Source organism: Ranitomeya imitator, chromosome 3, assembly GCF_032444005.1.
Source record: "Ranitomeya imitator isolate aRanImi1 chromosome 3, aRanImi1.pri, whole genome shotgun sequence".
Classification (NCBI taxonomy): domain Eukaryota; kingdom Metazoa; phylum Chordata; class Amphibia; order Anura; family Dendrobatidae; genus Ranitomeya; species Ranitomeya imitator.
Window position 1 is genome coordinate 772590905 of NC_091284.1, and position 144179 is coordinate 772735083.

The window sequence follows — 144179 nt, forward strand, 5'->3', positions numbered from 1 at the left end:
CATCACTGCTCTAGAGGAGATCTGCATGGAGGAATGGGCCAACATACCAACAACAGTGTGTGGCAACCTTGTGAAGACTTACAGAAAACGTTTGACCTCTGTCATTGCCAACAAAGGATATATTACAAAGTATTGAGATGAAATTTTGTTTCTGACCAAATACTTATTTTCCACCATAATATGCAAAAAAAATGTTAAAAAAACAGACAATGTGATTTTCTGGATTTTTTTTTCTCAGTTTGTCTCCCATAGTTGAGGTCTACCTATGATGTAAATTACAGATGTCTCTCATCTTTTTAAGTGGTGGAACTTGCACTATTGCTGACTGACTAAATACTTTTTTGCCCCACTGTATCAGATTGGTGGTGGTCTGACACCAGGCACCCCTATAGGTCAACTGTGATTAGCTCCCACAATGTGTGAAGCTGTAATAGCACAGTTCCATAAACCGTGTAGTAGTCACTCCCAGGTACCGCAGCTCAGCTCCTATTCATTTGAGTGAGAGCCGATTTGCAATGTTTTGCAGCAGCCACTACAACATGTATGGAGATGTGCTGGAGATGTGTTGAAAATGTGATCGAGATGTGCTGGAGATGTGCTGGAGATGTGCTAGAGATGTGCTGAAGATGTTCAGGAGATGTGCTGGAGATGTGCTGAAGATGTGCTGAAGATGTCCAGGAGATGTGTTGGAGATGTGCTGGAGATGTGCTGAAGATGTGCTGAAGATGTCCAGGAGATGTGTTGGAGATGTGTTGGAGATGTGCTGGAGATGTGCTAGAGATGTTCTAGAGATGTGCTGAAGATGTGCTGGAGATGTGCTAGAGATGTTCTAGAGATGTGCTGAAGATGTGCTGGAGATGTGCTAGAGTTGCGCTTGAGATGCGCTAGATATGTGCTGAAGATGTGCTGGACATGTGCTAGAGATGTGCTAGAGATGCGCTGGAGATGCGCTAGAGATGTGCTGAAGATGTGCTGGAGATGTGCTAAAGATGTGCTGAAGATGTCCTAGAGATGTGCTAGAGATGCGCTGGAGATGCGCTAGAGATGTGCTGAAGATGTGCTGGAGATGTGCTAGAGATGTGCTGAAGATGTGCTGGAGATGTGCTAGAGATGTGCTGAAGATGTCCTAGAGATGTGCTAGAGATGTGTTGGAGATGCGCTAGAGATGTGCTGAAGGTGTGCTGAAGATGTCCTGGAGATGTGCTAGAGACGTTCTAGAGATGTGCTGAAGATGTGCTGGAGATGTGTTGAAGATGTACTAGAAATGTGCTGAAGATGTGCTGGACATGCGCTAGAGATGTGCTAGAGATGTGCTGGAGATGCGCTAGATATGTGCTGGAGATGTGCTAGAGATATGATGAAGGTGTGCTAGAGATGTGCTGAAGATGTGCTGGAGATGTGCTGAAGATGTCCTGGAGATGTGCTAGAGATGTTCTAGAGATGTGCTGAAGATGTGCTGGAGATGTGTTTGAGATGTGCTAGAAATGTGCTGAAGATGTGCTGGACATGCGCTAGAGATGTGCTAGAGATGTGCTGGAGATGCGCTAGATATGTGCTGGAATGTGCTAGAGATGTGCTAGAGATGTGCTGGAGATGTGCTGGAGATGTGCTAGATATGTGCTGGAGATGTACTGAAGATGTGCTGGAGATGTGCTGATCCGGCTTTGTACATTGTTTAAATCCAGCAGTTCACAGCTGATAAGGGGTTTGCCTGAACACCACCTTTAAGGCTATGTTCACATGTCCAATCATCAGTTGACAAAAAAGTTGTGCAAACTCAATTTTTTTTGTACACCTGAAAAAAACCCTCATTTCTACTGGATACGTTTATTTAACATTGAAGTCTATAAATCAGTTTCAAATACATGATTACTTGAAAGTTCACAAGTCCTGTAGTATATGTTAAAGGGGATGTCCAATACTAGGACAGCCACTTCTCGATCTGAATGGTTGGGGCTGATAAAATAAAAACAGTTATACTCACCTCCCATGACGGTGCTGTTCCAGCGGTGTTGGCACTTGCATTCCCGAGGCTCACGTGTCATAAGAACTGCACGTGAGCGCCAGGAATGCAAGTGCCGATACGGCTGGAACATATGCACTGCTCAAAAAAATAAAGGGAACACTAAAATACCACATCCTATATATCACTGAATAAAATATTCCACTTTTAAATCTTTATTCACTACAGAGTGGAAAGCGTTGAGAACAGTAAAACATAAAAATTATCAATGTAAATCAAAATTAATATCTCACGGAGCCCTGGATTTGGAACGATACTCAAAAATTAAAGTGGAAAATCAAATTACAGGCTGATCCAACATCAGTGGAAATGCCTCAAAACAAGAAATGATGCTCAGTAGTGTGTGTGGCCTCCATGTGCCTGTATGACCTCCCTACAATGCCTGGGCATGCTCCTGATAAGGCGGCGGATGGTCTCCTGAGGGATCTCCTCCCAGACCTGGACTAAAGCATCCGCCAACTTCTGGGCAGTCTGTGGTGCAACGTGACGTTGGTCGATGGTGCGAGACATGATGTGCTAGATGTGTTTAATTGGATTCAGGTCTGGGGAATGGGCGGGCCACTCCATAGCTTCAATGCCTTCATCTTGCAGGAACTGCTGACACACTCCAGCCACATGAGGTCTGGCATTGTCCTGCATTAGGAGGAACCCAGGGACAACCGCACCAGCATATGGTCTCACAAGGGGTCTGAGGATCTCATCTCTGTACCTAATGGCAGTCAGGCTACCTCTGGTGAGCACATGGAGGGCTGTGCGGCCCTCCAAAGAATTGCCACCCCACACCATTACTGACCCACTGCCAAACCGGACATGCTGAAGAGGGTTGCAGGCAGCAGATCGCTCTCCACGGTGTCTTCAGACTTTGTCACGTCTGTCACGTGCTCAGTGTGAACCTGCTTTCATCTCTGAAGAGCACAGGGCGCGAGTGGCGAATTTGCCAATCCTGGTGTTCTGTGGCAAATGCCAAGCGTCCTGCACGGTGTTGGGCTGTGAGCACAACACCCATCTGTGGACGTTGGACACTCAGACCATCCTCATGGAGCAGGTTTCTAACCGTTTGTGCAGATGCATGCATATTTGTGGCCTACTGGAGGTCATTTTGCAGGGCTCTGGCAGTGCTCCTCCTGTTCTTCCTTGCACAAAGGCTGAGGTAGCGGTCCTGCTGCTGGGTTGTTGCCCTCCTACGGCCCCCTCCACGTCTCCTGGTGAACTGGCCTGTCTCCTGGTAGCGCCTCCAGCCTCTGGACACTACGCTGACAGACACAGCAAACCTTGCCACAGCTCGCATTGATGTGCCATCCTGGATGAGCTGCATTACATGCGCCACTTGTGTGGGTTGTAGAGTCCATCTCATGCTACCTGTTGTGAATTCTGTGGCCAAGCTCCCTCCTGTGGTCGAGAGTGGTACTGCGGCTTCTGAGTTTCCTTCCTCAGGTGATGAGGTTAAGTCGTTAGGTGCTGCTCTATTTAACTCCACCTGGTGCTTTGATCCTGGCCTCCAGTCAATGTTCTAGTATTGGTCTTGCTTCCTCCTGGATCGTTCCTGTGGCCTGTCTATCCTGCATAAGCTAAGTTTTGCTTGTGTTATTTTTTGTTTGCTATTTTTTCTGTCCAGCTTGCTATATTGGTTTTTCTTGCTTGCTGGAAGCTCTGAGACGCAGAGGGAGCACCTCCGTACCGTTAGTCGGTGCGGAGGGTCTTTTTGCCCCTCTGCGTGGTTGTTTGTAGGTTTTTGTGTTGACCGCAAAGCTATCTTTCCTATCCTCGGTCTATTCAGTAAGTCGGGCCTCACTTTGCTAAATCTCTTTCATCTCTGTGTTTGTATTTTCATCTTACTCACAGTCATTATATGTGGGGGGCTGCCTTTTCCTTTGGGGAATTTCTCTGAGGCAAGGTAGGATTATTTTTCTATCTTCAGGGCTAGTTAGTTTCTCAGGCTGTGCCGAGTTTCATAGGGAGCGTTAGGCGCAATCCACGGCTACCTCTAGTGTGGTGTGTTAGGATTAGGGATTGCGGTCAGCAGAGTTCCCACGTCTCAGAGCTCGTCCTTTGTTTTTGGTAATTGTCAGGTCACTTTGTGTGCTCTGTACTTCTATGTCCATTGTGGTTCTGAATTACCTATTCATAACAGCTACCACGAGTGTGAAAGCACAACCAACATTCAAAAGTGACTGAAACATCAACAAGAAAGCATTGGTACTGAGTAGTGATGAGCGAGTATACTCGTTGCTTGGGTGGTCTCCGAGTATTTGTGACTGCTCGTAGATTTAGTTTTCCTTGCCGCAGCTGCATGATTTGTGGCTACTAGACAGCTTGATTACGTGTGGGGATTCCCTAGCAACCAGGCAACCCCCCACATGTACTCAGGCTGGCTAGCAGCCGTAAATCATTCAGCTTCGGCGATGAAAACTAAATCTCCGAGCATTCACAAATACTCGGAGACCACTCGAGCGTGTTCGGGAAAACCCGAGCAACGAGTATACTCACTCATCACTAATACTGAGATGTCGTCTGTGATCCCCACCTGCAGAACCACTACTTTATTGAGTGTGTTTTGATAATTGCCAATAATTTCAATCTATTGTCTATTCCATTTGCACAACAGCATGTGAAATGGATTGTCAAACAGTGTTGCTTCCTAAGTGGACAGTCTGATTTCACAGAAGTTTGATTTACTTGGAGTTATATTCTGTTGTTTAAAGGGAACCTGTCACCCCATTTTTTGAGATTGAGATATAAATACTGTTAAATAGGGCCTGAGCTGTGCGTTACTATAGTGTATGTAGTGTACCCTGATTCCCCACCTATGCTGAGAAATACATTACCAAAGTCGCCGTTTTCGCCTGTCAATCAGGCTGGTCAGGTCGGGTGGGCGTGTTCACAGCGCTGTTTCTTCCTCAGCTTTACGTTGGTAGCGTAGTGGTGTGCGCATGTTGAAGTGACTAATCCACTGTGGGCACGTGAACAAGCAGCGCGCGATCTGCGCTGTCATCCCTTTCATCGGTGGGGGCGGCCATCTTCCTGGGGCCGCGCGTGCGCAGATAGAGTGCTCTGCTGCACGGGGCTTCAGGAAAATGGCCGCGGGATGCCGCGCGTGCGCACAAGAGATCGCGGCGGCCATTTTCCCAAAGCCGAGTTTGCATCTCGGCTTTGGGAAAATGGCCGCCGCGATCTCTTCTGCGCACGCGCGGCATCCCGCGGCCATTTTCCTGAAGCCCCGTGCAGCAGAGCACGCTATCTGTGCACGCGCGGCCCCAGGAAGATGGCCGCTCCCACAGATGAAAGGGATGACAGCGCAGATCGCGCGCTGTGTCTTCACGTGCGCGCAGGGAATTCGGAACTTGGACATGCGCACACCACTACGCCACCAACGGAAAGCTGGGGAAGAAAAGAGCGATGTCACCACGCCCACCTGACCAGACCAGCCTGATTGACAGGCGAAAACGGCGACTTTGGTAATTTATTTCTCAGCATAGGTGGGGAATCAGGGTACACTACATACACTATTGGAACGCACAGCGCAGGCCCTATTTAACAGTATTTATATCTCAATCTGAAAAAACGGGGTGACAGGTTCCCTTTAAAGGGAACCTGTCACCCCCAAAATCGAAGTTGAGCTAAGCCCACCAGCATCAGGGGCTTATCTACCGCATTCTGTAATGCTGTAGATAAGCCCCCAATGTAACCTGAAAGATGAGAAAAAGAGGTTAGATTATACTCACCCAGGGGCTGTCCCGCTGTGGTCCGATCTGATGGACGTCGCGGTCTGGGGCCTCCCATCTTCTTACCATGACGTCCTCTTCTTGTATTCACGCTGCGACTCCGGCACAGGCGTACTTTGTCTGCCCTGTTGAGGGCAGAGCAAAGTACTGCAGTGCGCAGGCGCCGGGCCTCTCTGACCTTACCCAGCACCTGCGCACTGCAGTACTTTGCTCTGCCCTCAACAGGACAAAGTACACCTGTGCCGGAGCCGCAGCGTGAATACAAGAAGACATCATCATAAGAAGATGGGAGGCCCCAGACCGGACCGCGACGCCCATCGTACCGGGACCGCCCCTGGGTGAGTATAATCTAACCTATTTTTCTCATCTTTCAGGATACATCGGGGGCTTATCTACAGCATTACAGAACGCTGTAGATAAGCCCCTGATGCTGGTGGGCTTAGCTCACCTTCGATTTTGGGGGTGACTGGTTCCCTTTAAGTGTTCCCTTTATTTTTTTGAGCAGTGCATAAGTGTTGGCGTCACTGTCCCCGCCTTCGGACAAATCGAACATCAAGAGGAAGTCAGAGAGCAACTGCAGCTCTCACTTCCTGTTGATTACTTATACCCGTAATCCTCCTGAAAAAGTGTTGAAAAAGCAAAAATTGGATAAAGTACACAGCAACATCAAAATGACATTGGTATACACAGGTTCAATATTGTGTTACTTATTTTAACCCTGAAGTGAATGAAAGAAGTAACATGTTCACTTTTACCGCGGCTTCGTTTGGAAGTCGATCACTCTGTATAAGGCCGGTTTCACATGTCAGTGGCTCCGGTACGTGAGGTGACAGTATCGGAGACACTGACTCACGTAGACACATTAAAATCAATGTGTCTCTGCACATGTCAGCGTGTTTTCACAGACCGTGCGTCCGTTTGGAAAACACGGAGACATGTCAGTGTTCGTGGGAGCGCACGGATCACACAAACCCATTAAAGTCAATGGGTCCGTGTAAAACACGTACCGCACACGGATGTTGTTCGTGTGCAGTCCGTGTGCCGTGCAGGAGACAGCGCTGTCCCCCCGCGTGTGGTGCTGAAGCCCCATTCATTTCTTCTCTCCAGCAGCGTTTGCTGGAAAGAAGGAATGAATAATCTTTTTTTTTAATTTATTTTTGTTTTTTAAAAAAAGTTGCCGGTAATCTGCCCCCTCCCACCCCCTGTGCGCCCCCCCGCTGGCATTAAAATACTTACCCAGCTCTCTCGGTGCTTACATCCTTTCAGCGTCGCTGCTTGTCCTGTATGAGCGGTCACGTGGTGCCGCACATTACAGTGATGAATATGCAGCTCCACCTCCCATAGGGGTGGAGCCGTATATTCATTACTGTAATAAGAAGAAGGGATGAATACCGGCTTCAGCGCCGCACGCAGGGGACAGCGCTTAGCTCTAGCGCTGTCTCCTGCACGGTCCGTGTGGTCCTCAGTTGGCACACATGCGGCACACGGCTGCTGCACGTGTGCCACACTGATGCTCAACGTAAGCACACGGACGCGGATAATTCCGGTACCGATTTTTCCGGTACCGGAATTATCTGGACGTGTGAGACTGGCCTAAGAGAACAATATAGGGAAAAGACAACAGCACAACAATTACAGTGGAGCAGCTTCAGGGAAAAAACACTTAGACTCACCTTTACGCCCAATCCATTGAAGCCCATGTTCCCTGTAAAAGAGTTAAAATAAATAAACAACCATATTCTTCACCTCTTGGACGAGACGATAATAATTCATTTGTCCATAGCCAACGATTGCTCTGCTACATCTACTCTGCACGCTGAACGCTGGCAACGAGCGGGAAAAAAGTGAGCGGGGTTCATATCTAATGAACTCCACTCATCTCACTGACATCACCGAGAGAAAGTTCTCACACTTGCGGTGCCGTCAGAAGGGTCATCAGAGCTCAGAGCCAATTAACTACTTTCACCTCAAAGACAGCAGTGCGAGCGCAGCGAGAACTTTCTCATGGGGCTGGCGTCAGTGAGGTGGATATCAACTCAGCTCACCTTTTTCCCGTCACCGCGAGGCACTGAGCTGTGCAAGCATGCGCAGCTCAGTGTCTCTGCTGATAGGCTGAAATCCTGCATCATGCCAGCGTTCAGCGTGCCAAGTAGATGTAGCAGAGCTATAGTCGGCTATGGACAAATGGTTTATTATCTTCTCGTCATAGAGTAGAGGAATATGGTTGTTTATTTCTTTTAACTCTTTTACAGGGGACATGGGCTTCAACGGATTGGGCGTAAAAGTGAGTACAAGTGTTCTTTTTATTTTTAATTCAATAATGGTGTCAGTGTTATTATTTCATATCAAAAACTTTATTAAGGGTGTTATTTATTTTACAAAATGACAATGGGGTTAGTAATGGTGACGTCTTATAGACGCCTCTTCGTTACTAACCCCTTGGCTTGATGTCACCTGACAATACAACGGTGACATCAACCCCAATCCTATCACCCAACTTGCCACCGCACCAGGGCAAATGGGGAGAGCGAGGCTAAAGTGCCAGATTTGGCGCATCTTATGGATGAACCATTTCTGCGGTGGCTGAGACCTGATGTTTTTAATCTGGGAGGGGGTCAATATCCATGGCCCCTTCCTAGCCTATTAATATCAGCCTGCAGCTGTCTGCGTAGCCTTTGCTGGTTATTAATTATAGGGGGATCCTAGGTTATTTTTTTTTGGGGGGGTACCCCATTTTAATAAACAGTAAAGTATACAGCTATGAGCTGATATTAATAGCCTGGGAAGCTCCTCTTCCTTGGCTATAAACATCTGCCAACTGCTCTCCGCATTCCCTCTACTGGTTAATGCATTTTTTGGGGCTCCCACGCAATTTTTTTCAGAAATGTAATTATTAATTGCTAAATTACATATACAGTAAGCTGCACACAGAAAGTACTATATATAGTGAAGAATATTTCCTTGTAAAACTATCTTTAAATGACAGAGAATTCCTCTATGTAAAAGCTCATGTTAAAATCGCGTTGCATTCTCATGCGAATCGGATGTCGATCGGATGCCAGGTGATAAAAATCGGATTGTACTCGCATGAAAATTGCACGACACTCGTCTGACTGGTCAGGATCAATATCGGACCTTGTTTTACGGTGATGGGCATGAACCCTTTGCCTGTTCACGGCATTTACATAAAGAAGCTTTTAAAAGAAACTCAAAAAGCCTGAACATTTGTAGAACAAGTCGCTTTTACATTGCAAATGTTCACTTTTCTAGCAGCAACGCTGCTTCTGGAAAACATCAGAGGTCGTTTATCTGACGCCGTTTCGCCAGTTTTTTTGCAGCCGATGAGACATAAGGCGAAACGTGTGCACCGCGATATCTGCGACTCATTTTGTTGTGCTGGACAATGACGTTGTGTGCCCATAGCCAAAGTGCGTGTTCACACCCGGTCTTTTTGCTGAGTTTTTGGAACGGGAACTCTCGCAATTTTTAAGAGAATTTTAAAGTTTTTGCGCCTTTAAAAAAAACCTCTGACACCCGACAAGCAACTTTTTTTTTTCACCAGGTGTTTTTTGAATCCTCTCCAGTAACAAAAAAAAGTTCAAAAAACTTCTCACATGAGCCGCAAAGTTGATTCTCCACAGTAATGAACAGGAGCAGTTTTCCAAGTGCTTTTGGTAGTCATTTCTGAGGCGGCTTTTGGAAGAAAAGAAATATACAAACCCCTCTATGTGCACATAGTACAAGTAGTCACTTTAGGGACCAGACTCATCTAAGACTAGACTGGATTTTGGCCATGTTATTGCCTTGTTCTGGCACATGGCAGGGTCTATGCAGACTTTTCCTCACGAGAAGCAACAAGTGTGCGCTTTTCTGTCAGGAGTGCGCGCCATTGTGAGGCGATGCCGCAGCGCGCGCAGTGCCGCCGTGTATCGTGCACACACAGTGTAAGGTCCCGTCTGCGGCCGCGGTGACCTCCCCTCCCCTGGCCAGACCCTCCATGAGCGGCCATATTGTGCAGCCCTCCTCCTCGCTCCCGTCTCCTCCTCTTCTTCCTCCCCAGGGAGACTGCGCGGCCTCAGCCCACACAGCAGCAGCGCTGACATCGTCCAGAGCCGCCGAGTAACGGAGCCTGCAGGAGGGAGGAGGCGGCGGCGGCCGGGCCGGTGGTGACGGGGATCCCGGGCCTCGTACAGGTACGGACGGGCCGCAGCGGTAACGCACAAACTTTAGCGCCTTTTCTGACTTTGTAGCTGGGGACTGAATAAGTCGTGCAAGTTTGCTGGTTATTATTCTAATCCCGGTGAGTTCATGATGGCGGCGGCGCTGGTGTCACATCAGAGGCCTCTCTGTCACGATAGTGATGCAGCACAGACTACGATATGTATATATATTTATTATTTTGTAGGACTACAACATTGAGTTCTTAATTGGCACAGGACTGCAAGATCTGAACTCACAACTGGGCTCGGCTACATCTGTGTGAAGTGATGTCAGCCCCCCCCCCCCCCTGTGTGATGTCAGCCCCCCCCCCCCGTGTGATGTCAGGCCCCCCCCCCCCGTGTGATGTCAGGCCCCCCCCCCCCGTGTGATGTCAGGCCCCCCCACCCAGTGTGATGTCAGCCCCCCCACCCTGTGTGATGTCGGCCCCCCCACTGTGTGATGTCGCCCCCCCCACTGTGTGATGTCAGCCCCCCCCCACTGTGATGTCAGCCCCCCCCGTGTGTGATGTCAGCCCCCCTCCCACTGTGTGATGTCAGCCCCCCCACTGTGTGATGTCAGCCCCCCCGTGTGTGATGTCAGCCCCCCCCCCACTGTGTGATGTCAGCCCCCCCACCCTGTGTGATGTCAGCCCCCCCCTGTGTGATGTCAGCCCCCCCCCCTGTGTGATGTCAGCCCCCCCCACTGTGTGATGTCAGCCCCCCCCGTGTGTGATGTCAGCCCCCCCCCACTGTGTGATGTCAGCCCCCCCCACTGTGTGATGTCAGCCCCCTCCCACTGTGTGATGTCAGCCCCCCTCCCACTGTGTGATGTCAGCCCCCCCACCCTGTGTGATGTCAGCCCCCCCGTGTGTGATGTCAGCCCCCCCCACTGTGTGATGTCAGCCCCCCCCCACTGTGATGTCAGCCCCCCCCGTGTGTGATGTCAGCCCCCCTCCCACTGTGTGATGTCAGCCCCCCCGTGTGTGATGTCAGCCCCCCCCCACTGTGATGTCAGCCCCCCCCGTGTGTGATGTCAGCCCCCCCACTGTGTGATGTCAGCCCCCCCGTGTGTGATGTCAGCCCCCCCCCCCACTGTGTGATGTCAGCCCCCCCACCCTGTGTGATGTCAGCCCCCCCGTGTGTGATGTCAGCCCCCCCCCCTGTGTGATGTCAGCCCCCCCCACTGTGTGATGTCAGCCCCCCCCCACTGTGTGATGTCAGCCCCCCCCACTGTGTGATGTCAGCCCCCTCCCACTGTGTGATGTCAGCCCCCCTCCCACTGTGTGATGTCAGCCCCCCCACCCTGTGTGATGTCAGCCCCCCCGTGTGTGATGTCAGCCCCCCCCCACTGTGTGATGTCAGCCCCCCTCCCACTGTGTGATGTCAGCCCCCCCCCCCCCCCGTGTGAGTTCTGATGTTTTATGGATATTACCTTCACGTCCCCCCCCCCCCAGGAGTCACCGAGTAAAGATAAACCGATTTCCGAAATTTTGTGACAGCCGCCGACCTGACAACTCCGCATGGGTCACACAGACGACCACGGTCACCATTCATCCTGGGGATTTTTCTTTTTCTTTATTTTTTCTTTTCTTTGCATGGTTGTCATTTACTTTTGCATGTGTTATTATTGGTGCTGGTCCACTACCCAGACAGCCCCCTTCTTCAGTCCGGTAGTCGTCTCACACCGGCACCCTTCCAGGGATGTTGGCGCTCACCTTCCATTGGCTGCTGCGCTGACAGGCATAAGTCAGTGGCTAATGATGGGCTGCAGTGCTCACACTTCCCTTAGACATCCAAGTTTCATGTGAGGGACATACAAGTGATGCAGCTGATCGGCTGCAGCGCTCATGTGACATAATGTCGTGCGAGCGCTGGAATGGCGCAAGTGCAGGATATTATGAGCTGGATTTTTTTCATTTTTACACGGGGGGGTGGGTGGGGGGAGCATTGGATGATTTATGGTGGACAAACCCTAGTTAATGTTACTTTGCTTCTTCCTTTTTCCTCTGCACTATAGATGCGGTTTTGGGTATCTAGGTCCAGTGTCCTAATTCATCATTTGTGACTTTTTGAAAATGTCGCCAAATTTTTTGCCCAATTGTATTCTGGTTCTCTGGGGGAGTCCAAAATCTTTTTCTTTATTTGTGTGACATTTCAAAGCTTATTGAAATGATTGTCCATAAGAGCCAATAGAACTCTCTGCATCTTTAAATGGGTGCTGATTCGTCAAACCCCATTTTGATGGATTTGGAGCAAAATGCAACAGAAAAAAAAAAAAATAAAAGACAAATGACATACTGTAATTCAAATGATGAATTGAGGCCAAGATAAGAAAATGTGAACAAATTCCCCAACCTTTTTTTTTTTTTTTTTTTCTTCACACTCTTTTTGACAGCACTGGACACAGTTTTTTGTTTTGTTTTTTTCCCCCCTTTTCAGTGCAGACGTCTCACGATGCCTGGGGTTACGTAGTGACTTCTGCTGCTGCCAAAGATTGCTGTACACCCCTCCTGCAACATGGCAGCGTAGTGTAAGAGAATAAGGACGCATTGCAAAACCCTCAGGCTCCCTCAATGAACATGATGGATTTTTTGTGACTTGATTGTTACCGTCTCGGCACCTTTTCTGGTCATAATGAAACTTTGCTCCCTTCCATTCTGGTGCGATGCAGCGACGTGTCTCAACCAAAAGGGCCATGTACTCTAAAACGAGCTATTGCCTAATTAACATCTAATTTTCTTTTGTGCATTGGAAAAGTTTGATACATGGAGACCATGTTTCATTTTTGTATCCGGCTCTACTATGACATGATTTTTATATACAGTTGGCAGAATTTGGTATTATTTATTATTACGGTAATAATAATAATTATTATTAATGTTGCCACTGTTGCTAAGTAAAGTAAATAAGGCAGCACACTGCAGCGCTAGAACATACAAACTTGAAAAACGAAATTTGAACTGCATTACTGCACTGGAAATATGAAAAATGAGAGCTTTTAGCGCATAAAAATGGCCAATTTTATGTGTACCTGGTAGCCCCTTTACGGCATCTCTCTTATACCAGGCAAGTGTAGGACCAGTAATAAGAGAGATGCCGTAAAGGGGCTACCAGGTACACATAAAATTGGCCATTTTTATGCGCTAAAAGCTCTCATTTTTCATATTTCTAGTGCAGTAATGCAGTTCAAATTTCGTTTTTCAAGTTTGTATGTTCTAGCGCTGCAGTGTGCTGCCTTATTTACTTAACTATATACGAGTTGGCGACTCTAGGTTCAGCACCTGTTCACACTGAGTCTATGTTTGGATGTGCCGGTCAGGTTTTTGAACTGTTGCTAAGTAAAGCCCCCCTCTCATTCACAATAGATGGCTGATAATTCTCGCGATCTCTCCTGAATACCCCTCCTCCCGCCAAATGCAGGGACGCTTGGGGTATGTGCACACGTTGCGGTTTTTGCTGTGGATCCGCAGCGGTTTTGACGCTGCGGATCCGCAGCAGTTTTCCATGCGGTGTACAGTACAATGTTAACCTATGGAAAACAAAAACCGCTGTGCACATGCTGCGGAAAAAAATGCGCGGAAACGCTGCGGTTTATTTTCCGCAGCATGTCAATTCTTTGTGCGGAATCCGCAGCGGGTTGGCACCCGCTCCATGCTAAAAATCTGCAGGTGTCTAAAACTGCAGTGGAAACCGCACAAAAAACCACGATAAATCCGCAGTACTATTTGCACTGCGGATTTAATCAAATCCGCTGCGGAAGATTCCACAACGGAATCCGCAGTGTGTGCACATGGCCTTAAGGGTATGTGCACACGCTCCGGATTACTCTGTGGATTTTTCCGGACTGATTTTGGTAAATCTGCAGGTAAACCGCACTGCGGAATTGCCGCGGATTTACCATGATTTTTTTGCGGATTTCACCTGCGGTTTTACACCTGCAGATTCCTATTATGGAGCAGGTGTAAACCGCTGTGGAATCCGCACAAAGAATTGACATGCTGCGGAATAAACAATGCTACGTTTCCGCGCGTTTTTTTCTGCAGCATGTGCACTGCAGATTTTGTTTTCCATAGGTTTACTTGGTACTGTGTAAACTCATGGAAAACTGCTGCCAGTCCGCAGTAAAATCCGCAACGTTGGCACATACCCTAATTCAGCCGAGCCCTCCTGTGGTCTCTGGTGACCACTTTTCTCCCCGAGATCCAGCATACCAAATCCTTCCCGTGGAGAGTTGGGACTCATGCCCCTATACTCCTGTGTACATCTACATTTATAGAAACCAGTGGAAGTTGACCTGCTGACCTGTGTTGACTCGATGTGGCCTTCATAGCCATTAATACTGGAGGGTCGGGTTTAGGGTAAGTTCCAATGTGACCTAAAAGCTGGAAAAAACGCCGAAACTCTGCAGCAGATATTCCACATACTTCACCCTTTGCATTGCAAGGACATGTGCAGAATACATTGACATGCTGCACATTTCAGGTTCACATTGCTGCTCAGTTTACTCTGCAGATCTGTTGGGCAGTTTGGGAATAATATTTAGTTAAGTCTTATATACAATGCGGCAATGTACGGCCATGTTCCCATGTAGCAGAAGATCTGCTGCATCTAATAGTTCCTGGAAAGCAGATGTGATTTCATTGAAGCCGTTCGTCCATCGATGTTGTTGAACTGTGAAGAGTTTTTTTTTCTTCTTGTGTTTGAGCACTTTTCTTTCCCTATGAGAAGTTTGAAAAAACACAAAAAATGCTCCCACCCCAGACATCAAATGGGGCAAACTCGGCCAGGAATCTGCCATTTTGGTTTAGAAAATGCCCAATTAAAAAAAAAAAAAAAAAAAAGCAGCATTTGAGAACACAGCTTCACACCCTGTGTATTTTCTGCAAGCGAATCGACAGCATTCGTGCTAAGCTTTATCCAGATGCTTTTTTTATGGTACACGGTGCGGGAAAATCTTTTCGATTTCCATCAGTTTGCTGCATCAGGTACTGGTCAGTGTTTGGTCCCTGTATCTGTTTTTACCTTCAGCCTAATTAGTTTTTCTTGTATGATGACAAAAAAAACCTAAAGGTTTTTGAAGCTTCTTTCAGCGTTAGGCTATGTGCACGCTTTGCGGATTCCACTGCGGATTTTTCCGCAGCAGAATTCCAAAATCCGCAGTGAAAACCCGTCGCGGTTTTTACTGCGGTTTCTTCTGCGGATTTTCATCTGCAGTTTCCTATTGGAGCAGGTGAAAATCTGCAGAAAAGAAGTGACATGCTGCGGAATGTAATCCGCAGCGTTTCCGCGCGTTTTTTTCCGCAGGATGTGCACATAGCAAAGTGTGAACATAGCCTTAGGCCTTTACAAGCAGACTGCAGCTAAGATGCCGATAGCGTCTGAGTTTGTCACGGAGAATTTATTTTCTTTAATAAGTAAAATCCCCTGCACCTGCGGTATACAGTACGTGTGCAGCGTATGCTGTGTTCAGACACGTGAGATCACTATTGATTTTGTGCCCGTGACTTAGTACAATGGGATGGGAAGAAGCATGGGCATGAGATTGTCATTGCAGACATACACCGCACAGAAATATGGGCCAAATTTGCAGATTTTAGAAGTTGGACCCATAAATTGTGGAGTGTATGGTCAGTCTGAATGTGTAACGCCTGTCTGGCTGCTCATTGCAATCTGACTTTCATAGACCCTTGAATTCAGCCTGGGGCCATTTTCAGACAACTGTATAACAGGCGTGTAATACTTCCCATCACTGTGAAACTGTGCTCCTCTGATTTAGGATTTGCATCCATAATAAGCTTGTATGTCACTGGCCTTTGGTTGGAGCCGCTTTTGCAGAAATTTGTGTTGTGGGCCTGGATGTGCTATAAACTTTCTATTTCTCTGCCTGAATCTCTGCAGCATAACGAGCCCTCACCCCTCATTTACCCGCCTTTCTACAGGTAGAAACCCATTTAGGCCTCATTCAGACATCTTTTTTTTTTCTCGTATATGAAAAATACAGACCTCCAAGTATCATCAGTTTTTCTTGTACATGTAGAAGAAAAAGGTTTCTCCACTTTGTCGTATGTGACGATCGGACCTATAGACTTGCATCTCCAATTTTGATTTGACTCTTGGATCAAAATTTGACATGTCTCCGCTATTTTCCAAGGTCCGTGAAAAATCACGGATGTGTGAGTAACTCCATAGACTCTCAAGGGTACGAGTTCTATCCATGAAAACGATGGACATGTGAATGACACCTTGGGCTGTATGTCACGGAGGCAGATAAAGTAAATACACCAAAATTATTAAACTCTCTACTCAAATACTCTTCCATAATTGGGCCACACTTATGATTTAGACCCTTTTTTTTTCTAATTTGTTTTGGCGGTGGCATTTGTCAATGTTTGTTGGTGATGTTATCTGCCAGGGGTTGTCGTTGTTGGTGGTGGTGGCAGCAACTGTCAGGGGTTGGTGGTGGTGGTGGCGTCTGTCAGGGGTTGGTGGTGGTGGTGGCGTCTGTCATGGGTTGGTGGCGGCGTCTGTCAGGGGTTGGTCGTAGCGGCGGCGCCTGTCGGCATTTGGGAGGCGACCGCGTCATCTGTCAGGGTTTGGATGGTGGGGTTTTTCCAATCAGTTTAGTTATTTGAGGAAGGTGTTGGTTGTTTAGGGGAAGGGATAGATGTATTCGTCTGGTGGAGGGTTGAGCGATGCAGTTACCCGTTTTCCTTTGGTGTGAGGGGGAAGGAGGAGAAATCTGTCTTAGTTTGGGGAGAAAGTCGCGGGTTTCCATTTCAGTGAGATGAGCTAGCCTGGTGCCGTATGGGGGAGATGAGGCACTTTGGAGTAGTCATATTCTTACTTATGTAAGAGTATGACTAATTAGAGTTTCCGCAGTTTGTGCTCCTTCTTAGCTAAAAATAGTCCTCTAAATTAGTAAGAGGAGCATTTTTGCCCTGCTGTGAAATATATAGGGTGACCTCGCACCCCTGTGCTGCCGAGTGCTTGATCAGCAGGTGCCAGAGTAGGACATCAGCTCGATACCTGTCGATCATGCTCGCGTCTCACCTGGTGTGGGAGCTCGTAGTGTAAGCAGCTCCTCTCGCTTCTGATGCTGGATAACCCGACCGTCTAAATTTGTACTTTATAACACTTACAGTTATAGTAAAAATGCCCCATGACATGCTTCACCTCGGCAGTCAGCTGCTGCACGATCCCGTGAAGACAGTTTTTAGGATTATTTCCTAGAACTGCTGAAGAAAATAACACCATCTGCAGCAACAACTGCTTGTATCATCACAGGGTTCTTGCTGAATTTAACCACTTCATTACCAGTGTTTACTGCTCTTTATTTCATGGCCAATTGTTGCACTTTAGCCACAGGCCCGTTTACCTGCACATACGGTAACGATTTCATGTCTTTCTTTCCTGCACACACAGTGCATGGTAATCTCCTGTGGTGCAGAGAAAATCCACGGCCAGTGTCAATCTATACTGCAGATTTTCCATGCAGCGTTATTTTTTTTTATTTTTTAAAATGTAATTTTACAACTCTGCTACGTTGCGTGTGCAGCACATTTTACATGTGCAGGTCAACTTTTCTGCTCGCTCCTTGGGGTACCTAAAATACTTTGGGATTGTGTCAATTATTTTTCCATGAGTTTTTACTATGGCGTTTGCATCAGATGAAAAAAAAAAACAAAAAAAACAAACCCTTGATACAAAATATAAAGTTTTGCTATATAAGGAGCAGTGATCTGCCCAACTCTGTGTACACAGCACTCTATGAATATGCGGACTCTGCCCGCTCTGTATACATAGCACTTTATGGCTATGTGGACTCTGCCTGCTCTGTATACATGGCACTTTATGGCTATGCGGACTCTACCTGCCTCTGTATACATGGCACTTTATGGCTATGCGGACTCTACCTGCCTCTGTATACATGGCACTTTATGGCTATGCGAACTCTGCCTGCTCTGTATACACGGCACTTTATGGCTATGCGGACTCTGCCTGCTCTGTATACACGGCACTTTATGGCTATGCGGACTCTGCCTGCCCCTTTATACACGGCACTTTATGGCTATGCGGACTCTGCCTGCCTCTGTATACATGGCACTTTATGGCTATGTGGACTCTGCCTGCTCTGTATACATGGCACTTTATGGCTATGCGGACTCTGCCTGCTCTGTATACATGGCACTTTATGGCTATGCGGACTCTGCCTGCCTCTGTATACATGGCACTTTATGGCTATGCGGACTCTGCCTGCTCTGTATACATGGCACTTTATGGCTATGCGGACTCTGCCTGCCTCTGTATACATGGCACTTTATGGCTATGTGGACTCTGCCTGCTCTGTATACACGGCACTTTATGGCTATGCGGACTCTGCCTGCTCTGTATACACGGCACTTTATGGCTATGCGGACTCTGCCTGCTCCTTTATACACGGCACTTTATGGCTATGCGGACTCTGCCTGCCTCTGTATACATGGCACTTTATGGCTATGTGGACTCTGCCTGCTCTGTATACATGGCACTTTATGGCTATGTGGACTCTGCCTGCTCTGTATACATGGCACTTTATGGCTATGCAGACTCTGCCTGCTCTGTATACATGGCATTTTATGGCTATGTGTATTCTGCCTGGTTCTGTATACATGGCACTTTATGACTATATGGACTTTGCCCGGCTCTGTATTCATGGCACTTTATGGCTATGGAGGGAAACAAACTTGAAGAACTATTTGCTTTTCATGGATATGCAAATTGTCTCTTCAGAGAGGAAGAGGACTAGAACTCTAGTGCCACCTGTTGGAAGTAATGTCAAAGTAATGTCGACCCTTTAAAGGGAACCTGTCACCCCCAAAATCGAGGGTGAGCTAAGCCCACCAGCGGTGGCTTATCTACAGCATTCTGTAATGCTGTAGATAAGCCCCTGATGTATCCTAAAAGATAAGAAAAAGAGGTTATATTATACTCACCCAGGGGCGGTTCCTGTCCGGTCTGATGGGTGTTGCGGTCTGGTCCGGCGCCTCCCATCTTCATCAGATGACGTCCTCTTCTGGTCTTCACGCTGTGGCGCAGGCGTATTTTGTCTGCCCTGTTGAGGGCAGAGCAAAGTACTGCAGTGCACAGGCATCGGGCCTCTCTGACCTTTCCCGGCAGACACTGTGTTTCGGGGTACTGCCCCTCAAAGTGGAGATCTGGTTTGGCTGATCTGGTTTGGCTGAGTGAGAGGTGTCTGACCGGGATCCAAGAAGTATCGTTTCTTCTTGCAGAGAGTGACATGTTAAGCATGTCGAGATGAGGAGACTTAAAACCCTCTCCGCAAGGAGAAACGATACTTCTTGGATCCCGGTCAGACGCCTCTCACCCAACCAAACCAGATCTCCACTTTGCAAGGACGAGGGGCAAAACACAGTGTCTGCAAATTGAGATTCTGGTTTGGCTTTTATCCTAAGTCATGTGACAAGGCTCGTTAAAGGGTCGACATTGACTGTTAGGATTGCTACTCCCAATAGGTGGCACTAGAGTTCTAGTCCTCTTCCTCTCTGTAGAGACAATTTGCATATTTCCCAGAGGAGCATTAAGTCTCCTCATCTCGACATGCTTAACATGTCACTCTCCACAAGGAGAAACGATACTTCTCGGATCCCTTTTCATGGATAGAAAGTGTTTTGGATAAAGGACAAGCTGCGCCGATCACTGGTGATCCCTGCAGGTTTTCACACCGTAACCTTGAGCTGTCACCTCCAGCCCAACGTCCCCATATGAACTTTAGGTTCGGTTCTCACTATGCAGTAATTTTTTTCAGTTTTCTTTTTTTTTGTGCCATATTTATTTTTTAGTCAATTAAAAAAAAAATTCTGTAAAGCCATACTATTCGATTGTAAGTACAGAATATTACACCACTGATGTGTCGGAGCACGACAGACCTTCCTTATTTTAAGTTCTTTCCATCCCTGTGTCATTGGCCCCTCAGACTGTGCATCAGACGTAACCCTTTTACCTGCACGTTCTTTCCAGTGATTTCTCGTTTGGGTGAGGACCATTTTGACCACTATGCACAGTTTTCCTTGTCACCTAGACTGGAAGTCGCTTGTCCCTGACCTCTGTGTTCTCCATCCAGGGATGCAGGGAAGCTGCGAGCCGCCCGCTCCAGCAGGACGGTAATCTGCTCCAGACCGGAAAGTGTGGCTTGATGTAGATGGTTTTTTTTTTTTTTTGGCCGAGTGAATCTATTATCCATGTCGGTCACGTGTGTAACATCAGTCATTCACACATAATGAAGGGAAGTAGTAGGATTCCGACATAAGTAGAGGAAGCAGGGCCCTGGTGTGTCAGGACTAGTCACAGCCACTGAGCCGCCTGTGGCTCCGAGACCCCGGCCCTTACTGCTGCCTCCAGAGGCGTCTGTAACGTAATGATTTGCGAGTTTTATTTCCCCTGCACAATTTTCCTCTTGATAAACTCCTTTCACTGGTGTTCTTACTCCCAGACTTTGTTTCCCATTATATATGTATAATAGCGATATAAAGATGTATGCACCGTCCAGATGAGCGTCCATTCGATCAGTGAGCGTGCACCAGTCATATCGGTTCTGCACATGTGACAGTCATAAATCACCTGCAGTGAGGAGATGTTATCAAATGATGCCCACATAAATCAATGGGCATCTACAGAAACGCAGCGGTTTATTTTCCACATCATGTCAATTCTTTGTGCTGATTCCGAAGCGTTTTACACCTATTCCATAATAGGAATCCGCAGGTGTAAAAATGCAGGCGAAATCTGAACAAAAACTGCAGGTAAAACGCAGGGCGTTTTACCTGCGGATTCTGCCGAATCCATGCGGAAAAATCCGCAATGGAATCCGCAACGTGTGCACATACGTTTTGTTTTTTTTTTCAGCTTATTTTCTGCGTTTTTTCTTATACCCATAGGAAACAATAGGTAAGTGCACAAATGCAGCAAAAAACGTGTATCAGTTTTTGGTGCAAGAACCTAAGGAGGTTAAATCATGCCTTTTTTGTAGACCACTAAACTTTATCAACCTGCTCAAGAGACAATAAAAACGCAGCAATAAAAGTTCACGAAAAACTCAGCAATACCTGCTTTTTGTAAGCTTCTTCTTTGCTGCCAAGAGAGCAGATTTTTGCATGCAGAAAAACCGCAACATGTAATAATAATATAATAATAATAATCTTTATTTTTATATAGCGCTAACATATTCCGCAGCGCTTTACACACATTATCATTGCTGTCCCCATTGGGGCTCACAATCTAAATTCCCTATCAGTATGTCTTTGGAATGTGGGAGGAAACCGGAGTGCCCGGAGGAAACCCACGCAAACACGGAGAGAACATACAAACTCTTTGCAGATGTTGTCCTTAGTGGGGCTTGAACCCAGGACTCCAGCGCTGCAAGGCTGCTGTGCTAACCACTGCGCCACCGTGCTGCCCATAACATGTGAACATAACCTAATAGAAACACGCACCCCACTTATGCATTGTCACCCACTCTTGGTTTTGGCTAACAAACTGATGTAAAATTCTGAACATGTGAACGTGGCGTTAAGGTTTTGTTGCCGCAGTAGTTTTATTTTGATGATAAACCAATGTTTGTCTTAAAATGCGCTGTGTCCGCTCTTTTTGGATATGGAGGGAGGGAATCGGACACTTGAGCAGCTGTTTGTTTTTCATGGACAGAAAGTGTTTGGATAAAGGATAAGGGTTGTCCTCTCTCCTGGGGGGGGGGCCATCACATGACCGCTGCTGCCAATCAGCAGCTACTGATTAACTGCTCCACCCATGTCCTGTGTGAGATGTGGAGCGCTAGTGCACCGCCCCAGAGATCTGGTCGTTGCAGTATGACACTCTGCCGCTAAGGGGAGTGATGGTATGTCTGATGGCACTAAAGGAGTTCTACTGACCAGGTATCACCAGCACACATTACACTTCACACTCCGGCCACTAGGGGGAGATGAGGCTTTATTTATTAGGCCACTCCTCACACTGGTAAAACTAGGGGTTGGGTAGGAAGTTAGTCAGAAGCTGACTGGGTTGGATTCAGGCAACATCCCGTGGCAGGGGGTGTTGCAGGGAGAAGACACAGGGGGGTCCCTGTCGGGCGTGGGAACCTGGCAGGTACCTGGCGAAGAGAGCAGAACGTTATGGAACCGCGCCTGCACTACCTTGCGACGGTATCCTAAGGAAGAGATGCGAAGGGTATTGTGGAACAGTGAGAAACGAGATCAAGCACAAAGGAGAGCCAGTAGGAGTCGTGCCGTGAGACCGAGGCAACATCCTACTGAGGCGCGTGGCAGGAACACCGCGGAAGTAACTGACTCTATGCCTTTCTTCAAACTCCGCAGGACAGTTAATTATAGGTTGGCTGTCTACCTTAAATTTCCTACGAAGACATAGGGGGCAACGCATGGAGAGGGGCGTCTCTAGGGTCCCGGAAGAGCTCCGAGCCTTCCCGTCATACGGGTGCGTCCTAGCCATAACATATCTGGGGGACGAGAAACTAGTAACATCTGGAACAAGAGAGAGAGAATTAGAAAGAACTAGAAATAACGAACGACCGAGAACAGCAGTTGTGAGGACTATTCCGAATGCTCAGCAGGGTAGCACTACAACACACAGGCGCTAGTGGTAGGCACTGATTTCCACCTGCAAAGGGAACTCTGGATGTGCCCATCGGACCGGCCGGTCTCACAAAGCCCTGTTAACCGTGCTCTGGATTGTGGATCCTGAAGTCTTCAGTAAAGAGGTAAAGAGACTGCAACCTTGTGTCCTCGTTATTGACTGCACCTCACACCATCACCATCTACCTTACTGGGAAGCCCTGGGGACATACTTCACCTGTGGGAAGGTATACCATCCAGCTGCCATTTCATCACCCCAGCGGACCCCACAGCAGCATCGGTCATCCTGACCAAACACCACAGGTGGCGTCACGAAACCTTGACAGACTCCTTTCACCTTTTATTGGATGCCCCTTAGCAGGGTCACAGACCGGGTCCAGCCACCGTGACAACCCCAGAACTGAGATAGAAAGGACCGGTACCGAGTATCCTGTGGCCCTGTGTCTGGGGGCGATCCACTAGGACGTTGCTTCTACTTGACTAGCCTTTTAAGCTGAAAAGACGTCTAGAATTAGAGGGGGCTGGAAATCAAAATTGGCGCCACTCTTTCCAATCGGACTTGTCTGGCTGCACAATTTACTCATATTGCGCTTGAGTCCTGTTATCCGCTAAGGCCTCGTTCAGACGTCAGTGATTAGTCTCTTATGTATTACTAGATGGTGGCCCGATTCTAACGCATCGGGTATTCTAGAATATGCTTGGCCACGTAGTGTATTGCCCAGCCACGTATATTGCCCAGCACAGAGCCACGTAGTATATTGCCCAGTCACGTAGTATATTGCCCAGCACAGAGGCTTGTAGTATAGAGACTTAAAAAAAAACCCCCAAAAAACCATATACTCACCTATAGCCCGTTTAAGTCCTGCTATACTTACCCTTCCGCCGCCTTTCTCGCTCCTCTCCACGCTCCCAGGACCACTCCATTGCAAGCGGCAGCTTGCGGTCCTGTCCCAGGGCTGGTGTGAGCAGGACCTATGATGACGTCGCGGTCACATGACCGACCGTAACTTCACGGCAGGTCCTTGTCCCACACCAGCCCTGAGACGGGAGCGGAACCTGCCGCTTGCAATAGAGCGGTGCCGGGAGCGTGGAGAGGAGCGAGAAAGGCGGCGGAGGGTGAGTGTAGCAGGTTTTTTTTTTTTTTTTAACATGACATATTTTTACTATTGATGCCGCTTAGGCCGCATCAATAGTAAAAGGTTGGGGACACACAGGGTTAATAGCGGCGGTAACGGAATGCGTTACCGCCGGCATTAACCCTGTGTTAGCGGTGACCGGAGCGGAGCGCCGGGGACACAGTGCGGGGAGCGGAGCGCCGGGGGACACAGTGCGGTGAGCGGAGCGCCGGGTACACAGTGCGGGGAGCGGAGCGCCGGGGACAGTGACTGTGGGGAGCGGAGCGCCGGCCACTGACTGCGGGGAGTATGGAGCGGGCGCCGGCCACTGACTGCGGGGAGTATGGAGCGGCCATTTTCTTCCGGACTGTGCCCTTCACTGATTGGTCGTGGCTGTTTTGCGGCGACCAGTCAGCGACTTGGATTCCCATGATAGACAGAGGCCAGGACCAATTAATATCTGTGACAGAAGGACAGACAGACAGACGGAAGTACCCCTTAGACAATTATGTATATAGATATGGTCCGATATTCTTTAGTATTTGCCAGGTTTTACCAATAGTATTTAATCAACGATTTTTCTTGTACAAAAATAAAACCACAAACTGCAAAGTCTCTCCACAGACCCATTAGATTAATGTTTGACTAATTTTGATCCTCAGTTCGTATCAAAATCAGACATCTGTGATTTTTTTTTTTTTTTTTTTTCACGGACCTACAGTCCACAATAATCACTGCCATGTGAACAGTTCCACAGACTGTAATGGGTACATGTTCTCTCCATGGAAAAACGGACGTCTGAGCCATGTCTTAATGTCGTTTTGAAATGGGAAGAAACCAAGTTTTGGAGCTCAGCAGGAAGCCATTGTAAGTTATTCTGCTTCTTTCCTTTGTCTTCTCCCATCCACCTCCTCTGTAAGCGTCAGGATTGTAAAGAATTGTATGATAATAGACGGGAGCCTCCGCTTCCATCCAGCACGTGGCAGCGCTCCGCTGTGTACGGCCATTGCTGCAGGAGGGAGAGGACGATGGGAGGGAACAGACGGGACGTGCGGAGGACCTCCGCATCATGTTAGCTTTATACACAATGTAACCCCACAATTCTTAAGGTTGATTGAAAAGCAGCAGTGACCGCTGTGTGTGACCTAGGGGTATATATAGTCCGTGCGTTCTGGAGAGCTTTACATTACATTCCCATGCCGACATTTCCGGTGGTCTCCAAACCCAACCGCCTTACTGGCTGTAGAAAGGATTATAGGAAGCCAGCTACCCTATAGTGTTTTTTTTTTTTTTTTTTTACCCAAAGTGTACATTCACACAGATATTTTTTCTGCCTTGGAGAAATCCACATCCGGAATCCTGGCAGTTTTTTTAAATTAATCATTATTATTATTTATTTATATAGCACCATTGATTCCATGGTGCTGTACATGAGAAGGGGTTACATACAAGTAATGCACCTAGTTATTTGCATCGAGTTTCCAGTGGGTCCTAGGAGGAATCGGCACCAAACATGTGAAGTGTCGCGCCTCTCTCTTTTTTTTTTTTTTTTTCCTCTGTAAGATTTTCAAAATTTTGTTCTGGGGGAAAAAAATAAAGCAAAATTCAACTACAACGGGAATGTTCTTCCTGTTCAATCCCAATGGCTTTCCAAAGTGTATTTGAACTGGATCGGCATCTTTAAGCGCTGTGTGAACAAATCCCAAAAATGAACCGGCACGCTGCGGAAAGTTCTTGATCTGTCCCGTTTCTCTAAAACGACGGTTTGGAATTGATGATCATTGCAACAAGGAGCCAACATCAGGCTAGTTGGGAGTAATATGGACACATTTTAGCATGTAAATTACGCCCATAATACCCAGACCTCCTGTCGTGGACTGATTTGGACTCGGGTCATTTAATCTTTTGGGTTTCTGTCTGGTTCAGTGAATACACAGGGGGTCTTATTTTTTCAGTCTTGTGCATCTATATCTTTGCAAATAAAAATGAATGGGCTATTCAGGTGCTGAATGTGCAGCATACAGGGCAGATGTCGGCTAATGACAGTGACTGGAGCTGGCTGAAGGCCCTGATGGCTGCTCACCTTTTAGGAAGCCTAGCCTGTGGCCGTGCTTCATACAACATAATTTTGACTATCACTACTGCAATATTGCTGTTTAAGGAACAAGCTAACAATTGCAGATTCAAGTCCAATAAGGGGATTGAAAAAAATAAATTATATATATATATATATATATATATATATATATATATATATATATATATATATATATATATATATATATATTCAAAAAAAAAGGAAAAAATTATCAATTCATTGCCATTTAAAAATAAACATTCAGCTGTATACATTTTGATCTATCGAAATATACAATACCCTTTACTGTAACCAATGTAAAGATAAACGAAGTGCCAGAATTGCTTTTTTTTTTTTATACTGCTGTTGAACCTGCCTAAAAAAAAAAAAAAAAAAGCAATAAAAACGATCAAAACATCTTGTGCCCCAAAATAGTGTCTATAAAACGTTAGCTGGCCACACAAAGCAACCCCTCATACCGCTCCATCAGAGGAATAATAGAAGCGCCCTGAATGTCAATTTCCATGTTCTTTTTTTTATTTTTATTTTTTTTTCTTAAGTGTTTTATCACTGTAATTGTACTGTTCTGGAGGGTCCTGTTTTCAGGTCACAATGAACACTATAAAAACAAAATAAAAAAAAATAATTGCAGAATTGCTTTTTTTTCTCACTATTTTACCACACTTGGAAGTTCTTTACCCCCTGGTTTTTCAGTATATAATACAGTAAAATATATGGTGTCAGTCAAAATTACAACTCTTCCCACAAAAAGCAAGTTTTTCATTAAACTGTGTCAACAGAAAACTAATAAAGACGTGATGGCCCTTGGAAGAAGGGGGTGGGGAAAAAAGCAAAATCAACCTGTCAGGAACAGGTTAAAGAAGTCATCTAGGATTGATGCGACGATAGATCATCTGATGGGACGCAGCAAATGGTTCCATCGGGATCTCGATCGTTTCTATTTCTTGTAGGTAATCCACTATGTAAAATGAGGATTTCCTGAGGGCACGGAACAATGTCCTCTTCCTTCCCAATAGAAACCGTTCCCATGGAAAGACCGTCCTGAATGGTTCCCGGATCCTCCTTTCATCCTCTCATCAAAGCTGTTCGTTTCTCATAGATTTTCTGCAGTGCATATGGAAATCTACCGTATATTTGTTTTTTTTATGGGTCACGGGAAAGAAAATCCATATTTGGGTCCTTCAGACTTTTACTACACTTTTAGATGCTAGTTTGTTTTATTTTATTTTTATTTCAGGTTTTCCTCTGCATATCCTCGCAGACTTTGCAGTAAATTCCCCATAGATTTCGCCGTATCTATTGCTAAAGGTAAAGATCAGAGTGAAAATTCTTAACATAAATTGACATGCTGTTTATAAATAATCTGCATCCATGGGTCCGTTTCCACTGTGGATGAGGCTTGTTAAAATTCTGTCCACTCTGCCGCCACTGTAATATGCTTTGGATTTTCTGCGTTCAGATCTAGATGGGAAAACCTCCAGCACATCCGCCCTGATCTGCCGTTTTTTCATGTGTGCGAAAAGTCTTAGTAAATCCTGTTAGGGTATGTTTTCATGAAGAACAATGGCTGCAACAAGTTTCTGCAGCAATTATGTAGGAAATCTGCATCAAACTGTGGTTTTTATTGCCAGATTTCCTGCAGAAACAGCATCGCCTAAAGAAAACCCCAAATCTTCTATACTGTGGTCCTGGACTCTTGTGTATTATCTGCCAGTCTCTGTGCCGCCCAACAGTCACACTGGATGAGGCCATTTATACGAGGACCAGGCAAGGCATCCACTGAAGAAGAGGGGGGGAGTGTAGTGTCTCTTTTTTTTTTTTTTTTTTTTTTTTTTTTTTTTTAGATGTATTTTTCAAGAATTGTTAAAGTTTTTTTTTTTTTTTTTTTTGTTTTCTTTAGGGATTTTGCCGTAGATCCAGATTTTGACTTCTCCATTAGGCTTGGTGGGGTAAAAGCTGCTACAAGTCCAATACTGATCTGCAGAATTAATGTTGGCGATTTCCTGTCTGTACCGCAGCTCAGTTTATGTGCCGATATCTTTATCGGCGGGTGGGTGAGATTTGTGTAGATCTCATCCACTTTGAAGCTTCTGTGTCCTGAAATTTGGCAGCATTTCTACTGCTTGCTGCAGATGGTCCACCACTAGTGATGAGTGAATGTGCTGGGATAAGGTGGTTAGCACCCGAGCACGGTGGTAACGAGTATCTTCGGCGTTCTCGAATAATATTTTCGAGTCCTTTGGCTGCATGTCTCACGGCTGTTCAACAGTCGCAACACTTGCAGGGATTTCCTGTTTTTTTAGGCAATCCATACATGAGTTGCGACTGTTGAACAGCCGTGGAGACTCGAACATATATTCGAGCACGCTGAAGTCACTCGGTTAGCACCTGAGCACGGTGGTAACACCTTATCCCATCACATTCACTCATCACTATCTGCCACACATTATTGTACGTTTCACACATTCTCATTCCCGTCCTGCGAGTATCTACAGATACGGAGTGAAATGTGTGGCAGAGGTATGTAAAGGTCCCGTGTGACAACGCCGTTACATCACGGTGGGTCGCAGTCTGCAGACATCCAGATGGAAGTTTTTTTCTTAGTGACAATTAGACGCAGATTCGTATTACTCATTCCCGAAATTGGTTTTCTGAGTGCAGCAGCGACACGTTATTCAGAATGTAGTTTTCTAATGTCCTTGCCTCCAGTGCTGCGGAGACGTTTCGCCGATTGTGCGTTGCACTAATTGGCAGCTATACCCATTTTGTGATGCAGACAGATGTGCATGTTGTGTCCACACGGTAATGAGATTACCGTGTAAATAAGCGCCAGGTCCTTACATCGCGGCTGCCTTCTGCTCGGCATTGTCCGCCCGCCCCGTGGGGAACACTTCTGAGTGAATGAAGCATATGTTTGTGATTTAAAAGGCATTTTGTTTAATGGCGGAGTTCTAATTACTTGTGTTTCATGGAATTAAAAAGTCTCTGCAAGGATGAGAAAATGTATATAAAAGGAAAATAATTGGTCTCGTATGAAGGGCACATGAATGTTTTAGAAAGTTTGAGGTTGTTTTGTAAAGTATAACCATGGGTTAGTCCATAGCCTATGCCCTCATTATGATGCTTTGTTGCTGCCCTTCTTGCTTAGGCCCATGAGACCCGGTGGGCACTTCTAGGATCGAGACCCTGTTCTTCAGCTTTGCGTTGGCCATTTCCAATCTATGTTGACCACGAAGGGGAGATTGTTGCTCATTGAACCGTTATCTAATGTCAGCAGCCAGTTAGAGGGGTATTGCCATATTATGGTTTATAGGACATGCCAGCACTTTACAGGAGTCGGGGTCTGTCCTTTGGTGGGTCTTGCCAATGAAGAGGCTGCAGCGTTGGATTAGGCAGATTCGCCTTCTCTTTATCTTTTGACCGTATTTTATCTTATTTTACAATTCGAACCGAGAAAGATCGAGATTTTCTTTGATCAGTCATGTTCTTTCATATACTCGCTGTCCTGTGTCTGACGGCCATAAGACAACTGGTTGCAGCAGGAGCCTCTGCACCCTTTGGGTAAGATGGGGTGCTTCAGCTGGCCTTCATGCAAAAGTGGAACTGATCTGCAGAAGATTAACCCCATTGTTGATGTGCTATAGATTCCAAAGCACCAAATAAAAAAGCTAACGTACGATTGATTTAAATAAAAAAAAAAAAAAAAAGAATATTCGAGAGCAGCAGAAGTGAAAAAAGAACCAAAACTGGATACTTTTGACTTTGGGTCTTTCATCACTAATATACAGATAACTTACTGCATGGGTGACCCCCAGATGCCTACCTAGTGGTGACCCAGACAGGAAGTCAAGTCTGCTCTCACCAGTGTTTTATGGGCAGGTAAGTGATGGTAATACCCCCACCCTGTGCTTTTTTAGGATGATGCAGTTTGCCGTCTTGCCGTAACTACTTTCCAGTCGAAAACGAAGTGCAGGAGCCGTTAGTATTTCTTCTCCACTTGTTGTCCTGGAAGCTGCATCCGTCATATGATGGAGGCCTCTGGCTGTTTGGGAGCAGGATGTGTATCCTGTACACAGGGCTTGCCCAATAGTAAAAAAAAAAGACAAAAAACCCCGAAGCTTTGAGCTGCTGCCACCCTCCCCGAGGGCTCGTGTACAAGGAGCGTCGCTGTGGGAATGTCATGGATGCGAGCCCTTCTGCGACATTTTCATTCCATCCGCTTTCCTAAAGATGTCGGTCACGGTGTATGATGCGGGGCGTATATTTACTAAGACCAGTGAATGTGGGCGATAAGCTGGGATACAAATCGTCAGCAGCTTTAGAGTAGGTCCATGTGGAATGTAAAAAAAGCATATCCAAAATCTGTAAAAAGAGAAAATTGTGGATTTGTTGCATTGCTGATTTTACACTGCGCTTTGCAGATCTAGGGCGTAAATGATATAATGACGACTTTTATGCAATGTGAGAATAGAATTTGATCAATTCTAATACACTTTGCCGATGCTACAATGCGCTGTGGATTTTCAACCCTTGTCAAAGTACCTTTTATTGTTTCATTAAGGACTTTTCTCACTAGGTAGATTTACTGCAGCAATCGGACGTGCAGTGTGACGCTGCGTTTGGATGGTTTGGTCTGATATGAATCTTTATATGTGAATGGATATTGCGGCAGATTTACAGCAATGTAAAATCCACTCCATTCACCTGAATGGGGTTGTTTCTGCACCCAGTGCGTGCACTTTTGCAAACAGCAATGAGAGAAATAGAATAGACTATGTCTTGCGTGTGGACATACTCGGCCTAAAAGAAAGGAGGATTCAGGTTTAGGCAAAAGTGTGTTATTCAATGAAACTTTTCTATATCAATCTCATAGTACACACAAACATGAGAGATTTTTTTTCTCTCCTCTTTGTCGAGCATGTTCATAATCAACATCAGGACATTATACAGTAGTACTAAGTAGTGTAGATGTGAATCCAGCTATGGATTGAGAAACAACATTTACTAAAAGCTTCAGCTACTTCTGCCTGTTCTCTTACTGTTCTGAGTGCACTTTCTTTATAGACTTCAATGGGCAGCTATAATCTGATTCCTCAGTGAGCTGGTTTTGACCAAGATGAAGTTGAGCTGTTTTCAGAGTGGCTAGTGAATTTAGAAGTGAGGGGAAGAAGGGGTTCATAAGTGGAGAAGGAAGCAAAGATGTATTAAAGTTTCTCAGAAACACTTTTACTATTGATTTATGGGAAGTTTGTTGAAAAGTACAGTTCGCTCTGAAGTCTTTCTTGTTGGTGGATTTTTTGCACATGACTTGAACACATGCTGCTTGGTATTTGTGGTTTTGTGACAGTCTTTCACTTGCATATATTAATTAAAACGTTTCTTTTCCACAGGAAAGGACAATCATTTTCGGTCTCCGTTAGAAAAAGAGCTCAGACAAGATGCCGAAGCCGGTAAGTTCATTACAGTGTATTTTAGCACAAAGTATGTGGTTTCTTTTTGTCTGTGTTCTTCTACAAAAAAATTCTGCAAGTTCACTTATTGCTGGGTCTTTTCAGCCATCTTACTGGGAAAAAAACAGGGAGTATAATTTGCGGTGGATCACCAGTACATCAGACATTGCCTTTGCATGCTGAGGTTTGGCTATAATGGCCTCTGCAAAAGTCAGGGTCTCAGGCAGTCACCAACTACTTAGAAAAATTGGAGGCTGGTCGCATACATTGATGACATTTTGTTTGAGAATACGCAGTGCATGCTGGGATACTTAGATGGGATGTCATCAGGGGGCACAGACTGCGGTACATGCCACAGCCTCTGTCCCCAACTTGAATTGAAGAATCCTCTTTGACATCCGTTTCAGGGGCTGGGCAGATCCCTGTTACGCTGAGCATTCGTCAGTTCTCCATTCCGACGTATGCTCAGTATGAGAACGCTGCGCGATATTCCTTTTCAGTGCACAGTGACAGTGCACGCCCTCTCTGGCTCTAATGAGAAGTGACCAGCTGGCAAGAGACTGCACCATTAGTGCTTGTTGAAAAGTAGAGAACATGATGAGCATGCATCAGCGAGGCCCCAAAAAAGGCAACACTGTGACGTCTGTTTCTGGAGCGGATTTGGTGCCTGTTCTTTCTGTTTGCTCGTCACATCCTTTTCAATGCGCAATGACTCATTAGAGCTGGCAAACAAGCGCACCGTCACTGTGCATCGTAAAGCAATATCACTCAGAGAACATGCTCTGGGGATGCTCAAATAAAACGTTATCAAAACGAAACTAAAAGAAAAAAAATAAGTTAGTGTAAAGAGTAAAAGAGGGAACAGTAGGGACTTTTGAGTTAAAAAGTATTAGAAAAGTGATTCGATTATTTCATGAAATAGACATTAGGGTTACGTTCCCGCAATGAGCTTTTGGTGATTTTTTTGATACTGCAGAGTTTCTGAACCTGTTGTTTCAATTAGTTTCTTGCATTTTTGCATTGCTTTTTCTGTGTAGGTTTTTGTAACGTGTTTTTGTCACTGAATTTTGCCTTTTTAATCTGTGCTTTAACTAAAGCTGCTTTTTGTTTTTTGATGCTTCCTGTTTTTTTTTTTTTTCGCTTTGACATACTTAGGTGCAGATGACATGCGTTTTTGATGCATTTCTGCTTTTTAACCCCTTTCTGACCTCAGACCGACTTAAAGCCAGGACATGTCAGCTGTTTTGAATAGCTGACATGTGCCCGCAATAGCAGCGGGTGGAATTGCGATTCACCCGCCGCTATTAACCAGTTAAATGCCACTGTCAAATGCTGACAGCGGCATTTAACTACCGCATCTGGCCGGAAATACGCTCATCGCTGACCCCAGTCACGTGATCGAGGGTCAACGATGCGTCGGCCTGACAACCAGACGTCTCCTTGAGAACTCTATGGGTGATGATGCCGGATTGCTGTGAGCACCACTCTGTAGTCGGCGCTCATAGCAATGCAGGAATTCCGCTCCATAGGAGCGATCTGATCATCGCTCCTATGTAGCAGAGCTGATCGAGTTGTGCCAGCTTCTAGCCTCCCATGGAGGCTATTGAAGCATGGCAAAAGTAAAAAAAAAAAAAAAAAAAAAAGTTTTAAAAAATATGAAAAAAGAAATATAAAAGTTTAAATTGCCCCCCCTTTCGCCCCATTCAAAATAAAACAATAAAAAAATCAAATATACACATATTTGGTATCACCGCGTTCAGAATCGCCTGATCTATCAATTAAAAAAAAAAAACTATTAACCTGATCGTTAAACGGCGTAGCGAGAAAAGAATGTGAAACGCCAGAATTACATTTTTTTTTTTTTTTTTTTTGGGGGTCGCCGCAACATTGCATTAAAATGTAATAACGGTCAATCAAAACAACGTATCTGCACCAAAATGGTATCGTTAAAAACGTCAGCTTGGCGCACAAAAAATAAGCAATCGCCCGACTCCAAATCGCAAAAATGGAGATGCTGCGGGTATCAGAAAATGGCACAATTTTTTTTTTTTTTACCAAGGTTTGGAATTGTTTTTCACCACTTAGATAAGAGAGAACCTAGACATGTTTGGTGTCTATGAAATATTAAAGGGACACTGTCACCTGAATTTGGAGGGAACAATCTTCAGCCATAGAGGCGGGGTTTTTGGGTTTTTGATTCACCCTTTCCTTACCCGCTGGCTGCAATATTGGATTGAAGTTCATTCTCTGTCCTCCGTAGTACACGCCTGCACCAGGCAATCTTGCTTTGTGCAGGCGTGTACTATGGAGGACAGAGAATGAACTTCAATCCAATATTGCAGCCAGCATGCAGCCGGCGGGTAAGGAAAGGGTGAATCAAACACCCCAAAAACCCCGCCTCTATGGCTGAAGATTGTTCCCTCCAAATTCAGGTGACAGTGTCCCTTTAATGTCCTGGAGAATCATAATGGCAGGTCAGTTTTAGCATTTAGTGAACCTAACAAATAAAAAAAACAAGTGTGGGATTGCACCTTTTTTGCAATTTCACCACACTTGGATTTTTTTCACGATTTCTAGTACATGACATGGTAAAACCAATGATGTCATTCAAAAGTACAACTCATCCCGCAAAAAATAAGCCCTCACATGGCCATATTGAGGGAAAAATAAAAAAGTTATTGCTCTGGGAAGGAAGGGAGCGAAAAATGAAAATACCCCGGGTCATGAAGGGGTTAATGGCTTCAGCATTGTGCACTTGACAACATTTTTTTTAAAAGCTGTTATACATTTTGGACAATGCTTTTTTGTTAGAATCCTAGGATGTCCAGTTGCTGCAATTAAAGCATGCTTGTCACTTGAGATAGAGACTGTAAAACACCGTAGTATTGCTGATGTCATGGTCACAAGACGTTAAATCTGCCTTTGGTGCACATTCCAACCTAATATGTGCAGGAACCATCTCTCCTTACGCTCTGTGACTTGTCATACACTAAATATGCATTCATTCAGCACTATCTGTGCCAGCACTTACTTTCCCTTACTTCTCAGCAATTCATTGCTTTTTACCTTGTCCGGTGACTTGGCTGCCCTGAACTGAAGGTCCACGTCTCTGTTCTAGACATATGTAATTTGACAGACAGGAGAGCAGAAGCAGAATGACGGGGCCCTGGCCCCTGCTTCGTGGCTAGTGACGGGGCCCCCATTTTGTTTTTTCAAACCCTGGTGTTCTTCAGGGCCTGGTCCATAATTAATGGTGAAAAGCACAAGACAGCTCTTATGGTGGGGAGTCAGGACTGATTTCCATAATCTTGTAAACAGAGGACTAATAAATGGAAAAATCAAAGCTCCTACCTCACACTTCTCTATTTTGCACAAGGACAAAAAATCCTCAAAAAAAAAAAAAACCGCAAATTGCCTCTTCTGAGAAAAGGAGGACTCAGGCTACTTTCACACTAGCGTCGTGCACTGCACGTCGCTATGCGTCGTTTTGTAGAAAAACGCATCCTGCAAAAGTGCTTGCAGGATGCGTTTTTACTCCATTGACTTGCATTAGCGTCGCATTGCGACGCTTTGCCACACGTCGCAACAGTCATGCGACGGTTGCGCCGTGTTGTGGTGGACCGTCGGCAGCAAAAAAGTTACATGTAACGTTTTTTGCAGCGTTGTGTCCGCCATTTCCGACCGCGCATGCGCGGCCGGAACTCCGCCCCCACCTCCCCGCAACTCACAATGGGGCAGCGGATGCGTTTTGTACATCGAGAGACTGAAATTCTTGCCCATTCTTCCTTGGGAAACAGCTCGAGCTCAGTGAGGTTTGATGGAGATCGTTTGTGAACAGCAGTTTTCAGATCTTTCCACAGATTCTCGATTGGATTGAGGTCTGGACTGTGACTTGGCCATTCTAACACCTGGATACGTTTATTTGTGAACCATTCCATTGTAGATTTTGCTTAATGTTTGGGATCATTGTCTTGTTGGAAGACAAATCTCCGTCCCAGTCTCAGGTCTTTTGCAGACTCCAACAGGTTTTCTTCAAGAATGGTCCTGTATTTGGCTCCATCCATATTCCCATCAATTTTAACCATCTTCCCTGTCCCTGCTGAAGAAAAGCAGGCCCAAACCATGATGCTGCCACCACTATGTTTGACAGTGGGGATGGTGTGTTCAGGGTGATGAGCTGTGTTGCCTTTACGCCAAACATATCGTTTGGCATTGTTGCCAAAAAGTTCGATTTTGGTTTCATTTAACCAGGGCACCTTCTTCCACATGTTTAGTGTGTCTCCCAGGTGGCTTGTTGCAAACTTTAACCCCTTAATCCCATAACCTGGGACTTAATTCCCAATGACAAAAGGCTGCAGAAAACACTTCTGGAAAAGAACTCTTCCAAAACCACTTCAGGAAATAAAAACTTCCCCAACAAAGTAGCGGTTACCACTAGAAAACTCGCGGTTTCTGGCTGCTTAAAAAACTGTGTGTGATTTTCATATTGAAATGTATAAGAGTTTTCCAAAGTTGAAGTTGTTACTAAGGAGAATCTTGGAGAGGAAGTGCTTTAACCCCGTAATCCCATATGTCGTACTATCCCGTCAAGGTGCCCTGGGACTTAATTCCCAGTGACGGGATAGTACGTCATACGCGATCGGCCGTGCTCACGAGCGCGGCCGGGTGTCAGCTGCCTATCGCAGCTGACATCCGGCACTGTGCCAGGAGAGGTCACGGACCGCCCCTGGCACATTAACCCCCGGCACACCGCGATCAAACATGATCGCGGTGTGCCGGCGGTACAGGGAAGCATCGCGCAGGGAGGGGGCTCCCTGCGGGCTTCCCTGAGACCCCCGCAGCAACGCGATGTGATCGCGTTGCTGCGAGGGTCTCCTTACCTCTCTCCCTGCAGCAGGCCCGGATCCAAGATGGCCGCGGCATCCGGGTCCTGCAGGGAGGGAGGTGGCTAACCAAGTGCCTGCTCAGAGCAGGAGCTTGGTAAGCCTGCAGCACTGTAAGTCAGATCAGTGCTGTGCAAACTGTCAGATCAGTGATCTGTGATGTCCCCCCCCCCCCCCCCCCTGGGGCAAAGTCAAAAAGTAAAAAAAAAAAAAAATTCCACATGTGTATAAAAAAAAAAAAAAAAAAAAAAATATATATATATATATATATATATATATATATATATATATTATTCCCATGAATACATTTCTTTATCTAAATAAAAAAACAATAAAAGTACACATATTTAGTATGGCCACGTCCGTAACGACCCAATCTATAAAACTCCCACTAGCTAACCCCTTCAGTGAACACCGTAAGAGAGAAAAAGAGGCAAAAAACAACGCTTTATTATCATACCGCCGAACAGAAAGTGGAATAACATGCGGTCAAAAAGACGGATATAAATAACCATGGTACCACTGAAAGCGTCATCCTGTCCCGCAAAAAACTAGCCGCCACACAGCATCATCAGCAAAAAAATAAAAAAAGTTATAGTCCTGAGAATAAAGCGATGCCAAAATAATAATTTTTTTCCATAAAAGTTTTTATCGTATAAAAGCGCCAAAACATAAAAAAATGATATCAATGGGGTATCACTGTAAACGTACTGACCCGAAGAATAAATCTGCTTTATCAATTTTACCAAATGCGGAACGGTATAAACGCCCCCCCCCAAAAGAAATTCATGAATAGCTGGTTTTTGGTCATTCTGCCTCACAAAAATCGGAATAAAAAGCGATCAAAAAATGTCACGTGCCCGAAAATGTTACCAATAAAAACGTCAACTCGTCCCGCAAAAAACAAGACCTCACATGACTCTGTGGACCAAAATATGGAAAAATTATAGGTCTCAAAATGTGGTAACGCAAAAACTTTTTTGCTATAAAAAGCGTCTTTTTGTGTGTGACAGCTGCCAATCATAAAAATCTGCAATAAAAAATGCTATAAAAGTAAATCAAACCCCCCTTCATCGCCCCCTTAGTTAGGGAAAAATAATACAATTTTAAAAAAATGTATTTATTTCCATTTTCCGGCTAGGGTTAGGGTTGGGGCTAAGGTTGGGGTTGGGGCTTAAGTTAGGGTTTGGATTACATTTACGGTTGGGATTAGGGTTTGGATTAGAGTTAGGGGTGTGGTTAGGGTTACTGTTGGGATTAGGGTTAGGGGTATGTTTGGATTAGGCTTTCAGTTAGAATTGGGGGGTATCCACTGTTTAGGCACATCATGGGCTCTCCAAACGCAGCATGGCATCCGATCTCAATTCCAGCCAATTCTGCGTTGAAAAAGTAAAACAGTGCTCCTTCCCTTCCGAGCTCTCCCGTGCGCCCAAACAGGGGTTTACCCCCACATATGGGGTATCAGCGTCCTCGAGACAAATTGGACAACAACTTTTGGGGTCCAAGTTCTCTTGTTACCCTTGGGAAAATAAAAATTTTTGGAGCTAAAAATCATTTTTGTGGGGAAAAAAAAGATTTTTTATTTTCACGGCTCTGCGTTGTAAACTGTAGTGAAACACTTGGGGGTTCAAAGCTCTCACAACACATCTAGATAAGCTCCTTCGGAGGTCTAGTTTCCAATATAGGGTCACTTGTGGGGGGTTTCTACTGTTTGGGTACATCAGGGGCTCTGAAAATGCAACGTGATGCCTGCAGACCAATCCATCTAAGTCTGCATTCCAAATGGTTCTCCTTCCCTTCCGAGCTCTGCCATGCGCCCAAACAGCGGTTCCCCCCCACATGTGGGGTATCAGCATACTCAGGACAAATTGTACAACAACTTATGGGGTCCAATTTATCCTGTTACCCTATGTATAATACGAAACTGGGGGTTAAAAAAATCATTTTTGTGAAGGAAAAAAAAAAGAATTTTTATTTTCACGGCTCTGCGTTATAAACTGTAGTGAAACACTTGGGGGTTCAAAGCTTTCAAAACACATATAGAGAAGTTCCTTAGGGGGTTTACTTTCCAAAATGGTGTCATTTGTGGGAGGTTTTAATGTTTAGCACATCAGGGGCTCTCCAAACGCGACATGGTGTCCCATCTCAATTCCAGTTAATTTTGCATTGAAAAGTAAAACGGCGCTCCTTCCCTTCCGAGCTCTGCCATGCGCCCAAACAGTGGTGTACCCCCACATATGGGGTATCGGTGTACTCAGGACAAATTGCACAACAATTTTTGTGGTCTAATTTCTTCTCTTACCCTTGGGAAAATAAAAAATTGGGGGCGAAAAGATCATTTTTGTGAAAAATGATTTTTTATTTTTACGGCTCTGCATTATAAACTTCTGTGAAGCACTGGTTGGGTGAAAGTGCTCACCACACATCTAGATAGGTTCCTTAAGGGGTCTACTTTCCAAAATGGTGTCACTTGTGGGGGGTTTCAATGTTTAGGCACATCAGTGGCTCTCCAAACACAACATGGCGTCCCATCTCAATTCAAGCCAATTTTGCATTGAAAAGTCAAATGGCGCTCCTTCCCTTCCGAGCTCTCCCATGCGCCCAAACAGTGGTTTATCCCCACATATGGGGTATCAGCGTACTCAGGACAAATTGCACAACAACGTTTGGGGTCCATTTTCTCCTGTTACCCTTGGTAAAATAAAACAAATTGGAGCTGAAGTAAATTGTTTATGGAAAAAAGTTAAATGTTCATTTTTATTTAAACATTCCAAAAATTCCTGTGAAGCAGCAGAAGGGTTAATAAACTTCTTGAGTGTGGTTTTGAGCACCATGAGGTGCAGTTTTTAGAATGGTGTCACACTTGGGTATTTTCTATCATATAGACTCCTCAAAATGACTTCAAATGTGATGTGGTTCCTAAAAAATATTGGTGTTGTAAAAATGAGAAATTGCTGGTCAACTTTTAACCCTTATAACTCCCTACCCAAAAAAAATTTTGGTTCCAAAATTGTGCTGATGTAAAGTAGACATGTGGGAAATGTTACTTATTAAGTATTTTGTGTGACATATCTCTGTGATTTAAAGGGAAGGTGCCGTGTTTTAATATTGTAAAAAAAAAAAAAAAACCTCTTTAATTGCTTATTTTTATAAGTTATTTTCAAGTGCACAGTATTTATTGTTTTTTTTTTTTTATTCATTTTTTTTTCTGCCACTGGGCGCCGCCATTTTCATTTGCAGGACTGTAAGTGCAGCTGCACGACACTTACAGTCTTCACATACGGCAGCCCTGGACATAGACATCTGCAGTCGGGAGGCGACCCCATAGCTAGCAATGCATTATAAGCTGCTCTCTGCTCTGATGTGGCCACGCCCCCTGGACTGTCTCCACATCACAGCAGAGGCAGGAGATCGGCGCCATCTTGCTTCAGCCTACAGTGGAGTGTATCTGTGAGCTCCACTGTGACTGAGAGCTGCGCTGTTGGAGGGGCAGCTCCATCTGTCTCCCCTCACACTCAGCGGCCGTTCCCTGTCCTCTGCTGCCTGGTGTGTGGCTGAATCTCTAGAATCGCTAGAGAGTCTGAAGTGCTGTGGTCTGATGTTCTCTTATCAGGAGCTGCAGAGAGGTAACAGAGGGGGATGGGGAGACTCTGTGCTGCTCCGACCTCTCACTGCAGCTCCTCACAGGACATCAGACCCTGCATCTATCACTATACTGTGCTGAGCCGTGTATCTAATCCTCTCCTGTGTGATAGTGTCTGCTGAGCCATGCATCTAATCCTATCCTGTGTAATACTGTCTGCTGAGCCGTGTATCTAATCCTATCCTGTGCTGACCTGTGTATCTAATCCTGTGGAATACTGACTGCTGAGCCGTGTATCTAATCCTCTCCTGTGTGATACTGTCTGGTGAGCCATGTATCTAATCCTCTCCTGTGCTGACCTGTGTATCTAATACTGTGGAATACTGACTGCTGAGCCGTGTATCTAATCCTCTCCTGTGTGATACTGTCTGGTGAGCCGTGTATCTAATCCTCTCCTGTGCTGACCTGTGTATCTAATACTGTGGAATACTGACTGCTGAGCCGTGTATCTAATCCTCTCCTGTGTGATAGTGTCTGCTGAGCCGTGTATCTAATCCTATCCTGTGCTGATCTGTGTATCTAATACTGTGGAATACTGACTGCTGAGCCGTGTATCTAATCCTCTCCTGTGTGATACTGTCTGGTGAGCCGTGTATCTAATCCTATCCTGTGTGATACTGTCTGGTGAGCCGTGTATCTAATCCTATCCTGTGTGATAGTGTCTGCTGAGCCGTGTATCTAATCCTCTCCTGTGATACTGTCTGCTGAGCCGTGTATCTAATCCTCTCCTGTGTGATACTGTCTGGTGAGCCGTGTATCTAATCCTATCCTGTGTGATACTGTCTGGTGAGCCGTGTATCTAATCCTATCCTGTGTGATAGTGTCTGCTGAGCCGTGTATCTAATCCTCTCCTGTGTGATACTGTCTGGTGAGCCGTGTATCTAATCCTATCCTGTGTGATAGTGTCTGCTGAGCCGTGTATCTAATCCTCTCCTGTGTGATATTGACTGCTGAGCCGTGTATCTAATCCTCTCCTGTGTGATACTGTCTGGTGAGCCGTGTATCTAATCCTCTCCTGTGCTGACCTGTGTATCTAATACTGTGGAATACTGACTGCTGAGCCGTGTATCTAATCCTCTCCTGTGTGATACTGTCTGGTGAGCCGTGTATCTAATCCTATCCTGTGTGATAGTGTCTGCTGAGCCGTGTATCTAATCCTCTCCTGTGTGATAGTGTCTGCTGAGCCGTGTATCTAATCCTCTCCTGTGTGATACTGTCTGGTGAGCCGTGTATCTAATCCTCTCCTGTGATAGTGTCTGCTGAACCGTGTATCTAATCCTCTCCTGTGTGATACTGTCTGCTGAGCCGTGTATCTAATCTTCTCCTGTGTGATACTGTCTGCTGAGCCGTGTATCTAATCCTCTCCTGTGTGATACTGTCTGGTGAACCGTGTATCTAATCCTCTCTTGTGTGATACTGTCTGGTGAGCCGTGTATCTAATCCTCTCCTGTGTGATACTGTCTGGTGAACCGTGTATCTAATCCTCTCCTGTGTGATACTGTCTGGTGAGCCGTGTATCTAATCCTCTCCTGTGATAGTGTCTGCTGAACCGTGTATCTAATCCTCTCCTGTGTGATACTGTCTGCTGAGCCGTGTATCTAATCTTCTCCTGTGTGACACTGTCTGCTGAGCCGTGTATCTAATCCTATCCTGTGTGATACTGTCTGCTGAGCCGTGTATCTAATCCTCTCCTGTGTGATACTGTCTGGTGAACCGTGTATCTAATCCTCTCCTGTGTGATACTGTCTGGTGAACCGTGTATCTAATCCACTTCTATGCACTCCTCTCCCCCCTGCATATCTTTCCCCATTGCACACACAACTCAATGCGTGCGTTAACAGGAGCTGCGGGCGTCATGCTGTATTATGGCATTATGTGAGATCTATATGACGGTATTATGTGATCTGTATGGTGGTATTATGGTTGATCAGTATTGTGAGAATTATATGGTGGTATTGTGTGTGATCTATATGGCGGTATTATGTGAGAACACTGGCAGCATTATGTGTGATCTATATGGCGGTATGTGAGAACACTATGGCAGTATTGTGTGATCTATATGGCGGTATGTGAACACTATGGCAGTATTATGTGTGATCTATATGGCGGTATTATGTGAGAACACTATGGCAGTATTATGTGTGATCTATATGGTGGTATTATGTGAGAACACTGGCGGTATTATGTGTGATCTATATGGTGGTATTATGTGAGAACACTGGCGATATTATGTGTGATCTATATGGTGGTATTATGTGAGAATTATATGGTGGTATTGTGTGTGATCTATATGGCGGTATTATGTGAGAACACTATGGCAGTATTATGTGTGATCTATATGGCGGTATGTGAAAACACTGGCGGTATTATGTGTGATCTATATGGTGGTATTATGTGAGAACACTATGGCATTATTATGTGTGATCTATATGGCGGTATGTGAGAACACTGGCGATATTATGTGTGATCTATATGGTGGTATTATGCGAGAACTGTATGACAGTATTGTGTGATCTATTTGATAGTATTGTGTGTGATCTATATGGCGGTATTATGTGAGAACACTATGGCAGTATTATCTTCAGAAAGCGGACCCATTCTATGGTGGTTCTGGCTGAGCACCTGCACGCGGGTCTGGGGTAATAGAGGGGGCAGCATGACCTCCAGTTAGGTGTAGTCGGGGGAAGGCTGGTGAGGCAGCTGAAGAGAGGGGTCTCCTTTTTATCGTTACTATATGGCTACATTTCCTTCCCAGCGTCACCCCGGACTGTGCCTGTCGCCTCGCTTTCACACATTGCCAGGACAGGATGGGGAAGACCGGATCTGAGGAGGGGAATGGGGTCTGTATGCAAAGTCTGGATCAGACCAGGCCATCAATCCGCAGAAATGTTTCCTGGATTTCTGTGGAGCAGACGGTCCATCCATGTGTATAAAAGACAGCGCTCTATGTACAATCCCTGGCTGCTCCGCACACCGAACAGGGGGCCCCTATAGACCAGCACACTGCTCTCCTGAAATACTCTGTGCTGCTGTCACCCTGCTCCCTCCACCACATATCTCCCAGAATCCTTGCTGCCTGCCATCCTCGGTGACCGTAGACTTGTCAGTATAAGGCTGCTTTCACACTAGCGTCTGTACGAGCCCGTTGCAGTGTGTCGGGCCGACGTATGCTGTGAAAGAAATGTCCGATGTGGGCAGCAGAAGCAGTGTTACGACACTTCCGCTGCCCCATTGTAAGGTCTGGGGAGGATGGGGCGGAGTTTCGGCCGTGCATGTGCGGTCGAAAATGGTGGACTCGATGCACAAACGTTACATGTAACTTTTTTTGTGGCGGCGGTCCACCAAAACATGACACAACCATCGCACGACAGTTACGACGTGTGGCAATACGTCGCAATGCGTCGGTAATGTTAGTCTATGGGGAAAAAACGCATCCTGCAGACAACTTTGCAGGATGCGTTTTTTCTTCTGAATGGCGCATTGCAACGTACAGCCAACAACGCTAGTGTGAAAGTAGCCTAAGGCTGCCGTCCACTATCAGTATTTGGTCAGTATTTTACCTCAGTATTTGTAGCCAAAACCAGGAGTGGGTGATAAATGCAGAAGTGGTGCAGATGTTTCTATTATACTTTTCCTCTAATTGTTCCACTCCTGGTTTTGGCTACAAATGCTGATGTAAAATACTGACCAAATACTGATAGTGTGACGGCAGCCATACTCTGCAGTCACCAACAAAATGGCTGCTCACTGGGTTCCTGAATATCATCCTCTCTAATCCCTTAGCAAACACCCAGAAGGAGAGGAGACATCACACAGGTCAGCAGACTCCGCCCATATTTACTGCAGTGCTGTAATGTGACCTATTTGTACACTAGGTTTTTGTGAAATTTCAGCAGCTGCTCCCCCTACTGTTGAAAAGTGGAAATTCCAAAACTTTTCAAAGTATTTTTCATATTTTACTAAATTATAAACAAATGATAATATTTTTTAAGATAATGTAATCATTAATTCTTTACATTTTTACAATTTCTGAAAAAAAATTTTTTTTGATGGCACCTTCCCTTTAACCCCTTCCCAACCTGTGACACAGCGTATGCGTCATGAAAGTCGGTGCCAATCCGACGTGTGACGCATATGCTGTGTCACAGAAAGATCGCGTCCCTGCAGATCGGGTGAAAGGGTTAACTCCCATTTCACTCGGCCTGCAGGGACTGGGGGAGTGGTAGTTTAGCCCAGGGGGGGGGGTGGCTTCACCCCCCCGTGGCTACGATCGCTCTGATTGGCAGTTTCACTTTCAACAGCCAATCAGAGCGATTTGTAATATTTCACCTAAAAAACTGGTGAAATATTATAATCCAGCCATGGCCTATGCTGCAATATCATCAGCCATGGCTGGAAACACTGTGCCCCCACCCCACCGATCGCCCCCCCATCTGTAGTCCGCTCCCCTCCGTCCTGTGCTCCTCTCCCCCGTGCTCCAATCACACCCCCCGTGCTCCAATCAAACCACCCCGCACTCCGATCCCCCCCCGCACAGCGATCCCCCCCCGCCCGTGCTCCGATCCACCCCCCCCGCACAGCGATCCCCCACCCCGTGCTCCAATCCCTCACCCCGTGTTCCGATCCACCCCCCCGTGTTCCGATCCACTCCCCCCCCGTGCTCCGACGCCCCCCCCCCCCCCCGTGCCCTGATCTCCCCCCCCTTATACTTACCCAGCCTCCCGGTGTCCGTCCGTCTTCTTTGCTGGGCGCCGCCATCTTCCAAAATGGCGGGCGCATGTGTAGTGCGCCCGCCGAATCTGCCGGCTGGCAGATTCGTTCCAAAGTGAGTTTTGATCACTGAGATAGATTATATCTCAGTGATCAAAATGAAAAAAATAGTAAATGATCCCCCCCCTTTGTCACCCCCATAGGTAGGGACAATAAAAAAAAAATAAAGAATTTTTTTTTTTTGTTTCACTAATGTTGGGGTAAGAACTAGGGGTAGGGGTAGGGTTAGGGTTTCGGTATGTGCACACGTATTCTGGTTCTTTGCGGATTTTTCCGCAGAGGATTTGATAAATCCGCAGTGCTAAACCGCTGTGGATTTATCGCAGATTTACCGCGTTTTTTCTGCGCATTTCACTGCGGTTTTTCAACTGCGATTTTCTATTGGAGCAGTTGTAAAACCGCTGCGGAATCCGCAGAAAGAAGTGACATGCTGCGGAATGTAAACCGCTGCGTTTCCGTGCAGTTTTTCCGCAGCATGTGTACAGCGATTTTTGTTTCCCATAGGTTTGCATTGAACTGTAAACTCATGGGAAACTGCTGCGGATCCGCAGCGTTTTCCGCAGCGTGTGCACATACCTTTAGAATTGGGTTATGTGCACACGGTGCGGATTTGGCTGCGGATCCGCAGCAGTGTTCCATCAGGTTTACAGTACCATGTAAACATATGGAAAACCAAATCCGCTGTGCCCATGGTGCGGAAAATACCACGCGGAAACGCTGCGTTGTATTTTCCGCAGCATGTCAATTCTTTGTGCGGATTCCGCAGCGTTTTACACCTGTTCCTCAATAGGAATCCGCAGGTGAAATCCGCACAAAAAACACTGGCAATCCGCGGTAAATCCACAGGTAAAACGCAGTGCCTTTTACCCGCGGATTTTTCAAAAATGGTGCTGAAAAATCTCATACGAATCCGCAACGTTGGCACATAGCCTTAGGGTTAGGGTTGGAATTAGGGTTGTGGTTAGGGTTAGGGGTGTGTTGGGGTTAGGGTTGTGGTTAGGGGTGTGTTGGGGTTAGGGTTGTGATTAGGGTTACGGCTACAGTTGGGATAAGGGTTAGGGGTGTGTTGGAGTTAGAATTGAGGGGTTTCCACTGTTTAGGCACATCAGGGGGTCTCCAAACGCAACATGGCGCCACCATTGATTCCAGCCAATCTTGTATTCAAAAGGTCAAATGGTGCTCCCTCACTTCCGAGCCCCGACGTGCGCCCAAACAGTGGTTTACCCCCACATATGGGGTACCAGCATACTCAGGACAAACTGCGCAACAATTAATGGGGTCCAATTTCTGCTGTTACCCTTGAGAAAATAAAAAATTGCTTGCTAAAACATCATTTTTGAGGAAAGAAAAATGATTTTATATTTTCACGGCTCTGCGTTGTAAACGTCTGTGAAGCACTTGGGGGTTCAAAGTGCTCACCACATATCTAGATAAGTTCCTTGGGGGGTCTAGTTTCCAAAATGGGGTCACTTGTAGGGGGGTTTCTACTGTTTAGGCACACCAGGGGCTCTGCAAACGCAACGTGACGCCCGCAGACCATTCCATCAAAGTCTGCATTTCAAAAGTCACTACTTCCCTTCTGAGCCCCGACGTGTGCCCAAACAGTGGTTTACCCCCACACATGGGGTATCAGCGTACTCAGGAGAAACTGGACAACAACTTTTGGGGTCCAATTTCTCCTGTAACCCTTGGGAAAATAAAAAATTCTGGGCTAAAAAATTATTTTTGAGGAAAGAAAACGTATTTATTTTCACGGCTCTGTGTTATAAACTTCTGTGAAGCACTTGAGGGTTCAAAGTCCTCACCACACATCTAGATTAGTTCCTTTGGGGGTCTAGTTTCCAAAATGGGGTCACTTGTGGGGGAGCTCCAATGTTTAGGCACACAGGGGCTCTCCAAACGCGACATGGTGTCCGCTAATGATTCGAGCTAATTTTCCATTTAACCCCTCTGTGACCTTAGACGTACTATCCCGTCGAGGTGCCCTGGGCTTATCTGACCCTGGACGGGATAGTACGTCATAGCCGATCGGCCGCGCTCACGGGGGGAGCGCGGCCGATCGCGGCCGGGTGTCAGCTGCTTATCGCAGCTGACATCCGGCACTATGTGCCAGGAGCGGTCACGGACCGCCCCCGGCACATTAACCCCTGGCACACCGCGATCAAAGATGATCGCGATGTGCCGGCGGTGCAGGGAAGCACCGCGCAGGGAGGGGGCTCCCTGCGGGCTTCCCTGAGACCCCCGGAGCAACGCGATGTGATCGCGTTGCTGCGAGGGTCTCACCTCCCTCCCTGCTCCCTCCAGCCCCGGATCCAAGATGGCCGCGGATCCGGGTCCTGCAGGGAGGGAGGTGGCTTCACAGAGCCTGCTCAGAGCAGGCACTGTGAAGCCTGCAGCGCTGCATGTCAGATCAGTGATCTGACAGAGTGCTGTGCAAACTGTCAGATCACTGATCTGTGATGTCCCCCCCTGGGACAAAGTAAAAAAGTAAAAAAAAAATTTTCCAAATGTGTAAAAAAAATATTCCAAAATAATGAAAAAAAAAAAAAAAAATTATTCCCATAAATACATTTCTTCATCTAAATAAAAAAAACAAAACAATAAAAGTACACATATTTAGTATCGCCGCGTCCGTAACGACCCGACCTATAAAACTGTCCCACTAGTTAACCCCTTCAGTAAACACCGTAAGAAAAAAAAAAAAAAACGAGACAAAAAACAACGCTTTATTATCATACCGCCGAACAAAAAGTGGAATAACACGCGATCAAAAGGACAGATATAAATAACCATGGTACCGCTGAAAGCGTCATATTGTCCCGCAAAAAAAGAGCCGCTATACAGCATCATCAGCAAAAAAATAAAAAAGTTATAGTCCTGAGAATAAAGCGATGCAAAAATAATTATTTTTTCTGTAAAATAGTTTTTATCGTATAAAAGCACCAAACCATATAAAAATGATATAAATGAGGTGTCGCTGTAATCGTACGGACCCGAAGAATAAAACTGATTTATCAATTTTACCAAACGCGGAACGGTATAAACGCCTCCCCCAATAGAAATTCATGAATAGCTGGCTTTTGGTCATTCTTCCTCACAAAAATCGGAATAAAAAGCGATCAAAAAATGTCACGTGCCCAAAAATGTTTTCAATAAAAACGTCAACTCGTCCCGCAAAAAACAAGACCTCACATGACTCTGTGGACCAAAATATGGAAAAATTATAGCTCTCAAAATGTGGTATTGCAAAAAATATTTTTTGCAATAAAAAGGGTCTTTCAGTGTGTGACGGCTGCCAATCATAAAAATCCGCTAAAAAACTCGCTATAAAAGTAAATCAAACCCCCCTTCATCACCCCCTTAGTTAGGGAAAAATAAAAAAAAATGTATTTATTTCCATTTTCCCATTAGGGCTAGGGTTAGGGCTAGGGTTAGGGCTAGGGTTAGGGCTAGGGTTAGGGCTAGGGTTAGGGCTAGGGTTAGGGCTAGGGTTAGGGCTGGGGCTACAGTTAGGGTTGGGGCTAAAGTTAGGGTTAGGGTTTAGATTACATTTACAGTTGGGAATAGGGTTGGGATTAGGGTTAGGGGTGTGTCAGGGTTAGAGGTGTGGTTAGGGTTACCGTTGGAATTAGGGTTAGGGGTGTGTTTAGATTAGGGTTTCAGTTATAATTGGGGGGTTTCCACTGTTTCGGCACATCAGGGGCTCTCCAAACACGACATGGCGTCCGATCTCAATTCCAGCCAATTCTGCGTTGAAAAAGTAAAACAGTGCTCCTTCCCTTCCGAGCTCTCCTGTGCGCCCAAACAGGGGTTTACCCCAACATATGGGGTATCAGCGTACTCAGGACAAATTGGACAACAACTTTTGTGGACCAATTTCTCCTGTTACCCTTGGGAAAATACAAAACTGGGGGCTAAAAAATAATTTTTGTGGGAAAACAAAAAGATTTTTTATTTTCACGGCTCTGCGTTATAAACTGTAGTGAAACACTTGGGGGTTCAAAGTTCTCACAACACATCTAGATAAGTTCATTGAGGGGTCTAGTTTCCAATATGGTGTCACTTGTGGGGGGTTTCTACTGTTTAGGTACATTAGGGGCTCTGCAAACGCAATGTGACGCCTGCAGACCAATCCATCTAAGTCTGCATTCCAAATGATGCTCCTTCCCTTCCGAGCCCTCCCATGCGCCCAAACGGTGGTTCCCCCCCACATATCGGGTATCAGCGTACTCAGGACAAATTGGACAACAACATTTAGGGTCCAATTTCTCCTGCTAACCTTGGAAAAATACAAAACTGGGGGCTAAAATATATAATTTTTGTGGAAAAAAAAATATTTTTTATTTGCATGGCTCTGCGTTATAAACTGTAGTGAAATACTTGGGGGTTCAAAGCTCTCACAACACATCAAGATGAGTTCCTTAGGGGGTCTACTTTCCAAAATGGTGTCACTTGTGGGGGGTTTCTACTGTTTAGGTACATTAGGGGCTCTGCAAACGCAATGTGACGCCTGCAGACCATTCCATCTAAGTCTGCATTCCAAATGGCGCTCCTTCCCTTCCGAACCCTCCCATGCGCCCAAACGGTGGTTCCCCCCCACATATGGGGTATCAGCGTACTCAGGACAAATTGGACAACAACTTTTGGGGTCCAATTTCTCCTGTTACCCTAGGGAAAATACAAAACTGGGGGCTAAAAAATAATTTTTGTGGGAAAAAAATTTTGTTTTATTTTTATGGCTCTGCATTATAAACTTCTGTGAAGCCCTTGGTGGGTCAAAGTGCTCACCACACATCCAGATAAGTTCCTTAGGGGGTCTACTTTCCAAAATGGTGTCACTTGTGGGGGGTTTCAATGTTTAGGCACATCAGTGGCTCTCCAAACGCAACATGGCGTCCCATCTCAATTCCTGTCAATTTTGCATTGAAAAGTCAAATAGCGCTCCTTCCCTTCCGAGCTCTCCCATGCGCCCAAACAGTGGTTTACTGCCACATATGGGGTATCAGCGTACTCAGGACAAATTGGACAACAACTTTTTGGGTCCAATTTCTCCTGTTACCCTTGGTAAAATAAAACAAATTGGAGCTGAAGTAAATTTTTTGTGTAAAAAAGTTAAATGTTCATTTTTATTTAAACATTCCAAAAATTCCTATTAAACACCTGAAGGGTTAATAAACTTCTTGAATGTGGTTTTGAGCACCTTGAGGGGTACAGTTTTTAGAATGGTGTCGCACTTGGTTATTTTCTATCATATAGACCCCTCAAAATGACTTCAAATGAGACGTGGTCCCTAAAAAAAATGGTGTTGTAAAAATGAGAAATTGCTGGTCAACTTTTAACCCTTATAACTCCCTAACAAAAAAAAAAATTGGTTCCAAAATTGTGCTGATGTAAAGTAGACATGTGGGAAATGTTACTTATTAAGTATTTTGTGTGACATATCTCTGTGATTTAATTGCATAAAAATTCAAAGTTTGAAAATTGCGAAATTTTCAAAATTTTCGCCAAATTTCCGTTTTTTTCACAAATAAACGCAGGTACTATCAAAGAAATTTTACCACTATCATGAAGTACAATATGTCACGAGAAAACAATGTCAGAATCACCAGGATCCGTTGAAGCGTTTCGGAGTTATAACCTCATAAAGGGACAGTGGTCAGAATTGTAAAAATTGGCCTGGTCATTAACGTGCAAACCACCCTTGGGGGTAAAGGGGTTAAAAAGCCAAATGGCGTGCCTTCCCTTCTGAGCCCTGCCGTGCGCCCAAACAGTGGTTTACCCCCACATATGGGGTATCTGCGTACTCAGGACAAACTGGACAACAACATTTGTGGTCCAATTTCTCCTATTACCATTGGCAAAATAGGAAATTCCAGGCTAAAAAAATCATTTTTGAGAAAAGAAAAATTATTTTTGATTTTCATGGCTCTGCGTTATAAACTTCTGTGAAGCACCTGGGGGTTTAAAGTGCTCAATATGCATTTAGATAAGTTCCTTGGGGCGTCTAGTTTCCAAAATGGGGTCACTTGTGGGGGAGCGCCAATGTTTAGGCACACAGGGTCTCTCCAAACGTGACATGGTGTCCGCTAAAGAGTGCAGCCAATTTTTCATTCAAAAAGTCAAATGGCGCTCCTTCCCTTCCAAGCCCTGCCGTGCGCCCAAACAGTGGTTTACCCCCACATATGAGGTATCAGCGTACTCGGGACAAATTGGACAACAACTTTCGTTGTTCAGTTTCTCCTTTTACCATTGGGAAAATAAAAAAATTGTTGCTGAAAAATCATTTTTGTGACTAAAAAGTTAAATGTTCATTTTTTCCTTCCATGTTGCTTCTACAGCTGTAAAGCACCTGAAGGGTTAATAAACTTCTTGAATGTGGTTTTGAGTACCTTGAGGGGTGCAGTTTTTAGAATGGTGTCACTTTTGGGTATTTTCAGCCATATAGACCCCTCAAACTGACTTCAAATGTGAGGTGGTCCCTCAAAAAAATGGTTTTGTAAATTTCGTTGTAAAAATGAGAAATCGCTGGTCAAATTTTAACCCTTATAACTTCCTAGCAAAAAAAAATTTTGTTTCCAAAATTGTGCTGATGTAAAGTAGACATGTGGGAAATGTTATTTATTAACTATTTTGTGTCACATAACTCTCTGGTTTAACAGAATAAAAATTCAAAATGTGAAAATTGCGAAATTTTCAAAATTTTCGCCAAATTTCCGTTTTTATCACAAATAAACACAGAATTTATTGACCTAAATTTACCACTAACACGAAGCCCAATATGTCACGAAAAAACATTCTCAGAACCGCTAGGATCCATTGTAGCGTTCCTGAGTTATTACCTCATAAAGGGACACTGGTCAGAATTGCAAAATAAACGGCAAGGTCTTTAAGGTCAAAATAGGCTGGGTCATGAAGGGTTTAAGGGCATAAAAATTCAAAGTTGGAAAATTGCACAATTTTCAAAATTTTCGCCAAATTTCCGTTTTTTTCACAAACGCACGTTATATCGAAGAAATTTTACAACTATCATGAAGTACAATATATCACGAGAAAACAATGTCAGAATCGCCAAGATCCGTTGTAGCGTTCCAGAGTTATAACCTCATAAAGGGACAGTGGTCAGAATTGTAAAAATTGGCCCGGTCATTGAAGTGCGAACCACCCTTGGGGCCTTAAGGGGTTAAAACAAACAAAAACCCTCCAACAACCAAATTTACTTCAGCGGCCTCTTCTAGTCACAAATCTATCCAGTTATTCTTATGTAACTGTATTGTGACAGGTCTTGCAAATCTGGGTGGCTACTTTTGAGAAGATATTTGTAAAAACGTAGCCAAGGGCAATAAATGGGTTAATAATAAACATACTCGCCTCTTCAACCCTCCATTACCGCACTGCTGAGAACGGTGATCTTTTGGCCAAACAGAAGTATTATTTCACCTGACGAACGAGAGTTTTGCTTGTTCGTCAGGTGATCATCATCATCCTGTGTAGACTGCAAAATTATTGTGAACCGAGGGGTCCTAGGCACGCGTTCACAGTAATCGTGTGGTATTGATGGACGTTACATTATTTCATGTAGGCGGTGGTAAAGTTAAATAAACTTCCAGAAGTGCCCTCTAATGATCTTTCCCAGTGAGCTCCTATTTTCTGTGTTTATTAGCTGAGGTGTGGGCACGGATTGGCTCTCCGTCCGCTGAGGATGATCCGTCTTTGCTCCGATGTCCATGTACTTGGATGCTATGTATGTTGGTGAATATGGCAGGACTGCTGCTCGGACTCTTGTGCGGAGCTGCTCTCCCGCCGGGGTCTCCTAACTTGTATATGTCAATAGCAGCAGTAAACAAATGGCCCCGGCTCCACAGTGAGGTCATCACATTTGCAAGCTTTACATATCCATTCAAAACACTGATGAGCTGCTTATGTGGGTCACTGGTCAGGCCCCTGTGGACGAGGTGGCTTCAGACAGGAGATTTGGGCTAATAACCCTGTTCTCTCATAAGAGCCAGTTCTTCCGGAGATCTCGTACAGCCCCGTTGCTTTACTATTATTTATTACAGAAAGTATTTGAAAAAATAAACAATTGTCAGATATGCTAAGAATGACACTTTATTAGCTATATGTGGGAAACCTGGGGGGCGACACTTGCCATAGATGTTGTGGTATCCACACTTGGATTCAACAACTTCCCTGGGATCCTTTACCTCTCGCCTCTGCAGACAGTTGCAAAAATTCGCAATTTTTCTTTCCCTTCTTCCAAGAACAATCTTTTATTATGTATATTTGCCATCCACATAGCCTTGTATGAGGACTTGACATTTTGCAGGACAAGTTTACTTTTGAAAGAAACCATCAGTTTTATTATATGTGCTGAAAAGAGGAAATAAATGGGATGAAACGATGAAGAAAAAAAATTTTGTTTTGGTTTCTGAGACCCATAATGTTTTTTGTTTTCTGTTCAAGTAGAGCTTTTTTTTAATTTGCACACTGAGCTGCATTTTTTTTAATCTACATACTATGTTTTATAGTTGTCGTTTTTTTTTTTTTTGTTTTTTTTATTGCATTATTTTTTTTTTTTTTTAATTTTTTTTTTTTTTTTTAGAGAGATGAGAAATAACAATTCTGGCATTTTTACTTTTTTTTTTTTCCCCTTTGCGGCTTTTAATGTATGGGCCAGACTTTTACAGATGCTGCTTTAACAAATATTGCTTTGTTAAATTGTTGTAAATTTTGTTTATTTTTAATGAGAGAAAATGAGTGATTTGAGGGGGTATTGATACACTTGCAGTCCATGGCTCCTCTTCTCTTCATTGTCTGCAGCTTGATTGACAGTGGACCCCCAACTCCCCCGTAGCTGAAACCTCCTGCCCTGATGTTTTGACCAGTGCATGCGCAGCACAGTGCTGTGTGTTGCCCAAATCTTTAAGGTACCGTCACACTAGACGATATCGCTAGCGATCCGTGACGTTGCAGCGTCCTCGCTAGCGATCTCGTCCAGTGTGACAGGCAGCAGCGATCAGGCCCCTGCTGTGCTGTCGCTGGTCGGGGAAGAAAGTCCAGAACTTTATTTGGTCGCTGGACTCCCCGCAGACATCGCTGAATCGGCGTGTGTGACACCGATTCAGCGATGTCTTCACTGGTAACCAGGGTAAACATCGGGTAACTAAGCGCAGGGCCGCGCTTAGTAACCCGATGTTTACCCTGGGTACCATCCTAAAAGTAAAAAAAACAAACAGTACATACTTACCTACAGCCTTCTGTCCTCCAGCGCTGTGCTCTGCACTCCTCCTGAACTGGCTGTGAGCGTCGGTCAGCCGGAAAGCAGAGCGGTGACGTCACCGCTCTGCTTTCCGGCCGCTGTGCTCACACAGACAGTACAGGAGGAGTGCAGAGCACAGCGCTGGAGGACAGACGGCTGTAGGTAAGTATGTACTGTTTGTTTTTTTTACTTTTAGGATGGTAACCAGGGTAAACATCGGGTTACTAAGCGCGGCCCTGCGCTTAGTTACCCGATGTTTACCCTGGTTACCGGCATCGTTGGTCGCTGGAGAGCGGTCTGTGTGACAGCTCTCCAGCGACCAAACAGCGACGCTGCAGCGATCCGGATCGATGTCGGTATCGCTGCAGCGTCGCTTAGTGTGACGGTACCTTTAGTCTCGTACTGTCCATTCGCTGGTCAAAAAAAAAAGCACGGTGCACGCTTGAGAATTCAGCCAGAAGCCGTGGCGATGCTGCCCGGCCGTGGTGATGCCGCCCGGCTGTGGTGATGCCGCCCGGCAGTGTGTAGATGACAATCCTGTAACTGTCTAATTGCACTATAGCTGACAATTTGCTGCATCAGTGTGACTATGGTCATTTAACTCCTTAAATACTGCTGTCAATAGTGACTACACAATCTAGCTGTTTAATCCCCCATTGGCACCTTGAGATCTTGATCGAGTGGTCCTGATGTTTGCAATGGCAATTCATGGCCAAATAAAGGCCGTAAAGTCTGCCGGCTACAGCGGGCTGTTCAGAAGTTAGAAACATTTAGGTGGTTAAAAATACATTTTTTTTTTTCATTCCTGTCTTATCACTTTGCATTAATTGCGGAAAAGCACCTGAGGGGTTAATAAACTAACCTGAACGCAATGTTGAATACGTTGAGGGGCACCGTTTTTAAAATGGTTTCACTTTGGGGTGTTTCCAATATATAGGACCTCTGATGTGATTTCAAAACTGAATTGGTCCCTAAAAAAAAAAAATGTTTTGTAAATTTCCTTTAAAAAAAAAAAAAAAAAATTACTGCTACATTTTTAAACCTTTTAAAATAAAACAGCATTTTACAAATCGTGCTTTTAATGTTTTTGTGTGGTGTGAGTATCTGGTTTAAAGGGATAACTAGTTGGCCCGTGCAAAATTTTGGCACATTGGTTGTCAGGGGCGCAGGCAATTTCAGGAAAATGTAAGCTGGTTAAATGTATTTAATGAGATGATGAACACAGAGAGGTATGTGTGTCACTGACATATGTATATATTATAATTTTCACGAATATTTGAGCCAATGGATCCATTATGTCCATTTTGCAAGCCGGCGAGAAAATGTCGCCATACGGATGTCACACTGATGCTTACATGTTAGAAAATCGCATCCTCACACTGCACACAGATGACATACGGATCACTGTTCAGGGAACATTTCTGCGATTCTTGTCCGTGCAAAATGGACCGATTTATTTTTTTTTTTTAAACACGTTGTGTGTGACTCCAGCCTAAAGGAGATCCCCCAACATTAAACATAATGGTATTTTACGTACTGATCAGAAGGGGTCTGATTGTCAGGACCTTGCAAATGAACAGGGGCAGATGCATTTTTTTCCCCTCCACAGCAGTACTGCCATCTATCTGCAGTGTAGGGAAGTGCAACATAGCCCTATGTATGTGAACGGAGCAGCTCCCTGTACAACAGCGACAGTAAAAATTATGAAGGAGAATTGACCCCCATAACTGAGCGTATTTACAGCATTGTATAATAATTGGGAATATGCCTCTAAAAATAAAAAAGTAGTATCTGCAGATTATTTAATTTTTTTTTTTTTTCCCTTCAAATTTTGGAAGGTTGTTTCCACCAATCTCTCCCATTGGGAAACAATGTACAGTCTGAGTTATGTCAACGCTTCAGTTTTTTTTACTTGGAATCAGAGGTGACTCCAGGTCACCAATAAGCTGCAACCTTAGAAGGAAGATGGACTTTTCAATAACTGTCCAATAATACGGAAAATCTGATGGTTCAGAACCAGTCCTGTCCCTTTTTAGGCTGCATTCATTTATATCTTCAGTTTTAACACTAGGACTACTGGACTCGTGACCCCGAATAGAACTACTGAAGTGCAAGTAGTCAAAATGACTATACCAGTAGTCTTAGTGTTAAAGCTGAAGTCTTAAACAGGTAAAGTTTTACTTTTATTCTACTTCCACATATGTAGCAAATATTTTATATGTACCTGCCTGAAATCGGCTGGGCAAGGAGTTCGGCAAGCTGGAAAGCCCCCAAGGCAAATGTAAGGATCTGTTTCAGCTTTGTGGTAGTGTGCTTTGGGGTACTGTGGTGCCACCTGCAGGTCATTTTCCCTTACTGCAGGTTTTTGAAAATTAATGTTTAAAGTGTATTTTGTGATCACATCATGGATGTGTGGTTTGTTTGGCTATTTTCTTGCTGAAGGGGGCAAGTTTACTTTTCAAATGGTGTATCATTTGTGTGTGTGGGTGCAGCATGAACGGAGATGCAAAGGAATCACTGAAAAAGAGTGTTTTGAAATAATATAGAAGGATCATTCAAAGTTTACAAATTGCTAATTTTTTGAAAACGTATGCCAGATGGTTGATATAAAAAACACAAAACATATCAACTTAAGTTTACCATTAACATAAAGTATAACATGTCAGAGTAACAATCAATATCTAAATCTGTAGGATACGTTGAAGCATTTGAGTTATTGCTACAAAAAGTGGCAATGGTCAGATTTTAAAAAATTTGGCCTGGTAATAAGGGGTTTTATGAAGGTAAAGTTGTCTGGAAGTAACTGTGAGATTACAGTAGGGATGATGGCAGTCTCTGTACAATGCTGAGAAATGTGCACTTTATAAACAATGGGAAATTTAGGACTGCCAGCTCCAATAGCTGAGATTACCTCCATTTCTAGGTGTTATCTGACATTGAAAACAATGTTATTTTGAAAATCTCCATGCCTAGACAAATAAAAACCTGAGACCTATCTCTCCTTCCAGTCACACCCGGCTCCACCGCAGGATGCTCTCAAGGTTCGCCGCGGCTCCTGAACGATGGCTGTGCCGTCCAAATGTTACAACACCCCTGAAGTCTGTGATTGGCTGCAGTGGTCAAGTGATTGGAATTGGCTGCAGCCAGTCATAAGGGGCCATGTGAGATTAGTATGGCGCAGACGTCCCAAACAGCTGGCGCTGGATCCATGGGGTCATGGAAGGTGAACATTCTTCTGGTAGAAAGGAATTCTGAAACTTCTACAAATAACAATGACAGACGGCCCCTTTTAAGATCCAAATTTATTTTCTTAATTCCTAAATTTATCTTTATTTTTTATAAAGATAAATTTAGCAATTAAGAAAATAAATTTGGATCTTAAAAGGGGCCGTCTGTCATTGTTATTTGTAGAAGTTTCAGAATTGTGTGTTTTTTGTATACAGAGCTCACTGGTCTTGGGATTAAATGCTGGCTCCTAGCATTAGGTACTTGAGGGCGGTCCATTATAGATATATGTACCCGGGATTTGGAGCTGGGACTGTTTTATAGAGATACAGAAAAGCAAACTGAATATGATTTTGCATATCTGGCATATAATGGTAGGAGAAGTGCCAGGAAGACTGCCCAACATGAAAAATACTGCCATCATTCCAGATGGAGGCTCATAAGCTGCGTAACTTGTTATCCGCTATGTGAAAACTGAGCTATTAACTTGTTAAAGCGTAGCCATCGTTTATTTTCAGGTGTACTAATCATTCATGAAATGTATTAAACTTTGTAATATTCCTTATCAGAAATATCTGCTTCTTTCTTCCCCTGGACTGATGTTTCACCTATTTTTACCTTGTGTGAAATCTCTTTATTGAATACTGCCTTTACTGAGCGAGGAGATGGCTGTTGGTGCTCATGAGATTCTATGGAGGGAGGAGCTAGAGGCGGACATTATTCTGCAGGTTGTCCTGAAACTACCGTGACTGTTCTCCATAGAACTGTATGTGCACCAACTGTCAGCTCCTATGTCAGTAATGTAACAATCTGTCTTCACTGAATACAGGTTACTAGTGATGAGCGAGTCTACTCGTTGCTCGGGTTTTCCCCAGCACGCTCGCGTGTCCTCCGAGTATTTGACTGCTCGGAGATTTAGTTTTCATTGCGGCAGCTGAATGATTTACAGCTACTAGCCAGGCTGAGTACATGTAAGGGTTGCCTGGTTGCTAGGGAATCCCCACATGTAATCAAGCCGTCTAGTAGCTGTAAATCAATCAGCTGCCACAATGAAAACGAAATCTTCGAGCAGTCATAAACACTCATAGGTCACCCGAGCGTGCTGGGGAAAACCCGAGCAACGAGTGCACTCGCTCATCACTACAGGTTACCCATAATGAGAATTTTGAGAATGAATGTTCAGGAGGAAAAAAGTCAATTTGTCTGAAAATATATCCCAAAGTTGCTTATTTTCATGTGTACTATTGATTTTATTAAATAAAATTGTAACGAGTACTCTTTATTGTTTAGAGGGTTTATCCACTACCTAAAACTTACTGCCCAAGTATCTTATTCTAAGACATACGGTAATTACTTTTGTAATTTATGATGTTGGAAAATTCCCTACCGTCCCCTCTGTATAAGCCTTCCTTCACATGTACGCGTAGCATCCATTTTTACACATACTGGAGACGCTTATTCACACATACCCATTATAACCTGTGGGGCGGCACAAATGTCAGGGCCAAAAAAAGTCTGGGTCCATGTAAACACGTAGAGCACACTGATGTCATCCGTGTGCCGTCTGTGTGACACATACTGGAATATGAAATTACAGATCTTTATGTGTTAAAGATGTGCAAAGATAGATATCCGTCACATATATAATTTGTGCCTCGTATGTGTAGCTGACTGTACATGTATTAACCTAAAAAATAAATTAGAAAACTCTCACATGGGGTCTTCCCTATTTTTAGTAACCAGCAATGGTAAAGCAGACAGCTGAGAGCTGATATTATCAGGCTGGTAAGGGTTATTGGGCCCTTACCAGCCTAAAAATACAAGTCTGCAGCTGCCCCAGAAGTGGCGCATCACATGAAATGTTCCGTTTCTGGCACTTCGCCTTGGCTCATCCGGATACCCTGGTGCGTTGGCAATCGGGGTAATGGGGCTTGGGGTTGATGTCTGCTGTGAATTGTCCAAAAACACAGCTGACATCAATCACTGTTGTTCGTAATGTAGAGGTGTCTATCAGAAACCCCATTACTAACCCAGTAATAAAGAGGAAAGCCACACACACAATGCTTTTATTTAAATAAACACTACCCGCCACTTTCCCTGGTTCACACCTTTTATTAAACGTTACGGATGTCATCACTCTTCAGACTCGCGCAGCAAGACCTGGACGTGGCAGTTTAGCTGTGTTTTTTAGACAATTCACAGCAGACCTCAACCCCACGCCTCATCTCATGTGATGCGCCACTTCTGGGGCGGGTCCAGGCCGGTATTTGTAGGCTGGGAAGGGCCCAATAACCAAGGATCTTCCCAGTCTGATACCTGTTCACAGCTATTTGCTTTACCTTTGCTGGTTACAAAAAATGGGAGGGATCCCACATAATTTATTTTTTACTTTTTCATTTATTTATTAGGTTAATACATTTACAGTAAGCTACACTTGCAAGGCAGAGATTATATACGTGACTGTCTGTCTATCTCTCTCTGCCAAATCTATTCTGCATTCTATTCCAGGAAGTGGCACGCGGATAGGAAAAACGGACAGTCTTGTATAAATTTTTAACCCCTTGATGACCTTGGATGTATATTTACGTGGAGGGAGTGGTAGGGAGTTCTCAACTGCAGTAAATGACCAGTGTTTTGTTTTAAATTTAGGTATTTAGTAAGTTTTAGGTATTTTGAAAACCCGTTTTACTAGTTGTTCTATTCCCTTATAGGGTGCATATTATTGGCAGACTGTCACCCCAGTTAAACTAAGCTCATAACAAGGATTTAATGGCCACGTGACCGATCTAATCAGCCGGGGAACGAGCCTTCTGCCTATTAGCGGCCTGTTTACTCTCGCTGATAATTGGGAATGAGCTTTATGAACGGTCATTTACCAATTATTGGCTCATGTGAATGTGACGAGACCACAAGCTGAGGCCAGCGGCATGTGGCCGAAACTCTATTCTCTGCAGCCGTTGGTCGGATTTTCAGGCTTTCACATTTAGGCCTCACTCTTTAGAACATTGGTCAGTTGAGAGCGAGAGACTCTGGTTTTATGCGTTTATCATGGATATTAACAAACATTAAATATGCTATTACTCTGATCTCCAGCTCCGTGTGCTGTGGGCGCAATGGCCGAGCCTCGCTCCTCTAGGTCTTCCTGCACTTTGTAGGACAAGATTCTTAATCACAAGTGGGATGTGACATTTCGCACAATCTTCTAGGTATTCATTATTTGAGACCTTTGTTTTAAGCAAATTCTTTTTAAAGCAATTTATTTTATTTCACTAATTCTCTTAAAAGGATTTTCTCCCCCACCCCAACCTGCAAAAATCTTCAAGAGCCTAATTGTGCGTAATGGGGATGCACACAACGTTAGGATTCGGCATCACTGGCTGGTTCTGAAGGTTGTTCTGTGACCGGTATTTGCCTCCGACTCTTCTTCCCCAACACATGATGTAAGGGGGGAGACGAGGGTTGGGTATGTTCATCTCCGGACTACTGATTCTATTTTTGTCTAAGAAATAAGCCTCCGCCTGAGGAGTACGGCTGCAGCTCCTGGGTGAAGGTCTTTATAGATGGCCGACTACCATCTAGACGCAGTGTTCCTCAATTCCGGTCCTCAAGAGCCACTAACAGGTCATGTTTTCAGGATTTCCTTAGTACTGCCCAGGTGATAATTTCATCACCTGCTCAGGCAATAATTCCATCACCTGTGCAATACTAAAGAAATCCTGAAAACATGACCTGTTAGTGGCTCTTGAGGACCGGAGTTGGGGAACACTGACCTAGAGAGTATGGAGAGCTGTAGACCTGTTTGGGTAATTTTAATCTAAACTCATCAAAAACGCACATTTCTGTGGATGCGCAGTGTGTAAAAAACAAAACAAAAAAAACAGCGCCCTCGATTATAATGGGAGCATTTTCTATCTGAGATGTGCAGACAGAACACCTTTGACTCGCGGGCATCGGATTGAGGCCTTCTTATTGTGGCACCAGCTTTTTTACATCGGTTAAGACCCGTTTCTTCTCTTTTGAGGCAACAAGAATAGATGTGTGTGCCACACTGGACGCTTTTTCTGGAAAAAGAGTATAATTTTTGAGAGCCTAAAAATGTAGGTGCAAAATGATGTTCTAAAGTGGGCTGACGAAGAGCTGGCGTGGCCAACGTCATACAAGATGTGGCAAGCTCAACATTAGTAAATGTGGACCATTGTATATAACGGATAATGCATAGTGGTGCGGGCAGGACTCTGGTCGGCCATGAGGATACCACTTTAGATGGAGCCTCCCTCTCTAGATCTCTGCTCCATGACTTGTAGTAGTAGAACAGACATATTGTTAGTACCACAGTTAAAGGGACTCTGTCACCTGAATTTGGCGGGACTGGTTTTGGGTCATATGGGCGGAGTTTTCAGGTGTTTGATTCACCCTTTCCTTACCCGCTGGCTGCATGCTGGCTGCAATATTGGATTGAAGTTCATTCTCTGTCCTCCATAGTACACGCCTGCACAAGGCAAGATTGCTTTGCGCAGGCGTGTACTATGGAGGACAGAGAATGAACTTCAATCCAATATTGCAGCCAGCATGCAGCCAGTGGGTAAGGAAAGGGTGAATCAAACACCTGAAAACTCCGCCCATATGACCCAAAACCAGTCCCGCCAAATTCAGGTGACAGAGTCCCTTTAAGTGTCAGTGAGCCGTCCATGGCTTCCTCCGGCCGGTGACATTAATGGCAGCCCACATCTATTATTAATACCGCAATCCTGCCAGCTGCCGCAGACAATTAGTTCACTACCTGCGGCTGCCTGAAATACAATGTATCACAAGCAAGGTGACGATTCCTAGGCATCGATGTCTGGGTTGGGGTAGGGGTCAGAGGTCGCTGGGCGCTGAAGCCTATAAAACCCTTCACCACTTGGAGTATGTTCACACGGGGCGTTTTTGCAGCATGTTTAGTGCATAGAATATGCACTGTTTACAATGCTAGCAAAATCAATGAGATTGGGAAGTCTATTAATGCACACGGCCTACATTATCTACACATTACACATGTGTAGGACCTCAAGTTTCATAGTAGAGCGTTTTGCATCGTAACATTGGTCTTCGTAGGGGCTGGAGAACTGTTCCTTATTACTGCAGCCATGGGGGGCAGCAGGTTCTTCCATTTATTTCTTTGTCTCTGGCTGGGCACACCTGATGAAGCTGGTGTACTACTTAAACAGTCCATATCCGCGTAATCTTTATAATAAGATAATTTTATGAGTCCAACTATGGTGTGAAAGAGCTCGAGTGTCTAATGTATTCAGTTTCCACCCACCTAGCATGTGATCATTGACAGCCGCAGCTTGTACAGAGCAGTGTTAGGCTATATTCACACTTAGCGGTTTTTACCGCGGAACCGCCGCGATTTTGATGCTGCGGGTCCGCAGCAGTTTCCATAGCGTTTACAGTAACATGTAAACCCTATGGAAACCGCAAACCGCTGTGCACATGCTGCGGGAAAAACCGCGCGGGAACGCAGCGGTTTACAACCCGCAGCATGTCACTTCTTTGTGCAGAATCGCTGCGATTCTGCACCCATAGGAATACATTGAACCGCTTACTTCCCGCATGGGGCTGTGCCCACGTTGCGGTAAGTAAGCGGATAATGTGCGGGTGGTACCCGGGGTGGAGGAGAGGAGACTCTCCTCCAGGCCCTGGGAACCATATTTGGGGTTAAAAAATAAAAAATCTGGTTATACTCACCCTCTGATGTCCGGAGCTCCTGGGCGCTGCACGCGGCCGTCCGGTCAAAGTTGCTGTGCGACCAGGACCTGCGGTGACGTCGCGGTCACATGACCGTGACGTCACGAAGGGTCCTTCTCCCACAGCATCTTAGGAACCGGACCGCCGGGTGCAGCGCCCAGGAGATCCGGACATCAGAGGGTGAGTATAACCAGATTTTTATTATTTTTAAAATTACTATTGATGCTGCATATTGCTGCATATGCAGCATCAATAGTATAGGCGGAAACCCGCAGCGGAAAACGCGGAACAAACCGCGATAAATCTGCAGGGAGAACCGCAGTTGTTTTGCCCTGCAGATTTATCAAATCCGCTGCGGGAGAACTCGCAGGGACCCGACGCAAGGTGTGAACATGGCCTAAGATGCTGTGGGAGAAGGACCCTTCGTGACGTCACGGTCATGTGACCGCGACGTCACCGCAGGTCCTGGTCGCACAGCAACTCTGACCGGACGGCCGGGTGCAGCGCCCAGGAGCTCCGGACATCAGAGGGTGAGTATAACCAGATTTTTTATTTTTTAACCCCAAATATGGTTCCCAGGGCCTGGAGGAGAGTCTCCTCTCCTCCACCCCGGGTACCACCCGCACATTATCCGCTTACTTCCCGCAACGTGGGCACAGCCCCATGCGGGAAGTAAGCGGTTCAATGTATTCCTATGGGTGCAGAATCGCAGCGATTCTGCACAAAGAAGTGACATGCTGCGGGTTGTAAACCGCTGCGTTCCCGCGCGGTTTTTCCCGCAGCATGTGCACAGCGGTTTGCGGTTTCCATAGGGTTTACATGTTACTGTAAACGCTATGGAAACTGCTGCGGACCCGCAGCATCAAAATCGCGGCGGTTCCGCGGTAAAAACTGCTAAGTGTGAATATAGCCTTAGGAACCGGACCGCCGGGTGCAGCGCCCAGGAGATCCGGACATCAGAGGGTGAGTATAACCAATTTTTATTATTTTTAACATTACTATTGATGCTGCATATTGCTGCATATGCAGTATCAATAGTATAGGCGGAAACCCGCAGCGGAAAACGCGGAACAAACCGCGATAAATCTGCAGGGAGAACCGCAGTTGTTTTGCCCTGCAGATTTATCAAATCCGCTGCGGGAGAACCCGCAGGGACCCGACGCAAGGTGTGAACATAGCCTTAGATCTCAGCAGAGAGGAGGGGCGCTGAGGAGCCGTCAGTCTGTGGCTGGAGATTCAACAGCCAAGGGCAAGCAACACGTAAGCGATGTCAATCAGGCTATGTAAGAGAAGATCTAAGTTATTATTTATTATTATTCATTGTTATAGCGCCATTTATTCCATGGTGCTTTACATGTGAGGAGGGGTATACATAATAAAAACAAGTACAATAATCTTAAACAATTATTTAAGTTAAGGTTTTGAATAATAATTGCCCTGACATGGAGTTTCGAATAAGTACACCTGCTTCATCAGGTTATAAGAAATGATTTTAATATTTTATACAGCGTATGTCGAGCTCCATCCTTGTGAGCGTCTCTGGCCAGTTGTTAAACTGCCTGGAAATGATGATGGACAGTGAATGAGAAGACATAATGATCAGTTCCATGATTAGCTCCTAATAATGTTTCCACCTAATGGATTATCAACGCCACTCAGGCTGTAGAGTCAAAAGGTTATCCTTCCTGGCCGCCACGAGGTTATCCTTCCTGGCCGCCACCACTATAAATAGTCATTTGTGTAGCGAGAATGATTAGCACCTTGTAATGTGCCCGCGTGGCTAAGCCGCCGCTGTGGAGCTATTTCTGTCGCTCGCTGTAATCCATTTGCTTTGTGTCAATATTTCGGTTCACATCGTTGCGCCGAAGGTAATGGACATAATATTACAGAAGAGTAGATGGAATTATTTTTCTTCTATCTCTCAGGGACTCTATTGAAACAAGCGCAAATTAGGTAGTGACTTTTTGTAAAAAAAACAAACATTTTTTACTTTATATTTTCTTGAACCTATATTTTATTTTTAATAACCTGTACTGCTCTAGTCCTTTGGACTAATTATTTTTTTTCGTCTCTGCTTGATTTTAGGCTCTATTCCCATTGACTTCACAGCTTCCCCTCTTAAAGGCCATGTGTCATCAGAATGTGACCTATTTCAGTTAGGTTTTTTGTGTTCAGCGTATATTTCTTGACAGTTCTACTACTATACTACTACTACTACTACTACTACTACTACTACTACTAGGTGTAATTTTACATGCCTGCTAACTGTTCTTCTGGCCATTATCGGCAGTAGTAGCAGTGACTGACTCGGAACTTATTCTGAGCCTGCTCATGGTGAAGGATGTGGGAGGAGGCGAGCTGTGACATCACCTACTGGCATTAAAATACAAAACACTTAGAGCTTATCAACCACCAAAAGATATGGGATGATAAAAGGTATAATTTTAATAACAAAATAAACCATTGCAAACAATCAATCCCATATATCATAGAACACTTGTCAAAAACAGAGCTATTTGAATACGGCTACAGGTGCACCAGTAAAGATGGTGTCGTCATATCAGACATAGGAAGAAAACAAAAACAATCATAAAGCCAAAAACCCCATAGATGAATCTGTATACTTGTAAAGTGACAGTGCAACCATTTATATTAACCCCTTCATGACCCAGCCTATTTTGACCTTAAAGACCTTGCCGTTTTTTGCAATTCTGACCAGTGTCCCTTTATGAGGTAATAACTCAGGAACGCTTCAACGGATCCTAGCGGTTCTGAGATTGTTTTTTTCGTGACATATTGGGCTTCGTGTTAGTGGTAAATTTAGGTCAATAAATTCTGTGTTTATTTGTGATAAAAACGGAAATTTGGCGAAAATTTTGAAAATTTCGCATTTTTCACATTTTGAATTTTTATTCTGTTAAACCAGAGCGTTTTGTGACACAAAATAGTTAATAAATAACATTTCCCACATGTATACTTTACATCAGCACAATTTTGGAAAGAAAATTTTTTTTTTGCTAGGAAGTTATAAGGGTTAAAATTTGACCAGTGATTTCTCATTTTTACAACGAAATTTACAAAACCATTTTTTTTTAGGGACCACCTCACATTTGAAGTCAGTTTGAGGGGTCTATATGGCTGAAAATACCCAAAAGTGACACCATTCTAAAAACTGCACCCCTCAAGGTGCACAAAACCACATTCCAGAAGTTTATTAACCCTTCAGGTGCTTCACAGCAGCAGAAGCAACATGGAAGGAAAAAATGAACATTTAACTTTTTAGTCACAAAAATGATTTTTCAGCAACTATTTTTTTATTTTCCCAATGGTAAAAGGAGAAACTGAACAACGAAAGTTGTTGTCCAATTTGTCCTGAGTACGCTGATACTGCATATGTGGGGGTAAACCACTGTTTGGGCGCACGGCAGGGCTTGGAAGGGAAGGAGCGCCATTTGACTTTTTGAATGAAAAATTGGCTGCACTCTTTAGCGGACACCATGTCACGTTTGGAGAGACCCTGTGTGCCTAAACATTGGAGCTCCCCCACAAGTGACCCCATTTTGGAAACTAGACCCCCCAAGGAACTTATCTAGATGCATAGTGAGCCCTTTAAACCCCCAGGTGCTTCACAAATTGATCCGTAAAAATGAAAAAGTACTTTTTTTTTCACAAAAAAAATATTTTAGCCTCATTTTTTTCATTTTCACATGGACAACAGGATAAAATGGATCCTAAAATTTGTTGGGCAATTTTTCTTGAGTACACCGATACCTCACATGTGGGGGTAAACCACTGTTTGGGCACACGGCAGGGCTCGGAAGGGAAGGCGCGCCTTTTGACTTTTTGAATGGAAAATTAGCTCCAATTGTTAGCGGACACCATGTCGCGTTTGGAGAGCCCCTGTGTGCCTAAACATTGGAGCTCCCCCACAAGTGACCCCATTTTGGAAACTAGACCCCCCAAGGAACTTATCTAGATGCATACTGAGCACTTTAAACCCCCAGGTGCTTCACAGAAGTTTATAATACAGAGCCATGAAAATCAAAAATAATTTTTCTTTTCTCAAAAATGATTTTTTAGCCTGGAATTTCCTATTTTGCCAATGGTAATAGGAGAAATTGGACCACAAATGTTGTTGTCCAGTTTGTCCTGAGTACGCTGATACCCCATATGTGGGGGTAAACCACTGTTTGGGCGTACGGCAGGGCTCAGAAGGGAAGGCATGCCATTTGGCTTTTTAAATGGAAAATTAGCTCCAATCATTACCGGACAACATGTCGCGTTTGGAGAGCCCCTGTGTGCCTAAACATTGGAGATCCCCCACAAATGACCCCATTTTGGAAACTAGACCCCCAAAGGAACTAATCTAGATGTGTGGTGAGCACTTTGAACCCTCAAGTGCTTCACAGAAGTTTATAACGCAGAGCCATGAAAAGAAAAAAAAATTCTTTTCTCAAAAATGATTTTTTTAGCCCGCAATTTTTTATTTTCCCAAGGGTAACAGGACAAATTTGACCCCAAAAGTTGTTGTCCAGTTTCTCCTGAGTACGCTGATACCCCATGTGCAGGGTGGATAAAAATCTTGATTTTTTTAAAAAAATCAGATTTTTTTTATTTAAATCAAATTTTTTTGATTTAAATCATTTGATTTAAATCAGATTTTTTAATCAAGTTGTACACAAGCAAAACTTTGTCTTTTTGCAAATCTAATTGTTTTACACAAATAAAAATATTAAAACAGTTGATTATGAAACCTAATAATTTTTATTTGCACTATTAAACACTCAGAATTGAACTACAGAGAGTAAAGGCCCCTTCACATTAAGCGACGCTGCAGCGATACCGACAACGATCCGGATCGCTGCAGCGTCGCTGTTTGGTCGCTGGAGAGCTGTCACACAGACAGCTCTCCAGCGACCAACGATGCCGGTAACCAGGGTAAACATCGGGTAACTAAGCGCAGGGCCGCGCTTAGTAACCCGATGTTTACCCTGGTTACCATGCTAAAAGTAAAAAAAACAAACACTAGATACTTACCTACAGCCGTCTGTCCTCCAGCGCTGTGCTCTGCTTCTCTGCACTCCTCCTGTACTGTCTGTGAGCCGGAAAGCAGAGCGGTGACGTCACCGCTCTGCTTTCCGGCTCACAGACAGTACAGGAGGAGTGCAGAGCACAGCGCTGGAGGACAGACGGCTGTAGGTAAGTATCTAGTGTTTGTTTTTTTTTACTTTTAGCATGGTAACCAGGGTAAACATCGGGTTACTAAGCGTGGCCCTGCGCTTAGTTACCCGATGTTTACCCTGGTTACCAGTGAAGACATCGCTGGATCGGTGTCACACACGCCGATCCAGCGATGTCTTCAGGGAGTCCAGCGACGAAATAAAGTTCTGGACTTTCCTCAGCGACCAACGATCTCCCAGCAGGGGCCTGATCGTTGGTCGCTGTCACACATAACGATTTCATTAACGATATCGTTGCTACGTCACAAATAGCAACGATATCGTTAACAATATCGTTATGTGTGAAGGTACCTTAAGTACTTTTTAACAATAGCCTATCTCTAACGTTTGAAGTAAGCAAACATCTTCAGTGAATACATCAGTCCTTTAAGCCTACTGTTTATTTAGGACTTTTAATAGGAAAACCAGTTGTCCTGCTTTAGCAGTTCCTAAGCGGTTTCGGACTGTTGTGTGCACAAAACCAAATGAAGAAAACAATCTCTCTACTCCTGCGGATGAAGCCGATGCAGTCAGTAGCTGAGTAGCTAGATTTATTATCTTTGCTGGAAGAACAAGTGATTGCGACTTCCACCAGTCCAGTGGTTTTAGTTCATTAACGACGTTATCTGCAAACATGTATTTTTGAAATGGTGCAGATTCACACTTCAATTTCAGCACAGTTGCCACAATGTCATGGTTAGTATTGGCGAGCCACTCCATTGCAGAGTTGATTTCCGCCTCAGATAATTTTTTCCCTCTGTAGATGGGATGCAAGATATTGGCTAAATAGTGTTCTTCTTTTAATGCTTGGTCCTTGCGGGGCTGTATTGCAACCTTTACATTGTTTGAGAGGTTCAAGCGATCTAGAGAACCTTCTAAATCTTTCCAAACTTCTGTGGCATCAGCTATGGTTGCAGTATCTTTCTGCATTTTATCCAACGCAATCGATATTGGCTTTAACCTTTCCAAAAGGTCCTCGGCATTTCTCTTCACACCAAGATTTAATACTTTGCTTCGTATATTAGCATCAATTTTATCCCGATGTGTTTCGCAAATGGACAGTAATTTTGACCAGTTGTTAATAAACATTTCCAAGCAGTCAGCCAAGGTATTCCATCTAACATCTTGTGGTAGAACCAACTTCAGTCCTCCCATTTCCTTGTAGGTTGCATGTGCAAAATGATTATTGCGGAAATATTTAACAATTTCTACAACATGTTCCTTGACACCTGAAATATGCAGGTCTTTTGCCAAAAGATGCAACAAATGGGCAGAACAACCGTATGTAATGACATTTGTGTCATCCTCATGTGCCAGTTCCGCTCGCATTTTTGCCACATTGCTTGCGTTATCAGTAACTAAGCTCCTTACTTTACATCCAAACTGTTCTTGGCATTGGTGAATTGAGTTCTTAGCAATTTCAAGTAAATATTCAGCAGTATGTGAATTTCCAGATGTGTCGATTGTGTCTGTAAGGTAAGTTTCACCATCTTCTGTTGTGACACAAGTGCAAATTATGGGGTCGTTGTGGATGTTGCTCCAACCATCCAAGCTCATGTTAACAACCTTGTCTTTCAAATATTTTGTACAAGCCGCTCTTTCTATGTCGTATACAGCCTGAAGATGTTTTCCTGAGATATCAAATCTACTTGGTGGTTTGTAGCCTGGTCTAATTCCTTCGATCATTTGTACAAACAATGGGTGCTCAACTAGTCGGAAAGAAGAATTGGTTGCAAATATGAATTTACCAATTAATTCATCAAAATGTTCTTTCTGGCTCGTCGTAGTCTTTAAGATGAATTTTTCTACACTTTGCACGCAAAGTTTTTTTTTGGGCTGCTTTGTTGAAGTTGTACCCAGATATTGATTGTCACGTGCAGCACAAGCCATATTTGACCCTGAAAGCACAGAAATTAAAAATATAAATCGACTGCGTATTTGAAGAAATATAACGAAAATATTTTGAAACAAACTTTTTGAACAATGTAATGGTCCTCGTCCTATAAGGGCTGTCTCAAAAGTTATGCTACTCAAGTTTTCCGGTGAAGTTGCTGTAATACTGGTAACTAATATCAGAGCAACTGAAAAAAATTATGTCACAAAAGTTTTAAAAATGTTTTTTTTTAAAAATGGTCAATTTGGCAGACTTCAAAAGTGAATTGCAGCCTACAATAAAAAAAAAAAAATAAGCGTATACACACTTTATTTTTACTTAAAGGACATGTGCACCTTTATTTTTTAAGGTGCAGTGTGCACATGTCCTCCCCCCGCAGCTCTCTTACCTCCGATGTCAGCGCTGCGGGGATCCGTGGCTTCGTTCTGCCCGTCCGCGAGCGCGCCTCCATTCATTTCAATGGAGCGTGCGGCCCGCTGATGTCACGCCGCTGGATCACTGCGAGTAGGCCGCAACCGAAGGACGGGAGGCGGACGGTCAAAACGAAGCCACGGATCTCAGCGCTGCGGGGATCGGAGGTAAGAGCGCTGCGGGGGGGGGGGAGGACATGTGCACCTTAAAAAAATAAAGGTGCACATGTCCTTTAGCGTTAATTTTCTGTGAAATATTGCCTTAACATAAATTTAAATCCTATACTCCAGAACTACTAGTGCTAGAAATTTCTCTTTTCATAGACTTTAACCATCCCAGTAAAATGTCTGTTAAAAAAATAGGTTGTAATTGCCAGACTTACTAGTACTAGGCTCCTGGTGCATAAGAAGCTGTGGGGGTTCATTGACATTAGTTGTATCATTATCAACATCTTCATTTCCCTTCTGGTTGCAGTTTTCATAATGTGATTTCAAACGGCAAACAAGTCCTTGGATATCCTTTTGACAGTATTTGCACTTTGCTCTTGCACCTTTCTTTCCAAGATCTGCTGCTGGCATCTCAACAAAATGAACCCAAATAGGGTCTCTCTTACGACCTGCCATGGCTCACACAGATCACTTATGAAGTTTGATTGTTAATACAGCCAAGTACTGCTGACTATCCAACAAGTTTGGGCATGTCAACTGAATGGAAAAAGAAACTAAACCAAAAGTGAAACCAAGCTAGAAGTGTGGAATTAAAGGGGCAGTATGAACAAAATGTGGAGGCTATTAATAGTTTATACAATTAAGACATGCTGCTTTTAAACACCTACCTATTGCCATATAGTAAAACAAAAAAGATTTTTACTTACTTTGGGGTCCCCCCCTCACCCTGGCGTTAGATCGTTGCCCCTAGTTTCGTCCGTGTAACTATGGGCGCACATGCGCACTGCTCTCACTTCTCATTTTAATCGTGATTTATATTAAAAAAAAACCTTTTGATTTAAATCAGTGATTTAAATCATGATTAAAATCATGATTTAAATCGATCCGATTTAAATAGAAAAAAATCTTTTGATTTAAATCGTGATTTAAATCATGATTTAAATCGGCGTGATTTAAATCAATCCACCCTGCCCATGTGTGGGGGTAAACCACTGTTTGGGCACACGTCGGGGCTCAGAAGGGAAGTAGTGACTTTTGAAATGCAGACTTTGATGGAATGGTCTGCGGGCGTCACGTTGCGTTTGCAGAGCCCCTGGTGTGCCTAAACAGTAGAAACCCCCCACAAGTGACCCCATTTTGGAAACTAGACCCCCAAAGGAACTTATCTAGATATGTGGTGAGCACTTTCAACCCCCAAGTGCTTTACAGAAGTTTATAACGCAGAGCCGTGAAAATAATAAATACGTTTTCTTTCCTCAAAAATAATTTTTTAGCCCAGAATTTTTTATTTTCCCAAGGGCTACAGGAGAAATTGGACCCCAAAAGTTGTTGTCCAGTTTCTCCTGAGTACGCTGATACCCCATGTGTGGGGGTAAACCACTGTTTGGGCACACGTCGGGGCTCAGAAAGGAAGTAGTGACTTTTGAAATGCAGACTTTGATGGAATGGTCTGCGGACGTCTTGTTGCGTTTGCAGAGCCCCTGGTGTGCCTAAACAGTAGAAAGCCCCAACAAGTGACCCCATTTTGGAAACTAGACCCCCCCAAGGAACTTATCTAGATATGTGGTGAGCACTTTGAACCCCCAAGTGCTTTACAGACGTTTACAACGCAAAGCCGTGAAAATATAAAATCATTTTTCTTTCCTCAAAAATGATGTTTTAGCAAGCAATTTTTTATTTTCTCAAGGGTAACAGGAGAAATTGGACCCCAATAATTGTTGCGCAGTTTGTCCTGAGTATGCTGGTACCCCATATGTGGGGGTAAACCACTGTTTGGGCGCACGTCGGGGCTCGGAAGTGAGGGAGCACCATTTGACCTTTTGAATACAAGATTGGCTGGAATCAATGGTGGCGCCATGTTGCGTTTGGAGACCCCCTGATGTGCCTAAACAGTGGAAACCCCTCAATTCTAACTCCAACACACCCCTAACCCTTATCCCAACTGTAGCCGTAACCCTAATCACAACCCTAACCCCAACACACCCCTAACCACAACCCTAACCCCAACACACCCCTAACCCTAACCACAACCCTAATTCCAACCCTAACCCTAAGGCTATGTGCCAACGTTGCGGATTTGTATGAGATTTTTCAGCACCATTTTTGAAAAATCCGCGGGTAAAATCGGAGCATGGGGGGGTGGATTGGAGCATGGGGGGGTGGATCGGAACACGGGGTGGGGGATTGGAGCACGGGGTGGGGGATCGCTGTACGGGGGGGATCGCTGTGCGGGGGGGTGGATCGCAGTCCCGGGGGGTTTGATTGGAGCACGGGGGGTGTGATTGCAGCACGGGGGGAGCGGACAGGAGGACGGGGGAGCGGAGCACAGGACGGAGGGGAGTGGACCACAGATCGGGGGGCTGGGGGGGCGATGGGTGGGGTGGGGGCACATAAGTGTTTCCAGCCATGGCCGATGATATTGCAGCATCGGCCATGGCTGGATTGTAATATTTCACCAGTTTTTTAGGTGAAATATTACAAATCGCTCTGATTGGCTGTTGAAAGTGAAACTGCCAATCAGAGCGATCGTAGCCACGGGGGGGGGGGGGGGGGGGGGGGGGCGGGGGGGTGAAGCCACCCCCCCTGGGCTAAACTACCACTCCCCCTGTCCCTGCAGGCCGGGTGAAATGGGAGTTAACCCTTTCACCCGATCTGCAGGGACGCGATCTTTCTGTGACACAGCATATGCGTCACACGTCGGATTGGCACCGACTTTCATGACGCATACGCTGTGTCACAGATCGGGAAGGGGCTAAGGGGTAGCGAGCTCATGACTACCACATAGGTAAAGTTGTTGGAGTATCACAAAGTTTTTTTTTAAGGTCAGTGACCGCTCATTTGAAAGCCTTAAGTTGTAGGGGTGCTAGTATTCCCATCATTAGCTCTTACCTTTATCCATCTCTGTGGATGTAGGCATGCGCCCCTACGCTCGTTTCGCTTCAGCTTCCTCGGGCAGAGTTATACATTGGGATGTACAGCACTACACGGGCAGAGGTATACATCGGGGGACTACAGGGCTGCACGGGCAGAGGTATACATCGGGACATACTGCGCTGCACGGGTAGAGGTATACATCGGGACATACTGCGCTGCACGGGCAGAGGTATACATCGGGACATACTGCGCTGCACGGGCAGAGGTATACATCGGGACATACTGCGCTGCACGGGTAGAGGTATACATCGGGACATACTGCGCTGCACGGGTAGAGGTATACATCGGGACATACTGCGCTGCACGGGTAGAGGTATACATCGGGACATACTGCGCTGCACGGGTAGAGGTATACATCGGGACATACTGCGCTGCACGGGCAGAGGTATACATTGGGACGTACAGTGCTGCACGGACAGAGGTATACATCGGGAACGTACAGCGCTGCACGGTCAGAGGTATACATCGGGACGTACAGTGCTGCACGGACAGAGGGATACATCAGAAAGTACAGCGCTGCACGGGCAGTGACTGTGTTCTCCCCTAGTTTGCTCCTCTGCTCTCACTGACAGTGCACTTTTAACCCCATCCTGTATTGCGTGCTGCCGTTGAATATCCATGGCGGGACTATGCCATTCTCAGTGACACAATTTCATGTGACAGCTGATTATGCCGCATCAATCCCATCCTGTTATTTGTCTTGTCTGCCAGCGGTGAAGTCCTGGTACAAACATGACCCGAGCCTGATAATGGGGGACCTGAAGGCATCACTGTCTGGTGCTGGTCTCTGCCTCTGGTCATGGCAGTCCTGCTATCACGCAGCTGAACCTGAGCTTTGAAATTCATCACACTTTTGTTTTTCTTTTTCCTCCTATAAAGATCAACGTGCGGGTCACGACCATGGACGCGGAGTTAGAGTTCGCCATCCAGCCGAATACAACGGGTAAACAGCTGTTTGACCAGGTAATGTGGATACAGTGGGTGCTACAGCCTGCTGCCATTGTGCAGATATCCAGGGAGCAGGGCTGGGCCGTCTCCGCTGAGGCCGGCGTCTGGATTATGGGAACTCCATGAACTATACTACTAGTAAAAGGAGAGATCAGACGAGCAGAATATAACATTTTGGGTATGGTCCGTGCAGTAGATTCTCGCCTCCCTTAGTTTAAGGATATTGGGAACCAGACCTCTTTCGTTCAGCATTTCTAGGTGGGCTAAAACGTAAAGCGTGTTTAGACATTAAACATGGACTCCTTTTTTTATTTTAAGGGATTTTTTTTTTTTTAATTTATTTAAATGCAGGTATTTATTGGCTAAAAATATTGTTTTGTTGAAGGCTATTCACTATTTGCCTTCCTTAGCCTTTGTGGTGCGCGGTCTTTTTATTTATTGATGCGTATTCTTAGGACAAGCTATCAATATCTGATCTGTAGGGTGTGACCATTTTTGTGTTTTTTTTTTTTTTTTTTTCAAATTTAGCTGTTATTTGCTAAGGCCTCCAGGGCTTTTTTTATTGCCTATCCTTAGATCAGTGGCGGTGCAACACCCGTTGTTACCAGCTGCGGCCGAAAGTTCTGTGATGCTGCGGAGCACAGCAGCGCCGTTATTTTTATAGTGGCCGTGGCCGGTACTGCACATCTGCCCCCTACCCTTGTAAATAGGAGGTGTATCTGGCAGTACTCGGCCGCAGCCACTATATAAATAACGGAGCTGCCGTGTTCGCTGATCCTCCGGAACATATGGCCGCCGCTAGTAACCGCTGATCAGCAGCAACACGCCGCCCACTGATCAGATATCGATTGGCTACCAAAGGATGGGCCATAAATAAACCTAGTGGCCAACCCCTTCAGCTAAGAATCAGTGAACTTAACTTGTTCTGAAAGGAGAGTTTTCTGTCTTTTTCTGAGTTCCTTTGCTCTGCTTCATGACCACAGACTACATCAAAGTTGAGCTGAGCTTTCCCATGGTTATAAAGTAGCTGAGAAAAAGACATATAAGACTTACAAAGTCCCCAGGTCACCGGGGTCATGGAAAGCTTTTCATAGACAAATCCGAGTGTTAGCTTACCCTTGAAGTTTAGCTGTCATCACTGGGGGCCGCTGCATAGTTGCAATGTTGCACGGCAGCCATGGAAGTCAGTAGCTGCCGTTATAGTTTTGCAGTGACTTGCCAGGTCCAGGTGTTGTGACCGCACCACCACCATGGGCAGATTTAGGTGCTGGCAGTAAGAGAACGCCTTGTTCCTTTGTCTCCGGGGTCACGGGCCCACCCTCAGGCCTCTGAAGGAAGCGGAGCCCACAGGAGACACGGAAACGGCTGCTCTCGGACACACAGCTCTTCACTGTCATGATCTTGCCATCACGCTTACATGTGATCTGGGCCTGGATTTGCTACTTGTTAGTCCAACCTGAAGCTCTGAGTGTTGTCACATGCTCTCTGGACATGCTGAGAGTTGTAGTTTCACCATGGCTGCAGAGGTTGGCGTCCACTGCTGTATATTCATATGATTCACGTCCAAATATTACGCCATTATTATCAGATCCATTTCAGAAGTGGTAACATCTTCATTCAATATTGTCCTGCTCCATGTATACGTGGACGTCATCCGGCACAATAATGGCAGCCTGTCACCACCTGAACACAAATGTAACTATGCACTTAGCCATCTAGTTTACCTAAAGGGAATCTTCAGGATTTTATATATGCATGTAGCCCTTTCAAAGACCAGTTCCACAATAGCTTGCCATGGGCAGTCCGTTCCTCCAACACAGAGAAATCGGTACGAATTGATATGCAAGTGAGTTTGAGGGGCTATGGTAGATCCGAAACCTGTCGCTTCAGCCCTACCTCCCACCCAGTGCTGCCGCCTCCTGCTTTACTGACAACCTCTTTGCTGTGTGACTTTAGAAAAAAGAAAAAGGAGCCATTGGTCGAGGAGGAGGCAACTTTGGACAGGGAATAGAGCTGGAGTGACAGAGGCTTCAGATCTACAAATAGCTCTTCAGTATAGTTTGCTTATTAATTTCAACACTGATTTTCCGCTACTAGAGCTGGCGCACATGACCATGTTTTCATTCAGAGTGTGATTCGCTGTCTGCAGATGTTTACATTTCCATAGGACGTTCTTGCACCCTCAGTCTTGCCGAGCGTGCACACGTATGGGGAGTGTTGGTGTAGACTTGGGGCATGTTCACATCACGTGCTCACAAGACGTGGTCTGCGCACACCGCCTTAGGTTAATTACCATCCTATGAAATTGGCCCTAATGTGAACGTCTCGCAAAGTCCCAGCAGGGACAAATGCTGATGAGTGATTATCAGCCTCATTATACTGCTGACTATGCGCTGTGTATAACAGAATTATAAGGTTACCAGGATGGTAGACACACTTTGTATTATCACAGATGCTCCATTAACTGTTTCTGTATCTCCCCAGGTGGTGAAAACAGTGGGTCTGAGAGAAGTCTGGTTTTTCGGTCTCCAGTATGTGGACAGCAAGGGTTACTCCACATGGCTGAAGCTCAATAAAAAGGTTTGTTCTCTTCCTCGGCTCCTTTTATCTGTCAGACCCTTTGTTCTGAAATGTCCTTTGATTCAGTGCGTTCGGTCTTCATTGCCTTTTTATTTTTTTTATTTAAAGTGTAATAGATTTATTTTTGGAGCAGCAGCAGGTGGTGAAGATGGGAACATGTGAGGAGCTGGTAACCCGGCTGTTCAGTGCGTTCTCACATCTGTAGTAAGGAGGTGAAGATGGGAACATGTGAGCAACTGGTAACCCGGCTGTTCAGTGGTTCTCACATCTGTAGTAAGGAGGTGAAGATGGGAACATGTGAGGAGCTGGTAACCTGGCTGTTCAGTGCGTTCTCACATCTGTAGTAAGGAGGAGGAGCTGGTAACCTGGCTGTTCAGTGCATTCTCACATCTGTAGTAAGGAGGTGAAGATGGGAACATGTGAGGAGCTGTAACCCAGCTGTTCAGTTCATTCTCACAACTGTAGTAAGGAGGTGAAGATGGGAACATGTGAGGAGCTGGTAACCCGGCTGTTCAGTGCGTTCTCTTATCTGTAGTAAGGAGGTGAAATGGGAACATGTGAGCAGCTGGTAACCCGGCTGTTCAGTGCATTCTCACATCTGTAGTAAGGAGGTGAAGATGGGAACATGTGAGGAGCTGGTAACCCGGCTGTTCAGTTCATTCTCACATCTGTAGTAAGGAGGTGAAGATGGGAACATGTAAGGAGCTGTAACCCGGCTGTTCAGTTCATTCTCACATCTGTAGTAAGGAGGTGAAGATGGGAACATGTGAGGAGCTGGTAACCTGGCTGTTCAGTGCATTCTCACATCTGTAGTAAGGAGGTGAAGATGGGAACATGTGAGGAGCTGGTAACCCGGCTGTTCAGTGCATTCTCGCATCTGTGGTAAGGAGGTGAAGATGGGAACATGTAAGGAGCTGTAACCCGGCTGTTCAGTTCATTCTCACAACTGTAGTAAGGAGGTGAAGATGGGAACATGTGAGCAGCTGGTAACCTGGCTGTTCAGTGGATTCTCACATCTGTAGTAAGGAGGTGAAGATGGGAACATGTGAGCAGCTGGTAACCCGGCTGTTCAGTGCATTCTCACATCTGTAGTAAGGAGGTGAAGATGGGAACATGTGAGGAGCTGGTAACCTGGCTGTTCAGTGCATTCTCACATCTGTAGTAAGGAGGAGGAGCTGGTAACCTGGCTGTTCAGTGCATTCTCACATCTGTAGTAAGGAGGTGAAGATGGGAACATGTGAGGAGCTGGTAACCTGGCTGTTCAGTACGTTCTCACATCTGTAGTAAGGAGGAGGAGCTGGTAACCTGGCTGTTCAGTGCATTCTCACATCTGTAGTAAGGAGGTGAAAATGGGAACATGTAAGGAGCTGTAACCCGGCTGTTCAGTACATTCTCACATCTGTAGTAAGGAGGTGAAGATGGGAACATGTAAGGAGCTGTAACCCGGCTGTTCAGTGCGTTTTCACATCTGTGGTAAGGAGGTGAAGATGGGAACATGTGAGCAGCTGGTAACCTGGCTGTTCAGTACGTTCTCACATCTGTAGTAAGGAGGAGGAGCTGGTAACCCGGCTGTTCAGTGCATTCTCACATCTGTAGTAAGGAGGTGAAGATGGGAAGCCGTGGGGACATGGAGCTGCGGGGACTAGAACATTTTTTTGAGCACGACGAAGACACTAAGTAAGTACCAAGCATTACTAATGACTTACTCACAGCCAAAGCTAACAGACAGTTCTCTATCCTCCTTCTTGAACTGTCCTCTGCTTTCGACACAGTCGATCACTGCCTACTGCTACAGATTCTTTCTTCCCTTGGCATCAAAGACCTTGCTCTGTCCTGGATTGCTTCATACCTTTCCGACCGCACATTTAGCGTTTCCCACTCCCACACCACCTCCTCATCCCGCCCCCTCTCTGTTGGAGTCCCTCAAGGCTCTGTCCTAGGGCCCCTACTTTTTTCCATCTATACTCTTGGCCTAGGACAACTCATAAAGTCCCATGGCTTCCAGTACCACCTGTATGCGGACGACACTCAGATCTACCTCTCTGACCCAGATGTCACCTCTCTGCTGTCCAGAATCCCGAAGTGTCTGTCAGCCATATCCTCCTCCTTCACCTCTCGCTTCCTAAAACTCAATGTAGACAAAACCGAACTCATCATCTTTCCCCCATCTCACGTATCCCCCCTACCTGACCTATCTATTATGGTAAACGGCATCACGCTCTCTCCCGCACCTGAAATCCGCTGCCTCGGGGTAACTTTCGACTCTGCCCTGCCCTTCAAACCACACATCCAAACTCTTGCCACCTCCTGTCGCCTCCAACTCAAAAATATTGCCAGAATCCGTTCCTTCCTCAGCCCACAATCTACCCAAACTCTTGTGCATGCCCTCATCTCCCACCTCGACTACTGCAACACCCTCCTCTGTGGCCTCCCCGCTAACTCCCTTGCACCACTACAGTCTGTCCTCAACTCTGCTGCTCGGCTAATCCACCTCTCTCCTCGCTACTCCCCTGCTTCTCCTCTCTGCAAATCCCTCCACTGGCTCCCCATTCCCCAACGAATCCAGTTCAAACTACTAACACTGACCTACAAAGCCATCCACAACCTGTCTCCTCCATATATCTGAACTAATCTCCCGATATCTTCCCTCACGTAATCTCCGATCCTCCCAAGACCTCCTACTCTCCTCCACACTTATTCGTTCCTCACACAACCGCCTCCAAGATTTCTCCCGAATATCCCCCATTCTCTGGCATTCCACGCCTCAACGTCCGATTATCCACCACTCTCGGCTCCTTCAGACGGAACCTGAAAACCCATCTCTTCAAGAAAGCCTACAGCCTGCAATAACCATTCTGCCGCCTCACCATCGCCAGAGCCACCGCCTCGCCATCGCCAGAGCCGCCACCTCGCCATCGCCAGAGCCTCGCCCCTACCTTCTGCCTCTTCCCCACTATCCCATAGAATGTAAGTCCGCAAGGACAGGGTCCTCTCCCCTCTGCACCAGTCTGTCAATGTAAACCTGCTTACTGTAATCGATATCTATAACCCTGTATGTAACTCCTTTCTCATGTACAGCACCATGGAATTAATGGTGCTATATAAATAATAATAATAATAAATAATAATAATGCTCGGATAACAACTTTTCGGAGCGTGTGCGCTCATCACTAGTCAGTGTCTCTCCTTGTGTGCAGGCACTGCATGACCTTGGGTATCCATGGCTGCGTCCACTGATGGAGTGACAGGTAGTTACTAGTGGTCGTAACCATGATGGTATTGAGTCTGAATTCTGCTAGGCCTTTTTGTGCCTTTTCGGTTACCTATTCTGTCTAGTGTCACCTCGGGGTAGTTACGATCAACCTGTGGAGTGGAAAACCCTTCTAAAAGGACTTTTGGTTCTACTGGTTATGGAGGATGCAGTGCCGGTCTCATGGCTATAGCAGGACTGGCACTGAGAGCTCCTGGGCCACAGTCCCTGCCAGTCATTCTGTTCCAGTAATTCACTTTGGGGTAACATGTTTGCGTGCTGCACTCGCTCCGCTGTCAGGTAGCGTATTAGTCAGGAAATCATTCTATTTATCATGTCCACCAGCAACAGCCGGACCGCTCTGAGCCTTGGCGTGTACAACACCCTGGGGCGCACAGATGTCTGCAAACTAAATTAGCATATCTTAATTGCAGTGCACAAATCGTTATCCATGCTGCAGACCATCTCCATCCATGATTGGTTATAGGTATCCAGCATTTCTTCAGGTTCCTCATCAATCACTCATTTCTTATTGCAGGGTGTACAAGGCGGCATCCTAATCCTGAGCGGTGTGCTGAGCCCTCCCCTACAGCCGCTGATTCGTGGCTTTCTCCCTATTACTGTGGGCTTGCCTGCGGCTTATGAATACTGAGGACTCCACGGCACGTCCCAGAGGACTCTTAGCTCATTTTGCCCAGCGCTATTGTCTGGATGTCTGACTCAGATAGGGAAGAATAACCATGGGGACAGATTCCATTAAAGGAAAACTTTGAGCCTAAAGGCCCCTTCACATTAAGCGACACCGACAACGATCCGGATCGCTGCAGCGTCGCTGGAGAGCTGTCACATAGACAGCTCTCCAGCGACCAACGATCCCGAGGTCCCCGGTAACCAGGGTAAACATCGGGTTACTAAGCGCAGAGCCGCGCTTAGTAACCCGATGTTTACCCTGGTTACCAGCGTAAAAGTAAAAAAAAACAAACACTACATACTTACCTACCGCTGTCTGTCCCCGGCGCTGTGCTTCTCTGTACTCCTCCTGCACTGGCTGTGAGCACAGCGGCCGGAAAGCAGAGCGGTGACGTCACTGCTCTGCTTTCCGGCTGACCGACGCTCACAGCCAGTGCAGGAGGAGTGCAGAGAAGCAGAGCGCCGGGGACATACAGCGGTAGGTAAGTATGTAGTGTTTGTTTTTTTTTTTACTTTTACGCTGGTAACCAGGGTAAACATCAGGTTACTAAGCGCGGCCCTGCGCTTAGTAACCCGATGTTTACCCTGGTTACCAGTGAAGACATCTCTGGATCGGTGTCACACACGCCGATCCAGCGATGTCTGCAGGGAGTCCAACGACGAAATAAAGTTCTGGACTTTCCTCAGCGACCAACGATCTCCCAGCAGGGGCCTGATCGTTGGTCACTGTCACACAGAACGATTTCAATAACGATATCGTTGCTACGTCACAAAAAGCAACGATATCGTTAACGATATCGTTATGTGTGAAGGTACCTTTATAGAGGAAAGTAGTTTGACAGCTTTGTGCTGAGGTTCTGATCAGACCATCACGATCTTGAGCCCCTGACATGTAAATATTTTTTATAAAATCCCCCATTTCTGTTTCATAATCCCCTCTGTTTTTCAGGTTACACAGCAGGATGTCAGGAAAGAAAACCCTCTACAGTTCAAGTTCCGAGCAAAGTTTTTCCCGGAAGATGTCTCCGAAGAGTTAATCCAGGAGATAACACAGAGACTCTTCTTTCTGCAAGTTAAAGAAGCAATATTAAATGACGAAATATACTGTCCCCCAGAGACGGCCGTCCTGCTGGCGTCCTATGCTGTGCAGGCCAAGTATGGAGACTACAGCAAAGACGTCCACAAGCCGGGTTACCTGGCCAATGACCGCCTGCTCCCTCAGCGGTAAGTAAGGGGAAGCGCGGACCAACATAATGCCATCTAATAGTGGGCTTCTAATGAATGGACAGGCCTGGCTGGCATTTCTCTTGTTCTGGAGTATTGATTCTTCTCCGAGAATGTAGTCTGTAAATACATGACCTGCTTTGGTGAAATAAGGGATTTGCGCTTCTTTTTCTCCAAGGCTGCAGACAATGGCTCCAGGTAACTAGCACAGATTAGAGTTCCATATGTGAAGCAGTTCAGCTGCTTAAATGAGTCACTCCCGTTTGTCCCTATATCATTCTGGTATCTAATTTTTCAGTTTTAACTCCTTCAACCATTGACATACTTCTACGTCAAAAGTCATGTCACTGCCCTTAACGCAGGTTTGTACTCCATGCCTGCATCATTCCTTGCACATGACTAATTTAATCAGCCATCATGTGCCTTTAACAGCTGCAGATGGAGGGGCTGTTAAAGGCACATGATGGCTGTAAATCCCATTCTTAATCTGTGACGGCGGCATTTAACACATGCCGGCAGTGGGGCACGTCATTCTACGCCCGCATCGGCGCTCCTGTGATGTGATCATGGGGAGCCGATTGGTTGTCATGACTGATGAAGACCTCCATGCCTGTTATTACAATCCTCCAGTGAAATTCAGCCTGTGGCCGGCGTTCTTAGAAGAGCGTGACTTTTCACTACACTAAGCTGTGCTGGTGCACAAGTGATCAGATTGCAGCTTCAAGTCCCCCGAGGGAACTATTAAATCCAGTAACAAGTTTAAGCCTTTTCCAACCAGGTCGCCTGGTACTTATTGACCTTGGACGTATGGATACGTCCTGGCGATTTTGCGCTCCCAGATGCTGTGCGCTCGATCTTCGCCTGGTGTTAGCTGATTCTGACAGCTGGCACTTGGTAATCAGTGCCAGGAGCGATCCCGCACTGCTCCCGGCACTTTAACCCCCTAAATGCTGCTATTGAACTTGATTAAAAACCAAAAACGCATGGGCTACTTGCACAGTGAACAAGTCTGTAGAAACCTGTTCACACCACCAAAGAACTTGAAGACACAAAAGCGCACAGCGAGGTCAAAAATACTCTGTTGTAAAAAAGTCACAGTAAATAAGCAAGTGCTAGTCAAAAAATGAAAAAATACAGGGTATTTAGTGAATACGTTTTTTTGCAAAAAAAAAGTATGTTAAGCTGCTCCACCAATCACCAAGGTATACCCTAGAGCAGCTCTATTATGGGTATACCTTGGCGATTGGTGGAGCAGCTTAACATACTTTTTTTTTTTGCAAAAAAATGTATTAACTAAATACCCTGTATTTTTTCATTTTTTGACTAGCACTTGCTTATTTACTGTGACTTTTTTTACAACAGACTATTTTTTGACCTCTCTGTGCGCTTTTGTGTCTTATTGAACTTGATTGCAGCATTTTGGGAGCAAGCAGATTGGAGAAAGGCCCTCTGCCCTTGGATCTGAGACCCCGTCACGCAGGTCTGGCGTCAGCACCTGGGCAAGTGCCGGGGCCCTGAGCAGGCAGGGGGCCCCACTTGCCATCCGGGACACTGGCGTGCTATAGTGCAGGCCCCCGCCAGTGGACCCCCCGCCTGCTCCGGGCCCTGGCACTTGCGATACTTAGACTACTTTCACACTAGCGTCGTTTTCAATACGTCGCAATGCGTCGTTTAGGGGAAAAAACGTATCCTGCAAAGTAGTCTGCAGGATGCGTTTTTTCCCCATAGACTAACATCTGCGACGCATTGAGACACGTCGCAACCGTCGTGCGACGGTTGCGCTGTGTTGTGGCAGACCGTCGGCAGCAAAAAACGTTACATGTAGCGTTTTTTGCTGCCGACGATCTGCCATTTCTGACAGCGCATGCGTGGCCGGAACTCCGCCCCCACCTCCCCGCACCTCACAATGGGGCAGCAGATGCGCTGGAAAAATGCATCCGCTGCACCTGTTGTGCTTCGCATTCACTGCTAGCGTCGGTACGTCGGCCCGACGCACTGCGACAGGCCGAGTACGACGCTAGTGTGAAAGTAGCCTTACCTCTCCCAGTTCCAGCGCTGCAGCTTCTTCCATCCTCTGACGGTGACGTTCAGCTCAGAGGGCAGCATGACGTCACGAGTGCACGGCCTCTGCCTGAGCAGTCGCAGCACAGAGAGCAGGAAGATGCCGACGGTGAGAAGTCCAGAGCAGACGAGCATCAAGCAACGAGAGGTGAGTACTTCATATTTTTTATTTTTTTTAATATTTGGAGCAGTATATGGAGATCATCAGAAGGGGACCATATATGGAGCATTATATGGGGCTAATTCTATATGGAGTATCTTATGGGGCCAATAATATAGGGAGCGTCTTATGAAGCCAATTCTATAGGGAGCATTATACGGGGCCAATTTAATATGGAGCCAATTTAATATGAAGCATCTTTTTGGGCCAGTTCAATATGGAGCAGTATATGGGGCCAATAATATGTGAAGCATCTTATGGGACTAATTATATATGGAGCATTTTATATGGCCAATTATACAGTATATGGAGCATTATATGGGGCCCATTATACATGGAGCATCTTATGGGGCCAATTATTTTTGGAGCGTTATATGGGGCCCATTCTGTATGGAGCATCATATGGGACTCAGTATACTGTATGGTGCCGATCATATACTGTATGGAGCATTATATGTGGCTCACTATACTGTATGGCGCGTTATATGGGGTCAATTCCGTATGGAGCAATATATGCGGCTCATTCTGTATGGAGCACTCTGTGGTGCCCATTATACTGTATGGAGCATTATCTGAGGCTCATTATTCTGTATGGAGCATAATATTGGGCTCATTATTCTGTTTGGAGCAATATATGGGGCTCATTATTCTGTATAGAGGACTATACTGTCCGGTTTCTGAGCAAATGTAGAATGCACAATAGATATCACTCATGTAATGTAAGAAGTAAGTGAAATCTTTGGCATTGTACTATACCTAGATTTCTCTGCCGTATCGGTGCATTATGAATTGTGGGATGTGTTAAAGGGGCCCACCAGGACTCTTTCGCCCAGGGCCCATGAAAACCTGGAGCCGGCCCTGCCGACACGTCATTGCGGGGTCCCGATCGTTGCCATGGTGAACCCTATGTTATATGGATAAGTTATAGCTCTCAGAAGAAAGAGATGCAAAAATAACTATTTTTTCTACGTTTTTACTCTGTAAAAGCACCAAAACATAAACTAAGTAAATGTGGTATCTCTGTTATCATACTGACCCGAAGAATTATCAATTTTACCACACGCGGAACGACATAAAAAAAGCCATAAAAACAATTTCTGAATTGCTAGTTTATGTTCATTCTGCCTCCCAAAAATCGGAATAGAAAGTGATAAAAAAATGTCATGTGCCCGAAAATGAAACCAATAAATCCATCTACTCGACCTGCAAAAAAGAAGCTGCACATGACTGTCGGCCGAAATATGGAAACATTATGCCCTCTAAATATAGCTATGCAAAAATTAGTTTTTGCAAGAAAAAAAAAAAAAGCGTCTTTTAGTGTTTGACAGCAGCCAGACATAAAAACCCCGATATATGAATCTGCTATCGCTGATGTCACACTGACCCAAAGAATACCGCCGCCTAATCACTTACACTGCACAAGAAAAAAAACGCTGACAGCGGCATTTAGCGCTTTCGGCCATCGGGCTGGAAATTAGCGCATTGCTGACCCCCGTCAAATGATCGGGTGTCAATGATGTGTCGGCATAACAACCAGAGGTCTATTGAAGACCTCTATGGTGGTTGATGCCAGATTGCTGTGAGCGCCACCCTGTGGTCATAGCAATGCAGCAATTCTACTACATAGGAGTGATCTGAGGTTCGCTCCTATGTAGCAGAGCCAATCAGGCTATGTCAGTTTCTAGCCTCCCATGGAGGCTATTGAAGCATGCCTAAAGTAAAAAAAAAAAAAAAGAAGGGGGGGGGGGGGGGGGGAATATATAAAAGTTTAAATCCCCCCCCCCCCCCCCCCCCTTCTCTCCATTCGAAATAAAACAATAAAAAAATAAAGAATACACACATTTGGTATCTCCGTGTTCACAATCGCCTGATCTATCAATAAATATAAGGATTAACCTGATCGCTAAACAGCGCAGCAAGAAAAAAATTCTATACTTCAGAATTACGTTTTTTTGGTCGCCGCAACATTGCATTAAAATGCAATAACAGGCGATCAAAAGAACGTATCTGCAAAGTTTGGAGCTTTTTTCACCACTTAGATAAGAGAGAACCCAGACATGTTAGGTGTCTATGAACTCATAATGACCTGGAGAATCACAATGGCAGGTCAGTTTTAGCATTTAGTGAACCTAGCAAAAAAAGCCAAACAAAAAAATCAGTGTGGCATTGCACTTTTTTTTTTTTTTTGCAATTTCACCGCACTTAGAATTTTTTTTCCCCATTTTCTAGTACACGATATGCTAATAAAACTAATGATGTTGTTCAAAAGTTCAACTCGTCCCGCAAAAAAATAAGCCCTCACATGGCCATAGTAATGGAAAAATAAAAAAGTTATGGCTCTGGGAAGGAGGGGAGCAAAAAACGAAAAAAAAAAAATGAAAATACCCCTGGTCATGAAGGGGTTAAAAAAAAAATTTGTTGGAAAAATGAGAAATCGCTGGTCAACTTTTAACCCTTATAACTTTGTAACAAAAAAAATGTATTTATAAAATTGTGCTGATGTAAAGTAGACACGTGGGAAATGTTAACTATGTTGTGACATAACTCTGATTTGAGGCGACACAAGCAGAGATTTTTTTTTTATGGGATAGTTCCAATTTTGTTTTAACCACTTAAGTAATTAAAATAAGAAAAAAAAAATCTTCATGATGAGCCTATGGTTGAGAGATGCCTCCAGAAAAAAAAAAGCAAAGGCCATGGTGCTCTCAAAGACCTTTGCATTCACCTGAAATGCTAATTTGGAAGAAAAAAAATGATTGTGGTTCTGAAATTAAATTAAAACCCAGTGCCATATGGATGTTTATCGTCCTGCGCTGATGACGGGCAGGTGGCGGTATCTTTGATTGCAGCACCGGTGCAGAACAATCACTGTAGTATTCTATGCGCAGATGATATTGCTTTACATTCAATATGTCGCCTCTGCCCGCAGCTTGTACTCCGCTAATATTCAGACCTCTGGGAATTTCTTGCTTTGATCTATGTGTGCTCATTTATCGGTGTTTCTTTCATTTTCCTCAGGGTTTTGGAACAACACAAATTAACGAAAGAACAATGGGAAGAAAGAATACAAACCTGGCATGAAGAGCACAGGAGCATGTTAAGGTACTGCGCGCAGTGCAACTACGAAACTTGTGCTCCAGGCAATAATCGGGAACAAATGTTCATACAGGCGAGCGTCACCCTGTGACAAAAGTGGTTAAAGACTCCGCTTCACTTTTTCTGCTTTTCCTTAAATGGGTTGTCTGACCTTGGTCTGCTGCGCCCTGTTAGGATTCTCCTTTGTTTTCGGAGGGCGCGTGACCCCAAGTATATAATTTGAACACGTCTGCATGCTCCCAGCACCAGAGAATTCACACAGTGACTGCAGACTTGTAGTCTAAGGGTACCGTCACACAGTGGCACTTTTGTCGCTACGACGGTACGATTCGTGACGTTCCAGCGATATCCATACGATATCGCTGTGTCTGACACGCAGCAGCGATCAGGGATCCTGCTGAGAATCGTACGTCGTAGCAGATCGTTTGGAACATTCTTTCGTCGCTGGATCTCCCGCTGTCATCGCTAGATCGGTGTGTGTGACACCGATCTAGCGATGCGTTCGCTTGTAACCAGGGTAAACATCGGGTTACTAAGCGCAGGACCGCGCTTAGTAACCCGATGTTTACCCTGGTTACCAGCGTAAATGTAAAAAAAAAAAACTATAAAACTGTACTATAACCCATACAATTAACGCTGCCAAAAAAAAAGACACATAAAAATGCAGCTACCTTATTTCATTATTTCAAAGTTAATAATATTAAGTACAAACTAAGATCCCAGTTCACTTTTTTCTATCTAGTTGATTTTTTTCACCTGCTTTTCACTTGAGCCTAATTCTTCTTTTAATTTGCATCTTTTGGAAAGTCTATATTATGTGTTTGCCTGTTTTGTTTTTTTTCCTCGTGTTTGCCCTTATGCGCGGAGTTTGGGGTTCCCACATGTTTTCAACTGTTATAATAATTGTGGCCTATCAGAAAGTCAAAGACCTTGTCTCCAGTCCACCCAGAGTTGTTTTATGTATGCCAGCTATTTTTGCACCATTTTGTGAAACTTGTGACATTTTACACTGAAAGGTCGCAAAACGGGTCCAAGACAAATATAAAGAGCAGTTTTTACTTTGTGCAATATTCCTAGCTAGGAATGGGACTAAAAAGTGACGTAACAAAATATTAACCCCAAATGATGAATCGGCGTCTTTTTGTTTTTATTCTCTCTGCAGGGAAGACTCTATGATGGAGTATCTGAAGATTGCGCAGGATCTTGAGATGTACGGGGTCAATTACTTTGAAATAAAAAATAAAAAAGGGACTGAACTTTGGCTCGGTGTTGACGCCTTAGGACTTAATATTTATGAACACGATGACAAGTAAGTATGTGCGGTAGTTTATTACTTTGCTCTTTCACGTTGTACATATAATGTTGATTATTTTCCTATGGATGTAATATTCAGGTTCTGTTCACGCTTCTACGTGTCATGTTTTTTTTACACATTTGGCGTAGGGAATTTTTCGGCAGCAGGGGTGAAACTACAATAGGTTTGGAATCGCACCCGGGACCTGGAGACTAGGGGGACCCCAAAGATCCCTTTGGCCCATATGAACAGACTATATTCTTCTTCTGGGGTTTGTTGGAAACCCACTGTATATTTTGCAGACTTGTGTCCATACGTCATCATGCACCCATTGTATACCAAAAGTACCCTGTATACAAGTTATTTAAGAGGGGGGGAAAAAAAACTAGGCGTCTGACCGAGCTGTGTCGATAGTCATACTGTGGGGTACATTTTTCTCCTTGTTAATGTTGGCAGACTTGTAGGCCATGCAATACTTCTCTGGGAAAAAAACTAAAGGGTCAGTAATGACTTTTAGGATTGCTGCATCCCATAAGAAGTTCAGTCTCCCTCTCTGAAGAGGCTTGTCACATAATAGGGCAAGTGTAAGAAATGTAAAAACCAGCTTGGATAACAAGATATATATATATATGCACTTCTGTGTGTGGCTGAGATGCCTGTTGGACGAATGTCAACAAGCCATCTATTTTGTATGGCAGGCTGCAGAAACCCACCGATCTGATATTGATGACCTTTCCTGAGAATAGGTCATCTGTATAAAAATGTTGCATTGATACTGCATGATTATGAATTGCTCTTTTTTGGTGTGCACAAAGTTCCATTTTCTGTCTGTGTAGACATGTGCTGCCGAGAACAGCGGCAAATACACACACAAATGTTAGAGATCATTTAGTGCTCACCTGAAGCTGGATTGCCCTGTGTAAAACTTGGCATTAAACTACTTCCCATAGCTAACATTTTTTTGTAATTTCATCCCATTTAAATGTTTGTGACAAAAAAAGAACAAACTGAGATAACGTATACATATCTGGCAGTAGATCCGATTCCAGTACAGGATCCGTTCAGTCTAATGACTTTGTTGTGCCTCCTTTTCAGTTGTAATCCACTTAGCTGGATCAAAAAAAATGTAGTCTGCACAGCCATGTTAACTGGGGGAAAAAACTAAAACTGGATCTTTTTTATTTATTCATTTTAATTTTGCCAATTTTTTTTTTTTTTTTTTTTTTTTTAAATATTGAAGTGTTTTGGGAGATGGATCAAAACGGATGGTCATCCATTATCAGATCCATTGGGGTGTTTATTAGGGATGAGCGAATATGTTCAGAAAAAGATTGCCGAATCCGAATGTGCCATATTTGTACCATATTCGTGCCGAGTTTATGTTTGATGATCGGTTCCGAACATATTCGTTCTTCTCTACTTCCATTGCCTCCACTGACATTCAGCGAATATTAAATAAACAATATTCGGCGCTGATCACAATCTGAACCAAACTTTGAAATATGTGTTGAACTCTAGTGCTCCTAGACACCTCTAATAAAATCTGATCCTTCACAAATGGGACAAAAAACAGGGCAAAATGGAAACCAAAGCGTGCATTCATTTCTAAGTGATCTACCTTTTTATTTTTTTTTATTTTTTTTTATTCTACATTTGACAACTGGACATGTAAACAGAGCATTACCTGTCAGCACCTCAGCCCCTTCACTTTTAGGATTTTCAGGGACCCCACCAATCATAAATTTACCATATAGTTGTCATTCTTTGATAGGTATTCCTCTTTAATTAAAATGGCCGCTTCGGTTCATTATCTGGAGGCTTCAGACGCTTTTTACTGACCAGTTACCGACATCTACGCAATAACTAGCGGGAATGAAGGTGACTACATGACACATTCAGGGACTTTGGTCTTTAATTTGATGCTGCTGTGATTTCCTAAATGTCATGCTTGACACGTCCGGTGCTTACATGTTCTTACAATTCTCTGTCCCCAGTATCGTGGAAAGGTGATTCTCTGTGTAATTTACTTTGGCGTCCCGCATCCTGTTCTGCCGCACAAATGTAATGTCATCTCGCTGTAAATATCTTTCTCTTCGCTTTCCTTAGGTTGACACCTAAGATTGGATTTCCTTGGAGTGAAATCAGAAACATCTCATTTAACGACAAAAAGTTTGTTATAAAACCAATCGACAAAAAAGCTCCGGTAAGAGCAATTCGCTGGAAGTTATGTCACTGCTAACGTTTTCTGCTCAGGGCGATTAATCTACCGTTTGGGGCTTTTCAGAACAGCTTGTTCCCTTTTCATCCTCGGCTTAAGTCTCCTCCGGTGCACAGAATAGCTGTTGTGTAAAAATGTAAGCCAAGTCATATTCCCAACTTGCCTGAGATACGACCTAAAGAAAAGAGATGTGAAATGCAGGAGCGCTCATCTGTTCCTGTGCTGCATACTGGGTTCATCCTAAAATCAGCCTCCTTTTTTCATGTTATGTAGCCTAATGCACTAAATATACATTGTATGAGAGATATGTATTAATATCTCTAATTGTGTATACCGTATATACTCGAGTATAAGCTGAAATTTTCAGCCCATTTTTTAGGCTGAAAGTGCCCCTCACAGCTTATACTCGTGTCATTGTCCCAGGGGGTCGGCGGGGGAGCGGCAGCTGTCCATCATGCTCACCTGCTCTCTGCGCGTCTCTGCACATCCCTTCTTCTCCCCGCAGCTCTTCCTGTGTTCAGTGGTCACATGGTACCGCTCATTAAAATAATTAATGTGGAGCGCATATTCATTACTTTAATGAGCAGTACCAGTGACCGCTGAACACAGGAACAAGCTGCCGGCATCAGAGACCATTGCATCGGATGACCTAGGACAGCTCCGGGAGGGTGAGTATGACGTGGGAGGGTGAGCATTGCGATATTCACCTGTCCCTGTTCCACTGCCGCGCGCCGCTCAGTCTTCCGCGTGCTCTGGCTGTAACGTTCAGGTCAGAGGGCACAATGACGTGTTTAGTGTGCGCGCCGCCCTCTGCCTGAACGGTCACTGCAGAGACCCGGAAGACAGAGCGGCTCCCGGCGGTGGAACGAGGACAGGTGAACATCGCTATTGTTGGTGTCCCCGCCTGTTCAGGACAAGAGGTGAGTATTAGTGATGAGCGAATATACTTGTTGCTCGGGTTTTCCCCGAGCACGCTCCGGTGATCTCAGAGTATTTTTTAGTGTTTGGAGATTGTTTTCGTCGCGGCAGCTGAATGATTTTCAGCTACTAGCCAGGCTGAGTACATGTGGGGATTCCCTAGCAACCAGGCAACCCCCACATGTACTCAGCCTGGCTAATAGCTGTAAATCATGCAGCTGAGGTGATGAAAACTAAATCACCAAACACTAACAAATACTCGGAGAACACCCGAGCGTGCTCTGGGAAAACCCGAGCAACAAGTATATTCGCATATCACTAGTGAGTATGTAAATTTTTTTTTTTTTTTTAATCACTGCATGTTTCTATGGAGCATTTTTCAGCCTTTGTGCAGCATTATATGGGGCATATTTTTGTATGAAGCATCTTATGTGGCCCATCATAAACTTTATGGAGCATTATATGGTGCTCTTGATTCAATATGGATATTCAAAAACACTTAACCTACTGATGTCTCAATTAATTTTACTTTTATTGGTATGTATTTTTATTTTTGAATGTTACCTGTAGCTGCTGCATTTTCCACCCTAGGCTTATACTCGAGTCATTAAGTTTTCCCAGTTTTTTTTTGTGGCAAAATTAGGGTTCTCTGCTTATACTTGAGTATATACGGTACACTGCTGAAACAAATAAAGTGAACGCTTAGGCTACTTTCACACTTGTGTCGTTTGGCCTCCATCGCAATGCGTCGTTTTGGAGAAAAAACGCATCCTTCAAAGTTGCCCACAGGATGCTTTTTTCCTCCATAGACTTGTATTACCGTCGCATCGCGACGTATGGACACACGTTCCATACATCGTGCACTGGATGCGTCGGTATTTAGCGGACCGTCGTAGCGAAAAAACGTTCAAGGGGACTATTTTTGTACGTCGGGTCCTGCATTTTGAACTGCGTAGGCGTGGCCGGTACTCCACCTCCTCCTCCCTGGGACTTCATAATGGGCGTGTTGAAACACTGCGTCCGCTGCCCACGTTGTGCAAAAAATCACCACTGTCCATCGGTACGTTGCGCCGACACTTTGTGACAGCCCCGTACCGACGGATGTGTGAAAGAAGCCTTAAACAACACAATGTTAACTCAAAGTCAATCATACTTCTGTGAAATTAGCCTGTCCAGTTATGAAGCAACACTGATTGTGAATCAATTTCTCCTGCTGTTGTGCAAAAGGAACAGACAACAGGTAGAAATGATCGGCAATTATCAAGACGACACATATAAAGAAGTGCTTCTGCAGGGGGTAACCACAGACCATTTCTCTGTTCTCATCCTTTTTGGCTGTTGTTTTGGTCACTTTTGCATTTTGTTATTGCTCTCACCCCTTCAGGTACTGTACAGTAACATGATGCATTGTATATAACCCACAGAGGTTGCTCAGGTAGTGCAGCTCATCCAGGATAGCACATCGATGCAAGCTGTGGTAAGAAGGGTAGCTGTGTCTGTCAGCACAGTGTCCAGCGCATGGAGCTGATAGCAGAAGGCAGGCCAGTACACCAGGAGACATGGAGGGGGCCATAGGAGGGCAACAACCCAGCAGCAGGAATGCTACCTCCTATTTTGAGGAAGGGGAAGCAGTGCCCAGAGCCCTGCAAAATGACTTCCAGCAGGCCACTGACATCCATGTGTCAGCTCAAACTGTCAGAAACAGACTCTAAGATATGGAGGGTGGTATGAGGGTCCGACATCCACAAGTGGGTTTTTTGCTTACAGCCCAACAACGTGCATGGCTATTGGCATTTGCCAGATAACACCAAGATTGGCAGATTCAACACTGGTGCCCTGTGCTCTTTGGATGAGAGCAGGTTCATACTGAGCACATGTGACAGAGTCTGGAGATGCAGTGGAGAATGTTCTCGTGCCTGCAACATCCTCCAGCATGACCGGTTTGGCAGTGGCTCAGTAAGGAGTCATTTCTTTGGAGAGCCGTATAGCACTCCATGTGCTAGCGAGAGATACATTGACTTCAATTGAGTACCGAGATGAGATCCTAAGTCCCACTGTGAGACCATATTCAGGTCCAGTGGCCCTTGGGTTCCTTCTGATGCAGGACAATGGTAGGCCTCATGTGGCTAAAGTGTGTCAGCAGTTCATGCATAATTAAGACATTGATGCTATGGAATGGCCTGCCCGTTCCCCAGAACTGAATCCAATCGAGCACATTATTATTATTCATTTTTATAGCGCCATTTATTCCATGATGCTTTACATGTGAAAAAAGGGTCATACAGTGGGGCAAAAAAGTATTTAGTCAGTCAGCAATAGTGCAAGTTCCATCACTTAAAAAGATGAGAGGCGTCTGTAATTTACATCATAGGTAGACCTCAACTATGGGAGACAAACTGAGAAAAAAAAATCCAGAAAATCACATTTTCTGTTTTTTTAACATTTTATTTGCATATTATGGTGGAAAATAAGTATTTGGTCAGAAACAAAATTTCATCTCAATACTTTGTAATATATCCTTTGTTGGCAATGACAGAGGTCAAACGTTTTCTGTAAGTCTTCACAAGGTTGCCACACACTGTTGTTGGTATGTTGGCCCATTCCTCCCTGCAGATCTCCTCTAGAGCAGTGATGTTTTTGGCTTTTCGCTTGGCAACACGGACTTTCAACTCCCTCCAAAGGTTTTCTATAGGGTTGAGATCTGGAGACTGGCTAGGCCACTCCAGGACCTTGAAATGCTTCTTACGAAGCCACTCCTTCGTTGCCCTGGCGGTGTGCTTTGGATCATTGTCATGTTGAAAGACCCAGCCACGTTTCATCTTCAATGCCCTTGCTGATGGAAGGAGGTTTGCACTCAAAATCTCACGATACATGGCCCCATTCATTCTTTCATGTACCCGGATCAGTCGTCCTGGCCCCTTTGCAGAGAAACAGCCCCAAAGCATGATGTTTCCACCACCATGCTTTACAGTAGGTATGGTGTTTGATGGATGCAACTCAGTATTCTTTTTCCTCCAAACACGACAAGTTGTGTTTCTACCAAACAGTTCCAGTTTGGTTTCATCAGACCATAGGACATTCTCCCAAAACTCCTCTGGATCATCCAAATGCTCTCTAGCAAACTTCAGACGGGACCGGACATGTACTGGCTTAAGCAGAAGGACACGTCTGGCACTGCAGGATCTGAGTCCATGGTGGCGTAGTGTGTTACTCATGGTAGGCCTTGTTACATTGGTCCCAGCTCTCTGCAGTTCATTCACTAGGTCCCCCCGCGTGGTTCTGGGATTTTTGCTCACCGTTCTTGTGATCATTCTGACCCCACGGGGTGGGATTTTGCGTGGAGCCCCAGATCGAGGGAGATTATCAGTGGTCTTGTATGTCTTCCATTTTCTAATTATTGCTCCCACTGTTGATTTCTTCACTCCAAGCTGGTTGGCTATTGCAGATTCAGTCTTCCCAGCCTGGTGCAGGGCTACAATTTTGTTTCTGGTGTCCTTTGACAGCTCTTTGGTCTTCACCATAGTGGAATTTGGAGTCAGACTGTTTGAGGGTGTACACAGGTGTCTTTTTATACTGATAACAAGTTTAAACAGGTGCCATTACTACAGGTAATGAGTGGAGGAAAGAGGAGACTCTTAAAGAAGAAGTTACAGGTCTGTGAGAGCCAGAAATCTTGATTGTTTGTTTCTGACCAAATACTTATTTTCCACCATAAAATGCAAAAAAAATGATAAAAAAACAGACAATGTGATTTTCTGGATTTTTTTTTCTCAGTTTGTCTCCCATAGTTGAGGTCTACCTATGATGTAAATTACAGACGCCTCTCATCTTTTTAAGTGGTGGAACTTGCACTATTGCTGACTGACTAAATACTTTTTTGCCCCACTGTACATAGACAAGTATAATAAACACGAGCAATGCAAGGCACACACAAGTACAGAAGGAGGCAGGACCCTGCACACGAGGGCTCACAGTCTACAGGGGATGGATGAAGATACACTAGGAGAGGGTAGAGCTGGTCGTGCAGCAGTTCAATAGACTGAAGATCACTACAGGTTGTAGGCTTGTCGGAAGAGGTGGGTCTTCAGGTTCTTTTTTGAAGGTTTCTGTGGGGGGCGAGAGTCTGATGTGTTGGGGTAGAGGGTTCCAGAGTATGGGGGAAGCACGGGAGAAGTCTTGTATGCGGTTGTGGGAAGAAGAGATGAGGAGAGTAGAGCGAGAGATTTTGAGAGGATTGAAAGTTGTGTGTAGGTAAGTATCAGGAGACCATGTCACAGATGTATGAAGGAGACAGGTTGTGGATGGCTTTGTATGTCATAGTAAGGGTTTTGAACTGGAGCCTCTGGACATTAGCAAGCCAGTGAAGGGCTTGGCAGAGAGGAGAGGCTGGGGAATAACATCTGGGACATCCTGTCTCATTCCATCCACCAATGACACGTTGCACCACAGACCGTCCAGGAGTTGATTGACTGCTTTAATCCTGGTCTGGGAGGAGATCCCTCAGGAGACATCTGCCGCCTCATCAGGACCATGCCCAGGTGTTGTAGGGAGATCATACAGGCACGTGGAGGCCACACACACACACACACACACTACTGAGCATCATTTCCTTGTCTTGAGGCCTTTCCACTGAAGTTGGATCATCCTGTAATTGGATTTTCCCCTTTGATTTTGAGCATCGTTCCAAATCCAGACCTCCGTGCGTTATTAATTATGATTTGCATTGATATTTTTTATTGTTCTCAACACATTTGTCTATGTAATGAATAAAGATTTGCAACTGGGATATTTAAGTCAATGATATCTATGATGTGGTATTTTAGTGTTCCCTTCATTAGTACATACTCTTTTAAAGGGGTATTCTCATTCTAGACATTTATGGCATATTTAAAAGTTCAATATATGCGGCTAACACTGTAGTAAAGGCTCCTGACCACACAGCTGCTTTTTTTTATACGAGTGTACCTTGATGCTGCTTTCTTTTTTGTCATGGGTGCAGTATCACACTCTTCTTTCACATGCATCTCAGAAATTTATGACAAACCCACAGGATATAGGTTGGGGACATCCCTTTTTTATATTGATTTTTCTACTTTACAAACTAATATTTGTTAGAAATGAAATACACAATAACTGCAATTCAATAGGAAAAAACTAAATTGCTCCAAGCAATTTTTTTTTTTCCCCCTCCACTTTTTGTCTCGTATTTAAGAAAAAAATGTGTGGGGTTCCTTGTTTTTATTTATTTATTTATTTTTTTTTTACCTGTATTTTGTTTTTGTTTTTTTCATATGTTTCGCCATAGGTTGCACTATAAGACTTAAAGGGGTTGTCCCACATACAAAGTTCATTTTAGTCAATAGATCTTGGAATAATAGTAATTTCCACAATTTGATGTGTTAAAAAAAAAAAATAATCCTGTGCTGAGATAATCTTATAAATGTGCCCCTGCTGTGTACTGTGTAATGGTCATGTGTTGATCTTAAGGCTATGTGCACACGTTCAGGTTTTTTCGCGTTTTTTTTCCGCGTTTTTTCGCGGTAAAAACGCTATAAAAACTCATTAAAAACACATATATTATGTATTCTATCATTTAGAATGCATTCTGCATGTTATGTGCACATGGATGCGTTTTTTTCCGCGAAAAAAACGCATCGCGGTAAAAAAAAAAATGAGCATGTTCATTATTTTTGCGGATTTTCTGCGTTTTTCCCGCAATTCTATGCATTTGGGAAAAAACGCACCAAAAACGCGTCACAATCGCGTTAAAATCGCGGTAAAAACGCATGCGGATTTCTGGCAGAAATGTCCGGTTTTTGTCAGGAAAATTTCTGCAAGAAATCCTGACGTGTGCACATACCCTTACAGGTACATGGTCTGATCATATCACAGCTCCTGGGCAGGGGAAGACACAAAAGAGAATATACAGACAGGACAACATTTCCTGCTTTTTAAAAACCTTGTTTTACCTCACAGAAAGCAGCATGCTGTCCTGTCTGTATACGCTTTCACTTCCTCCTCTGCCCAGGAGATGTGGTATGATCAGAACATGTCCCCTGTACGGTCAGACACAGCCATTACACAGTGCACAGCAGGGGCACATTTATAAGATTATCTCGGCACATGAACATTTTTTTATTTTTATTTTTCAAATTTTGTGATTTAGTTTTATTCCAAGATCTACTTCAATTTAATTTGTTCATGTGAAAAAAATCGCACTTAATAAAAGCTAACAAAAATCATGAAGGTTTTCCAGCCAGAAAAAACACCACAAAAAGATAATTGTGAATTAAGCCAAATAGGGTTTTTACACACTTATGTGAAAAAGGCATATAGATGAAAGACTATATCCTTATTAGATATTCTGCGCGGTTTTTTTATGCTATGGCCGCTTTCCTTCAAATAGCTGCTGATAATGCGGCACATGACGTTTGCCTATTACCGTACTGTACAGCACCATACCGCTACCCTGTGTGTTTCCCGGCTATCCTGTACAAGTGCAGATGTAGGATTGGTAGGAAGTGGCCAATTGCTTTCATCTCCTATAGTGAAAAAATAGCAATTACTTTCTAAATCTCCTCTACGGCGATGTTCTCACCCGTGCTGTAACGTTTTCATTTAAAGAGCTATTGGTTTTCCATCACCTCCGAGGGCTAGAACAGCGCAGCACCCATTACGGTTCTGCCTCAGAAATGTTGGACGCCCCAGAGACCCCATTATGAATCAGTGGGGTCCAGGTGGTGGTATTCACATCACATGATAATACGGGCGCTGTTTTACCAAGTCAACATTAAACTATATTGTTATGGAACAGGAAATGAGTTTCATGGTGGTAAATGGTGCTTCTGGTTTCTTCTATTTCAGGATTTTGTATTTTACGCTCCCCGTTTAAGAATTAATAAGCGGATCTTGGCGCTGTGTATGGGCAATCACGAGCTTTACATGAGGCGAAGGAAACCGGACACCATCGAAGTTCAACAAATGAAAGCTCAGGCCAGAGAGGAGAAGCACCAGAAGCAGCTGGAGAGGTACAGGCACTTTATTTTTTTTCTTACTTATGTCTGTAAAGCAGCAGAGAGAAGAGTAAAATGTGCTTCTACCTTTAATGCAGCTTAACCCCTTAATGTCCACCTTTTCCGGCACATGACAGCTGATCTGATCAGTTGTCATGTTCTGCTAACAGCCGCAGGTGGGATCATGATCTACCCGCGGCTGTTAACATGTTAAATGTCGCGGGTCTCCGATGGGTTGGCATGACAACCAGAGGTCTCCTGCAGTCCCCTCTATGGTTGTCACTGCCGGATTGCTATGAGCGCCGCCCGGTGGTCGGTGCTCATAGCAAGTGAGTACCGTATATACTCAAGTATAAGTCAAGATTTTTTAGCCCATTTTTTATTAGGCTGAAAGTGCCCCTCTCTGCTTATACTCGAGTCATTGTCCCAGGGGGTCGGCGGGGGAGCAGCAGGAGTCGGCGGCTGTCACATCATACTCACCCCCTCCTGGTGCGGTCTCTGCACTTTCCTGCTTCTCAGATGGTCTCCGGCGCCGGCAGCTCTTCCTGTGTTCAGCGGTCATGTGGTACCGCTCATTAAAGAAATGAATATGCATGCAACTCCACTCCCACAGGCGTGGAGCACATATTCATTACTTTAATGAGCGGTACCATGTGACCGCTTAGCACTGGATGGAGCTGCCACCCCGAACAACGGAGAAGCAGGGAAGTGCAGAGACTGCGCCAGGAGGGTATGTGTGACGGGGGAGGGTGAGCCATGCGATATCCACCTGTCCCCATTCCACCACCGGGCTGTGTCTTCCGTGTCCTCTGGCTGTGACGTTCAGGTCAGAGGGCGCGATGACGTGGTTAGTGCACGCCCTCTGCCTGAAGCCTGAACATATAAACATAAGGATGAATGACCTCGGGGAGATCAAAACATCCAACACTGCGGAGACACCATCACGTGTTTCTCAACGCAGTGATCCAGAACACTGCCCCCATCCCTTATGGGAAATATGCAAATGCATGTAGAAAAGCCGCGGAGACACCATCACGTGTTTCTCAACGCAATAAATAAATAGCCAGGTCTTTCACCGGGAAGGAACAACCACGGGAAGGGCAGCATCCAAAAAGGAAAACCACCTATGCCAAAACATGGTATCCATCCACAGACAGCTGTTTCGGCGTATTTGCCCCTCATCAGTGTGGAGCAGGAAACTGGCTATTAGGGGCAGTGCCTAGTTTATAGTCCTTTTTACTAGGCACTGCTCCTAATAGCCAGTTTCCTGCTCCACACTGATGAGGGGCAAATACCCCGAAACAACTGTCTGTGGATGGATACCATGTTTTGGCATAGGTGGTTTTCCTTTTTAGATGATGCTCTTCCCGTGGTTCCTTCCCAGTGAAAGACCTGGCCATTTATTGTTTGCGTTGAGAAACATGTGATGGTGTCTCCGCGGCTTTTCTACATGAAGCCTGAATAGTCACTACAGAGACCCGGAAGACACCGCGGCGGTGTAACGGGGACAGGTGAATATCACAAGTTCCGGGGGCCTGAGCCAGCAGCGACACCGTCACCTGGCCTCCATAGCTCGCCGGTGTCCCCGTCTGCTCAGGACACTGGCACCTGGCCCCCATCGACGAGAGGTATGTCATTTTTTTTTATCGCAGCAGCATATGGGCATATTCTATGGAGCATCTTATGGGGCCATCAATCTTTATGGAGCAATATATGGGGCATATTCTATGGAGCATCTTATGGGGTCATTATTAACCTTTGTGCACCATTATATGGGGCATATTTTTTGTGTGGAGCATCTTATGGGGCCCATCATGAAATGTATGGAGCATTATATGGGGCTCCTGATTCAATATGGATATTCAATAACACTTAACCTACTGATGTCTCAATTAATTTTACTTTCATTGGTATCTATTTTTATTTTTAAAATTTACCAGTAGCTGCTTCATTTCCAACTGTAGGCTTATACTTGAGTCAATAAGTTCTCAGTTTTTTGTGGCAAAATTAGGGGCCTCGGCTTATACTCGAGTATATACGGTAATTGTTACATACAGGCGATCATCATGATCATCTGATCATCGCCTGTATGTAGCAGAGGCGATCGGGATATGGTAGCTTCTAATCTCCCATGGAGGCTATTGAAGCATGCCAAAAGTAAAAAGAAAAAAGTTTTAAAAAATATATAAAGTTCAAATCACCCCCCTTTCGCCCCATTCAAAATAAAACAATAAAAAATCAAATGTACACATATTTGGTATCGCCGCATTCAGAATCGCCCGATCTATCTCTATCAATAGATAAAAAGAATTAATCCAATCTGTAACGACGTAGCAGGAAAAAAAACGAAACGCCAGAATTAATGGTTTTTAGTCACTACTACATTACAGTAAAATGCATTAACGGGCGATCAAAAAATTGTATACAAACCAAAATGGTATCAATAAAAACGGCAGATTGGCACTCAAAAAATAAGCCCTCACCCAACCCCAGATCATGAAAAATGGAGACGCTACGGCTCTCGGAAAATAACACTATAATTTATTTACTTTTTTTTTTTTTTTTTTTTACAAATTTTGGAAAAAATACATACATGCTTGGTGTCTATGAACTTGTAATGACCTGGAGAATCATAATGACAGGTCAGTTTTAGTATTAAGTGAACATGGTAAAAAAAAAAAAAACATAAAACAATTGTGGAGTTGCACTTTTTTTTTTTGCAGTTTCACCACACTTTAAATTTCTTTCCCATTTTCCAGTACACGATATGGTAAAATCAATGGTGCAGTTCAAAAGTACAACTCGTCCCACAAAAAACAAGCCCTCATACAGCAATGGAAAAATTTAAAAAAAAGTTATTGCCGTAGGAAGAAGGGGAGCAAAAAATGGAAACTCAAAAACAGAAATACCCCTTGTCCTTAAGGGGTGAAAAAAATATATAAAGCCCTTTATGTCTGAGGCAGGAATAAAAGGCTCCGATCACTGGCATTGGAGCTACAGATGATGGCCATTGAGCAACGCTGGGTCTATATTTTCCATAGAAATGAATGGGCGTTACAGCCCCAGTGTAGCTCAGATGCAGGGTTGGAGTTGGGCATCATTATTTGCGTGGCTGAGATGAAAACTAGAAATCGCTTCTGATGATGCACAAACATTTTGATTCCCCACAATGCTTTATTTTCTGATAGCTGCGGGTCCGACTCCCGGGATCCTTGCAGTTATACAGAACGATGGTGAGATCCCTGACCCCCCAATTGTTGCTGCAGCCGCACACGCTCTTCTCTTTCTATCCACTTCTGTAGAACTGAAAACAGCCGAAGGGAACTGAGAGAGGCGGACATTAGCAGTCCCCGCACTCGTCAGGATGGACGTTCTGGAGAAAGATGTAGTTCCCGCCTCTATCTGATATTTATGGCGTATCCTGTGCTGAGACAACCCAAGTCACCCAACAATCCCTCTGTAAACTGCAATGTTTGATGCAGCGCCTGAATGAGTGGACACAGGAGACAATGACCACACAATGCTTCTCCATTATTTCCACAGTCCGAAGTCTCCCCATATACTTCAGATTGCCGTCAGCTCAACAATCATTAGGCCAGCGACTCTCTCCCGACTCCTCCATACACAGGAGCGGTCTCTCCACCATGTGCTCCGGTGAAGCGTCTTTTTAAAGGAATTGTCCACTACTAGGTCAACTCCTTAAACCAAATGTTTGGCCCAATAAAATAAAGCCTATACTCTCCTCCTGTGCCGGCGCCGTTCCAGCGGTGATGGCACCCTGACCCGGGGCTGTGATGTGGTGTAGTGACGCGTGACGCCTGCGCCCTATCAATGCTGGTGCTACTAGACCAGCTGAACACGAAGAGGAAGTCCGGGAGCAGCTACAGTCCATACAAAGGCGGAGACAGTGACTACAGCGCCAATTTATTATTTTATCTGGGCCGAACATTTACGAAGGGGTTGTCCTACTATTGGACAATCCCTATAAAGATCCTGCATGTCCAATTTCAGACTGTTGATCCCTTTTTCTTTCTCTCCCCAAAATCATCTAACAGTCAGCCGAACCTGTCCAAATCTGCAGGTTTGTCCAACATTAGCCTAATGTATAAGAAGGCCTTATGGATCCCCAGAAATCAGATACTCCCAAGCCTGGCTAAACTTCTTCTTTAAAGAGTTTTAAAATTGTCTAAAGAGGTTAAAAAGAAAAACAAAAGCTTTCCCACCTCTCCAGTCCCCTGTTATGTGACTATGGAAGTAATACAGCCGCTGAGAAGTGCGACTCATGACCACTGAGACCAGTGATTGACTGCAGAGGTCATTGCTGACTGCACATATTGCACCTTTCAGGTTTATTTCCTTCCCCTCCTCAGTGCAAACAAATAAGTGGTAATAACTGTACAGACACTGAAACCGCCCGTGTTCTGTGTATCGGCCTCTATTCCCCTTCGTACCAGAAATGGGATCTTTACCGTGGCACACCGCTCCTCTCTCCTCCATTCTGCCCGATGCTGCACAGCTCAATACGTCTTCCTATGTATACCGTCCTGTGGAGACTTAAAAGGATGTTTTTCCATTAAGGAATAAAATAACGGATTGTATGCTCCATACAGATGCAGAGTTATGTAGCTGTGTCTCCATAGGATGGTGGTATCTGGAGACCCTGTAGGACGGCCCTTGGAGTACCGACACTCACTCAGGACTAGCTACGACTTGCTGTCGGCTGTATCGTTACAGCCTGATCTTGCTGCTGATGGCTCAGGTTCATACATTTTCTGCAATCTCTGGATTTGGGTAAATTATCCCCAGTACATTCAAGGCCATTCGATAAAAGGATCTGGTTCACCATCCCATGGCCGGTGTCTAGATCACTGCTCAGCCCCATGCACTCCTATGGAGCAGAGCTGCAATGACAGACATGGCCTATTGATAAGAGCGGTGCTATTAGGCACCAGGAATGGAAACGTCCTGCATTGTATCTCTGCGATGTCTTTCTAATTGCTTTTCAAGGGCTGCCATGTAGAGAAGAATGTGTGATGTTTGGTGCCTCCTCGGTGGCCTCGGTTATTGTGTGTTGAGTGCTTCTCTTAGCTCTTAGTCCGCCGAGTTGACAGCACCACGGATTCTCCTGCCATCGGGTGCCAGGTGTTAGGAAGCTTCATCACTATCTGTTCTTATCATTATCCTTGCACCTTGTTTCTTCTTGTCTAGAGCTCAGCTGGAAAATGAAAAGAAGAAAAGGGAGATAGCGGAGAAAGAAAAAGAGCGAATAGAGCGGGAAAAGGATGAACTCATCGAACGGCTTCGGCAAATTGAGGAGCAGACACTAAAGGCGCAGAAAGGTACAAGATTTGTCCTCGCATCGAAGAGCAGCTTAGCGTGGATTTTTCTAACGTTAAATTCCACATCCAAAAACGGCATTAAAAAAAAGTTTCTGTGTTTTTTCTTTATATTGCACCAAATTTGGAGCTTTTGTTTAGGCAGAAATGCCTCAAGAATGGAAATGTTGGAAGAACTGGGGGGAAATCATGTGCACCGTAGGAGCGGTCAGAGGATTTAAAGTAGATTTTGTGTGGATTTTGCAGTATAAGCCATTTAGCCTCCGTCTTTGATTCTCCACTGTACTTCATCTCCGTGCTGACATATGATGTACTGGTAGATCCTGCACTGGGCTTATAGAGCGAGCTCAGGAGCTGAGCCCTGTGTGTTACACAGCCAGCACCTACCTCGAAAAGCAGTGACCAGAGCCAGCTCCAGTTGCTACTGTTCACTTCAATCTCTCTGACAATGGCCGTTAAGTGGCCATTGCTGGGGGTCACGGGTTACAATGCAGTTGGAGACCTAATGCAGGCCCTATTCTCACCATCTTTGTACACCAATTAAGTGTGAATTTCTTAACCCCTTCCTGCGAATGAAATTATTCATGTCCTGGGAAGTGGTCCACATGTGTGGCTTGGACTAGGTAGCTGCCATCTTCAATAGCCGCAGGCGGCACCGAGTTCTGGCCTTAACTGTAAACCATTTAAATGGGGCTAGCAATCTGTGACAGCGGCACATGAATGGATTGTGTGCCGGTGCCTGCGAGCACTTACTCCCATGGGTCCCCTGCAATGCAATTGCGAGAGAGCAATGGGTTACAATGACAGCTGGGGGGTCTGCTGCAGACCCACATTGCTGTCATTTTGCTCATGCTAAGCTGATCTCCATAGCAGGCCGATATTTTCACTATATACCGTGCGAAAAAATGAAGCTGCTTGGGGAACATCTTGGAATTCCTCATCTGGCGATGCACAGGGCACATGCCTTCTGCATCCCCTGTCCAGTTAGAAACTCCACTGCACACCTATAGACTGGAATGGGCAAGTGTCATCCAAAATTCAAGAGTAACCAGTGCATTCTGCAATTTTTTTATTTAAAAAAAACAGCCTTATTGGTCTGAGTGCTGTCAATTCACTTCTCCATCTACACTCTGATCGAAAATATGGTAAACGTAGCCTTTTACTGAGCTCCTCTCAGCTGATTTATGACCCACATCAAGGTTCAATTCCCTCAAAATGCATGTACGGTAGTTAATTAAAAAAGAAGGGAAAAAAACCTGCCCATATACTTTTATGTAGCCTAATATGTAAGAAACTTCTAGATTTCCGCATATTACAAGGGTATAGCTATGGGGGCCAATGTGTCACACAAGAAAGCACCAGTCACTTAAATGGCGCATGGAAGAAGGGGTCCTTGTCACACAGCTTCTGATACGTCTCTGCCTTCATAGTTGCTGCTGTATAGCTTGTCTGCATCCTTTATAATGGATCTGGATGTATCTGGACTTGTGTGCTAGAAGATGTCTGCCTTCTAGATCTCATATCTAGGTATCAGATTCACATCAGTCATTAGAGAGAATGGCAGCGTTTTTGAGCATGCTGTGATTTTCACAGGTGTTTTTTTTTCCTATCCATGTACAGGGGTTATAGACCGTTCTCATGTGTACACTGCTCTGTAAGTTATTTTGGATGTTTGGTGTACCCCTACATTTTGCCATATACACAGACCTTCCGCTCTCTTGCAAATATGACTCTAGGTTTCTTCTATATAGTCCCTATAACCAGGGCTGTGGAGTCGGTAAGCCAAACCTCCGACTCCTCAATGACTCTGACTCCACCAAAATGGGCTCCGACTCCACAGCCCTGCCTATACCAAAGGGCCTCTGCTCTGCTGCCGCGTCTCCTGTATGAATCACACCCTTTGTGTTTAATAGAGTTAGAAGAGCAGACTCGGAGAGCTTTAGAGTTGGAGCAAGAAAGGAAAAGGGCAAAAGAAGAGGCCGAGCGTCTGGAGAAGGAGCGGCGGTCTGCGGAAGACGCTAAGTCTGCACTGGCCAAACAAGCTGCCGACCAGATGAAGAACCAAGAGCAGCTGGTAAGGGCTCGTTCACACGTTGCATTATTTTCCTTCTGAGAAAAAAAGTGGTTTACAGTAACAGCAAAATGAATGAGCTTTCTGAAATTTCATGCACACGCTGCTTATTTCTGTCCCGGCAGATTTTGAACCATCAGAGTTTTGGGTGTTTTGTTTGTACTGTGTTTTTTTCTAGTCTACGGCATGTCAATCATTTTAGTGAATTTGCAGCGTTTTTCATCCTTACAAATTAATGGTGAAGAAAACGCATCAAAAACACACATTTTATGCAGCGTTTTTCCTGCCAGCTCTCTGGTTTTTGCAGAAGAAAAGTATTCTGCAGATTCTCAGTGTGCTCAGAGCCTATGGCGGTGTCCTGTGTTATGATCAAGTCATCAGTCCTGTAAACCCAGCGTCAACTCTTGGGAATTGTCATTGTAGTGATGGACTAAAAAAAATGCAATCTTTTTTGTAGTTTAAAGGGATTTTGAGGACTGTTGGAGAGCATACAATTTGAGGGTTGGGACGACCACTACTAATGTCCTACTCTGTAATGGTCAAGTGACAGACCCTCAACCTGAAGAAAGGCACAAAGCAGTAGCAGCCAAAGTCTGCTTGTAGTGACTTGGTCAAAGGGGAGCGGTTTATTTAGTAACACAGCGATGTCATGTATCAGTAATTGTCATGTCCAGTCCAGGTTTTTAATGTAGTTCTTCTTCTACAGTCATGGACAAAAATTTTGAGAATGAGACAAATATTAATTTTTCCAAAGTCTATTGCTTAATTTTTTCTAATGGCAACTTGCATATACTCCTGAATGTCAGAGTGATCAGCTTAACAGCAATTACTGTACTTGCAAAGTCAATATTTGCCCAGAAAATGAACTTTAACCCCCAAAACACATTTCAACATCATTGCAGTCCTGCCTTAAAAGGAGCAGCTAACATCGTTTTAGTGATTGATCCATTAACACAGGTGTAGGTGTTGATGAGGACAGGGCTGGCGATCAATCAGTCATGATTAAGTAAGAATGACATCACTGGACACTTTAAAAGGAGGCTGGTGCTTGGTATCATTGTTTCTCTTCAGTTAACCATGGTTATCTCTAAAGAAAAACGTGCAGCCATCATTGCACTGCACAAAATGGCCTAACAGGGAAGAGTACCGCAGCTACAAAGATTGCACCTCAGTCAACAATCTATTGCATCATCAAGAACTTCAAGGAGAGAGCTTCCATTGTTGTCAAAAAGACTCCAGGGCGCCCAAGAAAGACCAGCAAGCACCAGGACCGTATCTTAAAACTGTTTCAGCTGCGGGATCGGACTACCAGCAGTGCTGAGCTTGCTCAGGAATGGCGGCAGGCTGGTGTGAGTGCTTCTGCACGCACCGTGAGGCGGAGACTCTTTGAGCAAGGCCTGGTTTCAAGGAGGGCAGCAAAGAAGCCACTTCTCTCCAGAAAAAACATCAGGGACCGACTGATATTCTGCAAAAGGTACAGGGAGTGGACTGCTGAGGACTGGGGCAAAGTCATTTTCTCTGATGAATCCCCTTTTCGTTTGTATGGGACATCTGGAAAACAGGTTATTCGGAGAAGAAGAGGTGAGCGCTACCACCAGTCTTGTCTCATGCCAACTGTAAAGCATCCTGAAACCATTCATGTGTGGGGTTGCTTCTCAGCCAAGGGAATCGGCTCACTCACAGTCTTGCCTAAAAACACAGCCATGAATAAAGAATGGTACCAGAATGTCCTCCAAGAGCAACTTCTCCCAACCGTGCAAGAGCAGTTTGGCACCCAACAATGCCTTTTCCAGCATGATGGAGCACCTTGCCATAAAGCAAAGGTGATAACTAAATGGCTCATGGAACAAAGCAGAGATTTTGGGTCCATGGCCTGGAAACTCCCCAGATCTTAATCCCATTGAGAACTTGTGGTCAATCATCAAGAGACGGGTGGACAAACAAAAACCAACGAATTCTGGCAAAATGCAAGCATTGATTATGCAAGAATGGACGGCTATCAGTCAGGATTTGGTCCAGAAGTTGATTGAGAGCATGCCAGGGAGAATTGCAGACGTCTTGAAGAAGAAGGGTCAACACTGCAAATATTGACTTGCTGCATTAACTCATTGTAACTGTCAATATAACCTATTCGTACTCATAATATGATTGCAATTATATTTCTGTATGTGATATAAACATCAGACAAACACTAACAAAAACCAGAGGGCAGCAGATCATGTGAAAATATAATTTTGGTGTCATTCTCAAAAATTTTGGCCATGACTGTATTTTTCATGATTGGATTTGAGCAAAAAGATTCACACGACCCTGATGTTGGTAGCCCGTGGCCTCTAGAGCTGGGCGCTGTGAACCTCCTACCTACCGGCATCTTCAGCGCCTCTTTACACATCATTACAACATAGTGGCACAATGCACACATTACATCACAGGAGTCTGCAAATCAGAAGAGGCCCCGGGGGAGGTGCAGACAGTCAGGCTCGGGTTTGGCGGTAAATGGAATGCTGACTGGATCCTGCAAATCTTTTTGCTCAATTTTAGTCGTGATGTTAGTTTGTAAAACCCCTCAAATTTAATCTCAAAGTTGTAATCGGTGATATTGATAAACCCGCATGAGGATTCAGAGTTTTCTGCACCTGACTGTAAAGTCCTAGAGGGGGGCGCCATTCGGGACTCCCCCTGTGAACCAGGGCGTAGAGGACATACGGCAGGATCCGGTGTCCATGTACTGCATGATGGTGCAGCAACTGATTGCTAGGTTTAAAGAAAGACCGTGCCAGTGGGGTCAAGCACTGATTAAAGGGGTTTCCTTGTAAAGAGCCCTCTTATATATAGAGGCAAGTTCTTACTCTGGGGCACTGCGGTGAGATACTCGGCCACATAAGGGTACCCTCCTATCATGTGTTTCTCTTATGTTGTGGCTTTTTTTCTTTTTCCCTAGGCTGCTGAACTTGCAGAATTTACCGCCAAGATTGCTTTACTTGAAGAGGCAAAGAAGAAAAAGGAAGAAGAAGCTACAGAGTGGCAGCAAAAGGTAATCATTTTGGCTCTTTGCACATTGTATTCCTGCATGTTAAAGAAATGTTGATTACCCTTAGGCCCGGATCTGAACGGACCTAGCAGGGCATATATCCAAGGTAAGTCAAATCCAGATACACAAACTGCCTATATATAACCAATGGAGCCGACCACATCATAATAATAATAATAATCTTTATTTTTTTATATAGCGCTAACATATTCCGCAGCGCTTTACAGTTTGCACACATTATCATCGCTGTCCCTGATGGGGCTCACAATCTAAATTCCCTATCAGTATGTCTTTGGAATGTGGGAGGAAACCGGAGTACCCGGAGGAAACCCACACAAACACGGAGAGAACATACAAACTCTTTGCAGATGTTGTCCTGAGTGGGATTAGAACCCAGGACTCCAGTGCTGCAAGGCTGCAGTGCTAACCACTGTGCTGCCCATCATCAGAATATAACTTTCAGGATCGGCCATGCACCTAAAACATCACATTCTAAACCGACACTCCATAATACAGCTGCTGCAACAAGGTATTTGCTTTGTGTCACCATTTTCTGAGACCAGTAACATTTTTACATTTTTCTGTTGATGAGGCAGAGTGAGGGCTTGGTTTTATCTAAATCTATTTTGTGTACATACGTTGTTTTGTTTGCTAATTACATTTTTTAGGGAGGTGAGGCGACAGAAAAAAAAAAAGAATTGAAATCAGATCAGACTTTTCCAAACACGGTGATACCAAATTTTGTTTTTCTTTTGTTTTTAAAAAGGGGGATGATTTTAACTTGTGTATAATATTTTTATTTTTGAGAAATATTTTCTGTATTTTTTTTGTTCTCTAGTCCCCTTAGCTTACTTGAACTTGCGATCGTTTCATCGCTTGTACCGTAATTCATATTGCAATAGCGAAAATTTCTGTCTCCTACGGGGCACATCCTACAGCAGGTCATAGTAACCCATCGGTGTGGCCCCAACCTATCCACCCACCCACGATGGGACCCAGTACGTGTTCTATTTAACCCCTTCACTACCCATTGACTCCTTGTTTGTTTTTTCCTCCTCTTCAAAGAGCCGTTGTTTTTTATATTCTCTCCATATGAGGACTTGCTTTTTCATGAACCATTCATTTTACCATATAGTGTACTAGAAAAAGTATGCTGAAATTTTAAAAAAAGTACAATTATGATTGTTCGTTGTTTTTTTTGTTGTTGTTGTTGTTTTTTTTTTTAAAGGTATCTTTATGTACCATGTTCACTATATGATAAAACTGACCTGCCAATATGAATCCCCAGGTCAGTACAAGTAACCTGTTACCAAACGTGCAGTGTTTTTTTTTTTTGTTTTGTTTTGTTTTTTTAATTTAGGAAATGTTGTGGTTTTTTTTTTTTTTGGGGGGGGGGGGGGTTTAAAGAAATTTGTAAAAAAATAAATTAAAAAAATTAGAAAAAAAAAGTCGCAATTTTTCAGAGACCCGTAGTTCCATTTTTTGGGGGATCTGGGACTGGCTGACGGTGGATTTTTTTGCAAAAATAGCAATAACAGCATTAACCTAATGAACGTATTCAAATTCAGCAGGGATCTGATATGAACAAAATATAACATTTGATTAAAAATAGACCAACTGAATTATTCTTCAAGACCTCAATTCAAGATTTGCCTTTGCCTTCAGGTTAGAAAGGCTATCTTCTCTGGATGCATTGGTCCATTAAACAGAAAGCGGAGTTCTGGAAACCCTAAACGATGTCTTCAAATGCTCTCCTTCGGTGGGAAGGCCATCGCCCCATTTCCCTTCCGAAAGGGATCCCAAAAGGACAATACCTGATCCAACAGATAAATTCTTTTTCTATGTTCAGTTTTAGAAAGCGAGCAGAAAAGAAGGCAAATGACCATTGAGTGAGACTGAAGGAGGCAGTGAGCGATAAAAGTTTAGAGGCTGCTGAAGTGGAAGTGTCAATGGCGATATTGAAGTCGCCCATGATAGTGGGGATGTCAGTGGAGAGGAAGTGAAGTAGCCAGGTGGTGAAGTGGTCAAGAAAGGTGGAGATGGCTAGTTCTGGGGGGGAGGTAGATGTCAGCCAGCTGGAGGTTGGAGGGGGAATAGATGCGGACAGAATGCACCTAAAACAAGGGAAGAGTAGTGGAATTGGAGTAAAGAACGTGTCGGACACGAGCAAGCCAACTTCTCCACCGTGTTTGTTGCTGGGGTGAGGGGTGTGAGAGAGATGGAATTCGCCATAAGAAAGTGCAGCTGGAGAGGCCGAGTCAGAGGGGGTGAGCCAGGTTTCAGTGATGCCAAGGATGGAGAGTTTGTTATTGATGAATAGGTACTGGATAAATGGCAGTTTGTTGCAGATGGAGTGTGCGTTCCACAGTGCTCCAGGTAGGGTGACCGGTGGAGTGGGGGCTGGATGAATGGGTATGAGGTTATCATGGTTGGGAAAACATGTAGAGGATCATGGCAGGGCGTTAGAAATGAGTGTGGGGATGTATTGAGGAGGGCCAGGATTTGGGGATACATCACCAGCAATGAGGAGCAGCAGACAGAGTGTTAGAAGGTGGGAGCAGGATAGGACATGATGTGGCCGTGTGTGTCTGGAGAAAAAGGATTGCATGTGGAGGAACATCTGTGAGGAGGATGTGAGGTGGCTGGGGAGGATGGAGGCGGAAATTACTAGGTCCTTACTAGGTGAGGGGATTACAAGAGGTAGGGAAAAATAGAGTAGTATAGGTGTGAAAGTGAAAAGAAACCGAAACATTGGAGTGGCTTTATATTCAGTTACCTTACAGCCAATTCCAGTCCAATTCTAGTCTAATTCAGAGTAGTGTAATTAGAAATCTGTAATTGGAAAATGGAATTTTGAAAGATGCCTGAATCGGACTACGTCTGAATCAAACGCATGGCTCTGATTATATCTGGGATTAACACTACTCAGCTGTGAGAGAATGTGGGTGTGTGAGGCCAGATGACATGTTCACAGTTAAACAAAGGTCATAAAAGGTGTGTGTGGGGGGTTACACTGACCACTCAGATATGCCTGCAAAGCACAGGAGCAGTGAAATACATTGTGCATACAGAGTGATGGCTAAGCACAGCATACCATAGAAAATCAATGCAATTTACAGAGACATTCAGGAGCCAGGGAGAGCTGGGGACCTTCAGTTCATACCATAGAAAATTCAGCCAATTAAATGCTGGTAAAAATGTGGTCTCTGCTTGGGAGCCCACATCAAATGCAGGAACGCTGTTCTCGCCACTGATCAGTCACTGAACAGAACAAAACGGCAACTTCAACCTCCGCTTTCATTATAGATATACAGTGCGCCTGCATCCATCTGAGCAGGAGAAGAGGGAGAGGTTGGGGAGGGCATTTACCAATGCAGGCAGCAAGTGCTGCTCTCCTACAATGTACAGGGTCTCCAGCTGATTTCCATGATAATGATCTATTCTGAGATTGAGCAGTATAATTGCGTCAGTAGCTGGACTTTATCGCACCTCGACCATTAATGATAATTCCACCGATGTTCTGAGCGTACAAGCAGAGGCCGGTGTGGGGTGTTACATCTAATGGCCTGAAATGCAGGAGGTAAGACTCGCAATTACCACTAATTTCACCTCCTCTAGAAGTGTCATTTCCAATCAGTCCTCTCTGCAGCCGTCTGATTGCGAAGCACAAAATGCCATTTTCTTCACAATCCGTGCCTGCCTCCAATGTCATGGCTTAATATCTGATTGAGGGAGAGACGTTAGGATTATGGAAGCATGAGGTGACTAGAAGTGAAAATTAATTATCATTGTGAGTGGTAATCATTGCAGATAAAGGTGTCCTCCATACTAATGCACTTTTGGGGAAAAAAACAGTGAGCTCTCCTGAATGTTTCCTTCCCTGTCTTCCATTTTTTTTCTTTCTTTTTTTCTTTTCTCTTCTGGTCCATCAACCAGAGAAGATGTGGCTACCATATTATAACCATTCTTGGAAAATTATTGGCACAACCGGTAGTAGTGTAATGTATGTCAGGGCTGAATTAATACCAAGAACCAGAGAGCCAATTCTCCTAAAAGGTTTGGAATTGGCACCTAACTCTCTGGTTATTTAACGCTGAGGTCTAGGGAGGCTTTAGTGTCTCACTGCATAGTATTGCAAAACTGAATTCCTTTCTGTATTAGAAATTGGGAATTTATTTTCCAGGGTTACTGGGTGACGATAGTGCTGGTTATCGCACTGGAAGAAACTAGTGCAGCAGTGAATGTAACAATATTTTACAGTACAAATCTAAATGGTAGAATCGGGTGCAATGGTTATTGGCCAAGGTTTCGAGTTTGCTTGTCCTACTGTAAAACATTGAGATTTTTTTTTTCCCCACAGTATTTGAGGATCATGATCCTCAGCCAAACTCTTACATTGATGGTGGCATATCTGACATAGAAGGCACCACTATTTCTCTATGCTTTGAGCATTAGTCCTGTTGGACACTATCCTTGCCGTTCACGCCGTTGTTCTCTGCCAAAATGTGGACTGTCTGGAGAGAGTCTGCCCTCAAAGCTTCAATCGCTTTTCCTTATTCCCATCTTCTGCATGATTTACAGTTTCTTCCCTTCTCTCCATGTTGTAGTTGATGATGGTAAAGACAAGGTCTCGTTGTGGCTGCTGGTTATGTAGACGTTGGAGAGCCATCTTTTCTCAACATTTATAGATCGCACTTTAAAGCAACGACAACAATAACATGAATTTCACGGTCCAAGTTGGACCATACTGTTTGAACTGGTCTGCCCTGAACTTCACGGCCCCTTAGATGTATTTTGAGAATGTTGACTTTATGCAAGGAGACCCAGGGCTGGTCTGGATATCATACTCCATACTCCGACCATGAATGTTTGGATGTTTCAAAACCGGTTCAAGAGCATTGTTGTGCTGCTAAAATCCCATGTTATGATGAATCTAATTGCGATGCTACCTACAAGTTCGTGGCATAGGTTATCAGATGCTTATCTACAGGATAGGTCATCAGTAGCAGTTCGTGGGGGTCTAGCACCCAGCACTCCCACTAATCGGCTGTTTTTTCTCAGTGGCCGGTTGTAAACACTTTGACTGGAGAGGCGCTCCGCAGCTTTGTGTAAAGTATAGCAACCACTAAGTGCTGCTACACCATGCCTCCTTATTTTACATAGACAGAAGGTGGGCTGCAGCAGCCACCATACTTGGAACAAAGTTTTGCTCAGCAGCTCCCCTGTGTTTACATTCAGCTGCCATGGGAACCAAGAAGAGCTGTTCTGTTGCAACGCTGGGCGTCGGACCCCCACCGATCTGTTACTGATGACCAGTCTATGGATAAGTCATTACATGCATATATCCTGACAACGCCACAGTCGTCAGCAATCCAGATCTGTTGTTTCTTTAATGCAAACACAATTAGTATTTTTATTAGCAATTTTAAAAGCAAATTGTACTGCTCCAAGTCAAGTTGGCCTAGAATACTTTTAGTTGTTCTTAATTTTCCACCGTTCAAGGACATACAACCTCGTCCTCAAACATGTTTTTCATTGTGGATTCATTAATAACTATGCTACTTCCAGAGGACCCTGAACTGTACTCGATCGCATCGCGGTAGTACTTCTGCCTTGTCCTTGAACATTACATTACTGTGAATCATACAATCATAACATGGTGACGCAAGTATGTGACCCCTCTTATTGTTGGCCAGGCATATTCTGCACAAGAAGATCTGGAAAAAACCAAAGAGGAACTAAAATCGGTGATGTCTGCTCCACCACCCCCTCCACCGCCGCTCCCTCCACCACCTGTTGCACATGCAGAAAACGAACACGAGCATGATGAGCATGATGAAAACAGCGCCGAGGCCAGTGCAGAATTGTCCTCTGAGGGGGTGGTAAATCATAGGAGTGAGGAGGAAAGACTGACCGAAACGCAAAAGAATGAGCGTGTAAAGAAGCAGCTACAGGTAACCATTTATATGTGGTGCAAAAAGTCAGGTCTCCACTTACCGTTTGGCTATAGGGTTCTTGGAGACAGTAGGTAAGCCAAACTTCCGACTCCTCAATTTCCCCGTCTCCACAGCACTGGTCACTACTGAGCATGTACATAAAGTGCACCACAGATTGATCTTTTCTAAAAGCCGATATCCTTAGATCAGGAACAGAACAGACATTTATAGGACATTTTATAACTTTCCCAAATGATTATGAAAAAATTCACAGCACATCCTGCATTGTACTACTGCACTCAATATATTATATGTTTTCGGAGTCGGTCTATTTTTATACAAGCTCAACAGACACATACTCTGACTCCACAGCCCCGCTTGGCGACTATAAACTGTTTGCACAACTTGTCTATCAAAGGGGTTGTCAATTTTGGGGGCAATTTTTTTTTTCTTAAATGCAAGTATTTGAAGCTAAAAAATCATTTTTGCTATTTTTTCATGAAGTGGTTTGTGCAGAGAAACAAAAGCATGTAAAAGCAAACTGTGCAAAAATTTTTAATGAAACTCCATTAGAAAAATGTTTTTATTTAAAAATAAATAATTCACCCCAATTTTAACAAGTTTTAGACTAGGAGATGCCAGACCGACCCTTTACTAGCTATATGCAATGGCTTTGCGGTCACCTTGCCGCCACAGTAGCCAGCTGTCACTAGAACAAAATCCTTTATTTGCTAGAATACATTTGTTATGGGTGAAGAATACACGAGTGCAGGATCAGACTGCAAGGTTTGTTTCTAGTTTCTAACCACGGCGATGCATAGGCCTGCATGTATTTTCATAGTTGCTTCATTTTTATGATGCCTTGGTATAAAAAAAAAATAAAGGTTGCGAATGTGAACACATCTTTTTAAAGGGCTTGTTCCAGAATTTCTTCAAAAATGCTATCAAATAAGCGTTAAAAGCTGATTCTCCTGCATTTTTTATTTCCAGGCTCTAAGTTCTGAGCTGGCACAAGCAAGAGATGAAACCAAGAAAACTCAAAACGACGTTCTCCATGCTGAAAACGTGAAAGCCGGCCGCGACAAGTACAAGACACTCCGCCAGATCCGACAAGGAAACACGAAGCAGCGCATCGATGAGTTTGAATCAATGTGAAGAGGCCTCACCCCGCTAACGCCGTGCTACACTATGCGGACTCACCAACATAGCAAAGTAGGCCTTTAGCGAATCGATGAAGGAGCGTTACCCCCACCCCTTGCCAAAGCACCTGTACCAGTCTGACTGTGGAGGAGAGATTTAAACCAGAACAGGACGAATCGGATTTATCTGCAGTGCTGAACGTGTCGCGTCCAATTTCAGTTTCGTCACACCACCATATCAATGTCGCTAATTCACGTTGTCATTATTAGTTTCCTGACAGATAGTCGTTAGCTGCTAATGAAGCTTTGAGTTGTGAACGGACATTTCAAGTCTGAGTCTAGAACTGACAGAGGAGTTTAGCGAGTGGGTATGTGTTCTTTTGGTTGTTATTTTGGATCTTTTGGGATTATCTGTCAATTGTACGTCACACCATGATATTTTTCTCCTGTACGTTCCATGTCCTGACAATTTGGTTTAGCAATAAGAAGACATTTATGATGTTTTTTTTCTTCTCTAATTAGAGGTTACCTTATACTACTACCTCACATACACACGATGACTGGTCCTCGTAACACCAACAACATGTTTTATTCACTAAGACTTACCCCAGTGTGAGGTTATTTTTTTCGTTTCTTTTTGTACTTTATTTTTCTTGAACTTTGTTATTGCTTTTCACGGATAATCTGTCTATATAAGTTTGTAAAGTAGTACTGAGCATATTATTATTTTATAGGAGATTGGTAACCGTACTGATACTAATGTTCCAGGCATGACGAGCAATATATACAATCCGTTATCCATATTATATGCCTTTTCCGTTACGTCCAGTCCTGAAGGGAAACACTGTCTGTACTCAAGGACTGAGCAGCCTCAGAATTATTAAAGAGTTTGTCCGCTGCTGGACAACCTTTTCTTAAGTGCGGCAGTGCACTAAATAGAAAAATAATAAACATGGCTCCGGATTGGTGCCATTTCGGCATTGTCGGTACTGTTACAGATACACAACACTGCAGCCCATTGGTGGACCCCGATGAGCTGCAGCGCTCATGTGGAGACAAAAATCACCAAAATTCCTTTGATGCACCAGTCCAGGAGATGAGTTTGAGTCTTTATTTTGAAGACTGCAGCATTTAAGATGTGATTGTGCAGTAGTGAACACCCTCTCTAAGGCCAGTTCCCCACACCCAACTTTCACGCTACGAGTACGGACCAACCACAGCAGCTATCCTGAACCGAGCTCAGCAGCCTTATACATGCTAGCAGTCCAGACATCACGGTCTCGTTCTCTGACCGGCAATGTTGGATGTAAGAAACTGGTCTTATCGTGCCATCATGGCAATTGGAGGCTGCTCAGTCCTTGGTTTGATAGGTCATTTTTATTTTTTGGTAAATGTGAAATGAGTAGTGAGAGGATGAGAAAAGCTACTCGCGAAATGCTTTATAAACAGCCTATAGTGTAAAGTATGGCTCTCTGCTGCTTTTGGATATTTTACTTCTGGCAGTATAATCCCAGGGTAAAACTCTCGGTGGCTTAGTATAGCACATGCCATAATGAAAACCGCATTATGTTTTCTACAAACACATTTCGTGGAGGGCTAGGTCTTATTTTTGGCTCCTTCATAGTTGCCCCATGTAGTCCAATCGCACAGATCTGATTCATATGAAAAACTCCTGCTGAACTCCTAAAATATCAGGCAGATCAGAACTCACCATTGGTTTGGAGGAAGCCAGAATATCCACCCACTTACACACGGTGGGCTAGTGCAGACTGAGTGAGGCTACTGACTTTGCTTCTGTTTAGATGATCGTGCGCCAGGTTTTAACCCTTACAAGATCACTATCAGTGTTTGGGTTCCCGGTCGCTTATTCATAATGATGAGCAAATTCTAGATTTATTTGTTGCGCAACGTATAGGAAAATTGACAATTTTGATAATGCACGTGAAAAGTTAATTCAAGTGAATGGCCCACAGGTATAAGGGGCCATCATCTAAAAAAGGGAACTTATCTGGCACTTATGACTTTTTTTTTTTTTGGGATGTACCCTAGTAAATCTACCAAAAAATAGACAGCAATATTGTGCAGCTCCATTAGGAAGGAAATGGTTTGTATATCCAGCGTAGGAAAAGCCCCTGCAGATACAAGACCTTTCCTTGGCTGGAATCGTATCTAAAGTTTTCGTGGAAATTGATTCAGAAGGAAATGGGAATATAACGTAAGGATTATAATATTCTAATTTTGGCTCTGGTCAAAAACATGTGGAATTCTTACTTTTTGGAAGAGTTATGACCCTCAGTTATTCAGTTTCCACCAGTATTTTGGCTTAAAATTGTTTGAAACTTTGCAAAACTTGTAGTTAGGCAAACAATGCATCTTTTGACATTTTTACACCAGACCGGGGAAGGACTGCTGCCACAAAGATGGCATAAATTATGACTGAATTACTTTGGTTTTTTTTGTGGCTCATGGCAGCTGAGGTGCACCAAATTCATTAGGGTGCACATCTCTTAATTTGAGAGAGCTGTTCAAAACGCCATTCTTTATGAATCAGGGCCTTAGTCTTTATCATTCAGACTCTGAGCAGCAGCTATCAATCAGTCTTGTAGGCAGCAATGATTAAAGAAACAGCATTTCATAACAGTAAATTTAGGATTTCTTTTTCCCTTTTACATAAATATTTTTTTTGTTGTTCATCAAAGATGCCGTTGCAACGATTTTCAACCAGGTTGTTTAACAATAAAGATATAAAGGACATTTCTTCTGGTTTTCTTTGTGCCTACATGAATATCTTATTTTTTCCTATCCCAGTGGAGGCAGCAAATGAAGAACACCAGGTAGGGTGACTGTAAGAAATGTGTAGTTTCTTTTTAGCCGCAGGGTGAGGGGTCACTTTAAAAGCATTCTGTCAGCACAAGATAACTGTTCAAATCTTGAAAGAGGCACTTGGTTGAGTGCAGCGTCGCACCTACTTGCCTCCAGTCTATCTCCATCCCCTCTCCTTATGGGTGAAATTTAAGGCAAATAGAAACCTGCCATGGTGAAATGTCGCCATCCCTGTAACGTCTGACTAGTAGACCTGTTGTATTGCCATGCTGTAACAATGACGTCGCTTCGAGCCTACGAATGAGGAGAGGCATCGTGGATTCTGGCAAGTACGAGGTGGTTCGCAGGGCTCCCATCCAGCATCCACAGACCAGAATCCTCAAAATTGATTCCCTTTTCTCTTAAAAATAAATAAGTTAAATTGCGCTCAGCAGATAGTCCCGTGCCAGCAACAGGCACAACACAGATGTTGACGTGTGATTAGTGTAGACGGTTTCTCGGACTGCTGCTCCACATGTGAGCCAGGATGAACCCAGTTGAATACACCACTGCAAAAACTAACATTCAGATGGAAGAAAGTAGGTGCTGCTGGTGTACTGAATGACCATTCAAGATGAAAGTATAAAAGGTGTAATGCATTTAGAGGTAGAAGGAAGGGAGTTTCCAGCACGTCCATCCAGTTTAAGTAAAATTTCAATTTTATTTGAACATTTTTAAAAAACAATTTTAAAAAGGAGAGAAAGAGACTCTGCCTGCTTCTTTTCTGGCGCACCACGGCGCCCTTAGTCATAGGATCTAATACAAAATAAATGGACAGGTATATAGCAAGGCATTTAGGAATAGTTTGGACTTATTTATTAGGCACAGAATATTGGTTTTTCAGTCACCCATGATGGCATCATGAAAGCGGGGATTCGCCCATCAAGGACAGGAAACCTTCAAGATAAAAAGTCCGCTCCTCTCCACATCAGTTGGTTTGCTGTCCTTGATGGGAAACCCTCAGTTTAATCTGCTGTGAAGATAAAGAGAAGAGGGATGGCTGGGGTTTGGCAGGCATGGGTTCGATGCAGCCGAACCCAGGTGCCGGTAGCACCACGGAGGTCCCAGTGGGGTGCCCTCCTGAGCAAGCATGAGCAGGGTACCAGTAGCACCAGTGCCTGTTAGCCATGCTGCTCAGGAGTGCATGGGTGCACCGGAGAAATAAATAGAAGAGGGTTTCGGTCGGGGTTTGACAGACGTGGGTCTGCTGCGGCCGAGTGCTGCGTCAAGGCACCAGCGGCTGTCTGCGGGTGTCTGCAGCAACCCTTGCTTGGAAGCGCATCAGCATGCGGGGGAGAAGAGGCTGACCACAGCAGCTGAAAGTGGATAGCTTCCTCACCATTCCTGGAGGCTGGGCCTAACAGGCGGTAGACAGATGCATGCATAGCGCAAACCGTAAGTCGCATCCAGATGACGTGTTTGATTGACAGCTTCCAGGGGAAGGGACAATACCTATAAATACATAGGAAGCAGTTACCAAGTTAAAAAAAAATACAATCATCTTTATTAACCCCTTAGTGACAGAGCCAAATTTTTTAAATCTGACCAGTGTCACTTTGTGGTAATAACTCTGCAACGCTTCAACAAATCCCAGTGATTTTGAGATTGTTTTTTCGTGACACATTATACTTTATGATAATGGTAAATTTAGGTCAATATGTTTTGTGTTTATTTATAAAAAATATCAAATTTGAGAAAAATGTTAAATTAGCAATTTTTAAACTTTGAATGATTATCCCTTTAATCCAGATGGCCATACCACAGCAAACCATTAATAAATAACATTTCCCACATGTCGGCTTTACATCAGCATCATTTGTAAACTGTTATTTTATTTTGCTAGCATTTTAGGAGGATTAAAAATGTAGCAGCAATTTTTCATTTTTTCAAGGAAATTTACAAAATTTATTTTTTTAGGGACTTATCCATGTTTGAAGTGACTTTAGGGGCCTCGTATATTGGGAAACCCCCAAACGTGATACCATTTTAAAAACCGCACCCCCTGACATATCGAAAACTGCTGTCAGGTAGTTTATTAACTCTTCAGGTGCTTTACAGGAATTAATGCAAAATGGCATGACAGGAATGAAAATGTGCATTTTTACCACCTAAATGTCTCTAACTTCTGAACAGGTTACAACAGCCGTCAGACTCTAAGGCCGCTATTTGGTCACGAATTGCCATGGCAAACATCAGGACCACAAAATCAAGATCTGAGGGCACCAATTTGGTTAAATAGAAAGCCCCCACACTCTGTTAACCATTTATAATGATGTAGTCACTATTGGCAGCAGCATCTAAGGGGTTAAACAGAGTTGGATGGTGCAAACACTGATCGTGGCTGATACAGCAAGTTGTCAGCTATAATGTACAGCCGACAGCTGCTGGATTGTCACCTGTATGGGGATGCTAGTCTCTTATATCTCAGGTCAGTTAAAAGACGTATTGGCTGTCATTAAGGGGTTAAACACTGTAGAACAAACACTTTAAAAAAAAAAATTGTTTTCAGTGGGTATACACTAAATGGATCTGGAAACACCGGAATGGTCTTGCCAAAATGTGTACAATATTATTTCCTTTTAGATAAGTTGGTCTCTTGTTGCTAAGTTAGGACAGAGGAGGAATCAACATTAATAAAATCCAATTTTTGAAAAAAATGTTCATGCGGTTAGTGCTTGTAAAATTCGACGTAAGTACGTAAACATAGGATTTTCCATTAAGTAATGACTCCTTATATCACTAGACTTCTTAAAGCAATACATTCAAGTGATTTAATGATATTAAAGGAGGGTCAGTAAGCCATTTGTGCTAGTCTATTCACCAAATAATTTCCACCAAAGCAAGATGAATCACATAGTGAGAGAACCAAAGAAATAAAAGGCACACTCCTCATACAAAACCTTATGCACCCTTCACATGATAATAGTGCTGTTTTCAGTGCTTACTGCATATAGTTCTATGTAGTATTTGTACCAGAGTATAAACAGTGCAGTACGCAAGTTTAGGGTGCATAGTGCTACTCAATCATTAGCGACAAAGAGGAGAGAAAAAGTCCTAATACATAACCTGGCTGCAGAAGGCTCCCCGACGCACGTTTCGCATTAGCTTCTTTATGGGGGTCAGTGAAGGGGCGCTACCAGATGGCTGTGTGTGTTGGCAGCAGTCACAGCCTCAGCAGCAGCAACTGGAGCTGCTGAAAAAGCCAGAAAAGAGACGTCCTTCATGTCCCTATAGCAAACAAGCACCCCAGCAGCCTCACCGGGGCTGTAGGAGTGGGGGCCATGTGGGCATCGAACTGGGTACAGCAGTCATCGCAGTACTAGGATGCAGAAGTCTCCAGGGGAGATCTCTTGGACGTCGTCCAGCCTCCTGATCCGGTACCCGTATAAAGCGTCCAAGTGATGAGTGATCTACGAGAAAGTTCAGCAGGCTAATGGCCGTTTTTTCTCTCTTGTTTGTTTCTCCTCCGTCACTCTCTGATTTTTATTTTGTTTGGGGCAGGAGATAGGAGGTCTCTAGGAAGTGTAAGACAAAGTCAGACCATAGGGAGTGCCTCTAAGGACAGCAGTTGTTAAGGACATGGACAAAAAGGCATTGTCAGGCTTGCATAGAGCAGACTGTTTCAGAGGAATCCCCTAATTTCGCTACCAGCCTGACGTCCTTAATTGAGTCGGAGGTACAGAAATCTGTTAGTTCACTGGCCCATTCAGAGGATAGAAGCATTAAGAGAGAAGAAATCCAGATACCCAAGGATTCTACTGGGTCGGAGGAAGAGGGCCTGTGGTTATCTGACCAGACTTCCACTTCGGATAGTAGCACAGAGGATTCACTGCTTTCCTTTAGAAGGAACTGGCAAACTGGTAAAGACCACAATGGGTCGGGTAGACCAAAAAGCTAAGAGATTGGCTCAGGACTTCATGTTCGATGGCCTTGAGCAGAGCAAATGCAGAACCTTCCCAGTAAATGAGCAGGTACAAAACCTCACTAAGCAAGAATGGGAGAAGCCGGATAGGAAGGGACAAGGTTTAGCTTCCTTTAAAAGGAAATATCCTTTTGACCAAATGTCTTCTACTTGGGATAAGGCTCCTAAATTGGACGTAGCTGTTTCCAGGAACTCAAGAAGATTCTCCCTGCCATTTGAGGACTTGGGGTCGTTAAAAGACCCATTGGACAGGAAGACTGACAGTTTCCTTAAGGCAGCCTGGGATGCCTCAGCAGGGGCCCCATTGCAGCAACATGCACGGCCAGATCTCTGAAGGTCTGGCTAGACAACTTTGAGGACCAGTTGGAGCAGAAAGTCCTGAGTGATACCATCCGGGCTTTGCTTCCAATCATTAAGGGGGCAGCAGCATTCCTAGCGAACACCTCTGCAGACTCAGCTAGGTTGGCAGCCAGATTAGCCGCTCTGTTCAATGCAGGTCGTAGGGCTGAAATGTTGGCCAGGGGACATGCAGGTGAGAATTAAGCTTTGTTCTCTCTCCTGTGAAGGAAAATTCCTGTTCGGGCCGGTCATTGATGAGATTCTTGAGAAAGCAGGAGATAGGAAGAAGGGACTACCTAGACCTAGAGCACCCTTTCCATCCTTTCGGCGGTCCTTTCGGAAAGGTCGCTATTCCCACAAGAAACCGCCGAGAGAGCAGGACAAACCCGAGAGACGACCTAGGGGAGGCAGTGGTTTCTTCTTTGGAAAGTCCTCCTGGGAGACCAAAAAAACCCCTCAATGACATTATTTCCCAGGTGGGAGGGAGGCTTTCTTCCTCTCAGCCTGGATCCTTGACATCATAGTCAGGCCTGAAGTTAAAATTCCTCGGGGGAGCTATATGGAAACCCCTGTGCAACCATCTCTGCACAATAACTAGTGATGGAAAACGAGGTTCTGTCACTCAAAAGAAAATCGTGTACTTGCAGAAATTCCCCCTGGGGAGATAGAGAAGGGGTTCTACTCCCCATTATTTCTGATTTTTTTAAAAAATGGACACATCCTTGAGGACTTTTATAAATCTGAAAGCTTTAAACAAGTTCTTAGTCATCCCTTCATTCAAGATGGAGTCAGTGAAGACAGCCGTGAAGGTTCTCTTGACTTGAGGTCCAGGGCTATTATATGGCAGTCCTGGACCTCAAGGATGCCTATTATCATGTACCAGTTCACAACCAATATCAAAAGTTCATCAGAGAAGCGGTACAGATATGTTGAAAATCAAGCACTTCCAGTACAAGGCTCTCTTCCCTTTGGGCTAGCAATAGCTCCCCGGATATTTACGAAGGTAAAGGCTCAACTCCAGTAAAAGTACATATTGGTGATACCTTATCTTGACAATTTTCTGATCGTTGGGGATTATTTTCTTCAGTGTCAAGAACGGGTCAGTATGGTCAGAGACACTGGGATGGCATCTAAACCTAAAAAAAATCCAGGCTTAACTGGTAACATCACAGATCTTCCTGGGTCTAGTGATAGATTCAGTAAGACAGGAATGCCGCCTTCCGGAGGAGCAAGAGAAATTTCAAAAACCTCATGTCATCGACGGTAGCAAGTCCAAAGATGTCCCTCAGGAAATCGATGTCCTTTCTGGGGTCTCTGACAGCCTGTATACCAGCAGTCAAATGAGCACGTTCCATGCACGAGACCTTCAGTGGTGCCTCTTAGAAAATGAAGCAATCTTGCAGGGACGATTGGAGGCAGGCTGACCATTCCGGAGACAGTGGTTCATTTTCTCCAATGATGGCTAGGAATAGACTCAGCACCCAGGGGAGTTCCCTTGGTAAACAAAATATCCAGAGTAGTCACGACGGATACCAGTCCCTGGGGTTTGGGAGCCCACCTGGACGACCACTGGACATAAGGGACCTGGTCACAATAGGAGTGGGTAGCCTCCTCAAACAGCTGGGAGTTCCTCGCACTGGAAAAGGCATTTGGCGGGCTACTGCCTTTTCTGTAGGGCCACACTTAGGGTGTTTCTGACAACCGGACTACTGTAGCTTGTATAAACCACCAGGGAAGTACTCGTTCCATTCCACTAATGTCATTTGCAGAACGATATTTATGCTTGAAGAAAAACATCTCATTATCGACCCTGCATATCAAAGGGGAGAAAATATCAAGGCAGACTTCCTAAGATGCAATTGGCTAAGCCAGAGAGAATGGTCCCTGAAGAGGACAGTGTTCATTAAGATTGTGGACATGTGGGGTCTTCTTCAAGTAGATCTTTTCGACTACAGGAAGGTCCAAAAATTCTGCTCTCTGAATCCGGGAGAGCGCTCTCACATGGTGGATGCCTTCAGGATGGAATGGACCTCCGGACTACTCTATGCCTGTCCGCCGTGTGCCTCATCCCGTTAGTCTTAAGGAAGATCAGAGAAGACAGGACAAGAGTTATCCTGATAGCTCCCTTTTGGCCAAAGAGAACCTTATTTTTTCTGGCTTAGGACAATATCGGTATCGGATCCGTGGGTCCTTCCGGTGGACAAGGATCTTCTATCCCAAGGGCCTTTTCTCCATCCTCAGATGTCCGGGCTGCATTTATTAGCCTGGAATTTGAGAGGTCAATTTTAGAGGGAAAGGGTTTCTTGGCTAAATTTATTTCTACCCTTCTTAGTAGCAGAAAGCCAGTAACCACTAAGATCTATGGTAGGACGTGGAGGAAGTTTCTATCCTTTTCAGGGGTGAGTCTGGGGGGGAAAGCCTCTTTAACATCTATCCTGGAGTTCCTGCAGATAGAGTTCAGCCTTTCTGATAGCACCCTTAAAGGGAAGGTGCCACATTTTTATATTTAAAAAAAAAGTTAAATTCCTTACTTTTAGAACATATTTTCAAGTGCACAGTATTTATATTTTTTATATTACTTATGCAGCCAATGGGGGCTGCCATTTTGCTTTGCAGGAGTGTAAGAGTTGCTGCACGACACTAAGGCCGGCTTCACACACATATATGTATATATATTAATATTTATTCCAGCGCTATACAGCTTGAAAGCCGGTAATTCAATTACCGGCTTTTTCTTTCTCCTTCTTAAAACCCGACATGATTTGAGACATGGTTTACATACAGTAAACCATGTCTTCTCTCTATTTTTTTTGCAGATTCCACACTACTAATGTCAGTAGTGTGTATCTGCAAAATTTGGCCGTTCTAGCTCTTAAAATAAAGGGTTAAATGGCGGAAAAATTGGCGTGGGCTCCCGCGCAATTTTCTCCGCCAGAGTAGTAAAGCCAGTGACTGAGGGCAGATATTAATAGCCTGGAGAGGGTCCATGGTTATTGGCCCCCCCCCCCTGGCTAAAAATATCTGCCCCCAGCCACCCCAGAAAAGGCACATCTGGAAGATGCGCCTATTCTGGCACTTGGCCACTCTTTTCCCATTCCCGTGTAGCGGTGGGATATGGGGTAATGAAGGGTTAATGCCACCTTGCTATTGTAAGGTGACATTAAGCCTAATTAATAATGGAGAGGCGTCAATTATGACACCTATCCATTATTAATCCAATTGAATGAAAGGGTTAAATAAAACACAAACACATTATTTAAAATTATTTTAATGAAATAAAAACAATGGTTGTTGGAGTATTTTATTCTACGCCCAATCCAATCACTGAAGACCCTCGTTCTGTGAAAGAAAAAACATAATAAACCAACAATATACTTACCCTCCGCAGATCTGTAACGTCCAACGATGTAAATCCTTCTGAAGGGGTTAAAACATTTTGCAGCAAGGAGCTTTGCTAATGCAATGCTACTCCTCGCTGCAAAACCCCGGAGAATGAGTCTAAATATAGATCAATGAGCTATATTTAGCTTCATTTGCGGTGAGGCGCCCTCTGCTGGATGTTCATAGATCGTGGGAAATTTCCTAGAAAGCTCCCAGGCCGTCCTGGGCTGTCCAGATCACAGCTGTGGGAGGAGATTGCAGCCATTTTCTTGTAGTCCGCAGCATAAACTGGGCAATCTTGCCTTGCGCAGGCATGTACTATGGAGGACAGAGAAGCAATAGTGTGCAAAAATCACACCATACATATACCCTCTGGCTCAAGACAGGATCAGCTGTGGAGGATATCCACTAATAAAACATAACTTTTAATATTAAATGCTAAAAAAAATGCACATCCAACAGGACACAAACGAAAAAATGGAAAATACTTTATATGTATTTTTTTCGTTTGTGTCCTGTTGGATGTGCATTTTTTTAGCATTTAATATTAAAAGTTATGTTTTATTAGTGGATATCCTCCACAGCTAATCCTGTCTATGGAGGACAGAGAATGAACTTCAATCCAATATTGCAGCCAGCATGCAGCCAGCGGGTAAGGAAAGGGTGAATCAAACACCCGAAAACCCCGCTCCTATGGCTGAAGATTGTTCCCTCCAAATTCAGGTGACAGAGTCCCTTTAAGGCACCACTGTGTGAGAATTTTCCATGCAGCAGTGGTGCCATAAAGGGAGAGCATAGGAACTAATGAACTCCGGTGAATTCTGACGGCAGTTCAGTGAATCCCTCCTGTCAGTGTATCACCAGCTTAATTGAGAGCAGTCATATCACTGATGTGACTGCTCTCAAAGTGGTCAGGATCATCATGGAACATTATGGATTATCTTCTCATCGGACAGGTGAGGAATATTTGTGGTTTATTTTATTTTTGTTGCAGGAGACGAGGGAGTCGAGGATTAGGCATTCGGTAAGTATGGCTAATTAAGATTAATGAAGGACTTTATTCTGGCTGTGTTTATTTACCATATAACTATAGGATTAGTAATGGATAGGTGTCTTATTAACGCCTCTCCATTACTAAGCCGTGGGTTCGATGTCACCTGACAATACAAAGGTGACATCAACCCCACAAATATTACCCCACTTGCCGGAATTGGCGCATCTATAAGATTCACCATTTCTGGGGTGGCTGAGAGCTGATGTTTTTAGCCTGGTGGGTGCCAATATCCATGGCCCCTTCATAGGCTATTAATATCAGCCCGCATCTGTCTGCCTGGCCTTTGATGGTTATTAATTATAGGAGGAACCCACGTCATTTTTTGTTGGGGTCCCCCTTTTTAATAGCCAGTAAAGGCTAAGTATACAGCTGCAAATTGATATTAATAGCCTGGGGAGCTCCATGGGTATTACCCCCTTCCCAGGCTATAAACCTCTGCCCACAGCCGTAGGCTTTCCTTCTGCTGGCTATTAAAATTGCGCGGGAGCCCAATCAATTTTTTTTCCATTTTCTTTAAAGTTAACAGTTGCTGTTTGGTTACAGCCTATGTACATTCGTTCTGTTAACACTCCTATTGCTGGTGGCAATATGTGCGTAGGTTTGTGTGTGTTTACTTATCGGCTTAGTAATGACGGTGTTGGGCTGAGTGTGAGCATGTGAATGTCTCTCCCCCATCAGTCGCTCTCCCTCCTATGCACTCCTCTCCCCCCTGCATCTCTGCGTGATACAGCGAGCAGCACCAACTAACAGAATCGTTGCTGCCTGCCATCCTCGGTGACAGTCGACTTGTCAGTATAACTTTGCAGTCACTGGCAAAATGGCTCCGCACTGTGTTCCTAAAAGTCCTCCTCTTATCCCTTAGCAAACACCCAGAAGAGGAGAAGAATGACATCACACACATCTGCAGATTCAGCCCATGTTTACTGCAGTGCATTAATGTGAGCTAGTTGTACACTAGGTTTTTGTCAAATTTCAGTAGCTGCTCCCTCTAGTGTTTAAAAGTGCAAATACCAAACCTTTTTTAAAAATTTAATATTTTACAAAATTATAAACAAATGATATTTTTTAAGAAAATGTAAACATTCATTCTATACATTTTTTTTTCAATTGCTGAAAATTTTTTTTTGATGGCACCATCCCTTTAAGGTGCAGGTCTCAGCCCTAGGGTCACAATACAATTATGAGCTAGCGGGTAATAGATGGATCAACAGGTTCATCAGGGCTTGTAGTAGAGCCAGATCAGTCTCTACCTGTGGAACCCCTCTATGGGGTCTAAATTTAGTGTTGACAGAGAGCCCCTTTGACCTTTACATTCCGCCTCGGAAAGAATAGTCTCACTAAAAACATCCCTGCTAGTGGCCCTTACATCAGCCCGCAGGATGTGTGACATACAGGCTTCATCAGCAGATTCCCTTTACACTCAGGTCCTGGAAGATACAGTAATTTTAAGATTAGACCCGGTATATCTCCCTGAGGTGGTTACAAAATTTCACAGGGCACAGGAAATAGTTTTACCATCTTTTTGTTCCAACCACAGCAATCAGGAGAAATTACACACCCTAGACGTTAGAAGGTGCTTGCTGCACCTGACAGAACCTTGGCGGAAATAGAGTGCGCTGTTTGTATCCTCAGGGTATCTAAACGAAACTTGGCTAAATGGGTCGGAGAAGCTATCAAACTAGCTTTATTTCAGTTCAGGCAGGGCCATTCCTGAAGGTCTGAAGGCCCATTCTACAAGAGCCGTGGTGGCATCCTGGGCAGAGAAAGCAGATGTCTCCATCGACCAGATTTGTAAGGCAGCCACATGGTCCTCTCCATCCACCTTCTATAGACACTATAGGCTGGATCATCTGACCTCACATTTGGGAGAAGGGTTCTACAAGCTGTGGTCCGTCCCTAAGATAATAAGTCTCTGAAATTCTCTCGTGGTGCCATCATGGGTGACTGAAAAACACGGATGTTACTTACCGGTAATGTGTTTTTTTGTAACCCATGATGGCACCCTTATATTACCTTCCTGTTTAATCACTCTTTTTGATTGGTGGATCTTGTTTTTTTCATATACCACTTTTTGTGTTTGTGGTTAAGGATGAATAGAAGTATAGGTATATGATTTATGTGTGTACACTAACCTGGGAGTTTCCTCTTGTACTCTGTAAACCAACTGTTGTGGAGAGAGGAACTGCCCTTTTTATCTTAAAGGTTTCCTGTCCTTCTGGGCGGATTCCCTCTCGTGGTGTCATCATGGGTTACAAAAAAACACATTACCGGTAAGTAATATACGTGTCTTCTCCAGACAACCCCTATTACCAACTATACGTAGCATACACGATAACTTATTGAATAAGTGAGATGCTCAAGAACCACGCCATTTATTCCTATGGCCCTGTCAAAAAAGCAGAGCCGAGCGATGGGCAGCCCCATAGAGAACAAATGGAGCAATAGTCAAATGTGCCTTCTTCCTCTCCATTCCAACAAGGATAAAAGTTCTCCTCATGTCGGGCCTCATGTTTGTCTCTGTGTGTGTGTGTGTGTGTTTGTTGGGACGACCACCTCATGTCCTCATGTTGTGCCTCAGGTGTGTTTTGGGCCTCATGTCTCGTGTTTGGCCAACCGCCTTGTGTGTGTGTGTGTGTTGGGCTGACCACTTCATGTCTGTTCTCTTGTGTGTGTTGGGCAGACTGCCTCATGTTTATATGTGTGTGTTGTACCTCGTGTTGTGTTTGGCCGACTACCTCATGTCAGGTCTTGTGCATGTGTGTGTTGGGACGACCGCCTCATGTTGTGCTTCATGTCTCGTGTGTGTGTGTGTTGAGCCGACCCGTCTCATGTCGGGCCTGGTGTGTGTTTTGGGCCTCATGTCTCGTATTGTTCCGACCGCCTTGTGTCGTGTGTGTGTTGGGCCGACCACCTCATGTCTGGTCTCGTGTGTGTGTTGGGCAGACTGCCTCATGTTTATATGTGTGTGTTGTACCTCGTGTTGTGTTGGGCCGACTACCTCATGTCAGGTCTTGTGCATGTGTGTGTTGGGACGACCGCCTCATGTCGTGCTTCATGTCTCGTGTGTGTGTGTGTGTTGAGCCGACCCGTCTCATGTCGGGCCTGGTGTGTGTTTTGGGCCTCATGTCTCGTATTGTTCCGACCGCCTTGTGTCGTGTGTGTGTTGGGCCGACCACCTCATGTCTGGTCTCGTGTGTTTGTTGGGCCTCATGTCGGGTGTCATCTGTGTTGAGCTGACCGCCTCATGTCAGGCATCGTGTGTGTTGGGCCGAATGCCTAATATTGGGCATTGTGTGTGTTTTGCTGTGTGTTTTGCCTCATGTGGGGTCTCGTGTGTGTGTTTGGCTGACCGCCTCATGTTGGGCTTCATGTCTCATGCGTGTGTGTGTGTTGGGCCTTCCTCCTCATGTTGGGGTTCATGTCTCGTGTGTGTGTTGGGCTGACAACCTCATGTCTGGTCGTGTGTGTGCATGCGTGTGTGTTGGTCCGACTGCCTCATGTTGGGTTTCATGTGTGTTGGGCTGACCATCTCATGTTGGCTTTGTGTGTGATGGGTTGGGCCAACAGCCTCATGTCTCCTGTCTATTTATGTGTGTGTGTTGGGCCTCATGTCTTACATTGGGCCGACCGCCTCATGTCTGTTCTCTTGTATGGTGGGCCTTATGTCCCGTGTTGGGTCGACTGCCTCATGTTGGGTTTCATGTGTGTTGGGCCGACCATCTCATGTCGGGCTTTATGTGTGGGTTGGGCCAACCGCCTCCTGTCTCGTGTATTGTGACAAATGCCTCGACTGCTAATATCTCGGGTGTGTTGAGCTGATCGCTTCATGTCTGGTCTCGTGTGTGTAGGTGTTTGGCCAACCGCCTCATGTTGGACTTCATGTCTCATGCGTGTGTGTGTTGGGCCATCCGCCTCATATTGGGCTTCATGTCTCATGCGTGTGTGAGTTGGGCTGACAGCCTCATGTCTGGTCATGTGTGTGCGTGCTTGTTGGGCCGACTGCCTCATGTTGGGTTTCATGTGTGTTGGGCTGGCCATCTCATTTCAGCTTTATGTGTGATGGGTTGGGCCAACAGCCTCATGTCTCCTGTCTATTTGTGTGTGTTGGGCCTCATGTCTTGTATTGGGCCGACCGCCTCATGTCTGGTAGTGTATGTTGGGCCTCATGTCCCGTGTTGGGCCAACTGCCTCATGTCTGTTCTCTTGTATATTGGGCCTCATGTCCCGTTGTGGGTCAACTGCCTCATGTTGGATTTCATATGTGTTGAGCTGACCATCTCAAATATCAAAGCTTCACTACATTTTTACTAGTAATATTGCTAATATTGGTAAGGGTGGTTTCTGGATAATATCGGGGGTCTTTCGTGATTCTATCAAACAAGGAGAGACGTTAATAAGATACAATCCTGAGGGTAGCTGGTGAGTCTAACAGATTTACAGTCCATCCCTAATACTCGGATAGCATATTGAATTGGTTCGCGTTTAACATCTATGTCTCGGTTTGTCCTCTTGATAGGTGGTATAAATGGTTCTCTTAATCAGATTGAAACCATTGTCCAGTGTCGGGAATTAAAATAGTAAAATATCTATGTCTCCATTATCCTTCTAGTTAGTTGTAAAGCCAAATGAAATAATTGTAAATCCAGTTAGTCTTCAAGGTCTGGAGTCATAAATTGGACTGATTGTCATTTAAGTTGGTTCGCCATTTAAGTTATCTTTCTACTGGGATTTGTAGTTTAGGCAAGGCTAAGCTGAAAAACCAGTATACGTCAGGTTGATCCTCTTGGCAGGGCTGAGGAGTCGGTAAGCCAAGCCTCCAACTCAGACCCCTCAATTTCCATGACACCGACTCTGACTCCACTAAAATGGGCTCTGACTCCACGACTCCGACTCCTACTCCACAGCCCTGCCTCCTGGTCTGGTGTCATAGGACTTCCTTCACACGTTCTTATATTTCTGGTACTGGAAAAAAACAGTACTGGAGCTGTCCATGTGTTACATATGTGTGGCATCCGTCTGCCGCATCAATGTGACACCTACTGGTCCCTGGAAAATGTGGTACAGTTAGCGCTGTTCCTGGATGCTGAAAGCAGCTCTCATCATTGTCGCCTGATCTCCCTGAAATCAGCGCAACCAGGCGACAATGATGTCAGTTGTACTAAGGGATTGGGGATTAATTGTATTAACCTGGGTACAGAATTGGCACAGCACGTGAAAAGTCTTGGAGACGGGAGTGCGAGGTTCTGATTATTGAGGATGCGAACCTCAGGTAATTAGCAGAATGGAGGGCACGGTTAGGGTGGTAGGCTGAGACGAGGGAGGAGATGTAGGGTGGTGCTGATCCAGGGAGAGCTTTGTGGATGAGGGTAATAAGTTTGTACTGGATTCTGGAGTGGATGGGTAACCAGTGTAATGACTGGCACAAGGTAGAGGCACTGAAATAACGATTGGTGAGGAATATGATCCTGGCTGCAACATTCAAGACAGATTGGAGAGGGGAGAGTTTGGTAAGAGGGAGACTGATTAGTAGAGAGTTACAATAGTCCAGATGAGAATGAATAGAGTTTTTGCAGAGTCGAAAGTAAGAAAAGGTCGAATTCTAGAAATGTTTTTGAGGTGCAGATAACAAGAGCGAGCCAGTGATGGAATCGGATGTGGTGGGTGAAGGAAAGCTCGGAATCAAGTATGACCCCAAGACGGTGGGCATGTTGCTGGGGAGTAACGGTGGAGCCACACACAGAAATGGCAAAGTCGGGCATAGGTAGGTTAGTGGAGGGAGGAAACACAAGGAGTTCAGTTTTTGACAGGTTCAGTTTCAGATAGAGGGAGGACATGATGTTAGAAACAGCGGTAAGACAATCACTGTTGTTTTCTAAAAAGGCAGTCGTGATATCAGGAGAAGTGTATAATTGGGTGTCATCAGCATAGACATGGTACTGGAAACCAAATCTACTGATTGTTTGACCATTAGTATACAGAGAGAAGAGGAGGGGGCCTAAAACCGCTCCTTGAGGAGCCCCAACAGTAAGGGGGAGAGGAAGAGGAGCCAGCAAAAGATACAGTGAAGGAGCGGTCAGAGAGATAGGAGGAGAACAGTGTCCTTGAAGCCGATGGAGCGGAGCATAGTGAGGAGGAGCTGATGATCCAGTGTCGAATGCTGCAGAGAGATCCAAGAGACTTAGCATGGACATTGTCATCGCCATGGCAATCATTTTGACCTCATCGTCGCCATGGCAGCTACTATTACATCATCGTCACCATGGTATCCTATTATGACATCAACTTCACCATGGCAATAATTATGATATAATCGTCACCATGGAAACATTTTATGACATCATTGTCGCCATGGCAGCCCATTATGACATCAATGTCACCATGCCAACCTATTATGACTTCATCGCTGCCATGGCAACCTATTATTGTATCATTATCACCATGGCAACCCATTGTGGCATCATCATCACCATGGCAACCATTGTGATATCATCATCATCCTGGCTACCTATTATGGCATCGTTATCATCATGGCAACTTATTATGACATCATTTTCATCATGGCAACCATGATGCCATCATCGTCGCCATGACAGCCATTATGTCATCATAGTCATGTCAACCTATTATGGCATTGTTGTCACCATGGCAACCCATTATGACATCGTCACCATGGCAACACGTATGACATCATCATCATGGCTACCTATTATGGCATCGTTATCGCCATGGCAACCCATTATAACTGTCACCATGGCAACCATAACATCATTGTCGCCATGACAACCATTATGCCATGGTCATCATGGCAACCTATTATGGCATTGTTGACGCCATGGCAACTCATGACATCATCGTCGGCATGACAGCCACTATTACATCATCACCATGACAATCCACTATATAATCATCACCATGGCAACCATTAAGTATCAGCTGGACCCTCTGCAGGGATGTGGACATGACGCTGGAAGGGAGGGAGTGACCGTATGCAAGAAGATGGGGGTGGAGAGTGGGATGAAAGGTGATCCAAGGAGTAGTGGTTTAAAAGTACGGAAGAAATTATTATCATTATTATTTATTTATATAGCACCATTAATTCCATGGTGCTGTACATGAGACGGGGTTACATCAAAATTCAAATATCACTTACAGTAAACAAACTAACAATGACAGACTGATACAGAGGGGCGAGGACCCTGCCCTTGCGGGCTTACATTCTACAGGAAATTACATAGGTTATAGGTGGGGACTCAGGGGAAAAAACATAAATAGGACTGACTGAGGTTGAGTGGCACTCTTTGACCTCAGACCACTGGACAGCGAAGAATAAATTGACCATATTCCGCAGGAAATTATCTCCCAATCCCCTCATACCATGCACTCTCCTCCTTCCCCCACTGCATCCAGCTCACTCTTTTTGAACCAGTCACCAGTCACAGAAGTAATCAGGCTCCTTGCATATTCTCACCTTACCACGTGCACCAGTGACCCCATTCCATTATGACATCATCGTTGTCATTGCAACAATTAAGGTATTGTCGTCGCCATGGCAACAATTGTGACATCATTGTCGCCATGGCAACAATTACATCATTGCCGCCATGGCAACAATTACGACATCATTGTCACCATGACAATCATTATGTCATCATTGTTGTCATGGCAACCTATCAAGGTGTCATTGTCACCATGGTAACCAATTATGACATCGTTGTCGCCATGGCAATCATGACATCATCGAAAGGACAACCATTTACAACATCATCGTTGCCATGGCAGCTACTATTACATCATCGTCACATGGCAGCCTATTATGACATCAACATCACCATGGCAACAATTATGATATAATCGTCATCATGGCTACCTATTATGGCATTGTTATCACCATGGCAACCCATTATGACATCAACGTCACCATGGCAACATATTACAACAGCATCGTTGCCATGGCAACCTATTGTATCATTGTCACCATGGCAACCCATTGTGACATCCTTGCCATTGTGACGATGATGTCATAATGGGTTGCCATGGCGACAACATTGCCCTAATAGGTTGCTATGATGAAGATGATGTCATAATGGTTGTCATGGCAATGATGATGTCATAATAAGCTGCCATGGCGATAACGATGCCATAATAGGTAGCCATGATGAAGATAATGGTTGCTGTGGTGACGATAATAATAATCTTTATTTTTATATAGCGCTAACATATTCCGCAGCGCTTTACAGTTTTCATGCATTATCATCACTGTCCCCGATGGGGCTCACAATCTAAATTCCCTATCAGTATGTCCATGATAGGTTGCTATGATGACGATGATGACATAATGGTTGTCATGGCAACAATTATGTCATAATTGTTACCATGGCGACAACGATGCCATAATAGGTTACCATGATGACAATTATGTCATAATGGAATGGGGTCACTGGTGCAAGTGGTAGGGCGAGAAGATGCAAGGAGCCTGATTACTTCTCCTTCTGTGACTGGTTCAAAATCAGAGAGTGAGCTAGATGCAGTGGGGGAAGGAGGACAGTGCATGGTATGAAGGGATTGGGAGATAATTTCCTGTCGGATATGGTCAATTTTTTATTCGCTGTCCAGTGGTGTGAGGTCAAAGAGTTCCACTCAACCTCAATCAGTCCTATTTATGTTGTTTCCCGAGTCCCCACCTATAACCTATGTCATTTCCTCCCTACCTTTAGACCACTACCCCTTGGATCACCTTTCATCCCACTCTCCACTCCCCATCTTCTCTTATATGGTCACTCTCTCCCTTCCAGCATCATGTCAGCTTATTATTATTATTATTTATTATTATTATTATTTATTGTTATAGCGCCATTTATTCCATGGCGCTTTACATGTGAGGAGGGGTATACATAATAAAAACAAGTACAATAATATTAAACAATACAAGTCATAACTGGTACAGGAGGAGAGAGGACCCTGCCCGCGAAGGCTCACAATCTACAAGGGATGGGTGAGAATACAGTAGGTGAGGGTAGAGATGGTCATGCAGCGGTTTGGTCGATCGGTGGTTACTGCAGGTTGTAGGCTTGTCTGAAGAGGTGGGTCTTCAGGTTCTTTTTGAAGGTTTCGATGGTAGGCGAGAGTCTGATGTGTTGTGGTAGAGGGTTCCAGAGTAGGGGTGATACGCGAGAGAAATCTTGTATACGATTGTGGGAAGAGGAGATAAGAGGGGAGTAGAGTAGGAGATCTTGTGAGGATCGGAGGTTGCGGGTAGGTAAGTACCGGGAGACGAGGTCACAGATGTATGGAGGAGACAGGTTGTGGATGGCTTTGTACGTCATGGTTAGGGTTTTGTAGTGGAGTCTCTGGGCAATGGGAAGCCAGTGAAGGGATTGACAGAGGGGAGAGGCCGGGGAATAGCGGGGGGACAGGTGGATTAGTCGGGCAGCAGAGTTTAGAATAGATTGGAGGGGTGCGAGAGTGTTAGAGGGGAGGCCACAGAGCAGGAGGTTGCAGTAGTCAAGGCGAGAGATGATGAGGGCATGTACTAGGGTTTTTGCAGATTCATGGTTGAGGAATGAACGGATTCGTGAAATATTTTTGAGTTGAAGTCGGCAGGAAGTGGAAAGGGCTTGGATATGTGGTTTGAAGGAGAGATCAGCGTCAAGGATTACCCCAGGCAGTGAGCTTGTGGGACTGGGGAGAGTGGGCAGCCATTTACTGTAATGGATAGGTTCGTTGGGGGGGTCGCGTGAGATGGGGGAAAGATGATGAATTCTGTTTTGTCCATGTAAAGTTTCAGAAATCTAGCGGAGAAGAAGGATGAAATAGTGGACAGACATTGAGGGATTCTGGTTAGAAGGGAGGTGATATCTGGTCCAGAGATGTAGATCTGTGTGTCGTCAGCATAGAGGTGAAACTGAAAGCCATGAGATTCTATGAGCTGTCCCAGGCCAAAGGTGTAAATGGAGAAGAGCAAGGGCCCAAGGACTGAACCTTGTGGGACTCCGACAGATAGAGGGCGAGGTGAGGAGGTGGTGTGTGAGTGGGAGACGCTGAATGTCCAGTCTGTTAGGTATGATGAGATCCAGGATAGGGCCAAGTCTGCGATGCCAAGGGATGAGAGGGTCTGTAATAATAGGGAATGGTCCACTGTGTCAAAGGCAGCCGACAGGTCGAGGAGGAGGAGGACAGAGTAGTGTCGCTTGCTCTTGGCGGTTAAGAGGTCATTGGTGACTTTAGTTAGGGCAGTTTCAGTGGAATGGTGTGACCGGAAGCCAGATTGTAGGCGGTCAAAGAGGGAGCAAGAAGAGAGATGGGAGGACAGCTCAAGGTAAACGTGTTGTTCCAGTAGTTTGGAGGCATAGGGGAGAAGTGATATAGGGCGATAGCTAGATACAGAGGATGGGTCAAGAGAGGGCTTTTTGAGGATAGGTGTGATGGAGGCATGTTTAAAGCTTGAGGGGAAAACACCAGTTTGTAGTGATAGGTTGAAGAGATGGGTTAGGGTTGGGATGAAGATTGTGGTGAGGTTTGGGATGAGGTGGGATGGGAGCGGGTCAAGTGCACAGGTGGTGAGATGCGATCTTGAGAGTAGAGTGGAGAGTTGATCTTCTGTAATGGTGGAGAAGTTGGTTTTGGAGGTGGAGGGCTGGGAAATCGGGAGGAAGGGCTCTGGGGGTTGTTGACCAAAACTGTCTCTAATGCTATCAATCTTCTGCTTGAAAAATGAGGCAAAGTCTTCAGCGGAGATAAGTGGGGAGGGAGGAGGTGCTGGGGGACGGAGGAGAGAATTGAAGGTGTTGAATAACTGTTTAGGGTTGTGAGAGAGAGAGGATATGAGAGATGAGAAGTAGGTTTGTTTAGCTGTGGCGAGTGTGGTCTTGAAAGTAGTGAGGGACTGTTTGAATGCGATGAAGTGCTCGTTAGAGTGGGATCTTTTCCATCTGCGCTCAGCAGCCCTGGAAGCTCGCCTCAGTTCTTTGGTCAGGCTGGTGTGCCAGGGCTGTCTGTTGATTTTGCGAGCTTTGGTATGTGTAAGTGGGGCAGCAGATTCCAAAGCTACAGCTATTGTGGTGTTACATAGAGCGGCAGCGTCATCCGCATTGTGTATGGAACTTATGCCTGTGAGGGGGAGGAGGGATTCAGAGAATGAATGTAGGTCAAGATGTTTAAGATTTCTGCGAGGGTGTGAAAGTTTGTGGGGTGGGGATTGTAGACATGGAGTGGAGAGAGATGAGAATGTGAGAAAGTTGTGGTCAGAGAGTGGAAGAGGTGAGTTAGAGAGGTTAGATAGAGAGCAGAGGCGGGTGAAGATGAGGTCCAGTGTGTGACCGTCTTTGTGAGTGGCTGCAGAAGACCATTGAGTGAGGCCGAAGGAGGAAGTGAGAGTTAGAAGTTTAGTGGCAGCTGAGAGGAAAGTGTCAATGGGTATGTTGAAGTCGCCCATGATGATAGTGGGGATGTCCGCAGAAAGGAAATGAAGTAGCCAGGTGGTGAAGTGGTCAAAGAAGATGGTGGCTGGCCCTGGGGGGCGGTAAATGACAGCCAGTTGGAGGTTGGTGGGGGAGTAGATGCGCATAGAGTGCACCTCAAAGGAAGGGAGGGTAACAGAGGATGGCAGTGGGATTGGGGTGAAGGAGCAGTTATCTGACAGGAGAAAACCAACTCCTCCGCCATGTTTGCTGCTGGGGCGGGGTGTGTGGGAAAGGTGGAAGCCACCGTAAGAGAGTGCAGCAGGGGAGACTGTGTCAGAAGGGGTGAGCCAGGTTTCGGTGATGGCGAGGAAGGAAAGTTTGGTAGTAACAAAGAGATCATGGATGTAGGAGAGCTTGTTGCAGACAGAGCGAGCGTTCCACAGAGCTCCTGTTAGTGGGACTGGGGAGGCGGGGGCTGGGCGAATGGGTATAAGGTTAGAGAGGTTACGGAAGTTTGTGATGGAGCGTGGATGGGAGGTAGAAATGATTGTGGGAATATGGTGAGGAGGACCAGGATTTGGAGAGATATCACCAGCAGTGAGAAGGAGCAGAGAAAGTGTTAGCAGGTGGGAGCAGGAGAGGGCATCAGGGGGCTGTCTGTGCTTGGAGACAGAAGATTGTATGTTAAGGAACAGTTCTGTGGAGGAGGTGAGGTGGATGGGGAGGATTGAAGAGGAGATGAACAGTTCTTTACTTGGTGTGGGGATTGGGGGAGGTAGCAGAAAGTGAAGGATTATAGGGGTGAAAGTGAAAACAAACAGAAACATTGTTTACAATGACTGTGGCCAGTTACCTTCAGTTCCCTTCAGCTTCCCCCTATCCTTGCGGAGGATCCAGCTGATAATTAATGGTTGCCTTGGTGAAGATGATATAGTGGTTTGTCATGGTGATGATGATGATGTAATAGTGGCTGCCATGGCTACGATGATGTCATAATGAGTTGCCATGGTGACAACAATGCCATTAGAGGTTGCCATGATGATGACATAATGGTTGTCATGGCGAAGATGATGTCATAATGGTTGCCATGGCGAAAATGATGTCATAATAAGTTGCCAAGGCGATAACGATGGCATAATAGGTAGCCATGATGACGATTATGTCATAATGGTTTCCATAGTGACGATGATGTCACAATGGTTGCCATGGTGACGATGATATCACAATGGGTTGCCATGATGACGATGACAACTATGCCATATTAGGTTGCCATGACGATGATGATGACATAATGATTGTCATGGCGACGATGATGCCATAATGGTTACCATGGCAAAAATGATGTTATAAGTTGCCATGGTGATGATAACAATGCCTTAATAGGTAGCCATGATGACTATGATGTCATAATGGTCATTATGATTTAAAAAACCCAATCACTAACCATGAGTGGAGAAAACCTGTTGGCGTTATCATTCATATACTCTGAAAAAGGGCCAAGAAAGCAAAGATTCTGCCGGGGTATGTAAACTTATGAGCACAGCTGTAGGTCTTCAATATTGGATCAGCTGTTATTTGCTACAAACAACCCCTTCATTAGAGGTTAAATAGGTTACACGTATCTGAAAAATGTGCCATTGAAAATACAACTCCTCCTGCAAAATAAAAAAAACTAATATTCTATAGTAACATTGATGAAAAACAAAACGTTTTGATTATTAGAATGCGATAATGCAAAACAAGAGAAAGTTTTGTCCTTATTATGCACAAAAGACTGGTCGTTAATAAGGGTTAACAGTAAATCGAGAATGTGTGTTGATGACATGGTAATGACTATTGAACAAACACTTGGACACAACATTAAGACAATGAGTAATTATAAAGGCCATTATTGCTGTACAAACAATTAGACGTGCAGAGAATATCAACGATGAGATTTGCTCAAACACCTGATTTTTCTAGCCTTTCTCTCCTAAGCTGCCATTGGTCACTAACTGGATTAACCAATTTACACCCAAGCCTGTTTTCACCTTCATGACCAGGCCAAATTTTGCAATTCTGACAAGTGTCACTTTGTGGTAATAACTCTGGAACGCTTCAACGGATCCTAGTGATTCTGAGAATGTTTTCTTGTGACATATTGTACTTCATGTTGATGGTAAAATTTGTTCGATACAACTTGCGTTGATTTATGAAAATATCAGAAATTTGGCAAAAATTTCTCTATTTTCAAACTTTTCATTTTTATACACATAAAAACCAAGACACTCATGTCACACAAAATCTACTATATAATTGTCTAAGGGTCGCTTCCGTTTGTCTGTCTGTCTTTCTGTCTGTCTTTCTGTCTGTCACGGATATTCATTGGTCGCGGCCTCTGTCTGTCATGGAAATCCAAGTCACTGATTGGTCGTGGCAAAATGCCCACGACCATTGCCACGACCAATCAGCGACGGACATAGTCTGGCAGTGAAATGGCCGCTGCTTTACTGCCCTGCAGTCAGCGCTGAGAGCTCACACAGGGTTAATGCCAGTGTTAACAGACCGCAGTGTTTCGCACTCCAATAACGCTGCTATTAACCCTGTGTGACCAACTTTTTACTATTGATGCTGCGTATGCAGCATCAATAGTAAAAAAATCTAATGTTACAAATAATAATAATAAAAAAGGTTATTCTCACCCTTCGACATCGCGCTGTCCTCGGCAGTGCAAGCGTCAGGTTTCGGTACCAAGGATGCTATGCGAGAAGGACCTGCCATGACGTCACGGTCATGTGACCACGACGTCATCACAGGTCCTGCGCTCATACCAACCCTGGAACCGGAATCTGCCGCGTGCACCGCACACAGGCGCCAGGACTTCAAAGGGCCTTCGGAAGGTGAGTATATGTTTATTTTTTATTTTAAGTCTTTTTTAACCACGCATATAGTGCCCACATTGCTATATACTACGTGGGCTGTGTATACTACGTGGGCTGTGTTACATACTGCGTGGGCTCTGTTATATACTACATCTCTGCTATATACTATGTAGCTGGGCAGTATACAACGTGACTGTGCAATATACAACATGGCTGTGCAATATATTATGTGCTCTGTGTTATACTACGTGGCTGTGTTATATACTACGTAGCTCTGCTATACACTACGTACGTTGTGTTACATACTACGTAGCTCTGTTATATACTACGTAGCTATGTTAGATACTACGTCGGTTGTGTTATATACTACGTCACTGTGCAATATAGTACGTAGCCTGTGCTGTATACTACCTACATATTCTAGAATACCCGATAAGTTAGAATCGGGCCACCATCTAGTAGTTAATAAATAACATTTCCCACGTGTCTACTTTACGTCAGCACAAATTTTGAAACATATTTTTTTTGGTAGGAAGTGAGAAGGGTTAAAAGTTGAAAAGCAATTTTTCATTTTTCCAACAAAGTGTTGCATTGATAAGTGGAAATCTTTCGGATCCCTCTTCTGTAATACATTTTTCACCTCGCTTGCGACCTTTCTCTCTTTGCAGTTTGAGGGACCTCACTGGGGAAATGTTGCTCTGGTACAACACGGTCACCTTCAGTTCCAAGTCTACTGGGGCCCGTTCCGTCCTGAATGCCAAATATTAGGGCCTTGATCGCTACCTTCTGTAACTGAAGGAAGGTTCTGATCTGGTCTGCACATCATGATAGCATGAAAGAGTAATACGTTGCCATCTGTATGATGTGCACAGCCAGCTTCTTGGCTTTTCTCCTCACACTGTATGGCTGTGGGCCTTGATCAGAGAGATCAACTCCCACCATGTTCTTATTGTACCCCCGGACTTACTCTGGTTCGATGAAGAAAGCTCATACAATGGTGGGGGTGCTGCCATCACCATAAATGGTGGTCAAGAAAAGGACATCCCTCTTGTTCTTATACTTGACCACCAGCATGTTGTGCTACATTGGGCTCTCCTCTCACCTTTTCTGAGCAGCTGCCCAATTAGCGTTCTAAAGAGGGCTTTCTGATTTTTGTGGCCAGCACTGCATGCTGCAGTAGCTCTGGCAGAGAGGGACTTGAAGAGTGAGATGGTAGTATAAAAGTTATCTACGTAGAGGGAGAAGAACATGAGGGCATTCAGGGGGTTGAATCAGCGTGTTCTTCCCTTCATAAACCCTAAACCTGTGTATGTACCCGGAGATAGTCTCGCACAGTTTGTAAAGTTTAGTTGTGTACCTGGCCCTGTTATTGGGCAGGTATTGCTGGAAGTTGAACCTCCCCTGGAAATGTATTTGAGACTCATCCATGCAGATGTCTCTTTGAGTAATGAACACCTCAACAAACTTGTTGCTGAAGTGATCAATGAGAAGTTGGTCAAAGCTGGGGTCATTTCGTGAAGCACATTGTGCATTATCACCGTAATGTAAAAATTTGTGGATGGCCTCAATGCATCTCCGGGGCAGGTCTGGACTGGCCATCGGACAGTTCTGGCATATGCCAGAAGGGCCGGTGCCAGTAGTGGGCCACTGCACGCCGACTCACCCTTCCCTCCCCCAGCGCCGCCGCATTCAACTATACCTGCGTCTATGACGCTGATACAGTTGAATGCAATGATGGAGGAGAGAGCATCACCTGACGCTCCCTCTCCCATCATTCTCCGCTCTGCCTCTGACACTGCAGGTGCGCGCACTCACTGTGTCCCAGGCAGTGCAGCGGCAGCCGCCGACACAGGGGCAAGAGGCAGCGCAGGCACGAGGAAAGGTGAGGAGCTTGTGTTTTTTTTTTACTGGACTGTGGGGCCATTTTAAGGGGGGAGGAGAGATGTGGGCTCTGCTGTATACTACTATGTGGGCTCTGCTGTATACTACTATGTGGGCAATACTGTCTACTACTAT

The 144179-nt window shown here is 44.7% G+C and overlaps 1 protein-coding gene across 3 annotated transcripts; it reads left to right on the top strand.

Moving 5' to 3' along the window:
* Positions 1 to 9646: 9646 nt before the first annotated feature.
* RDX (radixin) lies at positions 9647 to 119099 on the top strand. Of its 3 annotated transcripts, none has more exons than XM_069759071.1 (14): positions 9647 to 9938; positions 31189 to 31248; positions 74260 to 74343; positions 76813 to 76908; positions 81798 to 82072; positions 87312 to 87395; positions 88552 to 88698; positions 90790 to 90886; positions 98684 to 98847; positions 104041 to 104171; positions 106082 to 106242; positions 109181 to 109273; positions 114967 to 115224; positions 116197 to 119099. In XM_069759071.1, the coding sequence occupies exons 2-14, from the start codon at positions 31237 to 31239 to the stop codon at positions 116359 to 116361; spliced, it is 1767 nt and encodes a 588-aa protein (XP_069615172.1). In that variant the 5' UTR covers positions 9647 to 9938; positions 31189 to 31236; the 3' UTR covers positions 116362 to 119099. The 3 variants fall into 3 exon arrangements, with proteins under 3 accessions (XP_069615172.1, XP_069615173.1, XP_069615174.1); XM_069759072.1 differs by having other exon boundaries at positions 9850 to 10045; XM_069759073.1 differs by lacking the exon at positions 9647 to 9938 and adding an exon at positions 27041 to 27106.
* The last annotated feature ends 25080 nt before the right edge of the window (positions 119100 to 144179 follow it).

Excerpts from the sequence above, each read along its gene's own strand:
- RDX (XM_069759071.1), top strand. Across the intron at positions 82,073-87,311 it reads GACCGCCTGCTCCCTCAGCG|GGTTTTGGAACAACACAAAT; the intron begins GTAAGTAAGGGG and ends CATTTTCCTCAG. Across the intron at positions 106,243-109,180 it reads TGAAGAACCAAGAGCAGCTG|GCTGCTGAACTTGCAGAATT; the intron begins GTAAGGGCTCGT and ends CTTTTTCCCTAG.